This window comes from Cupressus sempervirens, chromosome 10 (genome assembly GCF_028749045.1).
Source record: "Cupressus sempervirens isolate cs-2001-9-10 chromosome 10, ASM2874904v1, whole genome shotgun sequence".
Classification (NCBI taxonomy): domain Eukaryota; kingdom Viridiplantae; phylum Streptophyta; class Pinopsida; order Cupressales; family Cupressaceae; genus Cupressus; species Cupressus sempervirens.
Genome location: NC_143127.1, coordinates 11,604,488 through 11,706,946, shown reverse-complemented (window position 1 = coordinate 11,706,946; position 102,459 = coordinate 11,604,488). Strand labels below are relative to the sequence as shown.

At 37.5% G+C, this 102,459-nt stretch overlaps 1 protein-coding gene across 1 annotated transcript; it reads right to left on the bottom strand.

Moving 5' to 3' along the window:
* Window positions 1-2,099: 2,099 nt before the first annotated feature.
* On the bottom strand, window positions 2,100-68,141 carry LOC149532312 (NADH-ubiquinone oxidoreductase-like protein). The gene is made up of 3 exons (XM_089805295.1): window positions 68,013-68,141; window positions 2,687-2,771; window positions 2,100-2,550 (listed from the first exon to the last, which is right to left on the bottom strand). The coding sequence occupies exons 1-3, from the start codon at window positions 68,124-68,126 to the stop codon at window positions 2,441-2,443; spliced, it is 309 nt and encodes a 102-aa protein (XP_089661421.1). The 5' UTR covers window positions 68,127-68,141; the 3' UTR covers window positions 2,100-2,440.
* Between the last annotated feature and the right edge of the window lie 34,318 nt (window positions 68,142-102,459).

The window sequence follows — 102,459 nt, the reverse complement described above, 5'->3', positions numbered from 1 at the left end:
TAGGAGCCTTGTGATATATTTTGGATTTTGGCTCCTATAGCTCAAAGGCAGCTTGGATGGAGAACATTATTACAAGTGCTTGGTTATGCAATCAACAATTGTGTGCAACCCTTCCTCTTTTTCTGAAATGGACTAGGGCCTCGTAGAGGGTGTGGAGAGTTTTGGTAAATTCATGAATCTTATGTCTAAAAGGACTAAGATATCAAATATTTGACAAATTTGGGTAGAGTATGTATTATCAAATTCGTTGAGTTTGGATAGATTATATCTTTAAAGAGGTCCACCTCAAGACAACTACAACATTTAAATTCACCAAATAGAAATGGCAGATTTCAACATAAACCACAATGCCTAGGGAAGAAACTATTTAGCCTAGACAACTCAAACAAGGACCTAAAACATAATATTTTAGTTAACTGAGTTTTTGGATTAGATTGTGTGAAGATTTTTTCATCAACGTTTCAAATCACACACTGTGATCCATCATCAGGATGAGAGAGCAGGAGGTGTAAAACAATGTAAGTTGCAGATTTAGCATAGGTTCACCAAATAAAGGAGATCAGGAGGAGAGGGATTGCACACATCCCAAAGCAAGAGAAAATAATAAAATTAAGACTAAAACAAGGGGGATTGTGTACAATCAACTAAATTAATTTTATTATTTTCTCTTGCTTTGGGATGTGGCAATCCCTCTCCTCCTGATCTCCTTTATTTGGTGAACCTATGCTAAATCTGCAACTTACATTGTTTTACACCTCATGCTCTCTCATCCTGATGATGGATCACGTAGTGTGATTCGAAATGTTGATGAAAAAATCTTCACACAATCTAATCGAGAAACTCAATTAACTATGATGGATTGTAGAAATCTGATCGCATTAACATAATATTTTATTTGGAGATTGCAAAATCCAAGTGTAGGCTTTCAAAATCTACAGCAAAAAAAAATGGACATGGCTAGGGCCACAACTAAGAATTGGTTTTAGCATTGTTGGGTTCAACTAAACAAAAAGGGGAAAAAATACCACGTTTGACACAATTTTGTAAGAAATCAAAGAAATACCTTGTAAAACCCAAGTGAAATGGCTTAGCCATTATGCGCGCTTTTAAGAGGGGCTTTTCTACAAAATACGCAATCAAAGTAGAATGTTTGACCTTCGACATACATTACCAAATTCAAGAATGAGGACAATATCCAAGTGTGTTTAACAAGATGTACCTCACCAAACAGTTTACGACAAACTTTTGAGGCCATTAATAATTACTTTGATCAACTAACTCCAATAGGTGTTATTATAAGATGATGCACGTTTGAACTAAAAAAAACTCAAATGTTATAAATACTTCTTGCTTTTTTAAAAAACATTCCAAATTTTACAAAATAATATCTTTTTATTTTAAATTGTGAAAAAGGCTTTTGCTTTTAATTGTGTGAAACGATGAACCTCAACCTAGAGGAAGATGTCATTCAATCCAAATGTATATTTGGTAAATACAATAAAGGTCATAACAAGCATTTGAAACTCCGGTCTCAAAATGTCAATTTTGTACAATATCAACACGTTATTCAGATTAAGAAAACATCTCTTTTAAGCACAATCAAGAGAGTTGAGACCGGAGCTTCACAAGGTCGAATAAGGTGATTTGAAACGCCCGTAGAAGCTAGCTGCCAAAGGATTTTCAATACTTGAATACTTTGTCCAGCTGTTTCAAATCGTATCTATTCATTTCATGAAAAGTTTTTTCAGAAGATTTCTTTCACAAAGATGTTTCTTTACAATATTCAGGCATCAACCATCTGCATTTTAAACCAACATAATTTTGAAGTTAAGAAGCCCACCTTACCAGAAGGATAAATCTTGATGAGCAAAACCTGAGTAATAAATCATTCAAATTTCCAAAAGCAAATTTCAAGCATGAGATGTGCGACCTGAAAAGGCATGAAGAACAATTTGAAATATCATTCACAAATAACTGTTCTTGCCTTGCATGCTCATGTTTTCTACAATCCAATAAAACACCACCTACATATCATAACTTTTAACAGTGCAGAACACATTTAAATCATCGCATATGCAATTGCATTCTCTGTGAATCTCTTTGTGTTCTAAAATGATGATAAAATGAAACAGCCATTAAAAAAAGCAGATGACAAATAGTTCTCATGCGTTCACAGACATCATATGTTCAATAACAAAGGATACGGCTCTCAAAAAATGATGGGTTGAGTACCAGGTGCATCATGATGCTATTTTCAAGAATTTTTTAACTATGCTGCTGCATATGGTCAGAAACTACAAATAAATAAGACAAATGGTACAGAATTATTAGTTCTTTACAAAGCTATCACCAACTCAGTTCTCAGAGTTTAACAACTAAAATTGCATCTTCCTGCCAATAAATCAATCCTTCAGCTATGGAAATAATAAATATGCTTTGCTCAGTGATGATCCTTTTGGACATATCGGAGGCCACAATACTTGCATACATTGGGCTCAGGTAAATCCAAACAAATAAACTCGATTGGATGGCCAAGTGCAGGATTTCTATCTGCCAACACGAACAGAGTCAAATTTGTTAATGGTTTGCAGACACTGCTTCCTCACAGATATGAAAAGGTCTGAAAATTCCCATTAAATAACCTTCAAGCCCCTTCGCAAAATTACAATGTTACAGCTAAGTTTACCTCCTTCACATGCTACAATCCGCCCCTCAACCTTTATTGGAGGAACTTCATTAATCAGCTCCATTGGAGATTTTTTATCAACTGTCTGCAAGAATCATCAAAATACATGATTGTAAACCTGAATCAATCTTTAGCATAAATAAAAAAAGCCAACAAGTTCAATAGACTAGGGTTATATCTGAGAACTACATGTGAAATCAAGCTTCTGGAGTCTGGACATTAGAGAACATGGGCATGTTAAGGCTCTAAAAATAAAACAGTAAAATGATGACCAAGAAATCTCTTATAATAGTATAAAAAGTCTTCCAATTTTCCAGCATGAGCAGTAGCTTTATTTTGAAATGCATCCTAGTTAAAATAGAAAACCTTGAAGTAAACAACCTTGGACACTATCTTCTTTCCATTTATGCAAGGATTTAAAGTACGTGATCAGTGCACAACATCTCTATAATGCACCACTATTATGGCAATAACAAAGACCAATCATGTAAATATGAAAATGCTATATAACTGTTCGCGAAACAACAGACCTATTCTTTTTCTTTTGATTATAGACCTGAATCATTGTTTAAAAATCTACATTAAAAAAAAAAAGCCAACAAATTCAGTAGACTACGGTTATTTCCGAGAACTAAATGTTAAATCAAACCTCAGGAATCTAGACTTTACTTGAGCAGAGAACATGGGTATGTTAAGGCTCTATAAATAAAACAGTAAAATGACACCCAAGAAATTCCTTATAATAGTGAAAGAAATTTGAAATGCATCCTAATTAATACAAGAAGCCTTGAAGTTAACAACCCTGAGACTATCTTCTTTCCATTTATGCAAGGATTAAAGTGCAGAATCATTGCACAACGTCTCTACAATGCACCACTAATATGGCAATAACAAAGGGCATCATGTAATTAGACGAGAGTATATAATTTTCACCACACACAGACCTATTCTTTCTATTTCTCATTTCCTGAAAAACAATTGTTGCTGGGATAATGGGTAGTTAGACGGTTGGCATATCCAAGGGAGTTACACGGTCGCGACGGTTCGCCTCGCAACCCCTCAGACACTATATGTAACCTTTATTCTCTTTCATAGAGACATGTTGGTATTGAATACTATTCTGTGCAGTGACTAAGCAATGAATATAATATGAGTGATCTCTACTTCCATTCTGTGTTAAGTACCTTTCCTTATCTATGCATTAGTTTTGTTACCCATTAGGGAAAACATTTGGCATCGTTGTCGTTTCGAATCTAGGAAAGCGACACGATCAATCAAATATGACACAGAATCAATGGGAATAGCTCTGGTGGAGAACGTGAGAGTGAACGAAAATGGAATTCTCGAGTTGTTCGAGGGAGAGCATGACCTGACGAGGAACTTCCATATTTTATTCCACTCGAGCATTGAAACTTTTGTACGGAGAGAAGCCATATAGGAAGCGGTTTCAGAGGACATAGTGTGAGACTCCCTCAACATGAGCCCCATTGCTAACCGACTGCTACATCAATTTCCTAGACTATTTGCACAAGCCTTCCTAGCATAGCAACGTCAGCGGGAGGTGATTGAATAGGAACAACAAAGGCAATAGACCCTTCGAAACATCCAGGAATGCATCCGGCGAGAAGCGGAAGAGCGTGATGGAAGCCACCGACGCCCCCACCCATGAGCTCGAGGCCACGGGAATGTGAGTAAAGTGTGAGGGAAAAGAGCACTAACCTCTATAATAGTCACACAAACGACCATAATGATGTACGAAGACTATATAAATAAAAGTGTTCTTTTATACATGTGTCGTTGCCAAAGTCACCCATGAAAAGTACATATGCCAAACAAACTAAATAAGGATAGAAATAGAAAGGAACAAATTGATGTTGTACAAACCAAACATCAAGCCTTAATTCTTGCACAACAAACCAAGTGACAACAAAGGTTAAAGCAACTCGCCAAAGAGAACCACGAAGGTGTCACGGAGGGTGACCACAAGGGTACTGTAGGAGGAGTAATCGAAGAACGGTTTGGTTCACTAGAACGCCAGCGAACGAGAAGTTGTGAGGAACTTTTGGCAAAGACAAGACAAAGATTGGATTTGATAGACGAGACGCGTGAATAATTGTTAAATCTATCCATCACACCTCCGGTGAAAGAAAACCAAGACGGAAACACCTGACGAGAAGAGGAAGAGGAAGTGAAAGGGACAGAAGACACTGAGGCAATGAGAAGTGTTGGAAGGACACTGCATGGTGGTCAGGGAAACCCTCCACAATCCAATCCTAGCAGTAGCAGTTCGGGAAGACAATTGGGTCAAGCGTCACAACGAAACATGTCACAGAAACAAAAACTTCCAAAGTTTACTAGCGATGGGAAGGAGGACCTTATCAAATGTTGTCTTACCTGGTGACCACAAGGGTACTGTAGGAGGAGTAATCGAAGAACAGTTTGGTTCACTAGAACGCCAACGAACGAGAAGTTGTGAGGAACTTTTGGCAAAGACAAGACAAAGATTGGATTTGATAGACGAGACGCGTGAATAATTGTTACATCTATCCATCACACCTCCGGTGAAAGAAAACCAAGACGGAAACACCCGACGAGAAGAGGAAGAGGAAGTGAAAGGGACAGAAGACACTGAGGCAATGAGAAGTGTTGGAAGGACACTGCATGGTGGTCAGGGAAACCCTCCACAATCCAATCCTAGCAGTAGCAGTTCGGGAAGACAATTGGGTCAAGCGTCACAACGAAACATGTCACAGAAACAAAAACTTCCAAAGTTTACTAGCGATGGGAAGGAGGACCTTATCAAATGTTGTCTTACCTGTGAAAATATTTGGGCGACAAACGAGGTGACAGATCACAACGAATGGCTTAACCATTCCATGCGGAATTCAAATTGCTTCACGACGCTAATGAGATCGTCACAAAAATCTACAGTGTCAAACAAGGGAGAAAGGAAACTGTCTGAGCCTATAATAGAGGTTGAAGGAGTTGCTCGGAAAAATGGAAACCCAACCCGCAGACAAATTGAAGAAGAGATGGTTCATCGATGGATTGAATGCATCTCTAAAAAGAAAAATGAGGATAGTACCGCTGACGTCTTACGAAGATGCGTACGATAAGCCTATGAATTTGGAAAGTGAAAACAAAACACTAAAGAAGAAGAAAAGCAAGTCATGTCAGTCATCGTCTAAAAGTGAAGAATCATCTGATGAGGAAAGTAGCAACAACGAGGAACCCAATTAAAAAAGTACAAGCACTGCAAAAAGATATGGAATGTATGATGCAAGAATTCAAAACATAAAAGGAGGCATCAGGCAAAATGAAGAGGGAGAATTATGGTGCACAGGGTGCAAAGGAAACGGCCACACAAAAGGAGCATGTCCAAAGATAGATAGATAGATAAAATTTTAACGTCCACGAGGCTAAAAATAGCCTATGGGACAGCAAGACAACTCAAGCAGACTTAAGTAGCAATGTTCGCTGTTTGTGCAGGATGATGATGAGTCCACCCAATTGCTCAATGTACTCTTCGTTGAATAGGTTTTGCCAAGAACTGTCACATATAGTGTCCGCAAATTTATCTCTACTACTCTTGTAGGCCTCACATTCTAAAATAAAGTGTTGTTCAGTTTCCACTTTCCCAGAATTGCAGAATCTGCAAATTCTCTCTTCCCAAGCCTCCTTTGGCCTCTTCCAACGCCCAGTCTCACAACAAAGTTGGTGAGAGTTGGTTCTCAGCTGAGCAAAAAGAATTTTAGCCATCCACGAAATGTTGGCTCCTATGTATGCTTTTTGGAGTTGATCACAAGTGGGGTTGAACTCATTTATATAATATAATTTCTTCCTTCCGATCTCGCTTCCCCAATTTCTCTTGTAGAATTTCTCCATGACAAAGACCTTTATTTCTCTATTATTTGTGGGGCACATATTGAATTGAATATTCCATTTACTCATCCATTTGATGTTTTGTTGCATCCATGTCCTTTTTCACTTACATAGTGTGTCACTAAAGACAACTTTAGGCCATCTATGCTCTTCCATTTTTTCGATTTTTTTTAGATAGCTTAGAAGGCAAACCATAGCAAGTGCCTCAATAGGAGCAGCCCCCATTTCACTTAGCATGATATCATATGGAACAGTGCTTTTGATTTTAAACTTGCTTGTGATCAAGCGCTTTTGGATTCCTTCGATTTGTTTCCATTGTGCTATAGTAGTGTTGCTGGCCCATAATTCACACCCGTAAAGAACAACCGGCAGCACAAGAAGACCGAACAAAGTTTGAATAGTTTTCCAATCCCACAACTCTGCTTCACGGCACCTATTCTGAAGAGCATAAAAAGCCTTCCACCCACCTAATATCCTTCTATACCTGCAACTAGACCAGCTTAGTTTTTTGTTGAAATCGATGCCAAGGTATTTATACTCCGCAACTTCTTCAAGAACACTTCCCTTGTAATAAAATTCATGTTGGTGTTGTTTTTTATTATTAGAGAAAATCATAACCTTAGTCTTGCTGATATTGACCTGCATCCCCACCATTCCGCAAAAGCACTCAAGAGAAGATAGATGATCTTGCAAACCACAGGCAGATTTGGCAATTAAAATAAGATCGTCCGCATATAGGAGCAGCTTTATAACAAATTCACCTAACTGAATGCCTTCACCCTTTTGCATTTTTAACCACTCTTCTAGTTTGTCAATATATAAACCAAACAAAGTAGGAGATAAAGGGCAGCCCTGTTTGACCTCGATATCGCTCCTAAAACATTCTGAAATGCCATCTAGAGTTCTGATTTTAACTTTCACCTCTTCGTACATTCTATGAACAGCAACTCTGAGATGCATAGGAATCCCCAATTCTTCCATCCTAAACCAAAGCTTGTCTCTCGGGACGGTGTCAAAAGCCTTTTTAAAGTCGACAAAGCAACAAAATACCTCTTCCTTTTTCTCCCACTCTTTTTCAATAATGTGTCTCAAAGTGACACAGTGATCCACTGTCGAGTGCTTTGGCCTAAAACCAGCTTGCCCTTTAGCATGTTTATGGTTTTCTTCTACCCATTTGCTGATCCTAGTTTCTATCATGCTGCCAAAAAGTTTAGCAAAGAGGGGATTGATCATTATAGTCCTGTAGTTGGAGGGATTGTTAACATCACCACTCTTAAAAAGTGGTATTGCAAGGCTGATTGTCCAATCTTTCGGAAACCCTTCTTGGCAAATTTTGTTCAAAATTTTAGTGATATGCGGTGCAAGAGTTTTCATACCCCACTTCAGATATTCTGCTTGGAGCTCAACAAGGTCTTTTGCTTTACCTCCACCTAACTTCTTAATCCCTGCCTCTATCTCTTGCACAATGAAAAGATTTGTATCATCGACCAAAGGTGGCTGTCCCACTCCACCCTCTTGTTCATAAAGTTTCTTAGCATATTCAAACCATTGGGTGGCAGTAATATTATTATTTTCAGTTTGTTTTCTCCTTGGTTGGAGTTCTTTCCAAAAACGTTTGGGGTTATTTCTGCCCAAGAAAATTAGCTCCTCTCTCCTTGTGAACATAAAATCAGTTTTTTTCTTCTTTAGGATCTGTTTGTAGGCCTTAATATCAAAGTTAGTTTTATTTGACTCCCTTAGGTTTCTCCTAGCCCTCTTTGCATTCCTTATCAAACCAAGCATTGGCTGGAAAACAAGTAGTTTCAGATTTTCTATTTTTTGCTCTCTTGCATTTTGAAAGAGCCTCATGAATCAGATTTGATAAATCATAACTGTTAACACCATGTTTATACATAGGGTGTCCCATACAAAGTTCCTCAAGAGTAGATCTGAAAGTGTTACTGTTTTCTGAAGTTAACAAAATTCTGCCCTGAGAAGGGGGGTATTGAGGGCCTTGGGTTTTAGCTCCAATCCGCCTATCCTTTGCCCAATACAAATTTACATACAGCGGTCTATGGTCTGATTTGAGATCCCAAATGTGCTCTCCAATTTCAACTTCTTCAATATTTTCATACAAATTCTGCGAACAAATTACATAATCTACCACACTTGCCCCATTGTATGTGTTGCAAGTGAAGTGCCTGACTTAGCCCATCTAGCCAAACTATTACAAATTATGAGATCAAATGTGCCACATAGAGTGATCAATTCTTCCCCAAAATGATTGCAGCCTTTAGCATCTTCGGATATTCTTTCCCATTGATGATTTCTTTCTTCTGTGAGCCAAATAGGGTTATCATTTACTTTGGAACTGAAAATACTTGCTTGCCAATTTGTTGTCCTAGCATTGAAATCTCCAACAAGAAGAACATCCCCACGCTGCGAAAAAATAGCAACGTCTTTCTTTAACACAGCATAGGGGTCATTGTGATCTAAGCCACACTTTTTATAAGTTTTAGATACTTGTGGAGCAAAGTAACAGGCTGCAATCCTGATAAGAGTGTTATTTTCCACGATTTTGAGCCATATAAATTGTCTATTAGAATCAGTCTTTTCCAATTGAATGGCACAACCTTCCCTTTTTTTTACTAGAACCATTATACCTCCATGACCTTTACCATTTCCCGCTGCCTCATTCCACACTGCCATCTTCCAGTAGCCTTCAAACAATGGGGTCTTACATCCCTCATGCTCATGTGTCTCTATGAGACAAATAATGTCTTTGCCTTCCGCAATAGGCCCTAACCCAGGCCCACGTCTCCATGGGTGTGAAAAACTCGAAGTTGACTTATTATCGCTAAGTGTGATTGCTGATCTTGTTGTATCACTGCATGCTAATGTGTTTGTTGTCGCACCTTTGTTGCCATCTTGCTGCTCTTCATTGGAGTGAAGGCCAAAATGAGCAATAATTGCTTTTCCCTTGAACATCCAAGCTCTTTTGCCTTCATTTCTAGCTGTTCTGATTTTTTCCATTTCCAATCTTCTTTCTACTTGCTGTTTCATGGTTAAATCCTCCTCTACAACGAAGCGAGAACCCCTCAAGAGCTGTTTTTTGTTAAGTAGATTTTGTTTGTCGCTAATGCTGGGCATGACTACCTTGATTGGCCTATTTCTCTCAGTGTGTGGTTTGCCAACCCTCCAAGCTTGACAAATTTGTCCTTGCCACAACAACACATCTTGTAGGAAATCCCTCGTTAAGTCGAGGGTGTGTTCGCCTTCCCCATAATCTTTTATCCCTTTGATAATTATATTGGATGCCCTACGTTGCCTTTCCTTGACCTCTCTCTCTTGTGTGTTCACACGAATCTTTGCCTCTTCTCTTGCCATATCAAGGTGTTTGCTGTTTTTGTCCCAAATTTTGGTGACTTCTGAGAAACTTCTCCTCTCCTCTTCAACCCCTGCCTTTCCCAGCAAATTAGTGTGAAGAAGCGTTCTCTCCTTATAATGAGATGACTCGGTATTTGTTGTGACCTTGTTTGTTTCCAATGTAGCATTCAGGTTTTTCCATTCATCCTTCATGTTCTGCCATTCAAGCTTCCCTGCTAAAAGTGTTTCTTGCAGCGTTGAGATTTGAGTTTTTAAAATGTTTTTATTATTTGCAAGAGTTTTATTTGCTGCAATTAACACCTGCATATTACGGTAACTTTCTTGTTCCTTAGCCTCTAGGAGTTCCAACCTCCTCTTGGCCCTCAATAGTTCTTGTACATAAAGATCTGGGCACCAAGCGAGAGGTGTGGAGGTAGGGCTGTAAGTGACAGAATTAACCAAGTCGCTGCTACCACACAAATGACTATCACCATCTAAGTGTGGAGGAGGGTACATTTTGACAACATCTTTCTGTTTCTTCTCTGGTTTATGCAATCTCTGCCTGTGTTTCTGCTTTTCATGTGACCCTTTCAAGCGAGCGAGTCTGCGTTTTAAAATGCCCTTGAACTGTTTAACGTTGACCCAAATATATTTCCTTGTCTTGCCAAGTGATGCCATTTTGACTTGACCTAAATGGTTAGTTTCAAAGTGCACCAGAATTTCTTGACCGTTTTTTACCAATGATATGGTTTGTTTTCCCATAGTTTGCATATCCACTATTTGTTTTCCCATTGTTTGTGTATCCACAATTGGTTTTGCCATTGATCAAAGGAAAGAAGGACGAAACAAAACTAACAAGAGCAAATATATAAAACAAAAACAAATCGAAAAGTGCACCTTGAAAAACCCCTGGCTTAAAAGCCTACCACTATCTTGCTGTGGGCTGGGCCCAGTCGTCGTTTCTCCCTTGGAAACGGGCCTGTCTAGAATCTGAGCCTGTCTGGTATTGTGTTTGCTGCCTGGTCCCACTGTGATGCTCCGGTGTGATGTCCTGGTCCCACTGTGCCGTTACCTGCCTAGTGCCCTGTCTTTTCTGCCCTGGAGAAGTGGAGCCCAGAGCCAATGCCGGCCTCGAGTGGATGGTTTGGTCTGGTTATATGCCCTCGATCTGCTCTCATCCAATAACTGTGGTGTGACCATCGTTATGCACCGAGTGATCTCCCCGTAGATGCCCTGTCCTGCAGCCTGGCCTGCTTGATTATGAAACTTAGCGGCCGCCCTACTGTATGATAATCTCTGCTTGCTTGTCGTACTTGTCCCCTAAATTTAGAGGGGCTACCCTTTCTCTCTAAAGCGCAGATCTTTCATGTCAGAGATACATTGTCTATGCACTTGGATGTCCACTCCAGACTCCCTGGATTGAATCTGCGCCTTTCACGTGATTTGCTCCTTTTCTTTTCTATATCTGCTCTTTGCTCAGAAATTTGAGCGCTTTTCGTACACGAGAAGAAGCGCTGCTCCACCACGCCTCGCTTTTATTGCATCTAGAATGTATCTTCAGTTACAAGTAAATCCCAAAAACAAATGGAAAAAATACTTGCAAAATTTATCAACGGGGAAAAAGCGTACCGCCTGAAACATTGAAAGATTTATGTTCTCCTCCGAAACCAATATGCCAATATGCGAAATTTGCCAAGAAAGAAGTCAATATGTGAAATTTGCCAAGTGACAAGGCACTCTACCAAAGACTGCCCATATAACTTATGAACAAAAAGGCCCCAAATACTCTTCACCCAGAAGCAACCATCTACCTCCAAGACAGCCACAACCAATCCACAAACAAATAATGCATCATCTGGTGGGTTTTGAAACAACCGACATGGAGGAAGAGGGGCTAATGAAAACAGAGGCCGGATACAATATGATTCGAAGGGCCGGTCGACGATTCAGTATTGGGTGTGCAACCAGTGGGGCCACTTCACCCGAGACTGCGAGAAGAATGACACACCATAGAAATTGTGTCAATGGTGTGGTCCCAGAGATCACAAGGAAGCCAACTGTCAAACTATGGGTGACTCTACTCAACATTGAAGAGGAAGACGTATCGGTAGTCACTCATAATCAGGCAAAGCAAGCCATGTATCCCCATCCTCACACAGAAAAACATAGAGTACGGGAAGCAAAGGAGGAAACAAAGAACGCAATTAAAGCCAAGGGGGATTCTCGCAAGGCTGCAAGTACATCGGGACGAACAAAGGCGAAAACAACATACTGGGCAGATATTGTTAGAGTAATTATTTGTTTGCACTTATTAATTAAATCACTTTGATGTAATTAATTAAGTTGTCTATTACTCTAGTTTTCTTAAGCTATCTTGTAGGTGCATATAATTAATATTTTATTAATTATAATGTGCAACCCTAGCTTTTTTAAGCTTTAGGTTACCCTTTTCAAGTTTCGATCTCCTTTATAAGGATTGATCTCTTTGTATTTTTTATCAAGATCCATTGAATAATATTTTTCTTCTTCGTCTGAGTTTTTCAGATCAAACCCTTGCCTCTTCTTGTCTTTTTTTTCTCCGTGACAGGTTTTCTTGGGCTTCGTGGATTTGTTATGCACTTTTGCTCAAATCCTACATGGTATCAGAGCTAGATCTACTGTAGCTTGTTCGGTGTTTCAAGAAAAAGGGAGAACAAGGGTTTGGCGGATCAGATACAGTGTTTTTTCGGGCTTTTTTTTGAGAAAACAGGGGGGTCACTGATTTTCGGAGCAGTTTGAGGCCAAACAGACCTCGCGGATGGATTCAAAAGGCGTCAAAACCCTTGTTTTGATATAAAATTTGTCCAATTTGGACAATGTTGATCTGGGAAGCAAAAAAAAATTTCTCGGCAGGGCCATACGGCCCCCGGCAGACCTCGCAGGGGTCACTAATTTTCGGGCTTTTTTTTGAAAAAACAGGGGGGTCACTGATTTTCAAATCAGTTTGAGGCCAAACAGACCTCGCGGATGGATTCAAAAGGCGTCAAAACCCTTGTTTTGATATAAAATTTGTCCAATTTGGACAATGTTGATCTAGGAGGCAAAAAAAAATTTCTTGGCAGGGCCGTACGGCCCCCGGCACATAGATAGAGACGCGAAAATTATTTTAATAAAAAATTTTAAAAGCCTTTTGGGCCGCTCCGCCTAGCGACCACCCGGCGGCTACCCACACGCCACCGGAGGACCTCCTACACTCGGCCCACGCGCAGCCGCTACCGGTGCGCCACCGCGCCCCAGCCATTGTCGCGCCGCCAGCCCTCCACCCTCCAGGCGGCGCCACCAGCAACAGCCACCCCTACGGCCACCGCCGCCAGCAGCAACCACCCCGCCAGTGCTGTGCACAGTCAGCGGAAACTACTCCGCCAGCGTGGCTCTTCTGCAGAGTTGGCACAGGTTTTGGGGTGCCACATTCGCATCTGCCACGTGGACCCTACCACGTCACCCGGCCCAGTCAGCCTACTATCACATGGCATCCACGTGGCACTGCCACATGGCCCTTTTTGTTGCAACGGCCTCCTAGCCGTCAAATTTTTTGTCGTGAAATGCTGACGCCAGCATAACATTAGCGCTGCATCAGCACACCTGCAGGCTCTCCAAGGTCCTTTTTTGACCTACTCGCACCTTTTTGGCAATAACTTGAGCATACGAAAGTCTTTTTTCGATCCGAAAGAAGCGACGGAAAGCTAGTTCCAAGACAGAGACAGTGGTGCATGATTTTTTTGGTTTTGATGCAGTTTTATAGCCTATTTTTGTTGTTAAAGCCAGATGTCCTGTTTTGCACTCTGGGAGGCATATCTTGAGCATCCGATCTCTGTTTTTGGACTTCTTTATATCGCTAGAAAGCTCTTTCTGCACTCTTTCCAGTGCTACTAGTTGTTGTTCCAGATTCTATTCCAGGGACATCCTATTCAGTCTTTTGCATTTTAGCATTCTGGTGGATATCCTGATTGTTTCAGGTCCGGGGATCATTTTTGTTGCTTCAGATGCTTCGTTTTGGCTTGTACCTTCTATTGTATCAGTATTATGCTTTTTTTGATCATTGTTGATATTCATTGTAAGCATCTTTATGCAAACGCACTGAGATAAAGTGCCACTCTTGCATTTCGAGATCCTTTTCATCATTGTGATTTGTTGTACTCGCACTATTTTATAAAGTGCCATGGGGGGGGATAGTTGATTGCCATTTAGGCCCTCTTCCTTTGTCAAGTGAGTGTCCCTTCCACAACATTAGCCCCATGAAGTGTCAATGACATGTGCCTTTATAGTTGTTTGTACCTCAATCTTGATGTGTTTGGTTTCCGTGTTGTAGGAGATTTTTGGCTCATCTTTTCAATTGCCTGTCACCTCACCCTGTCTGCATTAAGGGGGGGTTATATTGTTGGTTCTAATGCTTCCTTGGTTCAATGGTTCGTTAATGTGCTATGTATTTAGTACTTGATCCTACATACTAGGCGATTGCAGTGGTTGGCTACCTATGCATTTCGGTGAGATGGATCATCTACCATATAGATACACTCGGTTCGTGCCTTCTATTTCCGTGGAGGTTCTACAGACCAACACCTTTTGACAGAGTTTTGCGGCTTTTCATGCTTTAGTGGTTCTCTTCATGATCTCTCCTTGTTCCTATCTTCTAGAACATTCTTTGCTATCTCTTTTTGGAGTAGAGATTTTCCCATGTGGTTTTCTCTATTTCTCTAGTTTACAGAGATTTCCTTGTATAGGGTACCTGATCAGGCCTTGTTATCGGGACCCATTTTTCTGCTTTCATAGCTATGCTAGGTTAGCTTACCCCTTGAGCTGTTAGAGTAATTATTTGTTCGCACTTATTAATTAAATCACTTTGATTTAATTAATTAAGTTGCCTATTACTCTAGTTTGCTTAAGCTATCTTGTAGGTGCATATAATTAATATTTTATTAATTATAATGTGCAACCCTAGCTTTTTTAGGCTTTAGGTTACCCTTTTCAGGTTTCGATCTCCTTTATAAGGATTGATCTCTTTGTATTTTTTATCAAGATCTGTTGAATAATATTTTTCTTCTTCATCTGAGTTTTTCAGATCAAACCCTTGCCTCTTGTCTTTTTCTTCTCTGTGACAGGTTTTCTGCATGCAAGTTTTCTTGGGCTTCGTGGATTTGTTATGCGCTTTTGCTCAAATCCTACAGATATTACAAATGAAGGTTCCAATCAAGCTACAAGATCTCCTCCACATGATACCTCAATTGAAAACAACATTGTTGAATACCCACACGGTTCCAGCAAGTACATAGCAACCAAACGCTATCGAAGGCTCAGCCATAGACCCTATGATACTGGCGTTGAACAATGGACGATACCCCGTTATCATTGAGATGCGTATCCTCAACACATTTCTCACAGAGACCATTGTTGATGAAGGGTCAGGAGAAAACGTGCTTTCAGAAGAAACTTGGGAAGCCTACCCTATGGCCTCCCACCTTCAACCTACTCGGTGCAAACCAACACAGAATTAAGCCCATCAAAACATTGATGGCTCAACTCGTCACCACCGAACCCAACCTTTTGTTCTGGATTTTATTGTAATTCCATTGAAAAAGAAGGGGTATGATGCCATACTCAGAAGGGGATGGTTAGTAGCAGCAAGGGTGAACCATAATTGGAAGAAAAACACACTCACTGGAGAACGATGGGAGGAAATTTGTTGTTGATCTTCGTACTCAGATGGTGAGTGAGGGGATGGCTTTGGAGTCAAACTCGGACGAAGAATCTGGTGGAAAGGACGAGGGAAGGAATGGCATGGAGTCTAATGATGGTGTGTTGGAACTACAAAGATGCTCTGATGATGACTTGGATTCCTTGAATGGACTATTCCATTAGCAAATGGAAGATTATTAGATATTTCCAAGTTGTAATATGCTAGGAATAGACAAAATAGGTGAAGAAGAAAAAGAGGTGTTTCTGCCAGAATACTGGGAGTACAAGGAAGGAGAAGCCAAGGTGAATGAAAGACCAGCTAACAACTTCGACACAGGGAAACCAATAAAGTACAAAGAGCCATCCGTACAGGTTACGAATCTTGGGGACGAAGAAAACCTGTGCAGCATACTAGTTGGCGATGACTAGGGTCCTGTGTTGAAGACAACAGTATTTAAAATCTTCATGGAATATAAAGATGTGTTCGCCTAGAGTTATAAGGACCTGAAAGGTGTCCCATCGGAATTGTGCATACACCGTATACCCCTAGTGCCAAGAGTTGTACCTGTGCGAAAGAGACCATAAAGGATGAATAAGAATTATGCAACAAGGGTGGATGAAGAGATACAACGTATGCAAGAGGCAAAATCATATTTTGAGTAAAAAGAAGCGAACGGGTCTCGGATTGTGATATCATTGAAAAAGGTGGCGAATCAAATTAGAATCTGTGTTGATTTCTGCTGCTTGAATGTGGTCACTATAAAAGACCCTTTTCCTATACCATTCATAGACACAATATTGGAAGAGGTTGTTAGGCATGAAATATACACATTTATGGACGGGTTCTCTAGCTATAGCCAAATATCAATCACAAATGAGGATAAGTTGAAGACCACCTTTGTGGTGGAAGACGGTGTGTATGCTTATAACCGAATGCCCTTTGGGTTGTACAATGCACCGGCAACCTTCCAGAGGATAATTCTTCATATCTTCGATCAAATGTCCATAGAAAAGACAGTGTGTATGTTTATAACCGAATGCCCTTTGGGTTGTGCAATGCACCGACAACCTTCCAGAGGATAATTCTTCATATCTTCGATAAGATGTCCGTAGGAAACTTCCATGCATTTTTGGATGGCAGGTCTATCTTTAGTGCACAAGACATGCATTTAGCTACACTAGGAGAATGTGTGGAAAGGTGTCGTCGGGTCAAGCTAACCCTGAACCCAAAGAAGTGTAGATTTATGGTACCTCAAGGTAAGTTGTTGGGACACATTGTATGCAAGTCTGGACTTAAAATTGATCCTAACAAGGTACGCATGATAGTAGAGATGGAAGCGCCGATTGATGTCAGCGGTATAAAATAATTTTTGGGACACATTGGGTATTATCGAAGGTATGATTTTATTGTAATTCCATTGAAAAAGAAGGGGTATGATGCCATACTCGGAAGGGGATGGTTAGTAGCAGCAAGGGTGAACCATAATTGGAAGAAAAACACACTCATTGGAGAACGATGGGAGGAAATTTGTTGTTGATCTTTGTACTCAGATGGTGAGGGGATGGCTTTGGAGTCAGACTCGGATGGAGAATCTGGTGGAAAGGACAAGGGAAGGAACAACATGAAGCCTAATGATGGTGTGTTGGAACTACAAAGGTGTTCAGATGACGACTTGGATTCCTTGAATGGACTATTCCATTAGCAAATGGAAGATTATAAGATATTTGCAAGTTGTAATATGCTAGGAATAGACAGAATAGGTGAAGAAGAAAAAGAGGTGTTTTCACCAGAATACAAGGAGTACAAGGAAGGAGAAACCAAGGTGGATGAAAGACCAGCTAACAACTTCGACACAGGGAAACCAATAAAGTACAAAGAGCCATCCGTACAGGTTATGAATCTTGGGGACGAAGAAAACCCGTGCAGCATACTAGTTGGTGATGACTAGGGTCCTGTGTTGAAGACAACGACGTTTAAAATCTTCATGGAATATAAAGATGTGTTCGCCTCGAATTATAAGGACCTAAAGGGTGTCCCATCGGAATTGTGCATACACCGTATACCCCTAGTGCCGGGAGTTGTACCTATGCAAAAGAGACCATAAAGGATGAATAAGAATTATGCAGCAAGGGTGGATGAAGAGATACAACGTATGCAAGAGGCGGAATCCTATTTCGAGTAAAAACAAGCGAACGGGTCTCGCAGATTGTGATATCATTGAAAAAGGAGGCGAATCAAATTAGAATCTGTGTTGATTTTTGTTGCTTGAATGTGGTCACTATAAAAGACCCTTTTGCTATACCATTCACAGACACAATATTGGAAGAGGTTGTTAGGCATGAAATATACACATTTTAGACATTCTCTAGCTATAGCCAAATATCAATCACCGATGAGGATAAGTTGAAGATCACCTTTGTGGTTGAAGACGGTGTATATGCTTATAACCAAATGCCCTTTGGGTCGTGCAATGCATTGGCAACCTTCCAAAGGATAATTCTTCATATCTTCAATAAAATGTCCGTAGGAAACTTCCATGCATTTTTGGATGGTAGGTCTATCTTTAGTGCACAAGACATGCATTTAGCTGCACTAGGAGAATGTGTGGAAAGGTGTCGTTGGGTCAAGCTAACCCTGAACCCAAAGAAGTGTAGATTTATGGTACCTCAGGGTAAGTTGTTGGGACACATTGTATGCAAGTCTAGACTTAAAATTGATCCTAACAAGGTATGCGTGATAGTAGAGATGGCAACGTCAACTGATGTCAACAGTATAAAATACTTTTTGGGACACATTGGGTATTATCGAAGGTTTATAAGGAACTTGACCCAAGTATCATGCCCCCTCAACAAGCTAACAAGAAAAGGAGAACCCTATGTTTGGGGTCCGAAGCAAGAAACCTCCTCTCAAGAGTTGAAGACGAGGTTGCGAGGGGCACCAATCTTGGTGTACCCAAATTGGGATAAAGAGTTTCATGTGCATGTAGATGCCTCTGCAATTGGTGCAACACTTGCACAGACAAGTGATCATGGCCTCGATTGTCCTATTTATTGTGCTAGTAGATTGTTATCAAGGGCAAAAAGGAGCTATAGCACAACGAAACGAGAGGCTCTGGGAATGGTTTACGCCATACAAAAATTTAGACATTATATGTTAGCAACGCCCTTTATATTCTATGTAGACCATCAGGTGTTGATATACTTAGTTAACAAACCCATTATTCAGGGGAGGGTGAGCCAGTGGCTGTTGCTACTTCAAGAATTTACATTCATAATCGTGGTACGACATGGGAAGAGCCATGTCATAGCTGATCAACTCTCCTGAATCAGATTAGGGGAGCCGCCAGAAGGAGTCAATGATGACTTCTTAGATGCACATCTATTTCGTATAGGATCCTTCCAAAGTGGTATAAAAGCATCGACGACTACCTCTCCACTTCACAATTCCCAAGAGAGATGCTACCAGGAATACGACAGAAGTTAGTACTTGAGGAGCAAAAATTTCTCTCTAATCAATGGTTTGTTGCACAAAATGGGGCTAGACCAAATATTGAGAAGATGTGTCATGGAGGAGGTACCGAGTATCCTTCGGGAAGCCCACGAAGGCCCGACGAGAGGGCATATGGGACAGGACACAATGGCAAGGTACTCCTCGCAGGACTATGGTGGCTTACACTATATAATGATGCTAGGGAGTGAGTGGTAAGCTGTGACACTTGCCAGCGTGCGGGTAAATCTTTAAAACGAGCTTTCATGCCACTAAATCCATTACATGCCCAGGAGTTGTTTGAACAGTGGGGCTTAGATTTTGTGGGGCCCCTTAAGCCAAGTAGGACTTGGAGGTGCCACTACATCGTGGTAGCAATGAAGTATTTGACAAAGTGGGTCAAGGCACGAGCATTAAGGGACAACTCAACTGTCAAAACAATGAAGTTTATCTATGAACAGATCACATGTTATGGCATCCCTATTCAGTTGCCCAATTATAGAGGTCACTTCGTCAACCATGTGATTTGCTTGCTGACGACGGAGTTGAAAAATGTTTACTCCCTGTCGAGTCTGTACTACCGGAGGGCTAATGATCGAGCAGAAGCAACAAATAAAATCCTTGTGTCTATCATCTATAAGTCATGTGGGGTCGAGTGATTGGGAAGAGAAACTGCTATCAGCACTTTGGGCGTACAGCACAACGTATAAAGTGACAACCGAACAAATGCCATTCCAATTAATGTTTGGACAAGAAGCCGTAGTACCGACAAAATTCATGGTTCCAAGCCTTCAAATAGCAATTGATAATAGGTTGGGCGATATGGAAAGCCTTCGATAGTGATTGTATAGACTGAACAAGTTGGATGAATGGAGATTGATGGCATAATGGGCAACCGAGGTGGCCCAAACTCGTCATAAGGCCTGGCATGGTAAGCTCCTAAAGCGGGCAAGGTTTCAGCCTGGACAGTTGGTACTAAATTACAATGGACACAATGAGATTAAGCTAGGGAACTTCAAGGTGAAATGGCTGGGACTCTACAAAGTACAGGAAGTTAGTGACAACGGAGCAATCAAGCTGTGGAGCAATCTACCTTCTAGCACATAACTTTGAAATCATAGTAAACAGGCAAATGAATAACATTCAAGACAGAAGTAAACAAAAATTCAACAGAAGAGGGTACCAACAGATACTCTTCCATTAATGTGATTATAATTTACACATTATATTGTGAGTAGCAGTACAAATTGCATTTTTTAATAGAATTTCTTGCTCAAAAAAGACACACTTGAACAAACAAGATGTCGAAAAAAACAGGCATTGGAATATGGGTCTGCAGAGCATGCATGGTACACAACAATACCTTTTCTAATGGGGACGAGTCAATGGGTCATGTATTGATGGGTTTGAAAAGGCGTGCAAACCTGGAGATACCTTCCACCAAGGCTGCATCATCATCTAAAGATCTGGCAGGGGACAAGGGTATTAATCAGTGTAAGGCTGATATGCTGTTAAACATACAACAGTGTGGTGATCCTCTGGTGGGGAGAAAACAAATTGATCGCTTTATCAAACTGCCCCTTATCATGTCCACAAGGACCAAGGTTCTTTTTGACAAGGGAAAACTGGATAAGTATGGATTTCCAATTAATCCATCAGTTTCATTCCTTTCAGTCTAGTTTAGTGCATTTCCATAATAGGTGTTCTGTGTCTTGGAGTATGCATATTCAACTCACAGTTGGTGTACTCCCCTGTGCTCAAGGATCTTTTGTATTACTATTTGGGATGGAAGAAGATTGTTATTGTATTCTAGCCAAATGGCCTTGACACTGGGAAAAGCACATGCTGCTGATTGAGCCTGCTTTCCTGAATTTAATCCAATGAAGGAGTCCTTTTCTGATAGCCAGATTGGATGTCTCCCAAATAGGCCCTTGTAGTATTGATTAGACCATTAGATGCATGTTTTCATGGAATAGGCAGTAAGTTAGGTGATTTTTTGTCTTTATCTCTTAAAACAAATGGGCGTGCACACTCTATATCTGCCTGAACCCAAAGTTAAGTAATACTTTGCTAAAAGGTTGCCACCATAACATGGTTGCAACTAGGAGTGGATTTGTAAATGAACTGCTGGAATATGATAATATTCTTTTTCATTACAGGAAATGCTTCCAAGTTGATCACCTCAGATCAGCTTCCATTAAAAGAGAAAAAATGAAATCCAAACTGGAACCATAGTGGCATGGAGCTTCTTATGTAAATAGTCTAGGTAAATGGCAATGTTGGGTCAGCAGTTTAGTTTTCAGATGCTCAGATCTCAGCAGGTGCAATGCATCCTGCTGGTATTGTTGCCCAGCCTCCTGGCTCTCCAGGATTTGTCGATGTCAAGCAGGGTAGGTGTGCAGCAGCAAACAGTAAAAGCTATATAGATTTCTATTGTGGAGACTACTCGTAATAAAATGATTGTCATTTTGTCAGCTTCCAAAGAAGAAATCAGTTGCCAAAGATGAAAAGATAAGTAAATTCAGTTCAAAGATAGTGATGACTCGTGAGAGAAAATTCTGAAGGAGCACTTGATTTTATTTCAAATTGACAGTCTCTCAACTGATGAGGACAAAGGCGAGCGATAATAAACCATATTCTGGGTTTTGTAAAGCTTACCATACTAAAATTGAGAACCTTCATGAAAGAATTTGGACAAAGCAAATAGAAGATGACTAGGATTATGTTTGAAACAACAGTGCTTCACTTCCTTTTTGTTCAATACAAATTTATATATATATGGGATTTTTTTGAATAGTTTTGCCAGTTATGCAACCCGCGATCTCGTTGCTAGTTACTTATTGAAGATCTCACTGCTGACAATTCCATATTGATAAATACTGAATATTAATATGTAATTATAAATCTTATGTTTGCAGTCACTTAAGTTGAAAGGGCAGAGCATTAATTGATTTCGATGTCTCTCTTGGATGTTAGGCTAGGTCAAGTATTGCTTCAAAAGACACAAAGTGGTGCAGGAGCACCTAGTCAAAGCCTCTCATTTTGGTTTCTAGTTGGATTTTTGGCATGTACTGACTATATCCAAGTCAGAAGTGTGAGTTTGGACCTTTCAAGGTCATCTCTTTGTTTGAGTTTGTTCCTAGGTGTGAAGTTTCCATTCTAGGAGATGTTGGTGTGCTTGTTTAGTGTTATTTGTGTTAGGGATTGTGGGTCTAGGACCATGAAAGCATGAGGAAGGTATGGTTTCTAGCCCATCTTGTCCTCCATGATGTTTTTACGTCCTCTTAAATGGATTGGAGCTCCTAACATGTCATTTGGAGCAAGAAAGGGAGAAGATATCAATTGTGCAACAACTATGCAAAAGTTGTCAAAAGGGAAAGAATAGCAAAAATCATGCAAATTGATGTCCTGGAGATTAAATCATGCCAGACATCGTTAATGGATCAAAATAGACAGGTTTGGAAGTTGCCAAGTGAAGGAAAGCAAAGTTGCTTAAAGATGCAAAAAGTTGTCAAAATCGTGCAATTTTTGGAAAAGTTGCTTGACAATTTTTTTTGACAGAAAAGTTGCAAAACGCAAGAAAGAGGTTGATGGTTATTCCAATTGCCTGCAACATCTTTGGAAGCTTATAAAACCATGAAATTAACACATCCCAAGGGTTGGGAGTTGTAAACAACAATTTTGTGCAAGTGAATCCATGAATTACACTGCAGTTTTTAATAGTTTTAGAGTTTCTAGGTTGCCTATACAGAATAATGGATTGAAACACTCATTCTCGTGTTGGATCCTTGTTGTTTGTGTTATTACAGTACTTTTCCATTCAGCTTGCAAGTTTGTAGGTGTTCAATAGAGTAGATTTTGAAATTCATTTGTAAATTCCCTGCGTATTGGTCCAGTTTTGATCCTTTGTGCAAGAATGGCTCCCCCATGAGTTCCCACCACAAGTTCCTCATAGTTTGAAGGGACATGGGAGTAGGGCCAGTGTACATAATGTACATAGTTATTGGGGCCCTAGAAAGTTGGCTAAGCTACTCAAATGTGATGCCCTAGGCAAGTCTTTGATACTTGCGATCACAATATTGGCAAAGAGATTTTGGAGTTTGAAAGTGAAGGATACTTCAAACGAAGAGTTGTAGGAGGGGTGCGTAATGTCATCATATGCCAAAGGGGAAGGTTTCATGACAAGTTTTGTTGAGGGAAAGATTAGGCCCTAGTCAGGCCTGTCATCCTTATTGTGAAACTCTTAATCATGTTAATTTTATAGGATCTATGATAGAAATAATAAGAAATTTATATCAGATGAGTTACTTGAATGCAACAGGTAGATACTTTCAGAACGCATCTGATATGTTGTGACTGGAATGTTGAATGCTGACAGGAATGTATTTTATAACCTGCAATGTTTTTTTATTAATCCTAGGACTGCAAGTATGTTATTTCTTTCATATTGCCTTGTCCACCGATGAGAGTGACTATATATACAAGTGTGAAGAGTTGTGTCCCTGTAGGAGCATGACTCATGACACTACGTGGTCATAAACTAATGTTTGTTAACCATAACCATTCGAAGGTTAATCATGCCCGATAACATGTTCGATAATGATCTCAATGTTTATCGATGGCAATACAAATAAGACCCGATCCCTAATCGGAGATGATAGATAAATCTAAAGGTAATCCAATGTATATTTGTGGCAATCGTAATATCAAGAATGATAGAACCCGATGTGAATCGGTAACAACAGTAATATAAATATATGTGCCTGATCTGAATCACATCTGTCTAAATTATATGTTTACATATCTATAAATATATACGTATGCATATTATCATATATGTATGTATGTATGTATGTATGTATGTATGTAAGATAGAGCATAACATATTCAGATGCTCAACACTACTCGACTGAAGCTAAACTTCCAACACTCCCTCTTTAGCAAGGGAGAAGTAATAAATAATCCAAATATTAGAATATCTACACATAATACATTATTTAACATTGCCACTCTAAGAAATAGAGACTCGTCAAATAACATAATCACAATGCTATGAACACTATCATAACATAAATTATGATCTCTAATTGTCCGAAACAATATCTAGGGTAATCATAATGTATTTGTTATTCATGACTTCTCGAATATCCGGAACAACAGTCATAATAACAAGCCTATCATTTGTAAGATCGTCACCTTACAAAGATTACCTTCTGAATATATATGTCCACGAAAGATCGTCACCTTTCATTACATTTCTGAAGCAACAATCATAGAAGCATAAAGACATATGAATTGGCATTAAATTCAATGTTCAAAATTATAAATTAATCATACCAAGTTTTTCTCTAAAGTATACCAACTTCACTTTAGCAAGAGGTTTAGTAAAAATATCAACTGTCTATTCATTAGTACTGATGTCCTCAAGTTTAATGATATCTTGATCTACCAAATCTTTGATGTAGTGATAGGCAATTTCAATATGCTTTGATCAATTGTGAACCACTGGATTAGCTCATAGTTCAATACAACTCTGGTTATCACAATGAATAATGGTAGGCTTCAAGGTTTCTCTGAATAGATCAGATAAAATCTTTCGTAGCCATACAGCTTCTTTGGCTCCAAAGGAGGTGCCTATGTATTATGCTTCTGTAGAGCTTAGTGCAACTGAGGACTGCTTCTTGCTGAACTAAGAAATCATCCTGGACCCAAGACTAAAGAAACATCCTAAAGTACTCTTACGCTTAGTAGAACTACCTACCCAATCTGAATCTGAAAAACCATGAAGATTTATCTCAACCTGATCATATCTGATTCCCATGTCAATAGTTCCTCTTAGATACCTTAGAATATGTTTAGTTGTCATCAAGTGAATCTTCTTTGGTGTAACCATGAACTGACTCAAGGTGTTAGTAGCATAGCATATGTCAGGACGAGTATTCACTAAATACATCAATGAGCCAATGATTTGTTTGTAGAGAGTAGGATTAGTAGGTTCAGATCTATTCATGTCATCCTTCAGTTTATGTAGATTAAGTTCCATAGCAGTAGAAGTTGGTCTGCATTCCATCATTCCAAACTTAGTTAGAATATCAATAGTATATTTTCCTTAGTTTAGAAAAATGTAGTTTCCCTTTTTCCAAACTTCCAGTCCTAGGAAGTAGTGAAGAAGACCTAAGTCTTTCATGTCAAAGTCAGCTGTCAATTCTTGTTTGCATTTGCTTATTTAATGTTCTTCACCTGTAATTAATAAGTCATCAACATATAACACCAGAATAATCATATCATTTCCATCTACTTTGAAATATAGATTAGGATTAGCTTCATTTTTAGAATACCCTAGCTTTGTAAGATAATTGTCTATTCTTTCATACCATGCTCTTGGAGCTTTTTTGAGCCCATATAGTGCTTTCTTTAACTTGCATACATGAGTATTTTTGTTGTGAGCAATAAACCCTTCAAGTTGTTCAATGTACACTTTTTCAATTTCAACATTTGGAAAAGTTGTCTTAACATCCATTTGATAGACTTTCCATCCATTAGATACTGCAATGGCCAAGATGGTTCTAACTGATGTATACCTATCAACTAGAGCAAAAGTTTCCTCATTATCGATACCTTTCTTCTGTGAGAACCCTCCTGCTATGAATCTAGCTTTGTATTTCTCAATGCTACCATCAAGTGCATGCCTGATTTTGTATAACCATTTAGAAAAAACTATTGATTTGTTTTTAGGTCTAAGTACAATGTCCCATACATCATTTTTTTAATATTGAATTGTATTCTTCAATCATAGCTTCCTTCCAAGGTTGACTTGATAAGGCTTCTTTAGTGTTAGGAGGTTTTGATTTTATAAGTTCTATTACTAATGCAATGTAACAAGACTGAGTTGTTGTTTTCTTGCTTTCTTTTAATACTTCATCAAGTTCAACATGATTTTCTTCTATGAATTTGCTGGCCCAAAGTGGTCTCTTTTTATTGTTGTTATTTTCAACATCATCCGAAGTAGGTATAGAAGATGAAGTGTCGTTCTCCCTCTCATTCTCTATTGGATGATCTTCATTTGTCTCTGTTGTAGGTTCTGTGAATATCTCATCATTATTTTTAGAAAGGTTGAAGGCAACATCTTCTTCAAATTTAACATCCCTGCTGACTTCAATTGTTCTCTAACCTAGGAAATAGACCTTGTAGCCTTTGGAGTTTTCACTATACCCAATGAGAATTCCTTTCTTTCCGAATGGTTCTAGCTTTGTTCTCTTTTCTTTAGGAATGTGTACATAGACTGGACACCGAAATATCCTTAGGGGACTTAGATCTGGTTTGATGACTGTAAATACTTCTTTTGGAGTGGTATTGTCCAAAACTAAGTGTGGACATCAATTTTGAATGTAAACAGCAGTGTTAGATGCTTCATCCCAGAACAAAGTATGAAGATTTTGATCATGCATCATAGCTTTAGTTGATTCAACAATTGATCTATTCTTGCGTTCTGCAACTCCATTCTGTTGAGGAATATAAGGTACAAAAAACTCCCTCTTAATCTTGACGGTAATGCAGAAATCTTTAAAAAATTCAGCAATGTACTCTCCTCCATTATCTGATCTTAAAGTTTTGATTTTCTTTCCTGACTGATTTTCTACTAGACCTTTGAATTCTTTGAATTTTGAGAGTACTTCAATAGACTCATTTTGTTTTAGGAAATCAATCCAAGTTCTCCTAGAATAATCATCAATAAAGATTACATAATAGAGGAACCCATTTAGAGAGGGTACAAACATAAGACCACATAGGTTAGAGTGAATGAGTTCAAGTATTGTTTTAGATTTATGAACACTTTTGGGAAAGGTTTTCTTGACATTTTTACCTAGGGCACAGCCTTTGCAGACATCTAAGTGATTTGATTTTAGATTAGGTAACCCTTTGACAATTTTCCCTATAGTTCATAATGCTTGGAAATGTAGGTGACCTAGTGTCCTATGCCATATTTATGTAGACTCTGAGATTTCATGACTTAGTGCAAAATTTTGTTGATTACAAAGTTTATATAAACTCCCGCCTCTAACACCAACAATGATGGCTTTCTTGATGTTAGTATTTTCAAGCCAAGACAGAACTCTATCTTCTTGAAAAGCAATTCAGTATCCTTGATCAGAAAGGCCAGATATAGAGACTAGATTTCTTTTAATTCTAGGTACATATAAAACATTGTTAAGTTGAAGAGTAATGCCAAAATTTAGTTGAATAGAGCAAGATCCAATACCTTTAATTGGATTTGTGGAGTTATCCCCGATGGTTACCTCTTCTGAATTGCATTCTGAAAAGTTTTCGATTTTGTCTCTAAAACCTGTTATATGTGATGTTCCCCTATCTATGATCCAAGTGTTTTTGTTTGAGTTTAACTCACTGGAGAGTGCTAGATAAAATGCATGGTTTTCTTCTACTTCCTCCTTTTCTTCTTTTATTTATGCTAGAGTAGCTTGAATTCTTTTTCATTCAAGGTAGACATTATGAGAGTGACCAATTTTGTCGCATTTAAAACATCTCACTTTTGACCAATCTCTTTTCTTATAAGGTTTGTTGGATTCTCTTCTATTTCAATTGAATTTTCCTTTCCTGTTGAAACTTGCTTGAAGTGCATGAATGTCTCCCTCTTGATTTAGACTTATCCCCCTTGAGACTATTCTTGACTCCTCTTGAGTGCATTCATTCTTGAGTAATTCAAATTTTGGAAGCACAAGTCGAGAGCTTAGTCCTCGAATACAAGTTTTCCAAGATAGAGGAAGACCCCTTAGGGCAATCATGGTAAGTTCTTTATCAACTTGACTTCCAATTGTGGCAAGCTGATCTTTTAGTTCGGAGATTCTTAGAAAATAGGAAGTGATAGTTTCCCCACTGTTCATTTTTATGTATAATAAATCTTGCTTTAATGTCAGCAACCTACCAGTATTATCGATTTCAAAGGTGTTTTTGATAGTGGAGAACATTTCAAATGCTGTAGAAAGGCTAGAAATAGATGGGAGAATATGATCCTTAATAGAGTCTATAATTATTTTCATGGCTTTATTTTTGTGCCTTTTCCATGTTGTTTTGTCTGGATCATTTTCTAGAATAGTTTTGTTTGTTTCTACATATTCTTCTAATTCCATTTCTCTTAGGATTATCATGACACGAATTTTCCATGAAGAAAAGTTTGAAGCCCACTCCAATCTATCCTCTAACCTTACGTGGTTAACCATTTTGAAAAAAAAAAAAAATTAATGGTAAAGTCTAAAATTATATATATATATATATATATATATATATATATATATATATATATATATATATATATATATATATATATATATATATATATATATATATATATATATATATATATATATAGATAAGTTCTGAATAAAATTTCTTATTAGTATGGCTCTAATACCATGTTAATTTTATAGGATCTCTGATAGAAATAATAAAAGATTTATATCAGACTTTACTTACTTGAGTTACTTGAATGCAACAGGAAGATACCTTCAGAATGCTTCTGATATGCTGTGACTAGAATGTTGAATGCTGACAGGAATGTATTTTGTAATTTGCAAAGTTTCTTTATTAATCCTTGCACTGCAAGTATGTTGTCTTTCATATTGCCTTGTCCACCGATGAGAGTGACTATATATACGAGTGTGAAGAGTTGTGTCCCCGTAGGGGAATAACTCTACGTGCCCAAAGGCCATGTAGGGTCATGACCCTATGTGGTCATAAACTAATGTTTGTTAACCATAACCATTCAAAGGTTAATCATGCCCGATAACATGTTCAATAATGATCTCTGTAATGTCCCTCCTTTGGGGACATTAGAAATATTAAGAAGGGACGAATTTACAATATTAAATTTGACTATGTAAGCTAGAAATTTATTATTAAAAGTCAAATTAATATTCCATGTGGTCACGAGAGGATGAGGAGAAATAAGACGAAAAACTCAAAAAGGAAGTCGAAGGGTCAAAGTTGTGAGAATAAAAGGAGAAGAGACCCCTTCCTTTTGGTATGCTTGATTTTATTATTCAGTTCAATTTTCTCTCTTGTGAGAGTTTTCTAAAAGGTTCAGCTTTCAACTAGTTTGAGGACATAGCCCCTCGTGCTGGCAAACAGTGGATGCAAACCCATTGTCCTGGGAAGCATCATTTCAGCTGTTTCATTCGCACTTACAGGTTCTTATTCTAGCATTCCAATCTGACTTTTACATCTATATTTAGGATTGGGTTTTTGTATTGGTTGTTGTATTGTTGTTGTAAAATGCAATAACGTATTTTGAGGAGTCATAAGAGTTTGCTAGTTCAATCTTTCTGGTTTGTAACACATGGTTATATGTTCGAATCTTAAGTGTTATTTTGAAAATAACAAAACTCCTCACTCCTCATAGTGGCAAGAATGGTCAAGAAGATAAAAAATAACAATTGGTAGAGTGGCTAGAATAGGTATTAATGAGTCAAAGAATCAATCCCATTGGTGTATCTAGGTAGGAAGTAGTTATGGGATAGAGATGAGATCCTCTAGGGATTAGAGTATTAAAGCCTAATCAAGTCCTTAAAGCTAAGGATCTAAGGACTAAGCAAGCTACCTACCTTGTCTTATATAACAAAGCCAATAGGCATGTCATGAGAGGACATGTTTCATGTCTACTCATGACATGACTATTGGTATAAAAAGTTATTAACCTTATATTAATCAGTTTATTTAATGTTTAACCAAAACATGATTTATATCAAATCACTGATCTATGTAAACAAAAATGGGTCATCTACTCAATCATATTGTGTCTTAATGTGAATGCATCTGATTATTGTATGATCAATATTACGCAAGAGATCATTGTTCGATCACCAAGAGATAATAATAATCTGATTGATCAAATTTTCATACTTAGGTTGATCAGTTAATGCAAGGATGATCCTAATAAATTTTATGGCAAGATTATTTATTGTTCAAGTGTGTGTATGCATGTATACCAGTTCATATGATAAATTGGTATACATACATGCACACACATGTGCATACAGTTTGCCAATTTATCCTTGAATTCTCTGACAGATGCTATCATGTTTTAACATTACTGACGAGGGGTTGTTGAATGTCCTACAACATTTGTTGCCTCCTGCCTCTAATATATTTGCTACTTAACGAATTTTCCTTTAGAGGCTCATTTCATCAATTGAGGAAAGAAGATACCTTGACCACCCCCTCCTCTTACCCACCCTCTGCCAACCCCAGGATAGGGATTAGAGGGAAAAAAACATGAACTTCTTACAAAGAAGTGTCGGGTAACACCGATCATGCATTCCAATTACAATTAAGGCAATTTTATAGATTTTGATATGATAAATAATGACTCATGAAGATAGACCATGTCTTAAACAAAATGATATACTTGAATTTGAACCTTTCAAGTTTTAACCATGACACACTATTGAAACACTAAGCTTAACTTTAACCTAAACATCTATACACTTGAACTACAAATAATACCCACACATGTAATATGACCACCATCCTAGCGATATGATAATGGTTGTACTAGTGTATCAGTGACTCTAGTGGAAAGTAATAAATGAATAGTTTTTTGCAAATTGTGTAACACACATGCTTGGAATGAATAGTACACAAACATGGTGACCTAGAGAGTGGCCCCATGGTTGTCAGACTTCTCTTTAAACTCCACCTCTCCAATACATCCTTGGAATAAAACCTGGATATTTCTTTCTCACCATAGTAACATGGGGACAGGTCCTCGGCATTTTTGCCTACCGCACCCGAGATAGGGACGCACCCAAGATGGAGGGATGGCATTCCCACATCCCTAGCGGCTCCACCAATTCGCCGCTGGCAAGGGGATAGGAATGCGTCCCTCAACCCAACTTTGGACAGTTGGTCGTCCCCCATTTTGGGACATTAAAAAGTGCAAAAAAAATGTTTTATTATATTGTTTTTTATTTTTTAACCCTAGGGTATGTGGGGCCAATTTAAAAGTTGAAATCCCATTAAATCTCTACGTTTTCTCATTTCTATTCATTTCACGATTTTCCAATTTTTGCAACAGCAGCAAGAAGAAGAGTGAAGAGCTCATAGAAGGGTGATTATTTGAGCGAAGAGAATGTGTGGAAGGCAAAGAAGAGGTAGGAGCAAGAAGAGGAGAAGAAAGATTTTTCAACTTGTTCAAGAGATTTGTGAAGCAAAAAGTAGGGGTTTTCATGGTTTTTTAAATTTATTTTCTGATTTTTTCAAGTCAAGATCATTGTTTTTTGTTTCTAGTTTGTAGTTTTTAGTTCTTAGTTGAATTTCATTTCTAGATTTTAGTAGAGATGTTTCTTGCTTCATTCCAAATTTTTGTTTACATTTTACTTTAAAAATTTGTGATTTTGAAGAAGGGCATTGGCTGAAAGCCTGTATTTATTTTATATTTTTTTCATCTTGTGAAATGCAATGTGAAAATGAGCTCCCAAGGTCATGACTCAAGTGGGTCAAATCACAGTGATGATGAGATGAATTTAGAAGCCCATTTGCATTGCAGCCAAGAAGATTACAACCTTGAGGCTGAGCATGATGAAGAGAATGACTAAACAGATTCACAATCGGCCGATAATTGGCCACTCGGTCCACCAGCTATAGACTGCCACTCCGCTCTTTTGGCAAAGTGGGCTAGGGGTAATTATGACCCTAAATCTCCTCTTGCACAATTGGCAATAAGGATAACTGCACGAACAACTATAAGTGATGGTACAAGGAAGTGGAAATGTAACATTTGTGAGACAAAATGGTCTGGGAGCAACACTAGAATGAATGCAAATTTACTCTTTTGGATAGGAAAAGGTGTAAGTGCATGCAAGTTCTTGATGAAAGTGAAAAAATTGCATTACAAAATCGAGTTCACCAAGCTTTGGGGTGTTCCAAATGACTTGGGAGTTGAGGTACCTACCACCTTGACTGGTGGGCAATAGGTTCAAAGTCTTCAACAAGCTTATGGAGCAGGGGCAACCACGTTTTTCTACTCCTAAACCACAATAGACACCTACATCATTTGGAAGGGCAACCTTGGATCCTCCTCCTACATCTAGTGCTATGCTTGAAGCACAATCCAGCAAGGGGAAAAGAAAGGTATCATCTGAAAGCAACCCCATTGCTGATTTATTTAATGCCCGCCTGAGAGAGGAAATAGAAGATGTCATTGGTAGATTTCTTTTTTGCAATGGCACACATGTTCATATGACACGGTCTCCTTATTATAAGAAGATGATGCAACTGGTGGCAAGGAGAGGAAGACCGTCATTTGTCCCAATAGGTGAGCACAAATTGCAGACTACAATCTTGGATAAAGTGCATGCCAAGATAGCTTTAGAGAAGGAGATTTTGAGGCCTGTTTGGGAGGAGTATGGTTGCATCATCATCATGGATGGGTGGACGGACATTTGGAACTGTTCACTCATCAATATCATCATTATATGCATAGAGGGGTCATTTTTTTCTTAGGGCTATGATTGTTTAGGGTATCGAAAGGATGTTGATTTTCAGTTTAATATACTTCGGAATGCTATTGAGGAGGTTGGACCGCAAAATGTGGTCCAAGTAGTGACATATGCAACAGTTGTGTGTAGAGTTGCAAGGAGACTTGTTGAGATAGCTTACAGACATATTTGGTGGACTCCATGTTGTATGCATGCTATGAACAATGCACTAGGGGACATGGGGTAGATTGCCTGGATTAAGGGAGTAGTGAGTGATGCTAAAGATGTGCAGATGTTTATCTGCAATCACCACACATCACATGCCCTTTTGAGGAGCTTCACAAGCAAGGAGTTCCTGAAACCAGTTGAGACCCGATATTCAACCTACTTCATTCTTTTGGAGAGAATGATTGAATTGCAGGAGCCATTGCAACTCATGGTTATGACGAATGAGTGTAATAGGTGTTAGAGTGGGGTTGTCGTTGCACCAAAAGACCAATCTATCAATGCCTAATACAACCACTTAACCTATAGTACACAGGAGGCGGTTCAACCCTTATCACAAATCCCGAGCGCAACACTGAACAAATTTCTAACAATCTCCCCCTTAGCGTTACCTGAGGCTCTGAGGATTTGAACCTGTGACCAAGCTCTAATATCACTTGTTAGAGTGGGGTTGTCATTTCACCAAAAGACTGATCTGTCAATGCCTAATACAACCATTCAACTTATAGAACACAGGAGGTTGTAAGCCCTTGTCACGAATTCCGAGGGGAGTGCTGAACAAATTTCTAACAATAGGTGGGATGGGTGCAGGACAAAGCAAGGGATGAGGGTGAAGGAGATAGTAAGAATAGTGTATTTTGGAGTGTTGCAAAATACATTGTTTCTTTCATCACTCTAGTTTTCCAGGTCATCAAATATGAGGATAGAAATGCACCTACTCTTGGAGAGGTGTACGAGTGCATTGATGCTATGCTTGGCTAGATGAGGGTAGTTGTGCAAGAGAGGGACCCCAGTTTAACATTTTACACTGAGCACATTCGGCCTATTATTCAGCGTAGATGGGATAGCCTCAACACTTCCTTACACACGACTACTTATGCATTGAATCTGAAGTGGTACAAGCCTAGGTCTAGGAGAGTTACACCACTGAATGATGATGAGGTAATCTATTATCAATTTAGTACACTTGCAATTGAAAGTTAGTAGTACACTGACACCAATGAATATTTTAATTTACTGATTTTAAAATTTGAATTTCAGGTGAAGGAAGGATTCTTCAAGTGCATTGATAAGATGTATGACATTCAAATAGCAAGGAAGGTTCACATCAGTACATCAAATATGTTACTCTTAGGGACTATCCAGCTAGAGCAAAAGCCAACATAAAAAACAATGGCACAAGAGGATCTTATTTTGTGGTGGAATTGTCATGGACCCAAATCAACTACCACACTAGCCATCTGTCTATTGTCTCAAGTTTTTTGTTCTTCAACTTTAGAACCTTTACTTTTCAATTTCAGTTTCACTTTTACTTTTAGTTATGAATTTCAATTTTTTGACTCTCATACTAGTCATTTGATTGTTATCTTAGGTATCTAGTTCTTCAGCTTCTGAGATGAACTAATCTACTAATAGACTCATCCACTCTCTTAAGAGGAGCAGACTTACCTCTGAGAAAGCGGAGAAGCTAGTGGTTGTACATTGTGCCTTGCGTATCAAAGATTGCAAGGCACGTGTGTACAAGGAGAGCCCTGCAACATGATGGGATGTAAAGCTAGAGGAGCCCTCACACGTTGATAAGGATGCAGATACTTCTGATGCACAAATTTGAAGCAAATGTCTATGAGTCAAACATGGCTAGAGCCAAATTATTCAAAGAAGCCCAAAGGAAAGAGTGCTGCATACATTGTCTTCAACAACATATTTGCACAAAGACCCATAAAGATTGTGAAGGTAACTTGAAAACTTGATTACTTAGCTGTTTTTATTCAAGTCATTCATTAATAATTTGTAAACTTTAATTATTAATCTTTTTTATATTTTCCAAGTTATTCAAAGAAGCATGAAGGAGAGTGTTGCATACATTGTCTTCACAACTTATTTGCACAAAGACCTATAAAGATTGTAAAGGTAACTTGAAAAATTGAAAATTTAATTGTTTTTAACCAAGTCTTTCATGAACAATTTGTAACTTCAACATTAATCCTTTTTTATATTTTCCAATTGTAGGTCTCGAAGCGCTTGGCTAGAGTTCTCTATTTAGTAGATGGGGATCAATACCCCGATGGGGCATCTTTATGAGGCCATGGATAGGGTGAAGAAGTCTATCAAAAATTACTACAAGGGGACAGCCTCAAATTTGACCTCATACAGGACATTATTGATAAGAGGTCACTAACATCTTATGATTGTTTATTAATAAGTTCTATTTTGTTTGGCATTGCCATGTTTGCCATGACTATAAGCCAACCTGTGCAAATGACCAAGGAAGGACATGAGTTTTCAATTTGTTTGTTTTAGGTGTTTTTAAGTCATTTGGAGAGTCTTAGTCAAGTGGGAAGTTGGTCTCACCTCTTGAGTCCAAAATGTTGACATTTGACAACTTTTCTTGTCAGATGTTGGAAAGTTGCCACTTTTGCAAAATGATGGAATATGGAAGCCCGATAGTAATAGCCGTGTGTAACTATTGGGAATCAAGAGTCAAGAACTTAGGAGGTCAAAGGAGTTGAATAGAGTCAAGTAGAAGCAAAGGGAGTTGCCTTGGGCATGTAATGTTGTTATGGAGTAATGAAAAACTACTATTTGTCCTGCAGTTTTGTTGTTTTAAAGGCTCACATGTCCATGTACGGATTGGGAAAGAGCTGAAACCACTTGGATAAGGTAGAATGCTGTCTTAGCTTTCATTTGCATCTAATTTGAGGTCTTCAAGTGCTAGGGTTCAAGAGATAGTCTAGATTTTGCATTGACAGATCTATTTGTACATATGAACCTAGGGTTTCAACTTAAAATGGCCATAGCTTGAACTGCCACCATTAGTTTTCAGTGGCCCTTTGGGAAATTCAAGCATGGCTTGTGTATTGTTGGATTTTAAAAACCATTTTTGAATACCTGCTGGGAGATAGAAGAAAAATGATGCCCTAGGTGGACATCCATATGTGGCAACCTAAAGCACAGCGTTTGAAAACACTATAATCTGTTATGGGTATTGAATAGAAGACTCAAACTCGAGATTTAAGATGTATTATGGACCCTCTAAATGTTGATGGCACTGTTTTAGATGAATCTTCCCTCCGACTAGTAGTTGCCTCATGAATCAGGGTTAATTAGGCTTGTGCAAGATAACAACATTTTAATACTTATACTGACAGTCAAAAGCTGACATTTGGGAATTGGATATAAGTCCCAAAAGTGTCTCTGGAACACCCTTTAGTTCCTCAAGGTCCTTGGAAAAGTTGTAAGTGGGAAAAACTATGTTGGCAAGGCTACCAAGAATTAGGGCCCTTAATGAACCAAGTATGACCAAGTGAGTTGGGAAACCAAAACTAATGATTGAAACAGGTTAAGTTGAAGGGTTTAACACCTTTTCCAAGTTTGCAAGGTCTCATGAGCAATAGAATGTGTATTAGAGATGTGGAATCAAATAGCCTAGTTAGGGACACCTAATGAGTAAAGAGCAAGTTGATGTCTTGGAGTTGTGTCAGGAACTAAGTCATGGTCTATTGAGGATATGATCAAGCTATTAGGAGAATAAGGAAGTGAACTTGTTCAAAAGTATGCCTATAGATGTAATCTGTCCTTTGTTGAAGTTTCTTGAGTTGAATGGATCCCTTGAGAAGGGTGTCAAAGGATTACTCTGCATCGCTTCCTCAACCCCCGCTTTCCCTTCTTGGATTCCTATACAAATCCCAATAGAGAGGTCATGGAGGACCTCACTGTCTGCATTTGGAGGATGACATCCGAGCTTGAGGTAAGAGATTGATTTGAAATTGGAGATTTACCAAAATGCAAGTGGTGAGCTATTTTCTTCAAAGTTGGCCAAGAGAGGAGAAACCACTCAAATCCCAAATACAACTTTTGCAATTTGAAGTCTTTAATCTGCATGATAACTAGATAAAAATTGATATATGTTTTCACCTTGCTTTTTAACTCTTCAAAATTATATTTTGCAAATTGTTGATAGTGAAATTGAGGTGGAAATACCCAAATCTGAAAAATCACCCCCGCCCCAGACTCATGTCAGCCTTGTTGCTCATCTAGTTGTGGTGCGACTGGAGCTTGTTCAAGGCCATCCACATGAAGAAGAGGAATAAGTTAGCTCAGAAATTCCTCAATGAGCAATATAATCTTTAGTTGCACACAGAGAAGGTAGAGGAACCAAAAGCCAGTCCAATTGATTTGGATGATATGGATCTTCAGAGAGATTGAACATCATAGGAGTAACCTCCATTATTTACAAAGAATGAGATCTACGATTTGGAAAGGTGAGCTATGGAGAAGGGGGGAGCATTCGAAATGGATGAGATTGAAGAGGATGAGGAGGTTGAGTATGATGAGGAGTCATTGTCAGTGCTAGAAAAATCTTTGTCTAGGATGGAGGTCAAGCAACAACCTGTTGTGTTGAGCAAGCAGGCACAACCACAATGAACACCTAGGACTAGACCCTCTACCTCTCCCACAGTTTCACTGGAGCTAGGAAGGGGGAAAAAAAGATGTAGATTGTCTTGATATTGTATTTAATTATAGTTTTACAAAGACAAACTGCTCTTTTAAATTTGATTCAAATTATTAGGCTACCAACCATTAGCATTCCACACGAGGATGTCATTTGGTACCCAATTTGCAATTAAATATATCTAGACTTGACTTGTTTCTTTTGTTTACAAATTTACTAACTCATTAGACACATCTCATCATTAAATTTTGCAAAAACAATGCAATTATAATATAATTTGAGCAATTTTTATGTCGTTGCATTTTCTCTAAACTTTTTGCTGAGTTTTTTTGGGGCCTTGGTGAGTTTTCCAACTATGATTTAATCAACTATTGGAAAATCTAAATATTCAAGTTTGCTCTACACGCCAAGGTATAATAAAATACATTAAGAAAACAAGCATTTTATAATAAAAATATATCTTCATATTAAGTCCTTGTAGTTATTATGCACTCCCAATGGGAAAAGCCTAACCAAGGAAAAAGAAACAAAATATTCTACAAGTTGCACATGAAGGAATGGTTGAGTTCTAAGGATTCATAATCAATCAAAAATATAATCTCCTTCAATTGTTGTCTTTCCTTGCACAAAATGAATTTCTTGAATTGGATATAGATAAAAGGAGAAATGGAGTTATAGATGGTTTTAGAAATAATAAACAGGAGAATATTATTAAGGGTAAGGCAATATTGCATTTAGATACAATCACCAAGAGACTAGGTTCTGGGTACAATGGTGACTATGGTAAAAAGCTTTGCACTTTATGTAATATAACCCTATTGGGAGTTTTCTTGATTCACCCTAAAATGCCCAAACTAGAGCTTGGATTGTGCTTGGAAATGGCAATTTTCTTAGTCTCTATAGTGTTCCCTACTAGGAGGTTGCCAATTACTAATGATAAACATACATCACTATGCATTTAAATTAGATTAAATTAAGAAAAAATTAATAAACATAATACTGTTTATAGTTCACATACTTAAGCCCAAATTCCTTACTTATCTCCTAATCATCAAGCCTAAGGAGGACGGGGAATTGCTTGTCATAGGGCACTTGGAAACCATAAGCTGCCTCAAGGCTTAAGGACCCCATCCATATCCCATCTTAGGATTCACCTACCTACCTTGTGAGGAAGTACTCCCCCTCTCCCTAACAAAACAAAACTGTCCTATTAAGCGGCGATAACAAGTGATTAAGGATTACTTTGTAAAATGTCCTCTACTAGGAGGCTACCTATTATATTAAGGTTTGTCCTCACTACTTCCCTAATACTAACAGAGGTTAGAGGAATAATTGTGCTAGGGCGATTGGAAACCATCTACAAGCAAGCTCACTCAATATTTTAGGAACACATGTTCATAATCATCTCGAGACTTCTCCCTCAAGGCTTCAGAAATACATATCCTTACCCCATCGTGGAACTAATCTGTCTTGTGATGAAATACTCCACCCCTCCCACACAAACCTCCTATCCTTACAAAGGCGCATTAGTGGAAGTCTACAGACTAGGCCATTAATTATTTTGGTCTTTCATGTATTAATGTTAGTTAAAAGGTTTGTCTTCTCAAAATAGCAAATAAATTGACTCTATTTGCCCAAATACAAAGAGAAACCCCTAACAAACAGTTGAAGAGATCACCATTGTAATAATGATTTTCCTCTGAAATTTAGAGGTACAACTCACTCTTATAATAATATTTGGGTTTTTGGGAGTATGCTTTTAATAAAAAAGAAGCACAGGCAAGCCAACACCTGAGCATAGACATGCTACAAATACGATTATGAATTTGTAATCAAAGAGGAAATAGAAGTAAATGACACAAAGTTCACCCATGCAGCACCCACAACAGATAAACAAGAGAGAGATTCCCTATTTCCTTTCCAAATATATAAAAAAAACTCAGAACTCAAAGTTTCTGCAATAAACATATGCATGATCTAATAGGACAGGAGACTAACAGAGAATAACTGTGAAAAACCAAAGGCAATCTACAGTCAACGGATATATACATAAACACAAAGTTTAAACATGTATCTTCTCTTTTCTTTGATTAAAAAGCAAATGATTCAAAAGCCTTTCCGCACCTGTACTATAACCATGTCTGAAACAAAAGTTGGATTAATAAGTCTGAAGTAAAAGTTGAAATCACAGTCTGACTTTGAATCAGCAGTTGAAAGGAGAGGCATGAGAAAGGGACTGATTTCTTGATTTGGAATAGCAGTCCCTTATCAATGCAGAATCATGAGTCAGCATCCCTTATATAGGAAGACATCCATAATGCAGATTTGATTGTGACACCTACATCTTTTGGGTATGCATTTGTCCAAATTTTGGGACTTGAGTCAAATAGCATAGATACCTTAATGGTGGGTGGCTGTCCTACTTGGCTGGTTATAGCATCTTCATAATTGTCGTGGCTTACACCAGCTGGTTGGTTGTGTTAAAATGTGTGGGATCACGATTACATTGTTAATATTGGCATGAGATTGATACTAAATCATTACACAGTCTAGGAGACATTACTGACTTCATCTGAGGCCTGATCTTTAGTTGGTATGATGCTGGCCTGGTTTATAATAGCAACATTAGACAGACTCATATGCTTTTCTACGCACATGAGAAGAGTACATTTCACACCATTTTGATAACATACCAGTTTAGATGGAGGATAATTGGTGCATCCATAGAAAGAGACATCTATCACTTTATATTCAGCTTGAATGATAGAAGTATTTGGGATCAATAAACTGCTGTGTTGTATGCATTATCACACATTGACCTTGGTGAGCTGCTTCACAATGTATGGCATAGTTGTGGGTATATTAAAGTAGTGCACTGGAGTTTTTGAAAGGCCAAGGAGTGTATTGGCAAATTTGTTCATGTCACTCAGAGGGTCTTTCAGCTTGCGTCCAGAAGAATTAAGAAGTACGTACTTGCAATCATGGTGCAGCATAGAGCTTTCAGCAGGTTTTCATACCGGCCCCCACAATGGATTTGGGATCCTAGTGGTGCAGAAGAATTGCTGGAGGACAAGCTATGTTTGGGCCGAGAGGACTGTAATGTCCCCAATTTTTAGCTGACATTAATTAAATTGATTTTTATCAAGTTGTCAAAAATAAATGAAATGTTTAAATGATGTCTTAATAGTAAATAATTGTTGTCAATAATATTTGTAATGTCTTTCGGGAATAGTAAAAAATTGATTATGAGTTAAGTAGTGTCCGTTACCAAAGGAAATTAGAACGTGACGGTTGGGCCACGACCCTTCGGATACTATATGTACATTAAACTGAACGAGAATAGATATCATCATAACTCTTGAGAGCATTCTCATATGATGTACTTTAATAAATATCAATGAAATGAGCGGTAAGGTTTCCCGAAACATTGTGTTATCTTATTCCTGTGTTATGCTTCATTACTTTCATAGTATGCACTAAACCAATTTACCCGTGACAATAAACATATGGCGATGTTGCAGATCGAATCGAGGGAGCAACGAAGGGAATGGAATACGACAACTAGATGGGAATATTTGTCCATGAAAATGTTTACCACATAGATTAATTGATTGATGCACACAAGCAATAGATGGAAATAGCAGAACTTCTTCCTTTATTCACATATGCCAAGATATTACATTATGCTTGAATGATAAGATGCTTTACAATGACCCAAGAGGATGTATAAATACTTTCCGCCGAACCTTCCAGAAGAGGTCTGTCGGCTACAAAACAATCCTAATCTACTTGTCGGCTACCAAATACACAATCTCTGAAGACATAACCCAGTCGACTACCAAGTACAAAATCTGCCGACAACAGAAAATACCACAACCAATGAAGGAGAGAGAGAGCTTTTTGAAGGCGAACATGCCCTAACAGAGAACTTCCACATTTTGTTTCGGGTGGCTATCGAAACATTTGTATGAAGGGAAGCTGCACACGTGAAGATACCAAAGATACAATGTGGGACACGTTGAACGTGAGCCCCACAACAAACAGGCTATTGCACCACCTTTGCCATCTACTAGCGCAAGCATCCATTGCTCAGACGAACCGAAGGGAGGAAACTAAGCAGGAACAACGTCACCATCAAATCTTGCGAAATTTTGTTGAGAACACCGTCAGGAGAAAGAGGAGATGATGAAACCTGACGAAGAACAAACTCATGAACTGTAAACCCTCGAGAAGGGAGAATAAAAGGACACTTGTAGATCTGTAATGACAAGGTTGTTGTCGAGTTATTTGGTAGTTAGACGGTTGGCACATCCGAGGGAGTTACACAGTCACGATGGTTTGCCTCGTGACCCCTCATACACTATATGTATGCATTAATGCCTTTAATTGGAACATGTTGGTATGGTGTACATTTGTGTATTGTGATCAATTAGTGAATATAATATTACCATTCTCTCTTTCTATTCCATGTTCAATACTTTACTTCCTATATGCAACTAATCTTTGTTACCCGCAAGGGTAAACAAAGGTCGCACAGTCGACCCACATTGTACACAAAGATGAATTAATAAAAGTGTTCTATTTCATTATGATGTTTATTTGAATTAATGCCAAACTTATTAAATATGATTAGAAATAGGAAGGAGCAAACAAATGCCTTGCAAGTCACACACTAAGCTTTAATCTTCGCACAAAAAGCCGAACGGAGATGGAGGTTAAGGCAACTCGACAAGGGACAACTATTTGAAGGGTTGTTCGAAGGGGACCAAGGAGCTATCACGAAGGGTGACCATGTAGGTGCCATGGGAGGCGCAATAACCAAAGGGGAACTCTACAATTCACTAGAACATAGATGAGTAAGAAGTAGTGAGGAGTTGCTTGAGAAGACACTGCAGAGGCTGATTTTGATCGAGGAAACGCGAGAACAATTCAAACACCTATCTCACACCCCACGAACAGGAGAAACCCAAGACAGGGATGGAGTAAGGGCAACCTGAGATGAACGGAGAGAAGAGGTGAGGGAAGAGGACACAACCAACCAATCCACGACAAACAACCACAGGAAACATATCCCAGAAACAAGAATTACCAAAATTTACCGGTGACGAGAAGGAGGATCCCATCGAACACTTATTATAGTGTTTTGTTTCATTATGATGTTTGTTCAAATAAATGCCCAACTTATTAAATAAGGATAGAAAGAGCAAGGAGCAAACAAATGCACTGCAAGCCACACACCAAGCTTTAATTCTTGCACAACAAGTCAAATAGAGACGGCGGTTAAGGCAACTCGTCGAGAGACAACCAATTGAAGGGTTGTTGGAAGGGGACCAGGGAGGTGTCATAGAGGGTGACCAATAGGTGCCACAAGAGGTGCAGTAATCGAAGGGGAACTTTACAATTCACCAAAACATAGGTGAGTAAGAAGTAGCGAGGAGTTTCTTGAAAAGACACAGTGAGGTTGAATTTGATTGAGGAAATACGAGAACAATTCATACACCTATCTCATACCCCGCGAACGATAGAAACCCAAGACAGGGGTTAAGTAAGGAAAACCCCAAGACAAAGGGAGAGAAGAGGCGAGGGAAGAGGACGCCACGACAAGGAGTCTCAGAGTAACATTGCATAGTGGTCAAGGTAACCCATACCAATTTGGGGACACAACCAACCGATCCATGACAAACAACCAGAGGAAACATGTCCCAGAAATAGAAATTGCCAAAATTCACTGGCAACGGGAAGGAGGATCTGGTCAGACATTTGTTACAATGTTTTGTTTCATTATGATGTTTGTTCAAATTAATGCCCAACTTATTAAATAAGGATAGAAATAGGAAGGAGCAAACAGATGCCCTACAAGCCACACACCAAGCTTTAATTCTCACACAAGCAATCGAGCAGAGGAGGTAAGGCAACTCGCTGAGGGACAACCAGTTGAAGGGTTGTTCAAAGGGGGCCATGGAGATGTCACGAAGGGTGACCACGTAGGTGTCACAGGGGGTACAGTAACCAAAGGGAACTCTACAGTTTGCCAAAACATAGGCAAGTAAGAAGTAGCGAGGAGTTCCTTGAGGAGACACGGCAAAGGCTGAATTTGATTGAGGAAATGCAAGAACAATTCATACACCTATCTCGCACCCCATGAATGGAAGAGACCCAAGACAGGGATGAAGTAAGGCAAACCTGAGACAACGGGAGAGAAGAGGCGAGGGAAGAGGACACCAAGGCAAGGAGTGTTGGAGTGACACCGCACAATGGTCAAGGTAACCCACCGAGATCCAACCCTACTAGTTTTGGGACACGTCAAACTAGTCCATGATAGACAACCAAAGGGAACATGTCCTAGAAACAAAAAAAATTGCCAAAATTCACTCGCAAAAAATTGCCAAAATTCACGCCTACGACAGAGCCATGAACTTGGAAAATGAAGGCAAGACATCAAAGAAGAAAACGAGAAAAAGCAAGTCCTCATCTGAAAGTGATGAATCATCGAGAGAGGAGAGCAATAGTGAAAGTGAAGATGAATCCAAAAAGAAGGTACAAGCCCTTCAAAAAGACATGGAACGTATGATGCTCGAATTTAAAACAATGAAGGTAAGCGCGAGACAAAGTGACTAAGGAGAGATGTGGTGTACGGAGTGCAAGGTGAGTGGTTAGAGGAAAGGGTCAAGCCCAAAAAAATCATTGTGCAACATCTACCAAGTGATGGGTCATTCCACTAAGGAGTACCCATACAACTTGAAGACAAGCGCCAACAGGTGCTCTTCACACAAGAGAAACTGTCTACCTCCAGGACAGCCAACCCTAATCAATAGACGAATAACAATGCATCGTCTGGCGGTTTCCAAAACAGCTGGCACGAAGGGAGAGGAGGTAATGAAATGTGTCGAGTGTGCAACCAATGGAGCCACTTCGCCCATGACTGTACAAAGAGCGACACCCCACAAAAACTATACCAATGGTAGCCTCAGAGATCATGATCATGCTAACTGCTCGAAGCCCAATGTAAAGTTACTCAACATCAAAGAAGACAAAAGTACTTGTCATCACCTAAAACCAAGCGAGACAAGTGGTATCTTGGTCCTTGTACGAGAAGCAAAGGGTATGGGAGGCAAAGGAAGAAATAGAAAAGGCCATGATAGTAAGGAAGGATACACATGTGGCAGCAAGGACCTCAGAGTAGACAGAGGCTGAAAACAACATATTGCAGCAGATGTTACAAACAGAACTGCCAATCAAAATCCAAGACCTCCAGATTATGCCTCAACTGAAGACGACACTATTGAATACCTGTACTACACAACTAAGTACCACTTCTCAAACTAGCATTGCACAACAAACATGCATCCCAAGAGGGTCACCAATGGACCCCATATTATTGGCGGTGAACAATGGTTGACACCCGGCTGTAGTTGAAATGGGCATTTTGGGAACAATTCTCGCAAATACCATAGTTGACGGTAGGTCAGGGGTAAACATCCTTCTGGAAGAGACATGAAAGAAGCTCGAGAAGCCTCCCTATGGCCCCCACCTTCAACTTACTAGGTGTAAAGCAATAGGGAATAAAACCCCTCGGAACATTGATAGCTTAACAAGTCACCATCGCAACACAACCATTTGTGTAGGACTTCATTGTGATCCCAAAGAAAAGGGGTATGATGTCATTCTCAATAGGGGATGGCTAGTGACGGCACAGGTAAACCATAATTGGAAGAAAAATACCCTCTATGGAAAGTGGCTAAAGGAAGTTCATGATCGACCTTCATAAACAAATGGTGAGTGAGGAGATTGCCTCATCTTCGTAGTTTGAGTCTGACAAAGAGCCTAGTGGAATAGATGAAGGGAGAAACCAATTGGAAGCCAACAAGGAAAGCGTGCTAGAACTAGAAGAATGATTGGAGGATGATGTAAGCTCAATGAACAAACTCTTCCATTAGCAGATGGAGGACTACATGCTTTTCCATAGTTGTATGTTAGGAGTGGAGGAAAAAGAACAAGGTGCAGAGAAGGATATATTTTAGTCACAGTACAAGGAATACAAAAAAGAAGCCCATGTAAATGGAAGCCCCACTCACAAATTTGATATCGGAAGGCTAATCAAGTACGAAGAACCATTCATACGGGCTACTAACCTTGGGGACAAGGCGAACCCATGCGACATATTGGTTGGCAACAATTGGGATCATGTATTGAAAGTGGTAGCATTCAAAATCTTAACAAAATATATGGACGTGTTTGCCTGGACTTATATAAGGACCTCAAGGGGGTGCCACCAAAGTTGTGTCCAGACCACATACCTCTGGTACCTGGAGTCGTACCCATGCGGAAAAGACCGTACAGAATGAATAAAAAATATGTCGCCAAAGTTGATGAAGAAATCTAATGCATGCTCGAGGTAGGGATCATATTTAAGGTTCAACCAAGTGAATGGGTCTCACCCATTGTAATATAACTAAAGGAACTAGATTATAATATGTGTCGATTTTTGATGCCTAGACGTCGTCATATTAAGGATCCCTATCTCATTTACAGACAATACTGGAAGAGGTTGTCAGGCATGAAATGTACTCATTCAAGGATGGTTTCTTTGGTTATAACCATAAATTAATTGCAGATGAAGACAAGTTGAAAACCACATTCGTGTTAGAGGACAAAATCTACGCATATAGCCAGACGCCCTTCGGTTTATGCAACACACCAACCTTCCAAAGAATAATTCTCTACATCTTTTGATAAAATGTCTGTAGGGAACTTCCGAGCATTTATGGACGATTGGTCTATTTTCAACACACATGACACACTTGGCACACTAGGGGAGTGGATGGAAAGGTCTCAGGGAATGGCTTTTTTTTTTTTTTTTTTTTTTTTTTTTTTTTTTTTTTTTTTTCAGGGATGTTTTGGGGCACATCATGTGTAAGACGAGACTAAAGACCGATCCTAACAACGTACACGTGATAGTTGAGATGGAGACCCTGATGAATGCCAACAAACTTAATCCTTCCTAGGGCACACTAGTTATTACAAACGATTCATAAAGAATTTTGTCCAAGTTTCCTTCCCCCTTGACAAGCTAACGCTAAAAGGGGAACCCTATGTTTGGGGTACAGAGCAAGAAACTTCTTTTGGTGAATTGAAGACCAGGTTGCTAGGGGCATCGATCCTACTGTATCCCAACTAGGATAAGGAATTTCACAAGCATGTAGACGCATCCACCTTTGCAATCAGTGCAACGCTCGCATAGAAAGAAGATCACGCCTTAGAGCATCCTATTTATTTTGCCAGCAGATTATTGGCTAGGGCCAAGAGGAACTATAGCATGAGGAAACAGGAAGCTCTAGGAATGATGTACCCGGTGCAAAAGTTCAGATACTATTTGTTGGCAACGTCGTTCACGTTTTATGTGGACCACCAAAAGTTCACCATCACCATTGTTGTGAAGCTTAGAAAAAGCCACATTATTGCAAACCAACTCTCTCGGATCAAGTTGCAAGATCCATCACAAGGATCAATGATGACTTTCCAAACACATCTGATTCGCGTTGCCATCCTTCTGGAGTGGTACAAAAGTATTGTTGAATACCTATCAACTTCATAGTCCCTAAGGGAGATGTCACCAAGGGAGCAACGAAAACATTTACTAAGAAGCAGTATGTTCCAACTAATCATTGAGCTACTGTACAAAATGGGCCCAGACCAAGTGTTGTAGACATGTGATGGAGGAGGAAATGCACAATGTCCTATGGGAAGCCCATGAAGGTCCAACAAGGGGACATATGGGACCCAACATGACAGTGCGGAAGGTCCTCTTGACAAGACTATAGTGGCCTAGGTTGTACAATGATACTAGAGAGTGGGTAGTTAGTTGTGACACTTGTTAGCAAGAAGGCAAACCCTTGAAACAAGATTTAATGCCGCTCAACCCCTCACAATCCCGGGCATTGTTTGAACAATGGGGCTTACACTTCATTGGACCACTGAAGGTGAGCAAGGCTCAAAGGTGTTAGTATGTGGCAGTAGCAACGAAGTAGCAAAATTTATTTACGAGTAGATCATCACACATTATGGCATCACTATTCAGTTGACCAATGACAAGGGGGTCACTTTGTCAATCATGTAATCCAACTGCTCACAATGGAGTTTAAAATCTTCCATTCCTTGTCTAGTTCGTACTAACCACAAGCCAATGACCAGGCGGAGGCAACAATCAACATTCTTGTCTCAATAATATACAAGTCGTGCGGGGTAGAGCAAACCGATTGGGGAGAAATGTTGTCATCGGCTGATGCAGAGAGCACAGCAATAGTGTGTTTTATGAGCCTTCCACAAAATTTCAAAGTTGTAGAACCAACTCCACTCCAGCACTCCTTAATCCTTACTACATTCACAAACCAAATAGGCCTAATTAGGCTTGGATTACACAAAAAGTACCAAGGAATGGCTACATAGAATCAAACCAAAACTTAAAATATATTATTCCACTCAATAATTAGGTAGGGATTCACATTTCTAATCTTTTCCAACCATTCAAATGAATGCAAGAATGTTGCAACTTTTAAGAAGAATTTCTCAACCAGGGCAGAATTTAAAACCCTCAATCAGTCATTAATAACTTTAGTAAATGAAAGAATTAAACCAATCCTTTTTGTGATATTCAATAACAGTGAGTTAAAAACATTTTCTCCAAGTTATAGCCAAATCCAAGCAAGGAAATAGAAGTTATTGCAATTTCCTCAAGACTATTCATATTATGACATAATTTGACCAGTCTTCACCAAAATGGCCATAACTTCTTCCAAACGTAATGAAAATAATCCAAACCAAAACTAAATCAAAGCTAACTCATATACCTTTCTGAAAATATAAGTTTCGGGTCTGTATCATTCAAAATGAGTTCGTATCAACCAAAACATCAAAAAAATTGCAGGAAAAAACAACCAGAAAACTGAAATATACAACATCAAAATAAGTTTTCTTCCATTCCAAATCCTTACTCCAACTTCTCCAACTTACCATTTCACGTTTTGGAGACAAAATATATATTATTTGGAATCACGTTAAACTCTCCAACCAACCTATCACTACCCATTAACATCTTTAAATCAACTTTTCAAAGTTGTTACCAAGTTGTAAAAGTTGTCATTACAATTTTGGCAACTTTTGAACAACTTTTACAATTATTATTCAAATGACTTTAAACTTTATATAAACCCTTAAAATATGATAGAGATGACTTTAATACTCCAATTAAACTATTTCCACTCTATTTTGATACATTTGAGTGGTTTTATCACACTTGACATTTTTTAGGACCTTGTAAGTCACTATGCTTTTAATGGCTTTTATAGCCTTACAAAATATTTTGAATGAACTCCAAATGGTATTTAGGTCCTTACATAACATTGAAACCATATTAAAGATAATGTATAATATGAATTTATCCATGAGACATCAAATGAATAGGTGCCCCTGCACCATCGGCATTATGGGCATACCGTACAACATACAAGGTGACAACGGGACAATCACCATTTCAATTAATGTTCGGAGAAGAACTGATAGTATCAGCAAAGTTTATGGTTCCAAGCCTCCGGATAGCTATTAAAAATAGACATGGCGATATGGAAAGCCTTCGGGAGAGATTATATAAGTTGAACAAATTAGATGAGTGAAGACTAATGAACAACAGGCAACACAGGTGGCACAACTTCATCATAAAGCATGGCATGATAAACAATTGAAGCAAACAAGGTTTCAATGCAGACAGTTAGTGCTCAAGTACAAATGGATGCAATGAGATTAAACCCAACAAGTTCAAAGTCAAATGGTTAGGACGTACGAGGTACGTGAAGTTGGTAATACTGTGCAATTAAACTATGGACTCTCGATGGAAACGAGTTAGCCGACACAGTCAATGGTTCAAAACTGATGATTTTTCATGAATGGAATGAGGATCCTATTAGGCAAAATCATGTAGATTTAGGACATATAAGTTAAAACAAATAGTTATAAAGAAAAAAAAATTTTAAAAGAAGAAAAGAAAAAAAAGGGGAAACCAAAATGATAAAGCATCGACAAGGGCCACATCAACTTTATATATAAGGGAAGTCGAAGACTGTACAGACTCCAAAAAACCCATCCTACAGCCTTTGGAAGCCATATTGAGGGAATAAAGTCGAAGGAAGCAAAAGTCTCCAAGATTAATGACACTATACAATCATTTAGACACCGAAACAATAGTGCACAGCTATGGTTGAGTTGGCACAGAGGTGACAAATACAAGCAAACTATACAGACTTAGGAGTCAAACACACCGCACAGTAAAGGAAAAAGACTGCACAATGTAGAAGAAACACAGTACCGACTAAGGGTGCAGAGAAGAGTTCAAACACTGCCCATTTGCCTTGTGAGCTCGAGTTTGTCATCTGGCGATAAGATAGTGTAACCACGGGCAGCAAAGAAAAGGAAGTCTCCATACTATACGGTTCCATACACCGTATATCATACGGCCTCCAAGATTTCAATACTTCTCTAAGCTCATCACCGTGCGATATATATATGGTCATGCAACAACTAGTTGTAGTAAGACAGCTTGAACTTCATACGGCTGAGCTCACGACATATGTATAGAAAGGAGACTTGCCTCATCATATGAAGATTCCAAGGGAAATAAGTTCAAAGTTTAATCTAAACATTGAATCATTGATAGAAAAGGAAGTTGATGAAGAACAAAGGATGAACACCTACAAGATACTAGAAGATTAAGGCAATATTGAGCCAAGACACAGCCTCGAATATTACTTTATGGAAGAGGCCATAAGAGTAGCGCAGTCAATGCACACGCACCGTACGCAACACAATAAAGTGCCTCCATATTACACACGGCAAAGAGGGTTGGGGAACAACAACCTGTAAAGGGAAACAAAAAGACATTAACCTCACCAAGCAACAAGGAGAACATAGTCGTACACGAGGAAGGCAAATATTCAAAAGCCTAACTTTTTTCTTCACTTGCACAAAAGACAAACAAGAAATAGTTATGCAACCTACAAGGAAACGCACTTAGAGGAAGAAGTTAGGAGACAACTCTAGTAGTAACAGTGGTGTGAATATGCATCGGAATGCACAAGTATTTCCCTCAGGCGTGCGAGTTGCAAACCACTCTAACATAGGCAAAAAGAAAGTGAGGCCGAAAATACAAGGGCAGATGCGTCTGCAATTTCTAAAAAAGATCATGTCACGGCTCAGACAATAACCTTTGAAGGTTTGAATGGATTAAATTGCAAGAAATTGTAGCATGAAAGTGTTGAGAATACAAACAATCAAGTTATCAAAGACAATTTGAGGTGAGCACAGCCGTAGTAGGTTATCCAGATGCTTGTATTTTGTTTTAAGGATTTCGAAGGTCCCCAAAGAGCAATGATTGCAGCATTTGACAGGTTTTGTAAGAGAAGCATAGTCTCCTACATGAACCATCTCATGAAAATTTCATTTACCATGACAGAATTTAGAAGATGTACCAGAAAAAGGGCAAAAGATTGAATTGAAGGCACATAAAATAACTCCGGAGGTGAAAGATTTCTACATTCGTTTGATTTGCAAGGACAACCTCATTGACGCAAAGAAAGAACCACTCAAGAAGTCTTCTTAAAGCAGAGGAATCAAGAAGTCATTTGTCGAGGAAGGGCACTGGAGATGTCTAATGAACGTAGTCAAGAGTTGGCTGACAAGTTCCAACTGTGCCTCTGATATTTCTTTCCCGCAAGTCTCCCTAATGAACGATTTATTGGACGACAAGGTATATGATTAGGCCACATTGTTATCAGAACAAATGTACAAGTTCATGACTCTACAAACATAGGACTTTTTATATGCCACATTACGTGATTGGGCTACTTCTAGATGCTTTGATTAGGATGATTTTGCATGATATTCTATCGAGAGAGGTCAAACTTGGGACCCTTGGCACCTGGTGAGCCCCCCATTATGCAATGGCAACACTTAGATACGCTTGACGGACAAAACATAGCAGCAGGTTAGAAACAGGCTAGACAAGAGATGGATGCAAGATTTGATCACGGGGGTACTGATAGTGAACGCCAGGACACGTCTGAGAGCAAGAGTGCCACAGAGGACAACATTTAGGCTGATGAAGAGGACAAGGTGAAGGTAGTTTCGAAGCCTCTGTAATGTCCCCATTTTTAGTAGCGGCCTACAGTTGGCCAAGTCAGTTCATCATAGCGACCCTCATGAGCTGACAGGGCGTTTTGAGGGTCTCAGTTGTGGATTTACTATTTTTAGTAGTTGCTATTTTTGGCAGCACGGTGGATGGCTTGGCTATTGGTTGTCACCTATAGTTAATCAGGTTGGCTATTGGTTGGCTATTGCTATAGTGGATTGCGCGAGCTCTTATTTATTTATTATTCATTGAGTTGCATTATTATAATAATATTTTTATTATTATAGTAATGACTTTAAGTGATATTTCTAAAAAGCAAGTTGGAAAGTTTCAAGTGTTGAGTTCTTTTGGGAAACTTCCACGATTTCGGAAGTGGAGTTTTATGAAAACTTTTGGCCAAGAAAGCTTATAAATAAGAGCTCATTCACTGGGAAAGACACTCTTGAATATTCATTTGCTTTTGTTGCCTTTGTGGCTTTTCAGAGTTTCTGAAGCTTGTCCCCTTGCTGAGGCATAAGGATCTGAAGCTGAAAGTGGTTCTAAAGATTGTATTACAAATTGGTGCTGTTGTATAGCAATCTGCCATCACTCCTTACTGTTTTAACTGTGTCTAAAGCAGGGATTTGTTCTATGGGAATTGTCTAATTTAAGGAGAGTTTGCTTGTTGGAGATTGTCTGCAGATTGTGAAGAGATTCATTGGAATTTATTATATCAAATTGTATTTGCATTATAGCGATTTGATCTGGGCATTTGTGGCTGCTGATTATATCCTGGGGAGCAGCGTTTTGATACTACAAGAAGAGGATTGAGGGTATTTGTATCAGTCTTTGGCATGAGGAAACCTGCAACTTTGGCATCACATTAGCTTGGATGGGCGCCTAATTGCATCAGATTTAAGGCATCGGTTTGGCTGAACACTGGTCAGCATCATTCCTGTCATGAGTGCCTGATTTGGTGGCGTGAGGGGCCTGCTGAAATTAATGCCAATTACACTGGCATTTGGCGCTGGAACTACTAAGCCTTATTACTAGCATTGATGATTGATTGCTGCAGATTTGGGTTGTTCATAGTGATCCTATTCAAGTCGCCATTCTGCAAATTAGTCAATTGCTGATTTATACAGGTTCATAGTTTATATTCTTTGGCTTAATAAGATACAGGCTGCGATTGAAATTCCCAATCAGAAATAGTTTTATTATTGTATGTGATTGTTCTAGTAATGTTGCAGCAGATGAATGCATACTTTGAATATACATATTAAGAGTTGAGTGTAGGGTTTCAAGAGCTGTTAGTGTTGACATTAGTGGAAAAATAGGCAATATAATATACTCTCTTCAAGTTACCTTGCGAGTTCAATAATTGCCTCTTTATCTGATGATAGAGTTAGCATTGATATTAACGTTGGTTGTGAAGTGTTTGACGAAATGGCAAAGACTTGATTATTGACTAAGATTAGCATTCATCATAGTAATAGCCAAGCCAGGGTTACTAAAGCCTCTATCACTATTTGCATGTCCTATGTTGTCCACTACAGTGCATTTGATACCGATTACCAGCAAAGCACCCATTCCAGATTTTGGCCAAGTCAAGGCACTTATCATTATGTCTCCGCCTGTAGTGACAACAAAGAGAGTCCCTATAGTAGTACCTAAGACGGAGAGCGCCCTAGTGATGATTCTTGAGATGCCTCAGGCGGCAACAGATATAGTTTTGGTAGGAAGAGAAGTTACGGAGTCTCGTCCTTCGTCATCCAAAGATGTGACTAAGGAAGTTGAGGAAATCGAGATTCTGAAGATGAAGGGTAGCAAACCACACAAGCTGCAAGTCTGGCTAGAGGTGATTGGGTTGGATGACATGGTGACAGTTGATAATGCACTTTTGGCTGATCTGGTGGGAGACAGTTCCATGGGTATACATAAAAAAGTAGAAGGGCATCTGCAACACCTAGATAGAGAAGTCCACCAGTGATGGAGTGTGTGAGTGACTATCTGATGCAGCAATTCTAGGTTGTACCAATCACTCGAAGGCCTTCTATCCAATCTTCGATGAGAGAGGACCTTCACCTTGAAGTGATGGCAATAGATAGTAGAAGACAAGAAGAGGTAGCGGCACCAAAGTAGGGTAGTACAGGAGGTGTCAAGGAGACAGTAGTAGATGTAGCGAAGGGAGGATGTCCTCCAAGAGTAGTGGTACAAGTGATAGAGGAGGCCCCAACACATTGTACAGCTGACAAGGATGTAGAAGCATATCTTATCACCCTTACCGACGTTGTTGATCGAGATCGGTGGATTGTGTTTACAGCACGACGTAAGGAGGCTAGGGTAGCTGCAGAGAGATCTCTAGAGGAGATGGCTAGCCACCCAACAGGCAGATTTGGCAAAGGAGCGAGCAACACTCATGGCTAAGTTGGAGGCAACCACAAAGGTTAAGAGTATGGTAAAGACAGGGTTAGCGGAGGTTACAAAGAATAAGTGTGTAGTGGAAACATAGTTAGCCACAGCCAAAGAGGCATGTGACAAAAAGGAGGCTGAACTAAAGGATGTTGCACTAATGTTAAAGAAGGTAGTAGAGGCAAACTCACAAGCACAAGCAGATTTGGATATTTGGACCCAGCAGGTGTATCAGTTGCGGAAGAAGTTTAAACCCCAGCATCCCAACCAGCTCCAGGGATGCTTCCTTCTTCATCTTACCTTGTAATCTTTTTATGTTATGTATTGAGCATTGTCTCCATTTCTATTCGTCGCTCGGAGATGACTTTCTTTTTGGGGGGGATGTTGCTGGTAATATCTGTAAAATCTTTTGGGAATGGTTAATAATCAATTATGTGTTAAGTAGTATTCCCTACCGAAGGAAGTTAGAATGTGACGGTTAAGTCGCAACCCTTTGGATATGTTGAGAATTGTGTGTCAACCTTGCAAGCCTTTTCCGGAAAATTGTAGAAAATTCTAAAATTTGTTTGTGGTAGTTTTCCACATGTTTATGAGTTGGAAAAAGGTGTATGAGTCATTAAAAATGTGCCTTGTCCCTAGTACAATATAGGACTATTTTTTGAGTGTAAACAACTCATTATATGACTTTTATGGGGGTCTAAACTAGAGGACAAAATTATGGACGAAAATGTTATTCTTGGAGTTACAAATGACAAGTGGGTAACATGTGGCATAGTTGTTTTGCCCATGGTTTTGGCTCTTGGTTTTGTAAGACCACAAATGGTTTCCAAGTTGTAAATCACTATAAAAGGAGGGCTTGGGGAGGTGTTTGAATCATCGAGTTCTATTTGCAACACTAGGTACTAGAAGGAGTCTCTCTAAGTCTAAGTCCGAATTTGAGTTGTGGTGATGTGCTCCTGTAAGAACTTGCATTGCAAGTGTATTGTAATCTTCTTGATTTGAGAATACATTATGCAGGTTTTGGAGGGTGGGGTTTTCCTCCCAAAAGGGTTTCCCCGCGGTAATCATTGTGTTATGTGTTCATTGTTATCTAGATTATATTATTATGCATTTCTTTAGATCTCTACAATAGTTAGTTGAATTTGCATAATCATCCTCTCAAATATTAGTGTAGGAATTGATTCTATGCACCTTTGCTTCCTTACAAGTGGTATCAGAGCTTGGCCAATTTTGGTTCTATTTGTTAGGTACAGGGTTTTTTTTGAGCTAATCAAGGTTTGAGTGGGAGCCTGTGCAGAGGTTTTCATTTCTATGTTGCAAGATTGCAATGATGGCAAGCATATTAGGGAGGATTGATGTAAAGAAGTTTTCTAGCACAAACTTTGAGATGTGGAAGCTAAAGATGGAAGATCTATTGAATGATCGAGATCTATGGGATGCGGTTGATGAGAATAAGCTAAGGCCCGTAGATTCAACTTTAGCCGCACAATATGGTGTGATAGACGAAAAGCTAAAGGTCTCATCAGATTGTGTCTTACAGACTCGATTCTGATTAATGTCCATGAAGAACCTATCGTAAAGAAGCTTTGGAAAAAGCTAAGTGAGATCTATCAAGCAAAATCACTTGTGAACAAGATTTTCTTGAGCAAGAAGTTGTATTCCTTGAGAATGGAAGAAGGTGGACGGATTTCTAAGCATCTTGAAAGTTTTAATATGTTGGTGACTCGGTTGACCTCAATTGGGGTGTCAATGGATGGAGAAGAAAGATGTCAAATCTTGCTATGTTTGTTGCCAGACTCATGGGACAGCCTTGTCATGGCCATAGGGAGCACTTCAGTTGTCTTGAAAATGGAGGACATTGCTAGTTCTCTACTTTCTGAGGAGATGAGAAGGAAGGTCTCTCTGAATGCCAAAGAGGCTTTGAGTGTTCGAGAAAGACCAACAGAAAGAGGCAAGAATGAAAAGCAGCATGGTCGTTCTAAGTCCAAGAATAAGGGGAGATCAAGATCTCCTGGTAAGTCCAAGACAATATGCTAGAATTGTGGCAAACCTGGACACTTCCGAAAGGATTGCAAAGAGGAGAAGAAAAGGAGGAAGAAGCAAGATTTTGATTCTCAGATCGAGAAGGAAGATGGAGATGTTTTCATCGCAACCTTGGTCACTCATGCAGGTGACAATGCATGGTTGATAGACTCAAGTGCATCTTTTCACATGACTCCTAATAGAAATTGGTTTAGTACGTATGAAAAGTTTGATGGTGGTAAGGTGTATTTGAGTGATAACTTAATTCTTGATATTGTTGGTCATGGAAGTATTCATGTGAAATTTTCTAATGGAAGAATTAAAAGATTTGATTGTGTCTTGCATATCCCGAGACTAGAAAGAAATTAATTATCTGTTAGCAAACTAATAGATGCAGGTGTACATGTACAATTTTTTGAAGCAGGTGTGAAAATGGTGAGAGGTGCTATGGTAATAGCAAGAGGAAGCAGATTGGGTACGTTGTACTAGCTTGATGCATGCGCGGTTGAGTGCAATAGTACTTCTGATAAGACTGTGAAGAGGATTACCTTGTTGGAGAATGAGAGGGTTTCTCTTTCAACAAATGGTCGTGGTTTTTGGGTACCCAAGGGTGCTTTATCTACTGAATCAAAGTTAGCGGCAGAAAAGACTATGTTATGGCACCAAAGACTTGGCCACATAGGTGAGAAGGGTCTACGAACCTTAAAAAGGAAAAACCTAGTTGGTGGGTTGAATGACTGCAATCTTGAGTTTGATTTTTGTGAGCATTGCATCTATGGTAAACAAAATTGCATTTAGTTTTACTCAAGTTCTCATAAGTCTTCATGTATTTTGGATCTAATCCATTCAGATGTATTTGGTCCAGTTGATGTTCCTTCTATTGGTAGATCAATTTATTATGTTTCTTTCATTGATGATTTCAGTAGAGGAACATGGGTTTATTTCCTTAGGAGTAAAGCTGAAGTTGTTAGTTGTTTCAAAGAATTTAAAGCAATGGTTGAGTTGCAAACTGGAAAGAAGATAAAGTGTTTGAGAACTGATAATGGCAGTGAATTTTGCTCCAATGATTTCAACACATTTTGTAAAGATTGTGGCATTAAGAGAGAGATGACAACTCCGTATTCTCCATAGCAAAATGGAGTTGTAGAAAGAATGAACAGGACCTTGACGGAGAAGGCTAGGAATATGCTGAGTGGAGTTAGACTGGAACAAAAGTTCTGGGCTAAAGTTGTAGCCACTGCCTGCTACCTGATAAACAGGTCTCCTACATCAGCTTTTGTTGATAAGACATCAATGGAAGCATGGTCGGGCCACAAGCCTTCACTTAGACATCTGAGAGTTTTTAGTTGTGAGGCATATGCTCATGTGTCAAAGGAGAAGCAGACAAAATTGGACAACAAAGCTATCAAATGTATCTTCATCGGATATAGTTATGGTGTGAAAGGATACAAGCTTTGAGATACAGTTGCACAAAAGGTATTTTATTCCAGAAGTGTTATATTTAGAGAAACTAAACCTTCTTCTATTACAGTGTAGCTAGAACGGATTGAAGAAAAGAAAGATGTGATTCAACTTCCTGCTACACTTGAGAAAGTTGAACTAAGGCCTTTAGAAAGATGAGATGTTAAAGAGAGCTCTACGAGTTATGAATCATTAGAGGAAGAGGGAGAACCTGATCATGAACCTGAACATGAACTTGAACCAGATCTTGTTCAAAGGTCTAGTAGACAGAGGAAAGCACTAGAAAGGTATGGATATTCTCCTGATGATTGGAGGTGTATATTTTCTTTGAATGCTAATATTGATGAACCAAAATCTGTAGAAGAGGCTCTTGGTATGAATGATTCAGAGTCCTGGAAAATAGCCATGGAAGAAGAGATGGCAGCTCTTAAGAGGAATGACACATGGGACCTTGTACCATTGCCTGAAGGACGGAAGTTTGTTGGTTGTAAATGAGTGTTCAAAAGGAAGATGGGTTTAGATGGAAGCATTAAGAAGTATAAAGCACGATTGGTTGCAACAGGTTACTCCCAAGTTGCAAGAATTGATTCTGGTGATATTTTTTCTCCTATAGCAAAAATGACATCTATTCGATTTTTACTTTTTATTGCAGCAGCTTATGCTCTAGAAGTTGAGCAGATGGATGTGAAGATAGCTTTCCTTCATGGAGATTTGGAGGAAGAAATTTATATGACATAACCAAAGCACTTTGTGGTGAAAGGTAAAAGTCATTTGGTCTGTAAATTGAAGAAATCCTTGTATGGTTTAAAACAAAGTCCTAGGATGAAGTACCAAAAGTTTGATACATATGTATTGAGTTTGGGATTTGTGTGATCCAAATCTAATCATTGTACATACTACAAGTCTGATGTTGATTATTTCCTGGTTATTGCCTTATATGTTGATGACATGTTTATTGGCAAAGGAAAAGGTTCGATTGCAAAATTAAAATCTCAACTCTCAGCAAAGTTTGAAATGAAAGATCTTGATGTACCAAGGTACATTCTAGGAATGGAGATTATAAGAGATAGACAAAACTGAAAGTTTTGGCTAGGCCAAAATAAGTATGTTGATAATATTCTGAGAAGATTCAATATGCAGGATTCCAGACCACTGAGTGTTCCTGTTACTACAAGAACAAAGCTTTCTAGCTCACAGTGTCCTACATCCCCATTGGAGATGGAAGAGATAAGTGAAGTACCGTATTAGAGTGTTGTTGGAAGTTTGATGTATGCTATGGTTTGTACAAGACCAAACATTGCCTAAGCAGTGGGAGTACTTTCCCCTTACATGTCTAATCCAGGAAGAGCACATTAGGATGCAGTAAAAAGAGTTTTTAGATACTTGTGGGGTACCTCAAAGTACTCTATATGTTTCTATGGAATAGGAAATGAGCATTCCTTGGATATTCAAGGCTATGTGGATTCAGACTGGGCTAGAAATGTTGATAGAAGAAGATCCATCAATGCATATGTGTTTACATTATTCGGTGGTGCAATCAGTTGAATAAGCAAGCAACACACTATAGTCACTTTGTCCACTACGAAGGCAAAGTATATGGCAGCCACTCATGCCTGCAAAGAAGCTATTTGGCTAAAGAGACTATGTTCAGATATAGAATTCAAACAAGGTGCAGTGACAATTTATAGTGACAGTCAAAGTGCAATCTGCCTAGCGAAGAACCCGACATTTCATGCCAAGACCAAGCACATTGATGTACAATATCATTTTGTGAGAGATATGATCGAGGACGGCAAGGTGAAGCTGGAAAAGGTGGAGACTTTGGCAAATGTTGTTGATGCATTAACTAAGCCTGTGAGCACAGAGAAGTTCAGATGGTGTTCAGAGTCTATGGGCCTCTCAACCCCTAGCAGTTAAGTCCATGACATTTTGGATCCTCTGACTCTTGCAAGGTGTTTGACAAGTGGGAGAGTGTTGAGAATTGTGTCTCAAACTTGCAAGCTTTTTTTGGAAAATTGTAGAAAATTCTAAAATTTGTTTGTGGTAGTTTTCCACATGTTTATGAGTTGGGAAAAGGTGTATGAGTTGTTAAAAATGTGTCTTGTCCCTAGTACAATATAGGAAGACTATTTTTAGAGTATAAACAACTCATTATATGACTTTTATGGGGCTCTAAACTAGCAGACAAAATTATGGACGAAAATGTTATTCTTGGAGTTACAAATGACAAGTGGGTAACATGTGGCATGGTTGTTTTGCCTATGGTTTTGGCCCATTGTTTTGTAAGACCACAAATGGTTTCCAACTTGTAAATCACTATAAAAGGAGGGCTTGGGAAGGTGTTTGAATCATCGAGTTCTGTTTGCAAGACTGGGTGCTAGGAGTCTCTCTAACTCCGAGTCCGAGTTTGAGTTGTGGTGATGCGCTCCTGTAAGAAATTGTAATCTTGTTGATTTAAGAATACATTGTGCGGGTTTTGGAGGGTAGGGTTTTTCTCCCGAAAGGGTTTCCCCATGGTAATCATTGTGTTATGCGTTCATTGTTATTTCGATTATATTATTATGTATTTCTTGAGATCTCCACAATAGTTACTTGAGTTTGCATAATCGTCCTCTCAAAGATTAGTGTAGGAAGCGATTCCACGCACCTTTGCTTCCTTACAGGATACCATATGTACATTCTCCTGAACATGAAAATATCATCATAACTCTTGAGAACATTGTCATATAATATACTTGAATGAATATCAACGAAATGAATAGTAAGGTTTCCTGAAACATTGTGTTATCTTATTTTTGTGTTATGCTTCATTACTTTCATAGTATGCACTAGAGTAGTTTACCCATGACAATAAGCATTACTTTAATTGAATAATAACAACATAATCTAAGATTATAAAATGTCACTTTATTAAATAAACTTCTCCAAATTTATAATTGAGTTGGCCTATTGTTCTAGATTCTTCTTGGAGTTCTTTATAAGGAGGCTAGATGGAGGAAATAAAGCATGCTTTTGGATTTAATAAACATTTGCAAATTTTGGAGACAAAAACCTTTAGAAGTTTGATACAAGGGTTGTATGCAGCGTTACACAACTCAGTGAGTCCTTCAAGGACTTTGCAAGTCCCGAGGCGAGGCAGCCTTCTAGAGGTTGGTGGCCTCTTGCCTCGGTCTCAAACTCGGCCAAGCCTGGCGAGTCCCGCTGATTTGACTTTGGCATCAGCCAACAAAAAATAAAGCCAAAAAAATAATTTTTAATATATCTTTTTCAATTTTTGGGTATGTATGCCATGTCTAAGACCTAAAAAGGCAATTCTATCACTTGCAAACACAAACAAGAAAGAAAAAAGGCTTGAGAGAAGAGTATTGGATTTTTCGGAAATAAATTAGCAATTTTTATCTTAGCCCAGCCATCTAGTGCTTCAGGATGCAAACGCAATAGGAGTTTGTTTGAGCAAATACACAAAAAAAAGCGCAACAAGTTGGCATTGAAAAAGTTGAATGATCTTGTGTTTGTTCGCTACAACCTTCACCTTTGTCACAAACAGATCTTGGGCACCAACACATCGCCTATTGTATTAGAGAAGGTCAATCTATAAGCAAGGTGGAACACAGAGATTGGTGATCTTGTCTTCAGTGATGAAGACTCGGAGTGGGTTATGAGGAGACCCAATACAAGACCCTAAGGTTGAGAGTGATGGATCCCACCCTAATGATGAGGATTATGAGGATGAGCATGACAATGAGGAGGATTTGTATGTCACTAAGGTTCAACGTCAAACACATGGAGAGAGAATGGCTCTAAAGTCTTCCACGACCTATCTTAGGCGTACTTGTAGGAAGACATAGTCTACTAGGGGTCTTTATTTTGATATATGTTTTGAACTTTTGATTCCGTGGATTTCATATTCTATGAATACCGTAGACATTTGATAATGACACTATATTTCTATTATGTTATTTAGTTTAACTTTAACTAATTTCCTTTAGAAATTCACATTTACACTTATGTGACCTATGCAAAGTTGTGTATGTGTGCAAAGTAGCTTCTATTTATCTCAATTGTGTATTTGATGTTAATTGACTAAATGATACATGAAATAAACTTTAAATGTTTAAAAATCTTTGAATTCCAAGTCCGAGGCTCATAACACTGGTTATATAAAAACCTAGCTCTTCCTAAGGAGTGGACTCACAACAAAGTCTACATCTGGGCAAATTTTATGTTTTAATTCAGGAATAAATATAAATGCTTAGTCAGAAAATGTTACTAGATGGCTTGCTTTCTAAAGTATCATGCTTGATCGCAAAGGGTGAAGATTGAAGATTAATGAAATAATTGGTGTGGGAACGATTTATTTGTGTGAAGGCTTTTCACATTTAACTCCAGTTTAATATTGTGATAAATAATCAGGGAGGTGATTATTTTATTAATAATCGCTAAGAGTCTTCTGACCTGACCAATTATATATTGCTGTGAATATTGTATATGAAAGGATAAAATCCGGATTGCAGGCAGGCATCAAATATCTCTGTTGCTACATTTGATAGTACCAAGTTGTAGGGAAAGATTAAGCCAACAATCAACAAAATTGCTGAACGAGGTTGCGAGTCAGCCTTGGTCTCTGGGTGGAATCAAAGAAGCAGTTCTTCTTGGTTCATGAGAAAGAAATTATTGAAGCGCTCACCTTGTTTATCACAAAATGCATACTTAAATGGCATCCATTTAGAAGACTCATCATTGTTCAATTCTGAGCAGATATCAGTCTCCAGATTCCTGCCAATTGACAGTCTCGTCCAATCAATACAGAGCTGAAACTGTTTGAAGCATAAGGGCTTGTGATTGAACTCTGCATACTCTATACCTGAATGCTGATTAGTACCAGCAACTCAGAGAGCTGGATATTAATTTATCGATTGTACCTGGAGCTTAATACAAATTCTGAGCTATCTTTTATAACTGGTGCTTGAGGTCAGATTGTATCTTGATTTTATTCGACATAAATTCTGAACTCATTTTGCTGTTAAGAAAGGCCAAATGATATATCTATGAATATATTTAATAACTGTCTGCAGGAATTTAATTGTTGTTAAAATAAGCAACTGCAGTATTTAATTATGTGGGAACTCAGTCAGAGGGTATTTTGATGTGTAATTTTGGTACACAAGGAAGAGAGCATCTTTCAGCACACTCGAAGATTAGCCCATCCACAGGAATCATTATGCATGAGAAAATGGCAGGGCTTTAAAAGTTTAAATTTGGCAGAGTTTCATATAGGGCCAACAATTATGAATGATTATGTATATAAGTGAAATTAATCATTACTGTCATAAAAATCTGAGTTCCAGTATTTATGCATATATTCTAAGACCAAAAAATAATTATTTGAATTTACTGTGTATTCCATTTCTTATTTAACCCAATCTGCCCCCTTTCCTCAAATGGTCCTTCTTCCTTTTATATCTCACAATGTTAGGAAGAGGTCACACCTTTTTATCATAAATGATCTTTTCAAAAAATAATATTTGAATTTACTGTGTATTCCATTTCTTATTTAACCCAATCTGCCCCCCTTTCCTCAAATGGTCCTTCTTCCTTTTATATCTCACAATGTTAGGAAGAGGTCACACCTTTTTTTCATAAATGATCTTTGCCGAGAGACGCAACCTTTCACTATTAGCGCCCTTGAAAATGTGCAACTCTTTATTATCTCTGCCCTTTGAAAGGGACACAACCTTTCACAATCTTATCTGTACTTCTAATTCCTCCTTTCCTGAATACAGAACAAACACTTATTTCCTTTTTTACTTCCTTGATCCTTTTTGGATGCCTATTTCAAATGAATCCTTGTCCCTTTCATATCTTCCCATATGAGGAGCCTTCTCATTATTTTGTCCTTTTGAAAGAGTCGCAACTCTTAACCCTTAATTATAATTTATTTGTCTTTTATTCTAGTTCTAGGAGATTGCTGTCATGAACTTTTTCCCTTATTCTAATTTAATAGTTGTTATTTCCCTCAGTTGCTAACTCGTGGGACTTTCGGGCAATTCTTGGTATGAAATGTACCAGCATCGGATTCTAAAACAAATCTCCTGTGGGTACATATCTGGGATTTGTGTTTTTTAATTCTAAAATGTTTAGTGGTTCTAGTTTGATCTTTTAGATATTGTAGATAGTAGTTTTCCACAATCCATTAGAATTCTTAGCTGTGTTTTCTGGGTAGATTGTGTTACAATTTTTGCATCAACGTTTCGGATCACACTCTGTGATCCATCATCAGGATGAGAGAGCTGAAGGAAAAAAGTAGAAAGATTGCAGACCCAACAAGGATAAAAAGGTTGGGAAAGGAAGGGGGGGGGGGGGTAGGTGCACCACAATCAAGACAAGTTTGAGGTTCAACAAAAGGGACAAGGAGGGAAGGGAACCCCAAAAAACGATAAAAATACATCCAACCACAAGAGGGGAAACAACCACCAGAAATAATGACAGATCTACTATTAAAAACCAAAGTGAAAGAAAAAATAAAACAAAAGAGGGTGACCCGAAGGGTGAATAAGAAGGCTGGAAACAAAATAAAAACACAACCAAAGATGAAAATGTATAAATATGCATGACATTCATTAATACATGAAATAATTAAAAATATAAACAACCTAAAGAAATGCCAACGAAATTCTAAATGAATAATGACCAAATAATATAATAGAAATTATTATTGTATAATAATGGTCATTATTATATAATAATAATCAATGTTATATACTCGTAATCATTACTATATTATAATAAGGGAAAATGGTAACGGACTAAAACGACCCAAGAAAGGGACTATGAGACAAAACGGCAAGGATACAACACAAGAACGCTTGAGAGTGCTTGTGTTTAACACGGACACATGCGTAAACACCAAGGAACAAAATTGACCCACACACACACACAAAAATAAAAAGAATTAAAAGAAACGATAATGAAAATAAATAGTAAATGAATCAATAACTAAAGAAAATAAATACAATAATAATAATAAGTAAATTATAACAATAATAATAATAATAACCAGAATAATAATTTTAGATATTCTTAAGACCTAGACTGCTGATTAGCAAACTCTGAACTTATCTATCATGGGATTCTGGCTTGATCTTTTGGATACAGAAAATTGAATTCAAATTAGAATGATATGTTTTGAAATTTAAAATTTGTAATGGTTTTGTTTAGCATATGTATTGGTATATGACATTCTGAACTTAGTTCTATCTTCTAGCTATATGTGTGTGTGTGTACATATATCTACATATCCATATATATATACACATACACACACACACACACACACACACACACACAGATATACACACATACATATATGTATGTATGTGTTATATATTTGTAGTATGAACATACCAAAAACATGCCCACCCCACCCCCCCCCCCCCCACCCCCAAAAACTCTGCCATACAGGCATTTTGTACCCACGTATCTGCACCCGTGCCCACTCCCAATTCAGCAACTTAGTTATTTCCTTTAAATTAAATGATTTCTTAGTTTTGTGGGGACATGACACTTTATTTACTCTCTTCCTACATAAAGTGATATATGATTCATTGCTACTTGTACCCACAAAACCAATCATCACAGGATTAAAATAATAAGTCCAATTTAAATTGTATCAATGAAGTCCAAATATACAGAATCCAATTACAGGCAAAAGGAAAATTTGACTTATTATTGTAGATTCATCTGTAACATTGTCCTGTATGAGCCACAAATGTAGAAGTTCAGTTTACTGCATATATTTTAGCCACAAAAGAAAAAATTTCCAGAAGGCATACATAATGGGAATGAATTTGAGCATTACCCGTGATCTTGAAGAACATGTGAACAATGGGACTATCTAATGAAACAGATTCTAACAAATGTGTGTTGAAAGAGCAACCACAAAACACAACACTACACTGTTCAATTCATATTTTCATGACTCTTTTCTGTAAATCATGCTTGAGACCTAAATCTGAAATGAATTTTGAGAAATTTTGGCCATTATAGTGTTGAGAATGTTGTTATAATGTCAATTTGTCAAAGGTTGATTATCAAGGTCATATAAATTTTCGAGGATTACACAAAGTGACAGAGAATTTGAATGAATTGATGTTGTCCACTTATGCTAGTTGTGTGCTTGAGCTGCGTAGCTGTCTGGGTGAGCTACTTGGCAGTGTGCTTGAGCTAGTTGACTGTCTGCTTAAGCTGCCTGCTTGTCTACCTGCCTGCCATGTCAGATTGCCATGTCACCGGTTGAATATTCTAAAGGCTCAATCGAATATTCAGCAAAATTTAATTGTGGCAGCTCTATTTATTTGTTTTTTGGACTTCCTATTCATGGCACATGTGTGGATGTGGGGCTGTGTGATACCTTCAATTAATTGGAATCTGAAGAATTGTTTTTCCTGGAAGAGTAGTAGGGCATAATGCAGAAAAATAAATATTTATGTTTGAGGATACAGTCATTTCTAAATATCAGTATTAAAGCGACAGAATGAATAGCTTGAGTTGATGATTTTTGTGAGTGCAGAAGAAAAATAAATTAATAGCACATGACTAGGCACATGGAATTTTGCTGTGGTGCAGAGACAGAATGGTGATCCTCAGTCGTTTTGAAAAATAGAGTGAACATACGGGAATTTAGCAAGCATTTTTGGAGGGGAAAAAATGAAATGTGCGACATAATGAAAGTAACGCATTGAATTATTTGTTTGACTGGGCATTTTTTATTATCATGCAGCTATTCTGGGCAGAGGTTTTTGATTTTGTATATTGCAAGCTGATTTGATTTTTACTAAAAAAGACTGGGTGGTGAAATATCTATTGATGATAAAACCATTTTGGTTTTCAAAGTATACTGAGCTACATTTCGAATCAAGTAAGGAATCGATGTGACAGTGTGAAGTCAACTGGTGTATTGATGTGTAGGTAATCAATGTGTGGACTGCTTGGTGTTTTTGTAAGCTGCGAATTTTGTAATGGATAGTGTGTGAGGAAAACGTCAGGACTGCTAAAGGGTGTGTTTGCTGTAACTTAAAAAAGACATGAGTATGTGCTGTGAGAAAATTTGGATAGAAGAAAATGTGGGCTGTCGCTGAGAAATATATTCTCTTTCTTCTGTGACTCTGCCATTTTATCCTTATTGGGTCAAGCATGTTATTGAACAGATAGACGCATGAGATTGCAGAATCAAATAATGCCATACAGAGCCATAGCAGCTATGAGGCTTCCCAACCGCCTCTGTCATCTCAACCTCTCTCCTGCTATAAGTTTGAGAAAGCACAATCCATGTGCTTCCCCTCAAATGCATCACAAACTTTCAATCTTGACTATCCATCTCTATCCCTGCAAGCCCATAACTTCAACTCTCATTCCTTCACAAATAATCCACCTTTTATGCATTGTTATCATGCCATTTTGCTTTCAAAACCATAAGCAAAGCAACACCACAATGCCCAAATATCTTCACACTTACGCTGTTGAAGCTTGAGCACTTGAGCACACATCCAAAAGCTTGGACAAATCTTTACTACAAAGGAGACTACTTGGGTTTGAGGTTTGCATTCTCTATTTATTTCTTGGTTTCATTTGTAGGTCTTATATGTATGTTGTATTAAGGCTTTATTGTATTCCTTTATACTGTTACTATTTCAATGCACACTGCTACATATTTTTATGATTTTGTAAGATAGGAAGCAATCACACCTGGCTTGACATATTTAACAACAAACAGGAAATTGACCGTAAGAAAAATCAAAAAACAGTAAAAATATTTTGCTTCTTGTCAAAATTTAAACAGGAGACTGCACCCAGCCTCCACAATCTGGATTATTTCAAAGTATTCTCTGCAGCATTAATACATGAAGTATGCACGGGAGAGTTTGAAAGCAGCTGATGATAGCTGTTGATCACCATTCCAATTACTACACCTCACAACTATACTGTCCCACACTAGACTTGGTAAAACATCTAACGAATCAAATACAATCTTTTAATTACGAGTTCTCGGCAAGAATGGGGCTTTTTCTAGCATCTTCAGCAAATTATCTTGTGCATGGGTTTTTACCATTTCCCAGACAAAAGAAAACACAATCCAAAGAGTATTTTGTTGACACATATCAAACTTCTTAGGTTAATGTTATTCTTAATTTATTTATTCGATCGAATTCTCCAATAATCCATAGATAGAAAACACGAAACCCTGTTTTTTTCCTAATTTTTTTGCAATCAATCGCTTCCCTAAAACATGATTATCTCCAACAAGTATTTCCATGATAAGAAAATTTCGAAAGGTTGTTCTCGAGCAACTGAATATATCTCCTGTTTAATATTGACTTAATCAAGTCTGAATTGCATTCAAGTGATCCCCAGATCGAATCCCAAGGGTTTAACCCGCTGTAAGGTGATTTGGACGTGAAAAAAATTGTTCTGCGAAGATCGCAAAATTGAATCTCAAGGGCTCGACCCGCCGAAAATAATGACTTGAGATTAAGGTGTTCTGAGTAGTATAGAAATCGAATCCCTAGAGTCAAAGTATTGCAAAAGCTATGAGAGCATAAAGAAACACGCAAATTACTACTTCAAATGAAATAATAAATAGAAAAAATTAAAAAATAAACGAACCAGTCGAGATACAATGATACCTGCATCCATTTAGCAGTGTGTTCGCCAAGGATGCTGAGCCGTCTCACATTAAAATTTATTTTTGCTTGGTTGAAAAATAATGGGGAAAATAAAGCAGAGAGCTTTCCGGCCATGATCTGAATTCAAGTGATTTCAACGACCAGTATTTTCAAAAGATATAGCAGATAGTTGTAATGCACGAACCAAATATATGTATATCAAATTAATGGATCAAACTAAAACTGTCGCCTAGATAGCTTCACAACGTTGCCAAACAGTAGACTTTGTTGAGGTTAAAGTGGCAAATTATTGGAAAATCAATTTGGGAATTTGCATAGGTATTTCTTATCTGAAGTGAATGAATAATTAGATTGTTATAAAAAAAATTATTGAATTGATTATTTTTAGATAGTGGTATAGATATCTTAAATAAATCTACTTAAAGACATATTATGAGATATCTATTACAAAATGATTAAAATTTAATTTACTACAAAATATATATATATATTTCTTTGTATTTACATCTATTTTTTCCATTGTCTTAAGTTTTTTAATTTTAATTTGTAAAATAATTGATTGTTTATATTTTCAAAGCTTATAATCTCAATTAATATTTTATATGGTGTTTATTATATTATTTTTTGAAATATATTTTGTTTATAATAAAATTTAGATGTGTACATAGTTGTCAAATTTAATCTAAAAAAAAAATAGAAAAGCTCTGCGAAAATGACAAATTCGCACATACAATTCGTGAGAAATCCAGGTCAAAATTGGAGGCATCGAAATAGAAAGAAACTTTACAGAAACCCCCAAAGGAGAGACAAATACATAGCTTATCATAGCAATATTCATAACAAGCATGGGAAAGCAGATGCTAGAATTAGGGTTTCGACGGCCAATAGGTTTTCGGCCTTGGAAGAACATACAGGAGAAAGTCAACACCAATGTCGGGAAGGAGGGTTTCAAGTAAACATTGCAGAAGTCTCTGACTCCTCAAACAGATTTGAATCCCTTGCACATTTCCCAGTTTTCATCGTCGAACAGTTAGATGATCAAATTTGAGTTTTCAATTTGACTAGATATGCACAGCCCAAGCTTGTAAACCCTCCATCCCACCTAAGGAGTAAACCACAAGAGGCCACAACCCCTGCAGCTAAGAGTCCAGCCAAGCCTTTTTCCCCTTCTTCCTACATCCCCCCTCATCGCAAACTAAACAACACCAACCAATCATCTAACCCTAAAACATCTCCAGGATTATCCCCCAAGAAACCCCAAGATCATCCCATCAAGATATCCAATAAAGCAACAAACGACCCTTGGCATGATTGTCTTAAGAAGGGGGTTTTTGCTATTTGGAATGGCCCGCTAGAAGAAATCCCGCTGTTGATAGAATGGCTAAAAGACAATTGTCAAGAGTAGGTAAGTATTTTTCACCATTTAGATAATACATTCTTCTTAAAATGTGAGGAAGAATTTGTTAAGAAATAACTCATTTCTATTTCTGAATTTTTTTTAGAGGCTACTGTGTTAAATTTTTAGAATGGTTTCATAACTTTCACTTGGAAATGGTCGATTGCATGATCCCCACATGGTTTTCCCTGATTGCTCTCCCTCCGAAGTTGTGCGATATAGACATTATTTATGCTCCAGGTTCTGCAATTGGTGGAGTCATACCTATTGATGCATTCTTTTTCTATTGTAATAATGTTAAAATCCTCATTAACGTTAACATTAAACATCCTTCAGAAATCCAAAAGAAAATTGAAACAGGTAAAGCTTCTTATGACATTAAATTTTGATTGTATAAAGGGGAAATCATTGACATCTTGAGATCTGATGAGCTACACAAAATTAGACCCAATATCCTTCCCCTCACCTCAGACTTCAGAAGTAAATTCCTCAGGGTGAGCTTTGTAATAGACAGCAGGTATCAAGAACAAAGTAAGGAGATCTCTTACTCAGAGAATCAGAATGATCATAATAGGTCGAGGACTGCTTTAAAAAGCATCATTATAGGCAAAGTAGTAGAATCCTCATCAGCCCTAAGATCAGATTGCACGACAAAAACTAATGAGGGGAAGGTTGGGAGATCCCCAAAGAGATCAAAAAATAAGAAGAAAAAAGCAACACATGATAACTATGAATCTACCAAACTTCAACAACAAAATAACAAGGAGAATACAATTGTAACCAATAAAGAATGTGCTAGTGCACATATCAAAGAAACTATCAATGATAAAGAGCAAGGAGAGTGCTTAGCTTCAGCTCTAGCAGATTTGGAAAATTAGAATGTCAGTACTAGTGAGGAAGATTGGGGTGGCTCAGATCATCTTAACACATAATTAGATAAAATCGCAAGACATTTTGAGAAGGAAGTATAGAAAGATATAGATAAGAATGATAAGGAAGGCCAAGTACTAACTAAACAGATATCAAGAAACAATAAAGAAGAAGAAGGTCTCTCTAAATTGCTTTTTTGCAGAAAAGGAGAGACATTCAATAACAAAGAGGTATTTGGAATTAAATTGGACAGAGACAGAAATAAGAATTTAAATCTTAACATAGTAGAAATAGAAAACAACCTTCTATTCTCTGCAGCGGAGATGGGAACAAACAACAAATCCATTATAGTAGAGAATCAGGACAAGGAGGGGTTACATGTACAAGGAGAGGTTGAACTGAAGATATTTAAACCTAGCAATAAGAGAATCAATGGAGTATCCAAATTTTGGTAGACCCCTAATAAGTTCCCATCTTCTCCTATCACTCTAGAGAAGGACCAATCAAATACAAAGGACATAGAGAGGGTAAGAATAGAATCAAATAGTTCAGAAAATTATGATCCTCACAAGGAAGAAGTCTCTACTCTGTATCAAACAGACCACTCAAAGGATAATGAAGTAAGGCTTATAAAGGAAAGAGTAAATCTGTTGATGGTTAACTCAGATGGAATTAGCAACAATACAGAGTCACGAAAGGACACGAACACCTCTCTATCAGCTCGACCCCCAACTTCAGACAACATGGTGAATGCACCCGAAACACTCAATAAATTCTAGCAGACTCCTCGCCCTAGCATCAACTCACCATTTACGTCTATCAGCCTAGATCAACAGATTCATAAGGGAGAGATCCAAGCAGAAGATCTACCAATACTGGAGTTTCAAGAATTTTTGAACGAGGAATGTATCTCGGACTCTTTGTATAAAGAAGATATGGAAAAGGAGGATGCTATATTGATTGATCAGCTTACTGTGGAGCTGGTCCAAGTTTTTAGTCCAGACAATCTTGATAAGTCTTCAGTAACACAAAAGGAGGAACTCATTTAGAGGGTCCTCAAGTTGGGAGGTGAAAAATATTCAAGTGAAAATCTTAGAAGAGATATATTTAACTCTCAAAGGAAAGAATTAGCCTCTGCATTTTCCAAACAATCTGAAAGAGACAACCAGATCGCTAAAGATATTAACACAAAGCAACAGGAACAACAACTAGCTAGAAAGATTGATTCAGTACAAACAACAGGGATGAACATTGGATAGCTCAGGATTCAAATGACACAAACTGGGCCGAAGTTTCCTTGTTGTGGTAAAACAATAGGCAAAAGAGGGAGAAAGTCACTAAAGGAACTCAGAGAATCAGAGAGTCTCAACAAAGATCAGTAGAAGATAGATCAACTGTTTCACAATGGGAAGGGGAAGTGCCTTCCTGCTCAGGTATGAAACTCACCACATGGAATGCTAGGGGCCTCAATGCCCCTAGCAAAAAGAGGTTACTTAAGCATAACCTTAAATCCTTTAATTCTGATATTATTCTCATTCAGGAATCTAAATTAAATTCATTAGAAATAGATAAGTTTAGCAAAATGCTTGGAGTCTGGTGCTTTGTGTTTGAAGAATTGGTAAGGGCCTCAGGAGGTTTGGGCATCCTCTGGGATCCTAGGAAGGTCAATATTGATATTCATATCAGACATAGAAACTGGATCAGTGGCAAAGTACAAAGTTTAAAATCTAATTTAAACTTTACAATTATTAATGTGTATGGTCATGTTAACAGTACAAATAAACTTCTAGTTTGGAATAAGATTGGTAAACTCTTAGATAGTCTAGATAACAAACTCTGTGTATTAGGGGGTGATTTTAACACGATACTAGATGTTAAGGAAAAGATAGGAGGCTCACAAGTGCTTTCACAAGCATCTAGAGACTTTAAAGAATGGTGTACTCTGCGCAATCTAATTGACATCCCTACCAGTAATGGGACCTATACATGGAACAACAGGAGGAAGGATTTTGCCTATATCGTAGAGAAGCTTGATAGATTTCTAATCAAAGGTGAATTAGACATTAACAACTTAAATTTTCAATCTTCAATTCTTCCCATTGTTGGTTCAGACCACTTCCCGGTCAGACTTGAATTTACTGAGATTCTCAAGCCTTCTAGAAACCCCTTCAAATGTGAGTAGATGTGGTTTCTAGACCCAAACTTCCTCCATAATGTCAAATTATGGTGGGACCAAGATAGTTGTGTAGGATCAAAAATGTTTATCTTTATCCAAAAATTAAAGATGCTAAAAGAGCGCATCCTTAAATGGAACAGAAAACAATTTAATAATATTTTTAAAGAAAAACTGGATATAGAAGATCAACTCAAAAATTTAAATTCAGACGTCATCAGAAAGGGCATGGATAATAGCAGCTATCTCCTCGAAAAGGAATTGTTAGCAAAGCAAGAGTCAATCTTATCCAAAGAAGAAACCTTTTGGAGACAGAAATCAGGAGAAAAATGGTTGGCTGAGGGTGATTGTAACACAAAAAAATTTCACAATTCTACCTTATATAACAGAGCTAAGAGTAGAATCGCATGCATTAAAAACCGATCGGGAAACTTTTCTAAAAATCCTGTAGAAATTGCAGATACCTTTGTTAATTTCTTTCAGGATCTACTGAATAATCAGCACAACTCAAATTATACTACGCAATCTAGCCTTCTAAAAGTTATTCCTAAAATTGTTACCCAAGATGACAATAAAAACCTTAATAGACCCATTACTTTAGAAGAAGTCAAGAGAGTGGTTTTTGAGATGAACCTGGATAAATCACCGGGCCCAGATGGGTTTCAGGCCTTCTTCTTCCAAAAGTGTTGGGATATTATAGGCGAAGATCTCTGGAAAGCTATTAAAGCCTCTAGAAATGGTGGCTCCATCCTTGCTGAAATCAATCATTCCTTCATTACTCTAATTCCAATGAAATGTGACCCTGAATCTCCAGGCGATTTCAGACCAATAGCCTTGTGCAATACTATCTATAAAATCCTCTAAAAAATTCTAGTGAACAGGCTTAAAGAGATTCTCCCCAAGATTATCTCTGAGGAACAAACTGGTTTCATGCTCGGCATATCCATCCTTGATGGCATCATCACCATTCAAGAGATGATTCACTCTGCAGGCCGCAATAAGGAAGCATGTATGCTCATGAAACTGGATATCCAAAAAGCCTATGATATCATGGATTGGAGATTCCTATGTAAGATGTTAGAAACATTTGGATTCTCTCGTCAATGGGTTAACTTAATATTCAAATTCATATCGACACCTAAGATCTCAATCCTTATCAATGGTACACCTGAAGGATTTTTTGATATTTCGAGAGGCATCTGGCAAGGGGATTCTCTTTCCCCCTATCTCTTCATCATTATGGCAGAAGCTTTCGGGAGAGCGGTGACAGATGCTTATAATAAGCAGAGAATATCGAGTATCACTGTCACAAAAAACATGCCTAATATTACTCATCAGCAATTCGCTGATGACACCATTCTCCCAAGCAAGAGTAAGATCTCGGAAGCTAGCTCCCTTAAAGGTATCTTGGATCTATACATGGAAGCCTCAGGACAAAAGTTCAATGCTCTAAAATCGGAAATTTTTTTCCTAAATACCTCTCCAGACATGGAAGCTCATATTTGTAAGATTATGGGTTTCAAGAAAGGAACCTTCCCATGTAAATATCTGGGTATAACTTTAGAAAAAGGTCCAAAATCAAGAAAAGTGTGGGATAACACTCTTGTAAAACTGGACTCGAAGTTATGATCTTGGAAAGACAAATGGCTCACCAAAGCTGGAAAATGCACTAAAATTCGGGCAGTGCTTTCAGCCATCCCGACCTACCCTCTGTCTTGCCTCCCTTTATCAAATCAAACCCTTAAAAAACTCAATTCCAAGATGAGGAACTTTCTTTGGAATGATTAGGGCAATGACAATAAATTAGCTCTTATCAAATGGGAAAACATTTGCAAACCAAAGACCCTCAGGGGTCTAGGGATCAAAAACCTCCAATGGCAAAACGAAGCCTTGGGGGCAAAACTCATTTGGAGGCTATACCACGAACACAACCATAAATGGGCTAAGATCCTTTATAATAAATATCTTATCGTTGAGGACCTGCTCTCAATATTTAGAATTAGCTCCTCTCCTAAAGGGTCCGAATGTTGGAACTTCATGTTAAAGTGTCACCATTTGATCAATAAATGCCTAACTTGGGATGTTGGATTTGGGGAAGAAGCATTATTTCGGGAAGATTCCTGGGGAGGTAAACCTCCACTCTCTTCCTACAATATTCCTCTGAATCTTAAGAATAGACTAACTGAGCTTTGGGGCAACAAAGTGAGAAACTATTGTTCTCTGGTGGACTCTGAAGGTTTTCCATCATGGAATTGGAAATCTCTCAGAGGCCTAGACTTTGATGAAGAATAAATCTATCATTTTGAGAAGTGTGTGGAAGGCAGGAAACCTATACAACCTAATAAAAGAGACTCCCTTATATGGGCAACATCCAATAATGGGAAATACAATGTCAAAGACGGATACAAGGCCATTCTAGAAGCTTATAAACCTGTATCGGTGGACATCCCTCTCAAGCTTTGTTGGGATCCCTCCTGCCTTCCGAAAGCAAGATTCTTTCTTTGACTTGCAATCCAAAATAGGATCCTTACCATGGACAGATTAAATGTTATAGGCATTCATGGCCCTTCAAGATGTGCTCTCTGCCTTAAAATTTCATAAAATGTGGATCATCTTCTGTATCTTTGCCCCTATTCCCAAAAATGTTGGGAATGGCTCAAGTAGATGCTGGGTTAGTCAGCCCCCCTTCCTATATCATTTACTGATTTAATTCAGGGATGGCCTTCTCTTAGTGGCATAGGTGTCTATAGTAAACTTTGGAACATTTCGTCTTCCATCTTGATTTGGGAAATCTGGAAGGAAAGGAATCGGTGCATCTTTCGCAATCTGGAACTCAAACCTGAGATTCTCATATCCAAAATAGAAGCTTGCATAGTAGAAACTATTAACGCATACTTAAGAAAAGTGAACCTAGAAGAAGGATCATTCTCCAATTGGGATGGCCTCATGAAGAAAACCTGGCCTAATCTGATTAATCCCCCTCTATATTACTCTAAGGCTGCTAAAGAGGCCAGGAAGAATTGTAAGTGGGAGCCACCTCCCCTTGGATGGGTTAAACTTAATTTTGATGGGGCATCTAGGGGAAATCCGGGCATAGTCGGGATAGGATGTATTATTCATAATGAGAATGGGCTATGGTTAGCCAAAAAAGCTCAGTTGATTCTGCCAACATCCAATAATTTAGCTGAACTTGAGGCCCTCCTACAAGGAATCTGGTTATGTATTTAGCTTAAGTTACCTAAAGTTTTTATCGAAGGCGATTCTTAGATTATTGTGAATGCTATTAGGAAATGGTCCACTCCCAATTGGGCACTCAATTCTCAACTAGTAGTGGCTCTGTCCCTTATAGACAAGCTTGTTGACTTTGGGATTGGTCATATCTATAGGGAAGGTAATCAACTTGCAGATCATCTTGCTAACTTAGGAGCAGATGGAAATAAATCCTTGCTTATTAACGATAGTTTTTCCTTGAATCCTTAGCTTTCTATTTTTCTATTTTATCCATATTGTAGGTAGTCTTTTATTGAGCCCGTTTTATTTTATATGACCCTTTTTAACTATCTCTGAATTCCTCCTCTAAACATTGTCCTGACAGATTGAGTACTTCTATCTATATTTTCTTTTTCCATTTTAATCTATTTTATGTATTTGATTCCTTGGCCTAGCATTTATAATCATTAGTCAATATGGATGGTTGTGGTACCATTCACATCATCTCGGCACCAGCTTTGTATGTGCGATTGTCAAGAGAATCGTGTAATTATCCTCCCCATCATGGCCGATCACGAGCTATGGCTTAGCATTTATTTATCATTGCGTATCTTTTTCTTCACATTGTCCCTGTATTTTAACTTTAGTCTTTCAGATTTTTTCCCTTTGCATCTACTAGTGTTATCAGTCGGACTTAGCTCCTCTCTGACTTTGTTAAGTATGGAATCCAATATAGCTCTCTTCCATACCTTAGAGAAGCGCACCATGGCTTTTTGTGGAGTAGTGAAACCAGAAAGATGGAATCGAATTCTACAACCAGTGGATGATATGACACGGTTTGCCATCATCAAAGCCCTGGGTGAAGGGATTTTTTATTACGAATACACCTAGAGAACAAACAACGATATCAATGGATCGTTCATCGGCTGTCTGGTAAGAGCCAAAGCTCCAGCTAATAACATAGTTAGGCTTTGTCGCGACTTGTTCATCCCTTCTTGGAGAAAGGGGCTTGAACAAGTAGTACACAGTACAGACAACAATTTTTGGATTCCTTTTCCCGAGAAATATATGAATCTCCCACTTGTCCATCCGTACCTCGACACAGCTCCTTGTCGCTAATCTCTGCTCGTAAGACAGAACTTTACATTTTATTGTGAGTGGACAAAAATGGAGGCCAGCTTGAATTTTCTTCTTCGATGGAGGGACATCATTCCTAAAGATAATATGGATTGGCTAATCAATTATCTCCATCTCTTCAATGCCTACATCCAGCCCGAGGTGACATTCGAGAATCTGAACAATTTAGACTTCAGCACACCAAATGTAGAAAGAACGAGCAGAAGGAAAGTGGAGTTTGAGATTCTGCCAAACTACCGGGTGGAACAGTTTAGCGACATCGAGGATGTAATCACGGTCCAGTGGAAGGAAGGCAGAGGTCCGGTTGAAATATTATTTTCTCTTAAGACTAGGTTCATATTAGTAAAGTTATCTTACAAAGTAAACCTTTTTGTTAGTATGCTTTCGACTCTCTAGTAAAAAATCTTAGTATGATACATATGTATAGATGGTATATTAAAACTTCTCTCTCTTAGCTTTATGTAATAGAACTCTCGGTTTCATATATAATATATGGCTACTATTTAGGATAATCTTATTTCAGGGCTGAGGAGATCTTGCTTTAATTTAAGAATCTGTTCTTTGCGTTCTCTAAATATGGGTAGTTTGATTTATTATGCTTGAGATATGATCCGGTTAACTTACGCCGATTAATTTAGGGCATTCTTTGTATATGGGTTGCTTATAAATTTCCTGCTTTGAAATTGTGGTGATAAAACTTTGGCATGCCCTCTGATCATGATTTCTCTCTTTGATTAAATAGTTAGTTTTCCTGCCACAGATCTGTTCTCTTATCTGGTCTCTATTTACATTTCGGTTAGATAATTTTTGATGAATTAATACATGGTCCATAATTAGGGTTGTAAGTATTCTTTTTTGATGATAATCTATACTGTCTTTAGCTACTTAGTTTATATTTATTCTCTTTTGAGCTGTTATGATGTTAGATGTTAGAATTTCCTAACTTATCAGATGTAAGTCAGAAGGTTCTTTTCTCGCAATTTTTGGATTGCATGGATTCCTTCATTGCTTTAAGTTCTTATTTTTAAAGGGAGGGCTATCCAATTGAACTCTTTCTATCGATAATAGGTCATTGTTAAGTAAGGATTCTCGGTCTGGTCCTTTGATCTTTTCTCTTCTTCTTAATAGTTGCTAGATTCTGGGCTAGGTATTTTGACTTTTCAGGTTCTCCCATTATGCTGTTGTATGGCACTTTAGCATGGTTCTCATTCATTTTTGGCCTGATCTCTCGTAGTGTAGCTGTGTTCCCTATGGTAGCAGGGGTTTGGAGCGTTGTGTCTTGTTTTGATCCCAGCTATCTACTTTTTCCCCTCCCCGGGATTCCATCTTCTTGCTTCCTTGGTTTTCTTTGTCCCCTGCCCTCTGGCTTTCCTTCTTCCCCTTTTTGTTTTCGATGTCTTGCTTGCCTTAGTGTAGGCTCTCTTCTTTCTCTGCCTCGAGCTAGGTTTAGTTTCATTCTCTTTAGTAGGTTTACCCTTGTGGTGGTCGGGTAGCTGCTTCTGGTTGTTCTGTGTCCTGTTAGCCTTTTTTCCTTCTTCTTCTTCTTTTTTTTTTTTTTTTTTTTTTTTTTTTGTGGTCTGGCTTTTCCCCATTTCCCTTGTCAGTGTTTTTTCGTGTGTTCCTGGTTTTTGGTGGTTTTTGTTTTGTGTGTCTCTGCTGTCTTTCTTTTCTTCCCCTTGTGGTTTCCTTTCCTTCTGCTCTGTTCTTTCTGGTTTTGTTGGGCTTGTCTCTTCCCATGTTTCCTAGGTCTGGTTCTTGTTTTTCCTCTTTCTTAGTTTTCTTTCTTCTGTGTTTTTTGTTTTTTGAGTTGGGTTTAGGTTTGATCTCTGAACCTATTTGGCTTCGATTTGTTTTTTTTCCTTTTCGTTTACCATCCTTGGTCCATATTGACTTATGTGTGTTGTTTAGAGATTTCATACCTTGAAAATTGTTTGTTAGGGGCCTCCTTTCTTGTGTTTATTTGATAGTGTACTTGAAGTTGATTTTAGCATTACTACTAACCACTTCAATGGCAAGGCTATTAAAATAAGGATGCAAGCTGGTGATCACTTCGTCTAGTCTACCGATTTTCACTAAAAGGAGTTGCTGGTTTCTCAAAGCACTTTATAGTATTTTCAATGCATAATAATTATCAAATGTGAAATATAATCAGGTTATTCTAACTGGAGTATGCCCCATTGTAAATGTAATAATATAGGACTGAGGTCCCGGGCTAGACTGGAGGTTTTCTTTCCCCGTTCTTTCCTACCAATGCCCATTTGAACAGAGGAATGCTATTGTAACTATTTTAAATTTAATATATATGGCCTTGGTCGTTTTACTGATCAAAATAAATAAATTAAAAAAAATTAACCTAAAAAGATAAATGTTAACATTAACACACTTCCACCATCGCTTTCCACCCTTTCTGACATTCTAGAATGCCTCTTGACATAAATTATTTTTAAATATTTTTTTAAAAAATTGGTGATTTGAAATTGAGGAGAATCAAAGATGTAAGATTATAGAAATATAAATTACTATAAAATAAATATTAATTTTTTAATTGTTATTTTAATTTGATAAGAATATCTTTTAATATTCTACTTTATTTTGAACTTCATAACGTAATAGTAAAGTTGCAAACCTCTATACAAGGGGATTCCAAGTTCAAATCCATATTATGCAATAGAATAAAAAATTGATACACATTTCAAAGGTTGATATGCACGAGTCAAGACGATGGATGAGAGAAGCAAACAAGGTTGTTCTATGGTTGGTACATAAGTGGAGGTGTTGTCGAGTGTGGATGATGCAAAGGTCAAATCATGGAAATTGAGTGTAGATAATTCACTCAATTGAGACACATCAAGGGACCAATACACCATTAAGGTGAATATATTGAACCAATATGCTTCCTCTGAATCCTTATTCTTGCTTCACTTTTAAATTCAAACAACCGATTCATGGTTACATCCATACTGACTTCTTACTTGGAACATCCAAGGTGATCTTATAGGTTGAATTCTACTCATAGGGGCAAAACTTTGGAAATGCTTCATATTGGTGAACTAAGGTGAGAAATGTCAATAAAGGCATCATAGAAACATCTTAGAGCCATAAGTCTAGACCCACAAATTGGAATATGCATGGGTTACTTTCTAGTTCTACCTAGTTTTCTAGTAGCCTTATGAGATTGGTTTTTTGCCTGTAACTTTTGATCAAGGAAGGATTAAGGAAAACTAAGTGAATTTGGAGTACCCTTTTTAGACTTCTTTTAGACTTGAAAGCCTCAAGATCCCAGCATAATGGATCAGCAACCTCACATTATTAGGCATGGCACTCAATTAGCCCTCTTACCGTTGATTTATCTCCCAAAATTTCTAGAGGACTAGGTAAACTATTGGGTGATTTAGACACCCTTTTCCATGGTCTTTAACACTCCAAAGTTTCCTTCTCCCAATCCAACTTTTGAGGTGGTTGTCTACATAGAGGTCTCATAGCCTTAAAAAGGCCTATTTTGTGGGTTAATGAAGGAACTAGCATCTAAACCTTTCACCAATAGTTATAACCTTGTAATCCTCCACAAGGATACTTAAATAGCATCAAATCTCTTATTTGGGCCCATGAAATCATCTACATCAAGAGAAAACTTAATATCTCCATTGTTTCCCTAGGTACATAATATTGCTCGCCTAGGGCATCATTACTCTTGCTTTTGGGGTGGTTGTCTACATAGAGGTCTCATAGCCTAAAGAAGGCCTAATTTTGTAGGTTAATGAAGGAGTTAGTATCTAAACCTTTCGTCAATGGTTATAACCTTGTAATCCTCCACAAGGTTGCTTAAATAACATCAAATATCTAATTTGGGCCCATGAAATCATCTACATCAAGAGAAAACTTGATATCTTCATTATTTCCCTAGGTACATAATATTGCTCACCTAGGGCATCATTACTCCTGCAGTTGCATGTAAAATAGTCCAAAATACTAAAAAGAAACAAAATATATATCCTATACTACATATCATCCAATGTCATGAGAAACCACTAGAGGATCTTTAAGATAAATCCATATAAAGATCAAGTCCTTGCAATATGAAGGGTTTCAGACCAGCTAGAAGTAAAACTTGAATATCTCATAACTACAGCATTTCAGATCTTTAAATTAGATTCAAATAAAATCTAAGACTCATGGCTATCACATGCATGCAAAATCTACACAATAAAAGTCATACAAAGCCATACGATAGCTAGAAACAATAAAATTTGCAACAAAAATCAGTAAAATTGATATTAGACTTCTTCACAACCTGTCTACTATTGTAGCATCATGAGAAGAAAGAAAATTTACTATGTAGTGTTGGATGATACACCAAAAGATGATGTTCTAGGAGTTCCTTATGCTCCACAACAACAATAACAAATGCCACACACCCTAGTGAATGTTAGACGGTCAACAAGGCTAAGTAGACCTCTAGAGAGATTTCTCCCTCTTTATATTCTATTTTATTAACCGATGATGGTGAACTTGAATGTTATGATGAAGTTGTGCTGGCAGATACAAAGATTCAGTGGGAGTCTACAATGATAGAAGAAATGGATTCTTTGCTGAAAAATCATTCTTGGAATTTATGTAAGTTACATGCAGGTGAGAGGGCTTTATAGAATAAATGAGTTTATAGGTTGAAAGAAGAGGATGGAAGTAAGAAAAAATTTAAAGTCAAGTTGGTTGTAAAAGGATTTGCATAGAAAAAAGGCATTGATTTTGATGAGATATTTTCTCTTGTTGTTAAAATGACTTCTATTCACACTATTATAAGTATTGTGGCTACTAAAGATTTGCATTTGGAGTAGCTAGATATCAAAACAACTTTTCTTCATGTTGATTTGGATGAATAAATATACATGGAACAAATATAGTGATTTGAGGTCAAATGTAAGGAGAATTCAGTGTGCAGGTTGAAGAAAAGTTTATATGGCTTGAAGCAAGCACCTCGGGAATGGTATCTTAAATTTGACATTTTTATGGATGAGCATGGATACACTAGGAGTCACTCAATTATTTGTGTTTATTTTGAGAGGTTGGATGATGACAACTACATTACTTTATATTTATATGATGATGATATGCTTGTAGTTGGGGCTAACATGGATCACATTAAGGGGTTAAAACAACAGTTGGCAGATTCATTTGCTATGGGAGATTTGTGAACAACAAAACAAATCCTTGGTATTGATAAGTAGGAGATAATTTCCACAACAAGTCAATTTGTGATATTGCTATCAGGATTTAACTATGTGATTTTGAGTCAAACTCATTGACCCATGTTTCATGCATAGTGATTCAACATGAACCCATCTCTCATGAGAATAAATGGAACACTTAGCACTCATTAGATCTAGGTGATGTTCATAGGGGTGAAGCACTGTGACTTCCTAGGAGGTCACCCATCCCAGTACTACTCAAGGCCTGAGTGCGCTTAACTACAAAGTTTCCTTCGTGGTTAAACCCAAAGCTTGCGACCCCATTTGCAAAACCTTCACCAAGTGTTGTACCTTATGAACCATTCATTAGAAAGCCCCTTAAGCTCATCAATTGATTAGTAGGAGATCATTTCCATAGCAAGTCAAATTGTGATATTGCTATCAGGATTTAACTATGTGATTTTGAGTTAAACTCATTGGCCCATGTTTCATGAGTAGTGACTCAACATGAACCCATCTCTCATGAGAATAAATGGAACACTTAGCACTCATTGGATCTAGGTGATGCTCACAAGCATGAAGCACTAGGACTTCCTAGGAGGTCACCCATCTAGTACTACTCTAGCCTAAGCGTGCTTAATTATAGAGTTTCCTCCATAGTTAAACCCATTTATTCTCATGAGAAATGGGTTCATGTTGAATCACTACTCATGAAACATGGGTCAATGAGTTTGACTCAAAATCACACAGTTAAATCCTGATAGCAATATCACAATCTGACTTGCTGTGGAAATTATCTCCTACTTATCAATTGATGAGCTTAAGGGGCTTTCTAATGAATGGTTTATAAGGTGAAACACTTGGTGAAGGTTTTGCAAAGCTTTGGGTTTAACCATAGAGGAAACTCCATAGTTAAGCACACTCAGGTTAGAGTAGTACTGGGATGGGTGACCTCCCGGGAAGTCCTGGTGCTTCACCCCTGTGAGCATTACCTAGATCCAATGAGTGCTAAGTGTTCCATTTATTCTCATGAGAGATGGGTTCATGTTGAATCACTACTCATGAAACATGGGTCAATGAGTTTGACTCAAAATCACACAGTTAAATCCTGATAGCATTATCACAAATCCTTGGTATGACAATTTGCAAATATAGGAAGAAAAAATTATCTTTAGTTGATTATATTGAGGTGCTACAATGTTTCTCTGTGGAGAATGCCAAAGTTTTCAGCACACCTTTTCCTATCATTTGGAATTGACTAAGAATATGTATCCAAAGACACAAGAAGAGGAGATTAAGATGTCCAAGGTACCTTATGCTTAAGTTGTAGGAAGTTTAATGTATGTTATGGTATGTACTAGGAAAAATATTGCACATGTAGTGGGAGCCATTAGTAGGTATATGAGTCATTCTAGGATTGAGCATTTTAATACAATCAAATAGATTCTAAAAAAATTGACAGGATTATCTAGTAAGTGTTTACATTTTGGGGACTCTACTACTCATTTACAAGGCTATGTTGACTTAGATATGGTAGGGGATCTTGATACCAGGAAAAGTACTACAAGTTATGTATTTACTATTGCTAGGACAATAGTGAGTTGGATTTCTCGATTGCAGAAGATTAATTCTTTATCCACTACAAAGGCAAAGTATGTTGTTGCTATAAAGGAAAGCAAGGAGATGATATGGATTTAGTTTTTCATGGAATAATTGGGACACCCACAGAGGGATGCTTTTTTTTTTTATAGATAGCCATAATGACATCCATCTTGCGAATAATTCTACTCTGCATTCAAAGACAAAGCACATATAGTTGTGATACCATTTCATTTGGTTAGTTTTGAATGATGAACAATTAAAGCTAGAAAAGATACATATAGATGATAATCTAGTTGATATGTTTACAAAGGTAATGAAAAGGGAGAAGATGAACTCCTCTTCAGCTTCAGTTGGCTTTCTAGACAAAATCAAATAAAAGAACAATAGAGTCTAGGGTGGTTTACATTCTAGTGGGAGCTACAGGTCTAGGAGTGCTATGCTTAGTCTCCAAGTGGGAGGTTATTGTTGTGGAGTCTGATCAGTCTCCAAATGGGAGATTGTTGTGATGTAGATCCCAATCAGTCTCAAAACAAATTTTAATCTTCAAACTTAACTATTTAATTTTCCTTTAGTGCACTTGTTCTACCTGATCTTAACTTGTGCCCTTGCACCAATAGAAGATGTATGGGGTAGACATAAACAAGGAAGTTTGATGTGGAAGACTAGGTGTGTGAGAAAGTGTGGGATGGAGAGATTTATAAATGTGGATTATAAGGTGTATTAGATGACAAATGGAGAATTAATATGCGCAAATCAAGATTGGAAAACTACTAGAGTTGTTAGCAATCAGTGAGGAGACAACGAGTGAAAGTGACCTGGTGGAAGCTATTGGAGTTGTTAGTAATCAACAAAGTGACAACATGTGAAAGTGACTTGGTGGTAAGACAATGTCATGGTAAGAAAGGCAATGGGTGATAAATTGTGATGGTGCTAAGAAGATGGATGTTCAAAGGGGTGGTCATATGACAAGTGTATGGGTAGAAGATGTGGTGTATGTGGTGGAATAGTGATGGGAGTATAGTTGTGATCAGGTGAGGATAGAGCTTGAAGTCAGTAGAGGGGAACGAAGATTGGCAATTGGATGAGTATAGGTATGGAGATGACAAGGGTTTGGAGTATAGGTGGTAGTAGATGAGGTGGCAAGGGTTTAGGAGAGGAATTAACTGAGTGAAGCACGGAGGTTAGGGGTGTTTGGTGGTAGATGGATTAATGGAGATACCTTCAAGGGTACTAGCCTTGATGGATAACCAAATTCCACATCGATTGTTAGCCCAAGTTGGAGATCTATAATGTTGTAATATCACCACAAGGATGGGCTCCCCCACTATGAACTCAGTAGTTCAAATCTCTAGTCAAAAGAAAAATATAGTTACCAAGTAAAAAATATATATTCTATTTTGATTTATTAAGATATTTTACTTTTTTTAATTTAAAAAATAACCTTAATCTATTTTTTAATATTAAACTTAAAATTTATATATAATAATTAAATTTGTTAGAGTCAATTAAATTTATAATTAGTTGTCAAAATTAAAATTTATAGAATAATAATAATTTTAAAAAGTAATCTATATAAGATATAAGAATATCCTATTTTGTTTCTAAATTTACTTGAATTCTTATTCTTCATATTAATGTTCATCAAGTAAAAAGAGAAAATGGTGAACAATTCACTCACAATGCAAAAGGTGAAAGTTATAATTTGAAAATTGATTTAAAGTATGAGAAATCAATGAAATAATTCTCTCGTACAAAATATGGGAAAGCAGTGAACTCTCAAGGGCAAAACAAATACCACACGCTCTTGCTTTGTCAAAATCAATTTGATGCCCTAGCTAAACATTCTAAGTTCCAAGATCCAAAACCTACACAAGCTCCAAAAGGAAATTTGGGTAAAAATGATCCTCCTAAGGCTAACTTCCATCCACCTCCATGGTGGGAGCTAGCCAACAACCCAATTAATGGAAAAGGGAAGAGGAGGGTTGGATCAAAATAAGGAAACACAATAAGATTGGATAAAAAATGCATTACGAGTCTACAACAAACAAAGTAGTCCTTGGCTGAAATAATACATGGAAATCCTTAGTGACTAAGGCCCCAAAAAGAAAAGAGAATGATAAAAAAGAGACAATCCAGCACAATAATGCTTCTCAAATCTCACTGGACTCATAGGTATATTCTCTGTTGTTAATACTATTCCATTGGGCATAAAGCAAACATTGCGATCTAGAAAAATATCAGGGATTATAGAAAAGGAGAATGACTCTAAACTCATCAAAATTAATCCTAATAGGACTAAAAAAATAAAAATCTATCATATAGAGAAGCAATATCAAATCTTTATAAATGCAATCCACTAAAGATAGATAAATCTAGGGAAAATAAAAAAGAAACTAGGGCATCATAAAGCAGGGAAAATCCTAAACATACAAGTTAGGAAGATTGTAATTAATTAGTAAGATCTATCTAGGATCATAGTAATTTAATTCAAAAATTAGATTAAAAAAGAGAGAAGCACCAAGATCCTAAAGGCATGATTCAAACTATCAAAGATAATCTACTAATCATAAGTAATAGATTTTTAGAGGAACATTGATTCAAATGCAAAGCCCAAGGATTATTCATGGTATGGAATACTCCAAAACCCAAAAATCAATATAGGTAGAATGGTTAAGCAAGATTGCGAGGAATGGGTAAGTATATTCTCCCTTTTAGACTCTTTAACATATTTGCATTGCAAAAATAAGCAATTTAGAGATGTTTCTTTTATTTGGACCACACTTATTTGTAAAGGGATACACTGTTAATTTTTTTGAATGGGTTCCAAATTTCAATGAGTCAAATGTAAGTAATCTGAATAAATCGATATGGGTAGTATGCAAAAAATTTCTAATAGAATTAAACCATTTATAGATATTTAAAAGAATAGGCAATTTCCTAATGTTAAGGGGTAAACCTAAATCAAGGAAATAAAACCCAAAGTTCATCACATAACCACACTTACACAACTCAAAGAAGAATATTCAAGGAGATTGATCCTTTCAATTCCAACTCTCAGGTAACTAGATCTATACATATTAGTGCCAACTGAGTGATAAAGAAGCACAAATGCAAACAAACATCTAATGGTTATAATGTTAGAGAAAGGAGACAAAAGTCCTTAAAACACTAATTTAATAAGGGTTAAGAAGAGAAACTAAGTAGATGTGAAATAAAGACCTAATATTTATAAAGCAATGATAGAGTATATTGAAATAAAAGAAGAGAAATGATATACCTTGTGAAAAACCTAAAAAGTGGGTTGTTAAATGACCTTTGAAAGAGTTGATTCCTCTTATTTGGGTTGAAAATTGCATTATGGACAAAGCCCATAAATCATTCGATGAGGTGTCAGGGTCGACCTCCCTAATCATGGTCAAAATGGGAGGGTCAAAATGGATTAATTAAGGCCAAACTAGGAGCATCAAGGGTGCATTGCACCCCTAATTGATAGTGTGCAACATTGATTCTAATTTTGTAGTTCTGTGGAGAGCCGAAAAAGGTAACCAGATCCATAGCCTATTCATTTATCTAAGATTCAAAACCTACAAAAATTTGGTTTTTGTTGTTGATGGGAGGGTTTGCCTTGGTTAAACCCCAATTTAGGAATTAACCTTAAATTGAAATAATTAAATTATAGAAATATAAAGTAAATGTACGAATTCATCTTACAATAGTAGGATCCCTCAAATCGAATATAGTGTGCTTGGTTCACCAATTGATTTGGACCAAGAAGATGAAGATGGATGGATGTAGAAGATGTAACAAAAGGATATTGAAGAAGATCTTGATAGATAAACTCCTTCAAATGCTTGAATCCATGATCTTCAATGGTGGAATTTCTTAAAGGATGCTTTAAGGCTTGAGTACTTTAGAGCTTGAGCGTGAGTGCTTGATCTTGTGAGTGTGTAAAATTGTGAATGTTTGATGTGAAAATAAAATAAGAACACTAAATGAAGGATTATTAGTTTGAATTAATAAAGGTCTACCCTAATTTGTAGAATAAGAGGAGACACGTAATAGTAATTTATAGGACCAATTTTAAATGTTAATTTAAAGTAATTAATAAAGAGGACACAATATTAGGCAAGAGCATACAACACAATGGTAACTTGTGAGCCTCTCATGTGGGAGGTCTTGGGTTCGAACCTACTTGAGCTTAACACTTAATAATCATTATTTTAACACATAGTAATAATGAATCTAGGCCTTCGTTGTTTATCAATAAAAAAAAAGAGAGCACACAATATTTAAGACAAATAAAGGTCTAACCCATTTACATTAATTTTAAATTAATAAAACACCCAATGAGATAAAATCAATTATTTGAATAGAGGTAAAATAGAAGATAAATGCAAATAAATGATATAATCATATTAAATGGGTGTTAAACCTTCATTAAATTGAAATGCTTCTATTTTAAGATGGTACATTTAGCCCCCACTTTAGTGAGAGTATGGACTTGATCCAAACTGTTGGTAATGTAGAGCACAAGGCATGAGATAATCTTATCACGATTAATGAGACCAAGAATCACCCAAGCCCCCAAGGGATTAAGCCCTTGATAACTCCAAGATCATAATAGGAGAGAAATCACTGATTGAAAAGAAGTAGAGAGAGGAGGGGAGTGATTATCTCACCTAGTAGAGTGCCCACACTACTATAAATCACTGGAAATAGTTATTGCAAAATATGGCATTGAAATAGTCTAATAGGGTGGTAACTTGCTAGTTAACCCATTAGAAGTCCCACCCATAGATCAACGTTCTTTGTATCACCATGGAAAGGTCTAATAAGATTGTGTTATCCATCTACGAAACTCATCAATTTTCTATGTGTTACCCATAGAGAAGATTCAACATATGTGTGTGAAAAGGAGAGAGAGAGAGAGAGAGAGAGAGAGAGAGAGAGAGAGAGAGAGAGAGAGAGAGAGAGAGAGAGAGAGAGAGAGAGAGAGAGAGAGAGAGAGAGAGATAGTGTCAAGGATGTTCTCTTCCCATAAAGAATCCATGCTTTGGGATTATGCCTAATTCATAAATGGAAAAGATGTGCAAAAAGAAGGGACGAAGTATCGATGCATCGATTTGAGGATAAGCTAAGAAGTATACCAAACCCACAAGGCTAAAGTACTCTAACCAATACTCAGAATCCATTTACTACTTCATGGGAATGATTTGAGAATGTGCAAGGATAGGTCAATTGGTCTAGCAAGTGTGTGTATCATGCTAGTCAACCAAATCCAAAAATAAAAAATAAAAAGGGATCATGTGTGCCCACCTTAAGATGAAAAAATAATTTCTTATTTTTGCATCTTAAGTGATGAAGAAGGATCAAGCAATTTCAGCATCAAGATAGTATCCACAAGCAACACCCAATCCAAACTAAAGAGGTCACAACTCATATGAGGCTATAGAAGGGTAGAATGTGATGAGACACCATGCAAGAAGTGAAAAAGTTAATCCTTGAAAAGGATATCACACTAGTATGAGTCTCCAAGGTAAGTGGTCTATCTACCATGAAAAACCCACTTACTAATAATACAAGATTGGATGTGACATGATAAACAAATAACACTCAACCAAAAGAAATATTGGATCCTTGAAAGAATAAGAAAGATGAATAAAAGGCTCCCTTGCCCACCAAGTATAGGAAAAAAGAGAGAATAGGACCTATTATGCTACTCATAAAGGAGACCATGCATGGCAATGAGTCCCCGAGAGAGAGACTTACAATGTTACATGGTGTAGAGTGATGGGCCCTAATATTAGTATATAGTATTTATGGTTATTTGGAGGATTTTATCTGTTAAACTCAAAGACTTGAATGTCTCATATATTGATGCAGTTCATTGAAGTTTTTGTTAAATCCTTATCATTGAAGGATCTTAGATTTAGGGAGTTTGTTTTCTCTAGTTGTTATAAATAAGTTGTTGATCTGACTTCTCTAGTTAGTCAAGAAAGTCAATTGTAATTGAGAAATAGTGTTCAATATATAGTTATGTTATTACAAATGTATGTATGATGGTTCTCATATCAATAAAATCACATTGTTGACTTTTAGTGTTTTACTCTGAGCATTTATTTGTTTACCCATCTAAGGGGGACCACTTGGTGAGTGAATTAAGTTAGTAGAATCAGTTTCATGTTTCTCTTAGAATATTTAGTACTTTATCACTCCTACAACCACATAGTAACAAAACTATTGGTTGCTCTTGTAATATAGGCAAATAGAGTAGTATCCAGTTCATATTATAATTTTTGTGTAATAGATTAATTGTGTTATTTCATACTTAGTTTCAACATTTCCATTTCATAGATCAGTAATGGAAATTGGGTTGGTTTAGAGCATATACTTTGTAGATAGTATTTCAAGTATACATCCCTGGTTGATACATTAAATGTGTTCAATAGGTCACTACTTATGGATGTCCAATCCATAAGTGATGGGTGTAAAGATTTAGTTTCCAAACTGATTAATTGAACAAGTATTTTTAGCACCATTGTTGGGGACGCTGTCAATCTAAACCTTTCCTAGGGTCATTTTTCTTAGCTTTCTATAAAATATAAATTTCTATCTACATCTATTTTGCATGCATAGAAGAAGATATTGTCATGGGAGATTCCTTCATTAGAATGACCCCTTTGAAATATAAGAAAGCCCTGAGCTAGAAGATCCCCAAGTTGAAAACCAAGAAGAAAACCGGCCTTTTGAAGAAGACCCACCATTTGAAAACCCATTTGTTGATGCCCAAGAAAACTTACCTTGACCACCATATTTTGAAGGATCATTGCATTTGAATGATCTTTTTGCTAAACCAAAATATCAAGATAATCACCTAGCTCTTGTAATCTACTAGCCAAGATGAACAATACCACCACCACCACCAAGGATGGCTCAACCTACTTTTCCCTTTCTTATACCTAACCAACATGACAATAACAATTTAATGAACATTCTTGCTTTTGCACTCCCGAAATTTTATACCCTGATCATGTAGGATCCTAAAACCTTTCTCTATCAGTTTGATAACCTTCATAGGAGTTATGACTATACAATTGATGCCCAAAGGTTGAAGTTGTTCCCATTTACTCTGAAGGAGGCAACCTTAAGATGTTTTATGGGGTTGGCTGCTAATAATGTAGCAAATTGGGATGTAATGAAGAATCTATTCCTTACAAATTAAAATGAATATTGTAGAGGTTATGATATGAAAGAAGATGACATTTTTAAAATGTCATAAAAAGTGGATGATACCTTAGAAGAGTATGCTTCCAAGTTCATGTTTAATTTGCAAAAAAACACTCAACATCAGTTGAATGAGGAGTCCCAATTTTATTTCTCTCTTAAAAGGTGCTAATGATGCAAGTATTCAAGCTCTCAAACTCATGGTAGGAGGTGATATTACTCAAAGGAATTGGGAAGATATCAAAACAATATGCCTTAATTACTTAAGGGAAACTGCGAAGAAAGGAAGAGGAGTTTGATCTATACCTAGTAAAACCAATAGTTTTGGAGTGTTAAAGGTGGGGCTTTCCAATATCTTATCTAATTTTAAGAAAGACATTATTAATAATGTTGCTACTTAACTGGATATCATGCAAGCTAAGAGAAAGAATAAGGAAATTAAAGCTATGCTAGCTGAATTCTACCCATATTATAGAGAGAAGAAGAGGAATTGCAAATGCAAAATAGTTGTCAATCTGGAGGCCCAACTAATGCCTCCTAAATTCAAAGTCATTGATTAGAATGGGAATGTGCTCTATGTCACTCAATGTGGACCATGGGCCCAAAGACAAGGTATGCCTCAAGATCCTTTGTAAACTTTTCATTATAATAATATTAGTCAATGGAAAAACCAATGCTTCTAGAATTCCATCCCTCAAGATTCTAATTAGAATAGTAACTGGTCTAACCAATCCCAACCTCCATGGAATAACTAAAATTGGCAGCAACCCCCATCAAATGAATGACATCAACCTTGTCAAAATTGGTAAAATAACCAATGGCAACAACCTCAACAAAATTGGCAATAACCCAATCAATGATAGCCTTTATATGGTAACTGGCAACACTCACCTCAGTGGGGGACTAACTAGCCTAACTAGCAAGGCATAATGCTACCACCTCCTACAGCCAATACAAACCAGCCGAAGCAAACCCAACTTCTTGCCTAACTTAATTCTAATCCTAACAACAAGCAAGCTAACTGGCATTAACCAATTCCATTGCCCTTAATGCAATAGACCTGAGGTCAGGAACTACTCTTCCTGCACCTAAAGGACCTATCATTATAGAAGTGATAGCTAATGATTCTCCTGGTGAAAAATAAGATATATCTATTCCACTATCAAGTCCTACAACAAAGACTCAACCCTTTCCTCAAAGGCTTGTTAACCATGCTATCCCTGTTGAAAATCCAACTGTTGTAGAGTTTCTTAACCAATTGAGGTGGATGACTATAAAAATACCATTGCTAGATATTTTTAAAGAAGTTCTAGCATACACTAAGACCATTAGAGAAGCTTTTGTTAAACAACCTGGTAGGAAAAGAAAGGATCCTCTAACTGTTATGTCATGGGTCAATTATCCAATCTAATGTTGGATAAGGTGTCAATTCCTAAGTATTATGATCTTGGAAGCCCCGTTGTTACTATTTTTATTAATGGAATTCATGTTCAAAATGAATTAGTTGATTTAGGAGCATCCATTAATGTTATGACAAGATAATTTTTCTCACCTAAACATCATTGGCCTAAGAGAAACCCCTGCTATCCTTTAGCTTGTTGATAACTCTAATGTTAAACTTGATGGTATGGTTGAGGATGTAATGGTCACATTGGATTTTTAGGAATATACAATAGACTTTGTCACCTTATCCCCTAAAGCCACCTTGGGAGGCTACCCTATTATTCTAGGAAGGCCATGGCTAGCCATTGTTGATGCTTTTATAACCTGCCATTTTGGAAAAGTGACAATCTCTAGTGGCATGAATACTAAGAAGTTGACATTGTATTCCCTTGCTCAACCACTCTTACAAGATGATCAAGCCATATGGCCTAACTTGGGTGACAATGAACAAGAAGTTGAATCAATAAGCCAACTTATGGTAATTGATAGGAATCCATTTATGGTCTCTCAAGAAGATGATGATATTCTTACAACTGTCCTATCCAATGAGTATGGTGCAAACTCCCCACTATGTCAAGACAAGAATTATTCCTTGGAGACAATCCTTCCTCCTCAAAATGTACCTCTCTATTATGAAGTATCTTAGTTTCTTCATTCATTGCTACCTCATGAGTTGTGCTTACATAATTTTTCAGAAGTAGTCATATTAGAAAAGGTATCCAAAATTGAAGTCAGTTTAGGGAAAGAATTGTATTTCTCCAACCCACAAAGAAAGTCTTCTTAAGTTTCTATAGGAGAACCAACAAGCATTTTCATTTGAATATAAAGGGACTTGATCCTAAAAGTTGTACCCAAAAGATCTATATTTGCTTAGGATGTAAACCTGTTAGGCTGCCACAAAGAAAGATCAATCCAGTGCTAAGAGACATAATGAAAATTGAATTGCAATAGTTACTAAATGCTAGTTTCATTTATCCAATATCTGATAGTCAATGGGTTTCTCCTTTGGTCATAGTACCTAAAAAGAGGGATAAATTGAGAGTTTGTATGGGTTATATGGATCTAAACTCAATAGCTAAGAAAGATCATTTTCCCTTGCCTTTCATTCATCAAGTTCTTGATAACTTGGTTGGTAATAAGTATTTTTCCTTTTTGGATGCATTTAGTGGATATAACTAGATAAAGATAGCACTTGAGGACCAAGACAATACCACCTTTGCTTATCCTCACAGAATATTTGCATATTTAGTTCTATTTTTTGGTCTATGTAATGCACTTGCCACTTTCCAAAGAGTTGTGATTAGTATATTTTCTGACATATACGTTGATTGCATGGAAATTTACATAGACAACTTTATTGTATATGGATTCACCTCTGAAGAGGCACAAGCTAATTTAGATAAAGTTTTAAAAAGATGTCAAGAATATAATCTTTCTCTGAATAGTGAGAAATGCTACATGATGATAAAAGGAGGAGTTGTTTTGGGCCTCTTCATTTCCTCCTTAGGTATTAAAGTTGAGCCAACTAAGATTAAGGTGATCAATACATTGCCTACTCTAAAAAAGTTAAAAGATGTCATAAGCTTTCTTGTCAATGTTGGTTACTACAGGAGATTTATCATAGATTTTAGTCAAATTGCAACTCCACTATATAATTTGTTTAAAAAGGATTCTATTTTTTTTTTTTATGGAATTCAATCTTTGATCAAGCCTTTCAACAGATAAAGAAGGTCTTGACTAAAGAATTGTGTTAAGAGGTCCTAATTAGATCCTACCATTCCATATGCATACGGATGCTTCAAATTATGCAATAGGAGCTATCCTAGGACAAAAAGCAGTTGTGGAACATGTTATCTATTATATCAGTAAGAATTTGCAAGGGGCATAGCTCAACGATACTGTCATTGAAAAGGAGGTACTTGTAGTGATTTATGTACTTAATAAGTTGAGGCATTACATAACTAGGTATGAGATATTTGTGCATACAATCATTCAACCACAAAATATTTAATGAACAAACCTGTTATTTTAAGGAGATTGGCTTGATGGTTATTATTGTAGAAGTTGATAAGAAGACAACTTCACAGATCTTGGAAATAACCTGCAAGCAAATACCTATTAGAAGGAAGATGAACCAAAGAAGAAAATATTACTCTCAAAAGAGAAATAATATATTCATGTGAAAATGAGAAATGTTCTAATGAATGAGAAACGAGTCCTCAAGATATGTAATACAAGAGAAATTATCTCTCTATAAAGGAGATTGTGCAATCTCTAAAGAGGATAAGGTGATAAGGGAATCCTTGTCATCTACTCCTAAAGAAATAAGGGGACCATGCAATCCTATCATGAATTACCTAAAGGGTTAAATCCATTTATTAAATGAAAAAATAATTAAATTCCAACTATGCATAAAGATGAAATCTTAAGAGAGGATAAAAGACAACTTTAATAAAACAATTAATGTTAGAAATTTTACTCTAACAACCCCCCTTAAGATGAGCGACGGTGTAGAAGAAAAATTGGGTCCCAACAACATAGCTTGATGAGGTAACCAGTTACAACCAACTCTCAATGAGCTAGAGAAATAGAGGAAACCTGATTAGAAAAACTCTACTCTGAAAAGAGTTGAAGAAACATGCTAAAAAATATGAAAAAAGAAGGAAGGCCTCACGAAGAGCCCCTAAGGACAACGTCCTTCACCCCAAGTGTGGTGCGCAACTCAAGATAGTGCGGTGATGCAAAATATTACGTGAAGATGTTGGAAACCTACTCTTTTGTAGGAATGTACTATAAGATGAGAACACCATCTTGGATCAACTATCTGATGAGGTGCATATGGATCTCAATATGCTTAGTATGCTAATGCTCCACTGGGTTGCAAGAAATATGAATAGCACTTTGATTATCACACCAAAGTATAGTGGGACTATTAAGAAGAAACCCAAACCCAATCATCAATTGTTGAAACCACAAAATCTCCTAACTAGCTAACACCATTACTCGGTACTCAACCTTTGTAGATGATAGTGCAATAGAAAAATGCTTCTTGTAAGACCATGTGATAGGACCAAATCCAAGACATAACACAAAGCCATAAGTAGACTTCCTATCATCAACATCGACAACCCAATCTGAGTCAGTGAAGTCAACAATGTGTGGGGATCCTATAGTGTAGTGAATGCCAAACTATTTATTGTCCTAAATGTACCTCAAAATAAATTTGGCTACCTTCCAATAGCTCTCATGAGGATAATGGGAAAACTAAGAAATAAGGCCAACTACAAAAAAAAAGATCAGGATGAGTGTGCATCAAGTACAACAAACTACCAAACAACTACCAGTATAAAGTGGAATCCACTAAAATAGTAGTACAAGTGGTAGACAAGACAATGGCTAACTAACATGGTGTAGGGGAAGGATTCCAATCAAGCATGTTGAATTGTTGAAGCATGTTAAGAGCATACTTCTATTGATAGATGGAAATACCATCGAAAGTTTGAGTAACTTGTAGGCCCAAAATATAGTGTAGAAGACTAAGATCTATCATCTCAAATTGCTCCATCAATTCTCTCTGAAAACTTTAAATCATGAAGGATGAGCTACTTGTAATGATGAGATCATCAACATAGAGCACAAGTATTACAATATCAACCACTTGATGTTGAAAGTATACTATGTGATAAGAATGACAACATGCAAAGAGTAAAGTAAGTGAGAATAAGTCAATCTTCTCATACCAAGCCCTATGGGCTTTTTTAAGACCATATAATGAATGTCAAAGCCTAAAAACTAAGGAAGAGTTAAACCCTAAGGTTGCTCCTTATAGATCTCCTCACGAAGATCTCCATGTAAGAATGCACTCTTCACATTCATTTGATAGATTGGCCATCCCTGTGAAGCTGCTAATGAAAGTACAAAGTGAATGGAATTCATCTTAGTGATAGGGGAAAAGGTCTTAGAGTAATCAATACCCTCTACCTATGAGAATCCCTTTACAATAATATGTGCCTTGTACTTATCAATAAATCTATCAACAACATACTTGGTATGGTACACCTAATTGCACCAAACTAACTTTCTCCCTTTCAGAAGGGAAAAAGGATCCCAAGTATTATTATTCATCAAGGAAGAATACTCCTCATTCATAGCCAAATCCTACTTTGGGTGTCCTATCATCTTAAAAAAATTCTAAGGATCTACATAAATAACATGACTCGAAATACTAGAACCAAATGTCTGAGCTTGAGTATGATGTGTATAAGAAGGAACACCTGCTAAAGAACCAACTACCTCAAATGTGACACATGCCCACTTGGGATAAGGTGGAGCAATTGGTGGTGGGGGTGGATCATCATTTACATCATCTTGAGAAGATGGTAAATCCCTAAGACATTAATATGGAGGAGTAGGTAATGAGGAGAAATCTAGTGAGGGAGAATCTGGAAAAGGAAAGCACTCATCAACTTGGAAATCTTGTTGAAACAAGACCTCTTTGGTATTAGGATCAAACAACTTGTATGCCTTCACATCCTCATAGTAGCCAACAAATATGAGTGATCAACTCTTCTTCTCTAGAGATTTTCTTTGAGCATCAAGAATAAAAGCCCTATGCCTCACTATCAAAAACTTGAAATATCAAAACATTAGGCTTGGCATGAGACCATGCCTCTTCAGGAGTCATATGGCATAATGCCTTATGGGGCATTTGATTCTGAATATAGTTGAAATAATTGACTACTTTAGCCCAAAAAGAAGATTGCATATCCCATGAATGAATCATACAATTCGCCATCTCCCATAGTGTTTTATTCTTTCTCTTGGCAATACCATTTTGCTGAGGAGTATGAGGAACTAAAAATTGATGTAGTAAACCATGCATAGTGAAAAAGTCTTTGAACACCTAATTCACATACTCCCCCCCATTATCTGTGTGTATTCATTTGAGAGAAAAACCAAATTGCTTCTCCACAAATGTCTTAAAGATTTGAAAAGAATTGAAGACATCATATTTATACTTAAGAAAGTACACCCATGTATGTTTGGAGAAGTCATCAATGAAGGTGAATACATAGCGAGCCCCTAAAAAAGGAGTAGGAAATGACATAAGATCGCTATGGACCAACTGCAAGGCTTCCTTAACACATGTGGCTATTCCCGTAGGAAAGGAATCTCGATGATGCTTTCCAAGAATACATCCATGATAAACACCATCAGTTCAAGAGATCTTTGGTAGCCCAGTAACAAGTGCTTATGTACTCATCCACTATAAATATTTGTAGTTGACATTGCCCAAATGCTCATGCCAAAGCTTGCTCATTGAGTCTGCATGAGCAATATAAGAAGAACCAAACTCTCTGAACTCTCAAAGCCATCAAAGTGATATAAGTGAGATTGAGGATCAACACTGCCAATAACAATAACTAAATCAAGATCATGAAGGTCTCAAATAACCACATCGTGTGGTGAGAACTCAACTATCTTACCAGATCCATAATGGAAAATCTGATAGGTTTGTCAAAATGTCAGGAACAAGAAGTACATCCTAAAGAGAACCACCATCTAATGAAACTAAATCTGAAATGAGAACTGGGAGTTATGTTGAGTCACCAACTACAATATGAAAAGTGTCACTATAGGAAAGGGTGGTGGACAAATCCCATAAACGTGTCATATGGTGTGAAGCACCTAAATCAACGATCCAAGAATATCTTGAAGATAAGGCTCATGCATGAAGAGCATGACCTTTCCCTATGGAAGGAGGCTGAGGTGGGGAGATAGGATGTTGTTGCATGTCTTCCTGTAAATCCTCTAACCATTTCCAACACTTGGAAACTGGATGTCCTTCCTTTCCACAAAAGCTACAAGGATCACCTGTAAACTTCTTAGTCTTGGAAGAAGACTCACCATATTTAGAAGATTTACTTTGTTTAGGATTGAATTGTTTTTTTTGTAAGTAGACTTCAAAGTTGGATTGGAGGGACACTCACTTCTAGGAAAAACTTTCTTGGGTTTCAATTTCTGCTTCAAACTCTCCTTAGATGATTGAGCAATCAATGTCTTGTTTTTTGATCCTATTAGATAGTCCAACTATGTAATCTTGGTCTACTCTCTAGTCAGTCGATCACAAAAAACCTCAAATGTAGGCATGGTAAATCTAGGACCCAAAGCATCCAGAAAGAGTGAAAAGTCGATGAGAACATCTGAGAGTTTCCTCAAAGCTTTGAAAGAATAAAGTAAATGCACTCTTGATCAGTCTTGATCTTTCCACAACCTTGTAAAATAGATCTAATAGATTTGAATTTCATTAAGAAATCCTCAATGGAGGGAAATGTATTAGGAACTAGAGAAGTCAACTCTACCTTAATTTGCAGTGCTCTAAACTCATTTATGGTGCCAAAAAGTCCCTCAAACTTTCCATATGGCCCGAGGAGTGAGACAACCATCTAGATGAAAGAGTAGACTAGCAATGACATGCAAATATAACAAACCCATAGCCTGATCCATGTTGTTTCTATGCTACATGACCTCAAAAGCACATGTCAACTAAGATTGAACCTCATCCAAACATGACCATAACCCTCGTGATCTTAGAAGTCTTTTCATACCAGCTTTTCAAAGATGAAAATTGTGTCGAGTAAGATACTCTAAAAATGAATCCACCATTGTTTCTAAAGGGTTCAAAAGTTACGATGTTTGAGTTTTCTAATGTAAATTACAAAAAGCAAGAAAGAAACTTCCCCCACAATGTAATTAACCCAACCACAAAATTAATTGTATACTTAATTATGTGGAATTAAGAGTTCAAATTGTGATTTCCTAGTTCAGTCAAGACACTTAAAGGAGTCAATGCATTCGGATTTACACAAGATCACGTCCCCCCAGTTTCACTAAATCAAAAGTCACCATCCAAAATACAAAATTTTGGCACTTTATAATAGAGTGCAAGTACAATTTTCCAATTGCAAAAAAAGAAAAGTGACCTTTTTTTGTTATGATTACAACTTCCAATCTGAAAGAATATTAGATTCATACAAAAAACACTTAGATCACAAAAGGATCTAATAGTGGATAAGTACCAAAAAACCCAGATAAGGTCACTTTTTGAAAGTTATTTTTTTTTCTCTCAAAGAAGACTATCTTTTGATAGTAGATCTACATAGATCTCAAGAAAATAGGCACTTCAAAAAAATTGGAACTTAAATATGTGTTTGTATGAGCTCATACAAAGCTCTAGAAGTTGCAAAAATGAGGATTAAGTAGGTATAGTCATTAAAAAAAATTAATACTTTACAAATACATGCATTAAACTGCAAAAATAATTTCATCATTGGAAAATTTGGGAGTTCCTTCCCCCAAAAAAAAGAAAATTGCATGTGATTTCAAGTTTGAATGACCAAGTTATGGCCTTCTGAAGTTTGACTACCAAATCAAAATGTAAATGTGCTATTTCACAATGCAAATGCACTATTTTACAATGCAAATGCACTATTTTAGAATATAAATGTGCTACTGAGTATACCAAAAGTGCCAAAACATTGTGTAGATGCACTACAATGTTATTTAAATGTGCTAAAATAGAGCATAAAAGTGCTAGAATGAAACAATTTTCCAAATTTGTTATTCAACAATACATAAGCTTTTAAAATCTTCAAACATGAACAAGAAGCTACATATCCATGGCTCAGATACCATGTAGAAGTTGAGAAGAAGACCACTTCATAGATCTTGGAAATAACCTACAAGCAAATACTTGCTACAAGGAAGATGAAGCAAAGAAGAAAATATTGCTCTCAAAATGGAAAGAATATATTCATGTGAAAATGAGAAGTGTTCTCATGAATGAGAAATGAGTTCTCAAGATATGTAATACAAGAGAGATGATCTCTATATAAAGGAGATCATGCAATCTCTAAGGAGGATAAGGTGATAAGGGAATCCTTGTCATCCACTCCTAAAGAGATAAGGGGACCATGAAATCCTATCATGGGTTCCCTAAAGAGATAAAGTCATTTAATAAATAAAAATATTTAATAAATGAAAACATTTATTAAATGCCAACTATACATAAATGTGAAATCTTAAGAGAGGATAAAAGACAAATTTAATAAAAAAATTAAAGTTAGGCCTTTTACTCTAACAATTACTCATGTAGAAATTTGATTTGACCATACTGGACAAGATAGGGAAGGCTAATGTAGTAGCTAATTTTCTCTCTCGATTGCATCTACCAGAGGATCCTACAATAAGTGGATTATGGGATATATGTTCTCCATATCATCCCAAAATCCATAGTATGTTGTCATTGCTAATTACCTTATTATAGGAAGAACTCCACCTCATTATTGATTGAAAAGATTTTTAAATGTTCTTGGATTGTTGGATGTATGTTTTATATAGGACCTGATCAAGTGATGTGTAGATGTATACATGAAGATGAGACATATGACATCCCTCAAGAATGTCATGATGAGCCACATGGAGGACACTTTATAGCAAAGAGAATAACCTTCAAAATATTGACAATAGGTTACTACTGGCCAACTGATAGGGAGGTTGGATGAATCACTCACTGATTCTTGTTCTTGGTCTTCTTACAAGACTCTTAGGGTGCTTCTTCCACATTTCTTATCACCTATAGGACCTTAACTGACTAAGGATACCCTGGTTTCTCTAGCCAACCCAACTACCAACAAGGATTGTACTCTATCAAGGAAAAAATTAATGCATTCACACTTCCTTCATCTTGACCTTAAAGCAACATAAAGGCTCATAACCTCCAAATATTGAACTAGGACTTGAAGAGGTATGGATGTATTGTCAAACACTTCCACTTATCTAATTATGTGTGTTAGAAGTACCACCAAACTCATCTGCCTTCCTATCTCTACATTTCTTCACAAATAGGCCTAAAAGGCTAGTTGCCCCAACTAGGTCTCTTGTAGCAATCAAATAGGGCTTTTCTCCTATGACTTCCAAAACAACTCTACCATTTTTTTTAAGGTTTCTTGGTTCATTAGTAACCCCCTCAAGCATTTTGGGGGTCTTGGGATCTTACCCTTCCATCCATTTCCCTTACCCAAATTAGGTGAAAAATAGGATTTTTAGGCTTCATAGGATCCTTCAAAAATCTCTATTGTTTTATGATTTCTCTAGGATTGGTAGCAACCTCTAAGATTGCTATGTCAGTTTCTATATGGTCTTCCCTAGTAGGACTCACCATAGGCTCACCTAGGGAAGGACCTTAAAAATACTTGCTTTGCATTTGAGGGCCCTAGATTCTATAAAGATTATGTACATGGAATCTAATCACTATTCCCAAGAGGCCTTATAGGTTTAATGGTGGGAAAGTAAGCTAGAGCTCCATCTACAACAACTGCTTGGATAAAACTAGTGACAATGTACAAACATACTAATTTTAGAAAAGGTAAGAAAAGTGATAAAAATTTCCAAATACCAACACAAATAATCAAGAAAAAATGTCGTACAATGGATGCACAAGTGACATTATGAATCTTGAACTTCTAACTACCTACTATAAAAAAACAAAGGATTTGCTCACAAAATAGCTTCAAATGTTGATTGCAAAAACTCTCATTCCATACAATGAGCATGCAACCCTACTCATAGGTCTTTTCATGCCTTATATAGGGTGGTTGGGTAGTTATTTATTCCTTAGGACTCCTCTCCAATGATTTCCAACTTCCTTGACAAAAGTTGCTCAAGCAACTTTTAAAAGTTGCAAAGTTGCACAATGCAACTTTTTGCATCTTTTAGCAACTTTTCCAATTTGGTCAAATGACCCTCCTATCTTCCCAAACTTAACCACAAACCTTAACTAAGGTAAGAACCTCACCCTAACTCTTCCTAGACCATGTTGACCTCATGATGACATCATCATCATGCCTTTGGCCAATTAGAGGTCTTTATAACTTGCTAGCACCTAACTGCATCTAGCAAAAGGCTCTAAGAACATATGAACAAAATCTCCATTGTACTCCTACTATGGTCAACATGAATTTATTTCCAATACATAAAAAATCCCCTAAGTCTCACACCCACACAACAAAAAATAAAACCTTAGATTGCTAAGGCAATCCCTAGGTTCTTCTGCACCATTCTCCCCCTCTCCACAACTTTCAAGGAACATGAGGAGAAATAAGAGACACGTCAATAACAAGATTCTTGAAATTTTCTTCCTCTTTC

What these genes read in the sequence shown, in the direction of transcription:
- LOC149532312 (XM_089805295.1), bottom strand. Translation starts at nt 68,126, where the DNA reads ATGGCCGGAAAGCTCTCTGCTTTATTTTCCCCATTATTTTTCAACCAA. An exon ending in ACACTGCTAAATGGATGCAG is followed by an intron (nt 2,772 to 68,012) that starts GTATCATTGTAT and finishes TGATTCTTGCAG; the next exon opens with ACAGTTGATAAAAAATCTCC. An exon ending in GATTGTAGCATGTGAAGGAG is followed by an intron (nt 2,551 to 2,686) that starts GTAAACTTAGCT and finishes TCGTGTTGGCAG; the next exon opens with ATAGAAATCCTGCACTTGGC.